Source organism: Mesoplodon bidens (assembly GCF_964165515.1).
Source record: "Mesoplodon bidens genome assembly, chromosome: 14".
Classification (NCBI taxonomy): domain Eukaryota; kingdom Metazoa; phylum Chordata; class Mammalia; order Artiodactyla; family Ziphiidae; genus Mesoplodon; species Mesoplodon bidens.
Window position 1 is genome coordinate 12,809,724 of NC_138170.1, and position 144,179 is coordinate 12,953,902.

The 144,179-nt window shown below is 41.6% G+C and overlaps 1 protein-coding gene and 1 pseudogene across 3 annotated transcripts; both read left to right on the plus strand.

Annotated features, from left to right (window-relative positions):
* Positions 1-3,407: 3,407 nt before the first annotated feature.
* ANAPC1 (anaphase promoting complex subunit 1) lies at positions 3,408-103,590 on the plus strand. Of its 2 annotated transcripts, XM_081254227.1 has the most exons (49): positions 3,408-3,658; positions 5,913-6,149; positions 7,149-7,310; positions 9,182-9,233; positions 9,814-9,914; positions 10,495-10,577; positions 11,677-11,750; positions 13,711-13,856; positions 14,084-14,304; positions 15,020-15,229; positions 17,637-17,732; positions 25,873-25,963; positions 26,066-26,131; positions 29,695-29,829; positions 31,170-31,310; positions 31,875-31,935; positions 33,880-34,067; positions 38,077-38,151; positions 40,168-40,436; positions 41,743-41,834; positions 42,644-42,792; positions 45,528-45,606; positions 46,005-46,041; positions 46,123-46,193; positions 48,331-48,509; positions 50,785-50,999; positions 52,416-52,534; positions 55,896-56,167; positions 58,292-58,526; positions 60,649-60,740; positions 62,382-62,516; positions 62,687-62,769; positions 63,651-63,729; positions 64,433-64,507; positions 71,067-71,143; positions 71,691-71,781; positions 71,877-71,930; positions 72,809-73,002; positions 77,053-77,139; positions 80,622-80,739; positions 81,702-81,779; positions 82,142-82,209; positions 83,220-83,358; positions 85,352-85,438; positions 86,669-86,764; positions 88,387-88,585; positions 94,010-94,144; positions 99,641-99,768; positions 100,312-103,590. In XM_081254227.1, exons 2-48 carry the CDS (start codon positions 5,937-5,939, stop codon positions 99,754-99,756), a joined length of 5,835 nt encoding a protein of 1,944 aa, XP_081110353.1. In that variant the 5' UTR covers positions 3,408-3,658; positions 5,913-5,936; the 3' UTR covers positions 99,757-99,768; positions 100,312-103,590. The 2 variants fall into 2 exon arrangements, with proteins under 2 accessions (XP_081110353.1, XP_081110352.1); XM_081254226.1 differs by lacking the exon at positions 100,312-103,590 and having other exon boundaries at positions 99,641-100,012.
* Positions 77,328-79,276, plus strand: LOC308628008 (proline-rich protein 14-like; annotated as a pseudogene). Its single transcript has 2 exons — positions 77,328-77,357; positions 77,922-79,276. The product of its transcript is annotated as a proline-rich protein 14-like (transcript).
* Positions 103,591-144,179: the final 40,589 nt, after the last annotated feature.

Sequence of the window (144,179 nt, forward strand, 5' to 3'; positions counted from 1 at the left end):
TTTCTCTACCAACTTCAACTACCCACCCTTACCTGGTAAAGTCTCACAATGGCTAAGAATACCTTTATCGGGACTTCCCTAGTGGTGCAGTGGTTAAGAATCCGCCTGCCAATGCAGGGGACACAGGTTCGAGCCCTGGTCCAGGAAGATCCCACATGCCGTGGAGCAACTAAGCCCGTGCACCACAACTACTGAGCCCGTGTGCCACAACTACTGAAGCCCACGTGCCTAGAGCCTGTGCTCTGCAACAAGAGAAGCCACTGCAATGAGAAGCCCATGAACCTCAACGAAGAGTAACCCCCACTCGCCGCAATTAGAGAAAGCCCGCGCGCAGCATCGAAGACCCATCGCAGACAAAAATAAATAAATAAATAAATTTATAAAATAATAAAAATAAAAAAGGATACCTTTATCATGGAGGGATTTTAGAAAGTATTTCCTTAGTTGTTGCTGGTTACATTACCATACAGGGAATGACTGCTTGGTGCCATTTATAGCTAATGCCCCCATTCAGTATCATATAACAACATACTCACTGTGCTATGAAAAAGTCCATTACAGTCACTAATTCAAGTCTTGCTGCCTACTAATTTAGCATCTATAGCCAAGAGATCCAGAGGCTTAAAGTAGTAAAATATTGCTGGGTAAAATCAGAATTGGGAAGCAAGAACTTAATACAAAAGGTACTAAGCAAATGAACCTCAGAGTTGCCTCTGTAAAACAGAGAGTTGAATCTAGTTGAGTTTCCACATGGCACCTACTCTCAATTTAATCTCTAATTACAGCTCTCTAAAATTGTTGTGTTTTTGTAGGGCAAAGTAGGTTACTGAGATTTGAAAAAGTAGCATTTACATTGTGGACTCAAAATATTGTAAACCATCTCTTTGAGAAGGGAAAATTTAAAACTGGGAAAGTAAATTCCCCTTTAAGATGGGACAAGCTTTGATTAAAAGAAAAAAACCTCTAACTTCCTAGATGTTTAGACTTCCTGTTTGTTCAATGCAGTGCTGTATATTGCCCCAATGTTGAAACTGTTTTTACAAATACCGGTGAGACATATTTGGGCCAGCCAGGCTAGCCAGACGTTTGAATAGAGAAGACATTGTGTTTTATATGCTGCGGGGTTCATTACCCAAGGTCCCAGAAGGTAAGGTTTTGCTCAAATGCATGCGAAACCTGCCTCTTATGACTGCAAATTAGGGTGACCAGTGGTCCCAGCTTGCTTGGGATGTCTGGTTTTAAAATGGAAAGTCCTGTGTTTCAGGGAACCCCAGTCCTGGGAAAACATCATAGGCAGAGGCCACGGAGAGGCATCTGGAGAGAATTTATTGGCAAACAAGGGAACATCCAGGAGGAAGAGCTGTGCAAACCCTTTCAGTAACTCTATTCACAGACTGGACAATAAGCAGCATAGGACACACTTTGTGGACTGTGTTCTCTAAAATATAGAGCTGGAGGCAAATTTGATGAGTGCTGATGCTTTAGCCCACGATAGAGAGAATGAAGGCAAGGGAAGGATGAGAAGCACTGCATTGGCCACTGCCAAAAACTCAGCTGACTGCGTGGCAGGCACGCCCACTCAGCCACAGAGGACGTCTGGCAGTCTGTGCAAAGCAACCATGCTGTAGAACAGTCCACCAGAGGGAAAAGAAAAGGGAATTTATGTCTCTGGCTCCTTCCTGCCTTGCTCCTCTTGAACAAAATTTGCCTTGATCTAAATTTTCTCCCTACACTTTTGGGCTTATATCAGCTTGCATACCCCATGGGGAGGCGTTCCCTCCAAGCCAGTGCCCCAGGGGTGTGACAATGGCCTGATGGCACAGCAAAGCCAGGGCAGAGGGCCTCATCCTCTGTGGCAAGTGGCTGGTAGTGGGGCTGACAGGGCTGGTGGAACCAGCCTATGGTGTCCCTTTCTCTAGGAGGGCCCATGTATGGTCAGGCCGTGGTGGTGGCCGAGGTGGGGCAAGAGGTGGAGGGTGGCACTCAGAGACGCTGAGAGGCAACTGGGATATGTCCTGATGTTGTTTCTCCCAGAAAGACCAGGTCAGGAAGAGGACTGGTAGGAAGAGGAGTTAGAGGGGGAGTGGCTGAGGGGGGGCGCCCTGTAGGAGGAAATAGGTAAAAGATAAAGGCAGAGCATTGTTAATCTGATTGTTAATTTGACCTCATGTGTACCCTCAGGGCAGGGATGTCTGGGGATATTTTGGTCTCAAAGCCTAAGATAGACTAAGTTCTATCTTGATCCTTTTGGGCTGCTATACCATAAACTTATGAACAACAAACATTTATTCTTTACAGTTCTAGAGGCTGGAAACTCCAAGATCATGGTGCTAGCAGATTCAGTGTTTGCTGAGGTTGTGCTTCCTGGTTCATTGACAGCCGTCTTTTTGCTGTGTCCTCATTTGGTGGAAGGGGCCAAGGAGCTCTGTGGGGTCTCTTTCATAAGGGCACTAATCCCTTTCATGAGGGCTCCACCCTCATGACCTAAGCACTTCCTAAGAGTCCCACCTCCTAGTATCATCACACAGGCCATTAGGTTTCAACATAGGAATTTGGGGAGGGCACACAAATATTCAGTCCTCAGCAGGCTCCCTCCTGTTGGAGTAAAGCCTTCTGAAAAGAGGCCATTTGAACTAAACCCTGAAGGTTGACATTTCAAATAAAGAGATGAGAATGAGCCAAGATACCAAGATACCATGAAGTGCAAGATGTGTTTGGAGACCCTAAGGAGATAAATTTGAGTGAAGACATAAAGTTTCAGGCAACTTTATATTTCTGGATAAGGAATTTGAACTTTATTTCTCAGGCAATAGGACGCCTATCAATCCTTTTAACATAGCGACACCACTCAATGGGAGATTAGAGCTCAACAGAGTTAGACAGTTTCCACAAGTGTGATATTGTACGGTTGAATCCACAGACAGGGAGGGAGGGGTAAAGCTGGGGTTCTTAACCTGGATCTATGAATTGCTAGGGGAAGTCTCTGTGAAGCTCAGATTATTACACGCAACGTTTTTATGAGGACCTCTATACCTTTCATCATTTTTCAAAAGGTCCGGACCCACAAAAGGTTAAAGTGCACTGGTAAAGAGAGAAAATCAGTAGAGTCCCCACCGTGCCCCAAGCCTGGAGGCATATACCTCCCATTTGGGGGTCAGGAGGCGAGAGCGAAGTTGGCCAGAAAACCTTCTAATTCATAGTTATGAGGCAGTTCAGGCTCGTACTGACATGACCTGGAGAAGATCTGGACGCCAGGAAGATCCTATCCCAGTACAGGCTGAAGGTACAAATAAATACCCAGCAAATTCTTCCCTGCACTTCCTTCGTTCAACTGCGGAGGCGCTAGGACCGCGGGAACGCCGCTCGCTCCCGGCGAAGCCCCGCCTCGGCGCGAAGCAGGACGGGAAAGTCAACATGGACGCGTCCATTTGAACCTCTCGCCTGAGTGGTTCTCCCGCATGCCTGCCTGTCATTAGCAGTCGTGTTCGCAGCTGCTGCCCAGTCTTCCTCCGGAATAGGGGAGGGAGAGGGAATGAGAAGCTGCAGCGGCCGAGGAGTCACCGTGACCGTCCCCGCCGCCACCCTCGGGCCCCCTCGGCCCTCGCGCCCCGGGGAGCAGCCGGGGCTCGCCGCGCCTGACGCGTCCCGAGTCACACAGGTATGGGCCCGGGCTCGCAGCGCCTGGTGGTTCATCGCCTGTCCGGTAGTCTTCTCACGCGCCCCGAGGCCTACCCGCGCGCGGTGACCCGGAGGGCTGGGAGCCCGGGGCGGGCCCTGAGCGGGCGCCAGAGCCAAGGGGACCCAAGCTTGTGGGCTGGGCTTTACGGGGTGCACCTTCCTGCTCCACTCTGCGCCGGCTTCCTTCCTGAGCTAAATGCGGTGTCCCGTGTGGGCCTCAGCTTCTAGATCAGCCCCTTGCCGCTCCGATACGATGTTCTGAGGCCCAGGCTCTTAGACTGTTTCACCTGACCCTAAAGAGGCCGGGGAAGCTCTGCCTTTTTGCGGAGTCGCAACTCAAGGTGTCTTCTGTGTGCATTTGGGTTTACTCTTGAGGCAACTGTATGGTTACCTCTGGCGGGGTAGTTTTTGTTCCTAGTAAGCAATGCTGATATCTTGTTTTATAGCATATCAATTTAATACAGTACTTTCATCTGTAGCTCTTTATGTTGTCCCCTAATAAGTAAAAACACATAAAAATTTGGGGTATTGCAAAAGTATTAAATGTGTCGCCTTAATTAGTACAAAAAGATGTTGTACTGTGAAAATAACTAAAATTAGTACTTTTGTAATTTTCTCTCAAAGTTTTTTTTTTTTTTTTTCCCCCGGTACGCGGGCCTCTCACTGTTGTGGCCTCTCCCGTTGCGGAGCACAGGCTCCGGACGCGCAGGCTCAGCGGCCATGGCTCACGGGGCCTAGCCGCTCCGCGGCACGTGGGATCTTCCCGGACCGGGGCACGAACCCGCGTCCCCTGCATCGGCAGGAGGACTCTCAACCACTGCGCCCCAGGGAAGCCCCTCTCAAAGTTTTAATAGGATAACATTTCAAAATTGCACAACTGAAGTCGGATGAACTCGCAAGTTTTTTAATGTTGGTTATCCTGTTGACTAGAATATAGGAAGACCAGCTGAATTTTATTTTTTTCTTGTAAGTTTTATAAGGTACTGTTTTAGTTATATTCCAAGTTCAGGTCTTCTCAATTCTGAATTTTAGCGGGAGGAGAATAAAAGTGTTTTGATTGTGGCATATGGTTATGTCAGGAATAGCATTTAATTCGTAGGAAAATAACTGACCCTAGAGGAGCTGCATAGGAACTACAGTGGCTTTGAGATATTGCAGAAAAAAAACCCTACTGATGCCAAAAAGACCTCAGATGAGAAATATAAGTCAAATTTAGTTAAACTTTTAATTGTGAGTGCCGTTTCAAACCCTTTAAAGTTGTCTATGGTGCTGTGGTCAAATGTTGCTTTTGATCTGTGTTTGAGGATCGTAGCTTAAATGTGATGCCACAAAATCCATTTTTAGTGTAGGTGTTTTCTTGGAGAGAGAACTGGCATCCACCTTATATACCACATTATACAGTGAATTTTACTAGCTGTCAACTACTGTATGTAGAAATGTTTTGGAAGTAAAGGGGCATGGTTCCACCCACAGCTCAGCCACGTCTTTATAGTGATAAGCTGTACTGTAATAGGTTGTGTTAATTAAGAGCTAGGACTCATAAATTTGCCGCAAGTGTGGCTATCCCATGGCCAGAGTTCTTCACGCCTTGGTTTCCTGTGTTTGGACCCCAAATTGGAATTGATTGTAGTCATATGTTTAGGTGGACTGGGGTGTCAAAACTACTGGTGACATTTGACAGTTTATTAGGTCTTTTTGTGGATGGGTCAGCTGAAATGAGTAGTTCAACTTGTGATAAATTAGAAGTAATATGTGGTTTTTTGTGGGTTTTTTTTTTTGTTTCATTCCAATATGCCAGTGGTCCTTGAGGTGTGCTTTTCAAATGAGTTTCCAACAGCTGAACAGAAATGACCTTAAATGTTGAGAAGTCGGGCAGTCATGGGACTATAAGGTACAACTTGTCTAAATACTTCATATGTGAAGTGTGGAAAAACTAGCATATAGTAGTAGGAAACATAGGATAGGTGTGGTGGGATGTAAGTGCTTGTCTCAACCCAGTGGTTTCCTTCAGTGGTAACCGTCTACTGATCAGTCTCCAACTAAAATGTGGCAATAACTGTAATCACCTGAGAGTCAGATCTGGAATGACCTTTGATGTTATAATTACTTGTACACCTACAGTGTAATAGGATTGACACTCATCTAAGGATTAATGACTCTTCTGTAAACTTTTATGATATTTTATTCTGGTTTTAACTCCAGAAGCTGACCAGAGTGTGTTTGAATTCATACAGAAATAATGTTGATATTTGGAACCCATGTCGAACTTCTATGAAGAAAGGGCAACAATGATTGCAGCCGGGGATTTGCAGGAATTTGTTCCATTTGGTCGAGACCACTGCAAGCACCACCCTAATGCTTTGAACCTTCAGCTTCGCCAGCTGCAGCCAGCGTCGGAGTTATGGTCTTCTGATGGTGCTGCTGGCTTGGTGGGATCCCTTCAGGAGGTTACGATCCACGAGAAACAGAAGGTTCCGTTAAGTTTCCCATTGTATTTTTGAAACATAGAATGTTGTGATCTACTTGTAATTTAAGGCTACCTGCAACTGAGAAATGAGTATAATGCTACTTCTAGGGTAGTGGTTAAGATTTGGTAATTTCAGTCAAGACTAAAATAATGACTTCATTGTATTATGCTGTCATAACCGTTAATTTAGACGTATAACTCATGGTTTTATAATAAGTACTATGATTATGGTCCATTCTAAACCTCTTTCTCTTCCCTCAGTATGTGGGGACCAGATTTCATGTTGTTTGATTATTAGATGGTAGAGTTAGAAATGGTCCCTGCTGCAAAAAGACTTACATGTTTCTTGAGGACAAAAAAAATGCCACATAAGTAGACAGAGTACTAGTTCTTAAATAGGAGAATGAGGTGTTAGCGTGTGTCAGAAAATCAGTCTTTCCCACCTTATTCCACTTTCATTCCATTTGGGATACCAAAATCTCAGGGAGAGGAAGTCTGTGTAGTTAGAAATCTGAACCTTTCTCTCTCCCATTTATTTTGATGAGTGGGACAAGGGAAGGAAGGTGAATGTATATTTAGTTGTGAAGCAGGGAAATCTACCCTGTGAATAAACTCCCCCAGTGATTCCCACGTGCACCTTCCTGCCCCCTCTCCATCACTTCCCCGTGCACCTAATATACCATTTTACTTTCCCTAGCATGTTGGTTTCATTTTTGGATCTATAGATGTGGTATAATTTTTGTTTGTTTATATTTTGGGCAAATAATAGAGTAGTATAATATAAAACATCCTGTAAGGTATATAATACACATATGCACACACCCCACTTTGTCAGTCAGTGGCACTAAGCTTCTAAGAATTGGGCTTAGATTGAGTCTTACTCCCCAGGCAAAGAGAGAGTAGGAGACTTGTCTCTGAATGATTATTTGATTTAATTAATAAATCCTGCTCCATACTTTGGAAAAGAGTGCTTGAACATGTCCTACATGTGTTAATTTTTAAGGAGAGCTGGCAGTTAAGGAAAGGCGTAAGTGAAATTGGAGAAGAAGTAGATTACGATGAGGAACTCTATGTGGCTGGAAATATGGTTATCTGGAGCAAAGGAAGTAAAAGCCAGGCATTGGCCGTTTATAAAGCGTTTACAGTTGACAGTCCTGTTCAACAGGTGAGTTGATTTGAATTTTAGCGTTTGATTGACTACTTAACACTTAAAAAACTTTTTGTCCTAAAATTTAACAGAAATAATAAAAACAGTGTAATGGTCCCAGCAGCTGGGTGTCCATTTAAAAACTTTCATTTGTTTTCTGTATCATCACTTTTTTTACACCATCCTTTGTCAATTTAATGATAGTCTTTAAACACTATTCTTGAGTAATTCAATTTGTTATTCTCAATAAAAATTTCTGAGACATTGAGGGTACAAAGAATACTGTAACACATGATGATTATAATTGATTGCAGAGTATTCAATAAATAAAAATCTGGTTCCTAGTGATAATCAGGAAGAGAAAGAAAAAAACTAACTTGTTGTCACTGCAGTTGGCTATTACACCTAACTCTATTATAAAAATCGGTAATTAAAAGGAAGGAATTAAGCATTTGCCCTGCCTTTCTAGGAAGACGTGCAGTTCATCTCAAGATAATGAAGGAACACCCTTATTTATGGACGAATGCCAGCTAATAAATATAGAAAGAAGGGTAGAGTTAAAAAATCACCACTTTGTAACCTCCAATGTAATAACGGATTCAGAAAAGGGTTGTTAATGGATATTAACACTCTTGGGTGAAAGGATATTACCATGGCACCAAGGTATTACCCTGTGAATTACTTGCTAAAATGGACTGGACATCAGGTGCTAGAAGAAAATTACATTATTTTTCCTCGGGTGGGATGATGGTTTTGTGGGTATATAGGAGTACATCTTTAGTTTTAGGAAATGCATGACGAAGTGATTGGGGTAAAGTGTCATGATGTGTGCAATTTTCAAATAGCCCCCGTCCCCTGCAATTCCACATGTACTCAAATGCCCTTAAACAGGTACGGCAAAATTCAGGTGAGACAGATGTTCACTGTACTGTTTCATCTTTTCTTACTGAAAGTTTTTAGAATATCAAGTTGGGGGAGAAATGAAAACATTTATGTTGGTTGCAGTAATTGTTAGGCTACTGACAGGAGGTTTTTAGAAGCTTTTTACTCATGTGAAGTTCCCCATTTGTAGACACTGAAATCGTACCTCGATACTGCTTTTTTTTTTTTTCATGAACTATTTCCCGATGAGTGTTGTACTCTTCTAACAATTTATTAGGAAGGGTCAACTGAATTATTCCCAAATTTGAGAACATGTGTGAAAGCATTTCCATCCAGGAGTGTCGAAGCCAGTGCTCTTTTTGCTGATAATTTCCCCCTCTTGTAACATTGTGAATGTATTTAATACCACTGAAAAATGGTTAAGATGGTAAATTTTATGTTATGTATATTTTACCACAATTAAAAAGACACATAAAAATGCCATTAAAAAATTTCAATAAGTGATTGTCAAGCATACCAGGTGAAGTTTAATGGCTTTTCCTAGTTTGTATATATATTTTTAAGATGGGCCCTTAAGAAAGGGAAATGTTTTTCTAAATATTCTTTCTGGCTAGTCAAAGAATGATAAGATTAGGTAAGTTTGGAGATTATAAAATAGCTTGGCAATTTTCAACTCTTCTGATTATCTTTAGCTTTGTATAGGATATAGGGTTTACGATAGGTTGAACCACTATTTGAATTCACTTTTGCTGCAACGCTTCTATCTAGTAGGTTTCTTGATTTTGTTTTCCCTTTTCTTTTTATTTGAAAGCATAGTTTATCTTTCCTTAAGATAGTTATCATTAATTAGTCTAATTTTATCTTATTTTTCTTTGTTCCCATGGTATATGTGTTGAGCTGATGAGGAGGGACCGTTATGTAGGTGACACTATTATTTAGATACCATTAGTTAATAGGTTATTATTTAGATGTAATTTTCTTAGGTAAGCATTTTGTTTTGATTTTAGGCATTGTGGTGTGACTTCATTATATCACAGGATAAGTCTGAAAAGGACTACAGTAAGTTTCTTTTTGAAATTTTATTTGATCTTATGATGATTCCAAATGTTTATCTCATTTTTTTCATTCAAAATAAGTAAGCCACTAATAATGGTGGATTCGCGCAAGCATTTTTATATTGTGCATTAAAGAATTTGTGCTGTTGGGAATTGCAATTTATTTATTTTAAAAACATTTATTTATTTATTTATGTATGTATGTATGTCTGCGTTGGGTCTCCATTGTTGCATGCGGGCTTTCTCTAGTTGCGGTGAGCAGGGGCTATTCTTCATTGCAGTGTGTAGGCTTCTCATTGCGGTGGCTTCTGTTGTTGCAGAGCACGGGCTCTAGACGCTTGGACCTCAGTAGTTGTGGCTCTCGGGCTCTAGAGCGTAGGCTCAGTAGTTGTGCTGCACAAGCTTAGTTGCTCCGCGGCATGTGAGATCTTCCCGGACCAGGGCTCGAACCCGTGTCCCCTGCATTTAGCAGGCGGATTCTTAACCACTGTGCCACCAGGGAAGTCCCGGGAATTGCAATTTATGATTTTTGGGATTTTTTTTTGAAAACAATGCATATATCTTGTTGTACTCTCTCTTTCCAGGTAGTGATGAAGTAGAAAAATGCATATGTATATTGCAAAGCTCATGTATTAACATGCACAGCATAGAAGGAAAGGATTACATAGCTTCTTTACCTTTTCAGGTAAACTTGAGTGTTTCAGTGTTTTTGTGTTTTATTGGAGAATATTCTTGAATTATTTGGTTTCAGAAGTATTGCTACTCTCATGTCTTATAATCAAAAATGTTATTTTTACTGAAATAAAATTGTAGTGGCTTACCATTTCCATCCTTTGTCTTAAAAATAAATTATTTAGTGAAGTGAATTATGAAGTCTTTTTTGAGAGGTTTTTTTTCAGTTTAAGTGACATAGAAGAAATCATTTTGGTTTTATTCAAGCACTTGAGCAATATTAGTCTTTCTCCTGTTTCTCATTATCTTTTTCATGCTCTAATGCTGTTGTTACACTTTAATCACATTGTCATTTTGGTACTGATATTAGCTTCTGGCAGGAATTTCAGGTCGAACTTCTCTTCCTTAGATTTGATTTTATCTTAGATTTACTTGTTAGAATCACTTAAAAAAATTATAGTTAATGATTGTTACTTTGCAAAACTCTTATTAAATTGGAAGAAAATCTAATGTTCTGTAATGTTTCGTAAAAACATGTTATAAAGAATAGTTTCTTTTACTTCTGTGTTTTTCCTCACCCTTTTACCCAATAGGTTGCAAATGTTTGGCCCACGAAGTATGGCTTGTTGTTCGAACGAAGCAGCTCTTCACATGAGGTTCCTCCAGGCCCACCCAGGTATGCAGGTCAGAATATGATTCCTTGGGCCTTTTTTGGTTGGTTCTAAGGTAAAATTGTTTCCCCAAAAGTTTGGGATGATGATAATTTCCATGCTGTCAGCACAGGTAGATGCCTTTTTCTCTCATTTCAGCGTTGTACCCTTACGAGTTCTACTTCTCACTTAGCTCTTAATTATATACAGCTTTTTTCCCCAAGTAGTAAAATTGAGCGAACACTTGGCTTAAAGATAACAAAACTCAATTCTTAACTCTGCCATTTTTTCCATCATGTTACTTTGGGCAAATCATTAGCTGTGGCTTTAGTTTCCTTATCTGTTACAGGAATAATACTGTCATTTATTTCTTAGGATTTATGCAGTGATTTAACAAGCTAATGTATATAATCTCTGACATAGGGCTTCTTATGTCTTAGGTGCGTAATAAATTATAGTGTGTTTACTTTGTCTCCCTAATCAGCTGTGAGCTCATTGAAGGTCAGGAACATACAGTACCTGTCACTGTGGTGCAAGTAGTAGACACTGAGTTTTAAGAAAATTGCTTATAGATTTTAATCTCTCTCTGTGTTTAGATAGAAGGTCTGTTTTTTCCTTTTTTCAGTCACTCCTTAAGGAAATGCAGCCATTTTATTTACTTGAAGTGTTTCTTCTTTTTTTTTTTAAATACTCTCTTTTGTCAATAGGTCTAGAAGACTAAATTTCTTTCCTAGCTGTTAGAGACACACTGCCACTAAGAGAGGTTTAAAAAATAAAAAGACTGCCTTATGCCCATCACTCTGTTTGTTCTGAAAGGTGTTGACTGCTGCTCACGGATACTCCCTGGGCTACAGAGTTCCGTGTGTGTGTGTGTGTGTGTGTGTGCGCGCGCGTGCGCGTGCGTGAGCAAATTTACCCTGCATAAGAAGAAAGATTTCTAGGAATAAAATAGAAGATACTGTGAAAAACAGTAGGTCAAAAGTTTTTAGAGGGTTGCTTTTTGAGATGGTAGGTTTCTAGTTGTTAGTGTAATCTGCAGAAGACATTTCTTTGCAAGGAAAGTACAAAATTTGTGCACAGATGGAGTCATCTTGTGTTGGTGATTGTTTATTTGTTCTTTACTAGAGAACCTCTACCCACCATGTTCAGCATGCTGCATCCACTAGATGAAATTACACCTCTTGTTTGTAAATCTGGAAGTAAGTGTATTTTTATAAATTCTTTTATGTATTCTCTCTTTTGAGTTTGGGGCTGGGGAGGAAATAAAGGAGCTTATGAAAATTAGATTTGTTTTATAAAAATAATTTAAGCATTTAAAAATAACTCTTATTATGAAAATAATTCATATTAATTAATTCATTGAATACCCTGGTATTAATTGTTTTAACAGCTTTTTTTTTTTTTTTTTTTTTTTTTTTTTTGCGATACGCGGGCCTCTCACTGTTGTGGCCTCTTCCGTTGCGGAGCACAGGCTCCGGACGCGCAGGCTCAGCGGCCATGGCTCACGAGCCCAGCCGCTCCGCGGCACGTGGGATCTTCCCGGACCGGGACACGAACCCGCATCCCCTGCATCGGCAGGCGGACTCTCAACTACTGCGCCACCAGGGAAGCCCAACAGCTATTCTTTTAGTAAAAATAGAGCCTATACCTCAACCAGAAATACTGATATATTTTCTAACTTACCTGTAGATGACTCTGGACTTTGTTCCTTAGTAATTAGTAAGTAAATGAACAATGCTTAGATAAACTAAAATCGTTTCCTTTTTTTAGAAAAAAGTAATGTAGGGCCTTAGACCTTTACTTTGGAAATTTTTAATATTTCATTTTCCCTGCTCATAATAACATGATTTGCTGGGACTCAGACTTTTAATAGTTCCTAGAGGTATTTCTAGATGCTTGTTTTAAAATTTTAAATGTGACCAAACATAGGCTATTATGAATAATGAGGACTTGAAGGCTAAAAAAAAAATATTTATATTCTTTGACCAGCTTTACTTTAAGGACTTTATCCCAAGTATATATTCTGAAATACCACTGAGGTTTTTATCTTCTGTATCAGGGCTTGGCACACTACAGCCTGGGGGCTAAATCCAGTTTATTTTTCTAAGGCTTAAGAGCCAAGAGTGGTTTTTACCTTTTTAAAAGGTTGTAGAAAACAAAAATATTATGCTAAGGAGTCAGTATGTCTGCAAAGCCTAAACTATTTACTCTTTGGCCTTTGACAGAAAAAGTTTATTGATAATTCTATATTATACTGTTAACAACTACAAACAACCTAAAAAAACATGTCAGAGTGTGTGATTGAATGGTATGCAGCCATTATTGATCATGTTTTTGAATAATATTTAATGACCTCAGGAATTGCTTATTCATAATGTTAAGTAAGGTACAAAACTAACTGCAATATCATCCTAATTTTGTAAGAACATAAAAAATATGTCTGTATAGGAAAAAAAAAAACTCAGAGGAGTGCTCCCAAATATATTAGTAGAGGTTATTTTGAGTGGAATTATGGATGATTTTTATTTCTTTCTTTATAAAGTACTCCTTTTATAAAATAATTCTTTTAAAATTTTTCAGTATTTTAACTGAGAGGGAAGCATTTCGGAGACCCTCAAATAAGGATATAGAAACCAGTTTATGGTGCTGTAGATGTAAAAGCTGGACTCACTAGGAAAAAACTTATTTTGCATGTGTACCCAGTAAAAGCAGAAACAGTAGTGTACTGTTCAACACTGTTTGAATAGTTATAGTAGAGAACAGATTTCTTGAAGAAGAAAAGAACCAGTAAGGAAGTCAAACTTGGTCGAATGGTTGAGTGCAATTTAAGAATAAGTCAGTTATTAAATGAGTCATGGACCTTTTACCTGTGGCTGATGAATTTAATGGTTTAGTCAGCACAAATCTTCAACATTTAGTTGCATGTGTGTGAAATCAAAACTCATAACGTTCTCATCTTTAATATATTTTAAAGGAATTGATGCCCAAAGTAAATTTATTAAAAATTGAGGGTTAATTACATAATATATTAATAGATTTTTGTGCCTTAATTGCCTTGATTTCTCTTTATCTTTAGGAATTGCAAGAAGTCACTTCATAAACAACAGTCTTGTAAAAGTCCATTGTTCTATACCTGGTCATTTCTATTCTGTCTTTAAGGTCTTTTTGGTTCATCACGGGTACAATATGTTGTAGATCATGCAATGAAAATTGTTTTTCTCAACACTGATCCCTCCGTTGTAATGACCTATGACACCGTTCAAGGTTTGCATTCTGTGTGGGCTCTCCGGAGAGTCAAAACAGAGGTAAGGGTAAAGGCAGATCACTTCTTAATAGAAAAGGATACTACCTCAGTTAATACTAAAAACTTTGCAGGTTTTTAGAAGAATCACTTGTGAAATAGGTTGAGTGCCTTAGGTAAAAAGATATATTATATCTTTAATGACTGGCAACTACCCTGCATTCTCACAAGGAAATTGCCCTTTTAATCTAATTATTTTCTGCCCCCTCCCCCTTTTCATTTTGACTTAAGGAAGAGAATGTTGTTTTAAAGTTCTCTGAACAGGGGGGCACCCCACAGAATGTGGCCACCAGCAGCTCGCTCACAGCACACCTCAGAAGCCTCTCCAGGGGAGACTCCCCCGTGGCTTCCCCCTTCCAGAACTACTCCTCCATCCACAGCCAGAGTCGCTCAACCTCCTCGCCCAGCCTACACTCCCGCTCACCTTCCATTTCCAACATGGCAGCTCTCAGGTGGGAATTAAGTGTGGAAGCATTTCCTTGCTTTAAACAAGACATCCCAAGAAAAAGATACCTTCTTTTAAAACTTTCTTTTGTGATTTGAAGGATTTAAAATTTCTGTTGACAGATCCTGAGTATCTTTTAGAGAAAACAGCATTATTCCAGTTGTGCTATTTTTCCTAAGACTTGCAGGCCTACTGTGTTGCTTTTTCACTGAGCCATATTTAGAAACTGCCAGTGCTTGTTGTAAGAGTGCCTCATTCTTGCCACTAAGCGGCAGCAGTTTGTGAATATTCATCACAGAAATGTTTCGGTGCTCCTTTCTTTTGTCTTAATTTGCATTAGCTTTTCTTTTGTTTTTGTTAATATCTGTCTGGTGCAATAGGGACATAGTTTTGTTGGTGTGTATATGTTTGAATGTATAGGAACATAGTTTCAACTTTTTTGAATAATATTGATATAAATAATTGATTTTCTGAGGCAGAAAATGAACTGATTTTCAGTTAAAAAAAAAAGAATTCTAACAGGAATTCTAAATCTTTAGAATATAATAAAGCATGTTGACAAACCGTTTAAGTAGCTACTCCTTTTTGAAAAAATTGTATTTCTGACTGGGTTTATGGTATGAATACTCTCCGTACATAGAATTTGGAAAGCTTTATTAGAAAGTGTGTTATATCAGCCTGCGTCGTTAATTGTGGTGCACTCTTTTCTCTTTATTTTCCAGTCGTGCTCATTCTCCAGCCTTAGGAGTGCACTCTTTTTCAGGGGTGCAAAGGTTCAACCTTTCAAGCCATAATCAATCTCCAAAGAGACACAGTATTTCTCATTCTCCAAATAGTAATTCTAATGGCTCCTTTCTTGCACCAGAAACAGAGCCAATTGTTCCTGAACTTTGTATGGACCATTTATGGACAGAAACGATTACTAATACAAGGTTTGGAGTTTATATTTTTATATTCAAAGAAAAATGATACCAAAAGTTTTAGAAAATACTTGGCATTTTGTGTAAAGCTTCCTTTGAGTATAAGCAGTTATTAATATTTCTAAAATACATAGAGATATGTATTAAAGGCTACCTCAGTTTCAGTAGAGGATGTTAGTGATATTAAGGTGATCATAAAAATATTCTTTTGTCATTTGCTATTTCTTGCGTAACTTAGTAATCTCTCAGATTTGAGGTGTTTGATGTTTTAGGGAGAGACAACTAACTTCTGTAGATTAGGAAACTTGGGAATTTATAACATTTTTCTTAAGTTTTGTCTTTATGTTAGTTGAGTATCAGCTGTTTTTCTGGGAAACACAACTCAGACCTCTGTTGCTTGTGACCTTCCTCCTTTTATGTTCTCTTTAATCATTCATTCAGTCAATGCCAGTGGCTATGGTTTATCAGCAAATAAGTTGCTGTCCCTGTCCTCAGAAAGAGACAGCTGGAGGATGGTGGCACTGCTCATCTGCTGGTAGGTCTTTGGAAAGATGACTAGGTACTTCCTGGGTGGGTAAGCGGGGCAGTACACAGTAGTTAGAGGGGATCAGAAGAAAAGTGCACAAGTGTGAATGTGTGGTTTGTTCAGGGAATTAAAAATACCCTCCATTTGTTTGTGCAGGAGGAGGGGAAAGGGCTGCGAAAGAGGAGGTGGAGAGAGATGGCCTTTTGGGCTGTTCTGTTTGATGAGAGCTGTAAGAAGGTGCTTTATATATGGGTCATAAACTCAGGGGTCAGAGCAGTCACCTATCAGTGGTGATTGAGGCAAGACAGGTGGATTGGAGTTTACGGAGTGTGTAGAGGTTGGGTTCCAGGAGGGCCTGTGGATGGGCTTGCAGTTGCAGGGCTTCTGGTAACCCTCGAATCAAAGATAGTCATCATGGGTGTGTGTGGTGTATAGGCCTTTTCTTTAGGAGAGGGTTTAACATTCATTCGAGTCTCAGAGTCTGTGACCTCCGAATAGTTAAAACCAGGCTGTGTAGAATCAGAAGAGGGCTAGTGACTAAAGTCTTGGAAACTTAAGATTTGGGAGGGGTGAAAAGAGCTAAAGCCGCTGCAGAGAGACAGAGCAGGAGAGGTCAGGTGGGGGAAGCAGCAGGACATGTCATGGAACACAGGAAAAGCGGCTTTTGAGAAGAAGGTGCCAATGTTGCCAGGTGCTGGTGAGCTCAGAGAGGCAGTACCTGGATGGCAAGGGCACTGGTGACCTGGGCCAGAGCACCGGGGGGTGGGGGTCTAGGGTGGAGTGGAATGGGGTGGAAAACGTAAATGGGGACCGAGGAGGTGAACATAGATATACAGACTGTCCAAGGAGTTTGCCTTTGAATGGGAATGAGGATACAAAACGAGCTGAGGGAATCTCAGGGTCAAGGGAGAGTTTTGTTTTTCCTGAACTATGTTAGAGAAAATTAGTCTTCATTTTTGCCCTTAAATACCTAAGTGTGTTTCTCTAAAAAGTAAGGACATTTTCTTACCTAACCATGCTACCATTTTTACACCCAGCCAAATTAACAGTAAGTCCTTTATATAATCTAATATTTAGTCCATCTTTGTATTTAGAGACTCATTTTAATATGAGAGAGTAGGCTATGAAAAGACTATATACCCAGAGCAGGGAAAGCACTGAAAATACAGCTGGCTCTACGACCTTAAGCTATCCACATCCAAGTAGAAAGACAAGCGCATGTTCTTAGGCTGGCCGGTCAGGGATAGGCAGTTGGAGGAAAGGAAAGATGTGAGTACAGTGTTGAAGTATGTTCTATTTTTATATATATAAAATAAAAATTCCTTATAAAATAAAAATTCCTTATATATAGAATAAAAATTCCCTGTATTTAAAAATCATTTGTCTTTAAATACCTTATTGCTAAGTTGGATATATTGCAGATCCTTAATGTACAGAGTTACAAAGAAATATTTGAGAATAGAGAATTTTTGAGTATGGGTTAAAAAAAAAGGGATGAAGTGGAGCCTAATCTGAGAGAGAGGATAGATTGGAGAGGTCATGTTATCAAACGCCTGACCCCTTAGACCCTGTAAGAGGTCTAAGATCTCTTCAAGTTTGCATTACTTTAGCAGTAGGCAGCTTGCATGATGTGGAATTAAAAAGTCTGTTGGTAATGATTACATTTATTGTAATTTTTCCCCAAAAAAGCTGTGTAGTGGACTCAGAGTCAAAGAGCTGAAAGGAATCTTAGAGATCATAAAGTTCAATTCTTAGAAGTGCTTTTGTGTCTTCAAGCTTATTGCTTGGCCCAAGTAGTATTTCCTGTAGAATATTTTCAAAGACTTTTAATAATTACTATGGTAGATTTTTAAGTGAGTGCCAACAGTTTCTTTCTTAATGTATCTGTTACAGGGAGAAAAATTCACAGGCCTCAAAAGTCTTTATTACATCTGACCTATGTGGGCAGAAGTTCTTGTGCTTTTTAGTAGAGTCCCAGCTCCAGTTACGGTAACTGCATTTATGTATCTCATTGATTTGGTATAAATAAACTTAGGACTATTTTTTCTTTTTCTCTCTCTCTCTCTTTTTTTTTTTTGGCTTAAGTAGCTTTATTGAAATAATTTACATACCATAAAATTAACATGTTTTAAGTGTATAGTTTAATGATTTTTAGTAAATTTACAGTTATGCAGCATCACCACAATCCAGTTTTAAAAATTTCTATCACTTTAAAAAGATCTCTTGTGCTTGACTTGCATTCAGTCTCTGTTCCCATTCCCAACCTCAGGCAACCAGTATATAGGCTTTCTGCCTCTGCAGATTTGCCTTTTCTGGATATTTTATGTAAATAGAATCATACAATATATAGTTTTTTTGTGTCCGCCTTCTTTCACTTAGCATGTTTCTTAGGGCCTACCATGTTGTAACATGTATAAATATTTTATTCCTCTTGCTGTGTAGTATAAATATACCACATTTTGTTTATCTAGTCATTAGTTGATGGGCATTTGGTTTGTTTCCACTTTTTTGACCATTGTGAATTATGGCATTATGAAAATTGGAGCCAAAGCCTTTGTGTGGACATACATGATTTCATGTAGATAGATAGGTAGATAACTAGGAGTGGATCAAATGATAAATTCATTGTAAACTTTTAAAGAAATTGCTAAATTTGTCTTCCAAATAAGCTGTACCATTTTACATTCCCACCAGTAATGTTTGAGTGTTCCAATTTCTTCATCCTTGACAAGATTTCTGATTTTAATTTTTGAATATTATTTTATTTATTTTTTTATACAGCAGGTTATTATTAGTCATCAATTTTTTACGCATTAGTGTATACATGTCAATCCCAATCACCCAGTTCATCACACGACCATCCCCACACCCCTGCGGCTTTCCCGCTTGGTGTCCATACATTTGTTCTCTACATCTGTGTCTCAAATTCTGCCCTGCAAACCGGTACATCTGTACCATTTTTCTAGGTTCCACATACATGCGTTAATATACAATATTTGTTTTTCTCTTTCTGACTTACTTCACTCTGTATGATAGTCTGTAGATCCATCCACGTCTCAACAAATGACCCAATTTCATTACTTTTTATGGCTGAGTAATAATTTCATTGTATATATGTACCACAACTTCTTTATTCATTTGTCTGTCCATGGGCATTTAGGTCACTTCCATGACCTGGCTATTGTAAATAGTGCTGCAATGAACACTGGGGGGCATGTGTCTTTTTGAATTATGGTTTTCTCTGGGTATATGCCCAGTAGTGGGATTGCTGGATCATATGGTAATTCTATTTTTAGTTTTTTAAGGAACCTCCATACTGTTCTCCATAGTGGCTGTATCAATTTACATTCCCACCAACAGTGCAAGAGGGTTCCCTTTCCTCCACACCCTCTCCAGCATTTGTTGTTTGTAGATTTTCTGATGATGCCCATTCTAACTGGTGTGAGGTGATACCTCATTGTAGTTTTGATTTGCATTTCTCTAATAATTAGTGATGTTGAGCAGCCTTTCATGTGCCTCTTGGCCATCTGTATGTCTTCTTTGGAGAAATGTCTATTTAGGTCTTCTGCCCATTTTTGGATTGGGTTGTTTGTTTCTTTAATATTGAGCTGCATGAGCTGTTTATATATTTTGAAGATTAATCCTTTGTCCGTTGATTTGTTTGCAAATATTTTCTCCCATTCTGGGGGTTGTCTTTTCATCTTGTTTATGGTTTTCTTTGCTGTGCAAAAGCTTTTAAGTTTCATTAGGTCCCATTTGTTTATTTTTGTTTTTATTTCCATTACTCTAGGAGGTGGATCAAAAAAGATCTTGCTGTGATTTATGTCAAAGAGTGTTCTTCCTGTGTTTTCCTCTAAGAGTTTTATAGTGTCCAGTCTTACATTTAGGTCTTGAATCCATTTTGAGTTTATTTTTGTGTATGGTGTTAGGGAGTGTTCTAATTTCATTCTTTTACATGTAGCTGTCCAGTTTTCCCAGCAACACTTATTGAAGAGACTGTCTTTTCTCCATTGTATATCCTTGCCTCCTTTGTCATAAATTAGTTGACCGTAGGTGTGTGGGTTTATCTGTGGGCTTTCTATCTTGTTCCATTGATCTATGTTTCTGTTTTTGTGCCAGTACCATATTGTCTTGATTACTGTAGCTTTGTAGTATAGTCTGAAGTTAGGGAGTCTGATTTCTCCCGCTCTGTTTTTTTTCCCTCAAGACTGCTTTAGCTATTCGGGGTCTTTTGTGTCTCCATACAAATTTTAAGATTTTTTTGTTCTAGTTCTGTAAAAAATGCCATTGGTAATTTGATAGGGATTGCATTAAACCTGTAGATTGCTTTGGGTAGTTTAGTCATTTTCACAATATTGATCCTTCCAATCCAAGAACATGGTATATCTCTCCATCTGTTGGTATCATCTTTAATTTCATCAGTGTCTTATAGTTTTCTGCATACAGGTCTTTGGTCTCCCTAGGTAGGTTTATTCCTAGGTATTTTATTGTTTTTGTTGCAGTGGTAATGGGAGTGTTTCCTTACTTTCTCTTTCAGATTTTTCATCATCAGTGTATAGGAATGCAAGAGATTTCTGTGCATTAATTTTGTATCCTGCTACTTTACCAAATTCATTGATTAACTCTAGTAGTTTTCTAGTAGCATCTTCAGGATTCTTTATGTACAGTATCATGTCATCTGCAAACAGTGTCAGTTTTACTTGTTCTTTTCCGATTTGGATTCCTTTTATTTCTTTTTCTTCTCTGATTGCTGTTGCTAAAGCTTCCAAAACTATGTTGAATAATAGTGGTGAGAGTGGGCAACATTGTCTTGTTCCTGATCTTAGAGGAAATGTTTTCAGCATTGAGAATGATGTTTGCTGTGGGTTTGTCATATATGGCCTTTATTATGTTGAGGTAGGTTCCCTCTATGCCCACTTTCTGGAGAGTTTTTATCATAAGTAGGTGTTGAATTTTGTCAGAAGCTTTTTCTGCATCTATTGAGATGATCATATGGTTTTTATTCTTCAGTTTGTTAATATGGTGTATCACATTGATTGATTTGCGTATATTGAAGAATCCTTGCATCCCTGGGATAAACCCCACTTGATCATGGTGTATGATCCTTTTAATGTGTTGTTGGATTCTGTTTGCTAGTATCTTGTTGAGGATTTTTGCCTCTATATTCATCAGTGATATTGGTCTGTAATTTTCTTTTTTTGTAGTATGTTTGTCTGGTTTTGGTATCAGTGTGATGGTGGCCTCATAGAATGAGTTTGGTAGTGTTCCTTCCTCTGCAATTTTTTGGAAGAGTTTGCGAAGGATCGTGTTAGCTCTTCTCTAAGTGTTTGATAGAATCACCTATGAAGCCATCTGGTCCTGGACTTTTGTTTGTTGGAAGATGTTTAATCACAGTTTCAATTTCATTACTTGTGATTGGTCTGTTCATATATTCTATTTCTTCCTGTTTCAGTCTTGGAAAATTATATCTTTCTAAGAATTTGTCCATTTCTTCCAGGTTGTCCATTTTATTGGCATAGAGTTGTTTGTAGTAGTCTCTTAGGATGCTTTGTATTTCTGCAGTGTCTGTTGTAACTTCTCCTTTTTCATTTCTAATTTTACTGATTTGAGTCTTCTCCCTTTTTTTCTTGATGAATCTGGCTAATGGTTTATCAATTATGTTTATCTTCTCCAAGAACCAGCTTTTAGTTTTATTGATGTTTGCTATTGTTTCCTTTGTTTCTATTTCATTTATTTCTGCTCTGATATTTATGATTTCTTTCCTTCTGCTAATTTTGGGTTTTGTTTGTTCTTCTTTCTCTAGTTCCTTTAGGCATAAGGTTAGATTGTTTATTTGAGATTTTTCTTGTTTCTTGAGGTTTGCATAGCTATAAACTTCCCTCTTAGAATTGCTTTTGCTGCATCCCATAGGTTTTGGATCATCCTGTTTTCATTGTCATTTGTCTCTAGTTATTTTTTGATTTCCTCTTCGATTTCTTCAGTGATCTCTTGGTTATTTAGTAATGTGTTATTTATCCTCCATGTGTTTTTGTTTTTTAAATTTTTTCCCTGTAATTCATTTCTAATCTCATAGCGTTGTGGTCAGAAAAGATGTTTGATATGATTTCAATTTTCTTAAATTTACTGAAGCTTGATTTGTGACCCAAGATGTGATGTATCCTGGAGAATGTTCCGTGCGCACTTGAGAAGAAAATGTAATCTGCTGTTTTTGGATGGAATGTCCTATAAATATCAGTTAAATCTATCTGGTCTGTTGTGTCATTTAAAGCTTCTGTTTCCTTACTTATTTTCATTTTGGTTGATTTGTCCATTGGTGTAAGTGAGGTGTTAAAGTCCCCCACTATTATTGTGTTACTGTCGATTTCCTCTTTTATAGCTGTTAGCAGATACCTTATGTATTGAGGTGCTCCTATGTTGGGTGCATATATATTTATAATTGTTATTATCTTCTTCTTGGATTGATCCCTTGATCATTATGTAGTGTCCTTCCTTGTCTCTTGTAACATTCTTTATTTTAAAGTCTGTTTTGGGGCTTCCCTGGTGGTGCAGTGGTTGAGAGTCCGCCTGCCAATGCAGGGGACACGGGTTCGTGCCCCGATCCGGGAAGATCCCACATGCCGTGGAGTGGCTGGGCCTGTGAGCCATGGCCACTGAGCCTGCGTGTCTGGAGCCTGTGCTCTGCAACGGGAGAGCCCACAACAGTGAGAGGCCCATGTACTGCCAAAAAAATAAAAAAATAAAGTCTGTTTTATGTGATATGAGTATTGCTACTCCAGCTTTCTTTTAATTTCCATTTGCATGGAATATCTTTTTCCATCCCCTCACTTTCAGTCTGTATGTGTCCCTAGGTCTGAAATGGGTCTCTTGTAGACAGCGTATATATGGATCTTGTTTTTGTATCCATTCAGCAAGCCTGTGTCTTTTGGCTGGAGCATTTAATCCATTCACGTTTAAGGTAATTATCGATATGTATGTTTCTATGACCATTTTCTTAATTGCTTTGGGTTTGTTTTTGTAGGTCCTTTTCTTCTCTTGTGTTTCCCCCTTAGAGAAGTTCCTTTAGCATTTGTTGTAGAGCTGGTTTGGTGGTGCTGAATTCTCTTAGCTTTTGCTTGTCGGTAAAGCTTTTGATTTCTCCATCAAATCTGAATGAGATCCTTGCTGGGTAGAGTAGTCTTGGTTGCAGGTTCTTCCCTTTCATCACTTTCACTGTATCATGCCACTTCCTTCTGGCTTGTATAGTTTCTGCTGAGAGATCAGCTGTTAACCTTATGGTAGTTCCCTTGTGCGTTATTTGTCGTTTTTCCCTTGCCACTTTCAATAATTTTTCTTTACCTTTTATTTTTGCCAATTTTTTTTTTTTTTTGCGGTACGCGGGCCTCTCACCGTTGTGGCCTCTCCCGTTGCGGAGCACAGGCTCCAGACGCGCAGGCTCGGCGGCCATGGCTCACGGGCCCAGCCACTCTGCGGCACGCGGGATCTTCCCGGATCGGGGCACGAACCCGTGTCCCCTGCATCGGCAGGCGGACTCTCAACCACTGCGCCACCAGGGAAGCCCTTTTTTTGCCAGTTTGATTACTGTGTGTGTTGGTGTGTTTCTCCTTGGGTTTATCCTGTATGGGACTCACTGCGCTTCCTGGACTTGGGTGGCTATTTCCTTCCCCATGTTAGGGAAGTTTTCGACTATAATCTCTTCAAATATTTTCTCTGGTCCTTTCTCTCTCTCTTCTCCTTCTCGGACCCCTATAATGCGAATGTTGTTGAGTTTAATGTTGTCCCAGAGGTCTCTTAGGTTGTCTTCATTTCTTTTCATTCTTTTTTCTTTAGTCTGTTCCACAGCAGTGAATTCCACCATTCCGTCTTCCAGGTCACTTATCCGTTCTTCTGCCTCAGTTATTCTGCTATTGATTCCTTCTAGTGTAGTTTTTTATTTCAGTTATTGTATTGTTCATCTCCGTTTGTTTGTTCTTTAATTCTTCCAGGTCTTTGTTAAACATTTCTTGCATCTTCTAGATCTTTGCCTCCATTCTGCTTCTGAGGTCCTGGATCATTTTCACTATCATCATTCTGAATTCTTTTTTTTTTGGAAGGTTGCCTATCTCCACTGCATTTAGTTGTTTTTCTGGGGTTTTATCTTGTTCCTTCATCCGGTACATAGTCCTCTGCCTTTTCATTTTGTCTGTCTTTCTGTGAATGTGGTTTTTGTTCCACAGCCTGCAGGATTGTAGTTCTTTTTGCTTCTGCTGTCTGCCCTCTGTGGATGAGGCTATCTAAGAGGCTTGTGTAAGTTTCCTGACTGGGAGCGACTGGTGGTGGGTAGAGCTGACTGTTGCTCTGGTGGGCAGAGCTCAGTAAAACTTTAATTCACTGGACTGCTGATGGGTGGGCCTGGGTTCTCTCCCTGTTGGTTGTTTGGCCTGAGGCAACCCAACACTGGAGCCTACCTGCGCTCTTTGGTGGGGCTAATGACAGACTCTGGGAGGGCTCACGCCAAGGAGTACTTCCCAGAACTTCTGCCGCCAGTGTCCTTGTCCCCACGGTGAGCTCCAGCCACCCACTGCATCTGCAGGAGACTCTCCAACGCTAGCAGGTAGGTCTGGTTCAGTCTCCCCTGGGGTCACTGCTCCTTCCCCTGGTTCCCGATGTGCACACTACTTTGTGTGTGCCCTCCAAGAGTGGAGCCTCTGTTTCTCTCAGTCCTGTCCAAGTCCTGAAATCAAATCCCACTAGGCTTCAAAGTTCGATTCTCTAGGAACTCCACCTCCCGTTGCCAGACCCCCAGGTTGGGAAGCCTGGCGTGGGGCTCAGAACCTTCACTCCAGTGCGTGAACTTCTGTGGTATAAGTGTTCTCCTGTTTGTGAGTCACCCACCCAGCAGTTACGGGATTTGATTTTACTGATTGCGCCCCTCCTACCCTCTCACTGTGGCTTCTCCTTTGTCTTTGGATGTGGGGTATCTTTTTGGTGAGTTCCAGTGTCTTCCTGTCGATGATTGTCCAGCAGGTATTTGTGATTCTGGTTTTCTCACAAGAGGGAGTGAGAGCACATCCTTCTACTCCACCATCTTGGTTCCTTCTGACAAGATTTGATATTGTCATTTTCTTTGATTATAGCCTTTCTGGTGGGTGTGAAGTGTTTTTTTAAATTTTTATTTATTTATTTATTTATTTATTTATTTGCTGCATTGGGTGTTCGTTGCTGCATGTGGGCTTTCTGTAGTTGTGGCGAGTGGCAGGGGCTGCTCTTCTTGCGGTGCACGGGCTTCTCATTGTGGTGGCTTCTCTTGTTGCAGGCCACAGGCTCTAGACACGTGGTTTTCAGTAGTTGTGGCACGCGGGCTGTAGAGTGCAGACTCAGCTGTTGTGGCGCACGGGCTTAGTTGCTTCGGGGCATGTGGGATCTTCCTGGACCAGGGATTGAACCTGTGTCCCCTGCATTGGCAGGTGGATTCTTAACCACTGTGCCACCAGGGAAGCTCCTGAAGTGCTTTTAATTTGCATTTCCCTAATGACTTATGATGTTGAGTATCTTCTCGTGCTTATTAGCCATTCATTTATCTTCTTAGGTAAAATGTGTATTTATATGTTTACCAATTTATTGACCTTTAATTTTGAAATTATTATAGATCACAGGATGTTGTAAAGTAGTAGAGGTCCTGTGTAGCCTGCACTTTTTCCCCCAGAGGTAACATCTTACATATCTATCTATAGTGCATTGTTAAAACAAGGAAATTGACATCAGTACAGTCAATGGGCCTCATTCAAACTTCTTCAGTTTTACGTGTACTCATTTGTGTGTGTATATGAGTCCATGAAATTTTATCACGTGTAGATTTGTGCAAACATCCCAGTCAAGATTCAGAACTTCTTTATCACCTCACAGATCTCCCTCATGCTAACCACTTTAGAGTCACATACACCACACCCATCTACCACAGTCCGCAATCCCTGGCAACCACTAATCTGTTCTCCATCTCTATAATTTTGTCATTTGAAAATGTTTTATAAATGGAATCATACAGTAAGTAACCTTTGAAATTGGCTTTTTACAGTTAGTATAATACCCTTGAGATCAGTACAGGTTGTTGCATATATCAATAGTGTATTTCTTTTTTAATTTGAATATTTAGATGTGTAAAGTTTCAAGAGAGTAATGATAAAACCCAGCTCATCTTTGGCTCCGTCACCAACATACAGGCAAAGGATGCAGCTCCAGTGGAGGTAAATGCAGGCACATTTCTTGAGAAGTTGAAAGTCGTTGTGCTTTATAATTTGCACAGATCAGAAAATAAAAGTTTTGCCTTTTTTTTTTTTTTTTTTTAGAAGATAGACACTATGCTGGTCCTGGAAGGCAGTGGAAACCTGGTGCTGTACACAGGAGTGGTTCGGGTAAGTAATAAATAGCATTTCATGCTTTTAGTAGGACTACTTCCTTAATTATTATTTTTTAATGTTACTTTAGTTTGATATTTAAAATTTGTTACCTCCTGTCTATAGAATTTGGCAGAAGATTCTTGTAAGAGTTGACAGTGAAGCCTTCAATTTAGGTTGGGCCTTATTTGAAGGTCTAAGATCACTGTCATTAGATGGATTGGCACTATGAAAACAGGGCAGTTGGGGAAACTTTAATGAATATAGATGATTTAAAAAAAAGAAGAAAGTCAATTGACGTTTTATAAAGAATATAGTTTTGAAATTGATGTATGGGTAGCTTTCTTAAGTCTCAAAGTTTTAGTAAAGTTTCATTGTATTAAATGTATATTATAGGGCTTCCCTGGTGGCGCAGTGGTTGAGAGTCCGCCTGCCGATGCAGGGGACAAAGGTTCGTGCCCCAGTCCAGGAAGATCCCACATGCCACGGAGCGGCTAGGCCCCTGAGCCGTGGCCACTGAGCCTGCGCGTCCAGAGCCTGTGCTCCGCAACGGGAGAGGCCACAACAGTGAGAGGCCCGCATTCCGCAAAAAAAAAAAAAAGATGTATATTATATATGTTGTCTGTGTCTTTTTAAACAGTTGTGAACTTTACATACAGAATAATGTAAATTTTACAAATTTAAATTATGAAATTTAAATACACACAGTTTGAAGGATAATGAAGCGAACATTCATATAAGCACTACCCAGGTTAAGAAATAGGATGTTGCCATATATTTACAGTCTCTTGGATTTTGTTTCCTCACTGTATCCTCATCCCCCAGAGATCCTTACTTGGAATAAATCAGTCCCTTGTTTTTATTACTAGCTTTTCCAGTTATGTATGTATCACTGACGAGTAAATTGTTTAGTTTTCCTTGTTTTTGGATTTTCATATAAAGGAAACATACCACATACTCTTCTCTGACTTATTTTGCTCAACATTATATTATTTTTAGATTTATTTGTGTTGACGTGTAGCTGTTGTTGACTCATGCACTGTTACCTAGTTTTCCATGGTATGATTATACCAGAACTTTACCAGCCCCTAGGGTTGTTTTGCTGTTTCCTCTAATAAAAATGCTTAAAAAGTTTTTAAAAAATATATATCTCCTAGCCTTTAGAATATATGCATATTCAACTTAGCCGCATGGTGCCGCATTGTTCTCCAAAGTGTAGGTTGCATCAAGGTTGCAAGGTTGTACTCCGTGCCTCCAACAGTGTATGAGAGCTCTCGAAGTCTCTTTACATTCTTGCTAACCCAAAGTACTGTTAGCTTTTTGTTTTTGTTTTTCCCAAATTGGTGCCTCATTACAGCCAGGTGATAGTGGAAGTCCAGGCTCCCACCTGGCCTTTGCTCACAGGGCCGAGGGCTGGGGTGCAGTATTTTCCTATCGTGTTTGTCTGGAGTAGGTTGGTGATTGTCTAAAAGTTTTCTAGCTATTCCTTTCCTGATGGGGTCTTTTTTCCTGTCTGCTCCCATAATGAGATTGTGGTCTGCCTCAACTTCCACGTTACCTAGAGGCCAGTTTGAGAACCGAATGGTGTTATAGATCAGTGTTTAGTTCTCAGATCTTTTACTGTGTCATTGTTGGTCAGTTTCACACGTGGGTCACTCATTGTTGGTCAGTTTCACAAAAACTTTATATATACTAGTTGTTCTGTCATTTTTGTTTTTTAATCCTAAAAGACACACCAGGATTTCATACACGTATTTAGAAAGTCCTTTTCTCTATTTCCTTCCTCTCCATTCCTCCCCTCACTCCCTAGTTGGGACAGCGAGGGGTTGCTGCTATGTTATTGCAGGGTGGGGATGGAATAGAGTACTCCACCCACAGTCTCTGGAAGAGGGACGGGAGAGGTAGGCTGCTTTTTATTACAGAGGGAGGATGAAAGCCAGGCCCTTCCCCCTTGACAGTTGCTGCACACGGTGGGGAGGTGGAGAGGGGCTGCCTCGTGGGAAGGAGAGCAGGGCTCTGTCCGCAGCATCTGCAGCTGCAGTGCCTGATGAGGGGAGGCGATGCCCCCTGGTTACTGCATGGCTGGGCTGTAAGATAGGCCTCGCCTCTGTGCTGGGGCAGGGCGCCACCTAGTCCTTGCAGGTGGGATGACAGGACCCTGCCCGGAGTCTTCAAACACAGCTCCTGATGGGGCGGGCACCGAGGGCTGTGGCTTTTTCTGTGTGTTTGCCTGAAGTGGGGCAAGCGGGGCAGGTGGGGCGAAAGTGTTTCTGCCCTGCTTAGTCTCTCTTCCTGACCAAGTTTTGGCCAAAAGAGCGAGGTTTTCATGGGCTCTCTTTTGGTGTGTGCCTGTGGGCATTTCTGGGTTGCAGGCCTCTCGAGAGCCCAAGGCCTGGTTATGTAGGGAGTTGGAGAAACAACAACAAAAGCTAGAGAATTCATAGTCTATTCCTGGTTCTCAGGGCCCTAGCCAGTCAGTCTTCTTTCCTCACCTTTAGAGTCTTCTGCTAGTTGCATCATACATTTCATGCAGATTTTGTTGTGGTGGTAATTAGTGGGAGGAATAGGAGGGAATGTGCTTACTGCATATTTTTATGAACTGGAGGGGGGTGGTCTCTGATGGCTTTTTAAAAACTTTATATATATACTAGTTCTCCTGTCATTTTTGTTTTTTAATCCTAAGGATTTTATTTGGGCAACTTCTGTAATTCTGTTAGCTTTCGGGTAGTATATTGACATAACTATGTATATTGTCAAAATTCCACTTTAGTTCTGAGTATCTCCTCTTAGTCTTATCAAGAGTTTTCAGCCTGTGTGGGTGTGAATTTCTGTTGTGTTTTTCCTGAGAACCCTGTGGGTAGCTAAAAGGAAGGAGTGGTTAGCATGGATTGCTGGCTCATTCTTTTAAGGTCAATGAAGAGTTTATGTAAATTTTTTTTGAGGAAGAAGTATTTGAAAGTTTATGACAGAAGACAGATTGTGAGCTAGAGAGCACAGTTTGAATTAGGTTGGATTCAATTTCTTGAGTATCGCTTCAGCCTAAATTTTTTGGCTCCCAAGAAGTAATTGGTGTCTTTCTCTCTAGTCTCTGAAAGCTTAGTGTCTCTGCTGCCTTTACCACCAATGAGGTAGAAAAATGCATAGTATACTTGAATTTTGTATAGTGTCTTGACTATATTAACATTCTCCCTGTTTTCTGCCCCCAGAGAAGTCCTTAGTTATGAAAAGAAGGAATCAGATTAAGAATTTATGCCAAGATATTCATAGTTGGTTGGTAGAATTTGATACATTATTAAAATTTTAATTCTCTGTTTTTTAGTCGTGTTTGGTGATCATAGACTTTGAAATATTTAAAGAAATATATGCTTACATGCCTTAACGTTTCATTTAAGAACATGATACAGTAGGAAATTCCCTGGTGGTCCAGTAGTTAGGACTCTGAACTTCCACTGCAGGGTTCAATCCCTGGTCGGGGAACTAAAATCCTATATAAACCATGTGGCGTGGCCAAAACAACAACAACAACAACAACAACAAAAACATTAAAGCTAATTTTTTCCACATTTTTTTATCACTTAAAGGTGGGAAAGGTTTTTATTCCTGGGCTGCCAGCTCCCTCCCTGACAATGTCGAACACGATGCCTCGGCCCAGCACCCCACTTGACGGCGTTAGTACTCCTAACCCTCTGAGTAAGCTGCTTGGATCCCTGGATGAGGTAAGACAGGGAGTGGGTGTTGTCAAAAATTAATAGTGTTTTAAAGAAGTTTGGTCAAATATTAGTTCTTCCCATGGTTAACTTTTTTCTGTTTTAACGATGACGGAATTGGAAGTTTGGCTAATGCTTGTAGAATGTGTCTATTTTCAAACACAAATGATTCAGTAAACATACATTGACTTCCCTTCTGATGTGTAAGGTACTTTTTGAAGGTGCTGCAGTGAGGAAAGTGATGCATTCTTTTTCAACTAGGGATCTTACAATTTACTTGGGTGGAACAGATGTACAGTCTGTTTTAAGAGATTATAATTTAAGATAGGTAGACTATTAAGACTTAAGAGGAACAGAAAGTACCATAGGAGATTCACTGATAGGAAGATACATTCTGATGGGATGATGTGGTGGAATCAGAGGCTCCTCTTCTAGAGACGTGTCTACCTTGGTTTGGACCTGGAGGGTAAGTCGGATGTCTGTAGATGGAAGGGAGCTTTGGGGTAAGCGGAATTGCATGGGTGTGGGCGTGGAGTCAGGACAGTGCGGAACATTTTAACACATAGTTGTATCTCCATCTCCCAGCATACAAGTGAAGACTCAAGAAGTCTGTGGAATGAATGAACGCTTATAAAAGTACACGTAGTCTCTTGGGTGAGGCAGGGCAGGGAGTGGGATAATAATAACCTGTTTTCTAGTGCTCTCTGTGTACTAGGCACTGTTCTGAGTGTTTTATATGTATTAACTCATTTAATCCCTTAAAACAGCTTTATGAGGAAAATATGAATCCTTGTTTTACAAAGGGGCACAGAGAGAGGTACAAGGAGGTTACTGGTCTGCCGACATACAGCTAATAAATGGTAGAGCTAGGATTTACACTGTCTTCCTAACAGGCTCTTGAAAAAGAAAGGATGAAAAGGTTTTTATTCCGAATGCAGTCTCCAGGGCATTATAGGTTTTTGAGCATGGAGTTAAGAATGTTAGGATTTGTGTTTTAAATAGGTTTATCTTGGGATTGCAGATAGACCACTTAGATCCCAAGTGCTGTAAGACTCTGGGGCCACCTCCTTCCGATTCCTTTCTTTCTCTCCTGATCTTGGTCCCTCAAGTCCAGGTAGTCTCCACAGCTTTGTAGTACTGTCCATCAGATGTGCTATTTTTATCGACTTTTTCTAGTTGCTTTGGTGAGGACCTTGGTCTGCTACCAGGTACTTAGACATGATTAGAGCAGAATGGTTTTAAATCATTATGTACAATTGCTAGACCATATGCAAAAAAGATATATAGTTTCTTTAACCTTAATTTCTCAAAACATGCTTCACACGTGTTGTATTTATGACTCTTTACAGGCTGTTCTCTTGTCCCCAGTTCCAGAACTAAGGGATTCTTCAAAGCTTCATGATTCTCTCTATAATGAGGATTATACTTTCCAACAGCTTGGAACTTACATTCATTCTATAAGAGACCCTGTCCATAACAGGGTAACGCTAGTAAGTATGCATATTTATTTTTAAAAGGTTAGGCAACTTTCCAAGAATTGTGACTGTTATTTAAAGTTTGTCAGAATGCAGAATTTTGTGAAAAATGGAAACGTTTCTTGTGATTTTTAAAATCTCTTGTAATGCATCATTTTTTTGCCCTATTTTACTTTAAAGTAGTTCTGCCCAACTTTTCTGAAGTTCATGTATTCTTAAAAAATTTATTGAAAACAAAGCTTGTTCAATCAGTTGAATTCTACGTGGGCATGGTTTTTGTCTGTTAAAAGTGAGCCTCTTATTTTTGGTGATGGTGACTCAAGTGTCTATATGAAAATTAGACACTTTGTTAAAGACAAGAATTTTTGTAAATGTTTTACAAATAAGTACATTTATTGTTTCTAAAACTTCGAAGTATTCAATTCTGTTTGAAAAATATTGCTTGTTTTTCATTTATTTTATTGCATTTTTGTTGGACAGACAGTCTTGTGAAGCATCAGCTATTTTTAAGACATTCAGAGACTTAGAATGCACAGATTCTATTTACTTGCTCTTATTTGTTTCCATTCTTTTCCCTAGGAACTGAGTAATGGCTCCATGGTTAGGATCACTATTCCTGAAATTGCCACTTCTGAGTTAGGTATGATTAAGAATCAAACCTCACTTTTGTGTGTTCTTAGTTTTATTTAAAAGATTTGGAGTAATTGCTGATTTACATGAATAATTGGGTTAAAAAATTTTGCTCTTTTTGAAGCTGTAAGATGGAGTTTTCTACTGTGCTGAGAAGCTTTAAAAAAGAGCTGGAGGGCACTTTGCTCTGTCTGCTCCACGTGTGCTCTAAGGCTGGGGGAACCCGGGAAGTGTGTGCTAGTTCTGCTTCTGTGAGATTTCTTATGAAAAAGAAGCCATGCAGTGAGATTACAGTGTATGGACACGCCTGTTGCAAGAAAATCTCAAAAACAAGGAAGCCCAAGCAACTAAAATAGTTTTTGGCATATTGATGGTTTTTAATCCAAAAATATATCTCTCAATTGTTAGATACATTGAAAATTAACATACTTGCCTTTAACTGAATAAAACAACATTATAGTAAAAATACACTCAGGAGTATTTTGATAAAATTGGAGTCTGCTTGAATTATTATTGAAATGCAATTTGGAAAGTACTAGGTGAAAAATATTTCTGAACATAGAATAGTAAAGAAAACTGTGGAGTTGAAAAGATTTGCCAACAAATGTAAATTAAGAAAAGAATGCTTGTATGATATAAGAAAATTCAGGACATCTATTAGTTTCAAAGCCTAACTGCCAGAGCAGAGCGTTGGCAGATTGTGTGAATTCTGGAATTTGCTAAGTGGGCTAGAATGACTTTTGCGTTTTAGGAAGTATCTTTCATTGGTGTAGTAAATGATATTCTGAGTTCATATGGAGATGGCTTGCTTTTCTGAAAGGTATTTAGCCAGTGATCTCAAGATGTATAAGCCTAACCAAAGTACATAAAAACAAATAACAGGTTAATTAAAAAAAAAATCTTATTCTCTCACGAGCAAATAGAAGTCACATAGTTCATGCACGTAAGTTTTTGTACTTATAAAGCTTTCCTCAGCCCCTCAGGCAGTATCTGGTTTACACTTATTTTGGATTCAGTCATGACAAACTTGATTATTAGGTTTTCTAACATTGGTTTCATTTGATTCCAACCTTTGCTGTATATGCACACACGTAGCAAATTGATGAGAAAAAGCATATGCTGCTGAGGATGGGCCTGGTGACAGTGCCAGTGGGAAGGGAAGAAAAGAATCCTCTAAAGAGATTATGGGAGGATACGAAAACATTGCAGTTTGGGGCCATTTCCTACTAAAAGCAGACCCAGGCCTCTTTATAGCAGTAGCCCTTGCCTCCCTGAGGGGGTCACTGTATGACAGTGTAGCACTGTCAGTGATAGTCATAGTGATGATATTGAGTCATTAGGAAAGTTATAGTTTACATGATATTGATTGATCAGAGAGCATGTAAAACATTTTAGAAACAATGCCGTCAGAAATAATGAAAAGTTGTAAAGCTTTGGTTAACCAGAATGTTCAATCATTCAGAACATATTTTAATGCTAGGTAAGCATTGCTATTTGAGGAGGTGTATATTGATCATTACATATTTACTGAAGTATTGAAGCAATATTTTATATGAATTTATTAATGTAGAAATTGTGTCTTTTTGTTAGAATGGCCTTTAATTTATTGTCCAAACTAGGACATTTTTGAGAGTGAAATGGGGAGCTATTAATAACTGTCAGCGCCATGGATGTCAATCACTTCTGTCTGAGGTAATCTCAGCTCTTTGGTTACTCTCTTTCTGATCCAAAATTAACGATCAGAAAGCTGCCCTGAGATCTCTCGCAAGCCCTGTTAAATTCAGTGTCAGTTGATTGGCTAGGTCAGATTTGCGTCCCATTGGCTCTTTAATGGCAGTTCTTTTTTCATAGTACTTGGCCTTTATATAGTACTAATTAAAAAATGTTCTTAGTAGAAGGGGAAAAGAAATGCATGCATAGGAAGCATACTAAAATTAATCTTTGCTTTTAACAGTACAAACTTGTTTGCAAGCAATTAAATTTATCCTGCCAAAAGAAGTAGCTGTTCAGATGCTTGTCAAGTGGTACAGTGTCCACAGTGCTCCAGGAGGACCCAGTTATCACTCAGAGTGGAACTTATTTGTGACTTGTCTCATGAACATGATGGGTTATAACACAGACCGCTTAGCATGGACAAGGAATGTAAGTACAGATAATTGTTTTTCCTCCTGAGATACTCTGTAGTTATCAATGTAATGTTCGCATAATTTTTTTTAACATCTTCATTGGAGTATAATTGCTTTACAATGGTGTGTTAGTTTCTCCTTTATAACAAAGTGAATCAGTTATACATATATCCCCATATCTCTTCCCTCTTGCGTCTCCCTCCCTCCTACCCTCCCTATCCCACCCCTCTGGGTGGTCACAAAGCACCAAGCTGATCTCCCTGTGCTATGCGGCTGCTTCCCACTAGCTATCTATTTTACATTTGGTAGTGTATATATGTCCATGCCACTCTCTCACTTTGTCCCAGCTTATACTTCCCCCTCCCCATATCCTCAAGTCCATATCCTCAAGTCCATTCTCTAGTAGGTCTGTGTCTTTATTCCCGTCTTGCCCCTAGGTTCTTCATGACCATCTTTTTTTTTTTAGATTCTGTATATATGTGTTACCATACGGTATTTGTTTTTCTCTTTCTGACTTACTTCACTCTGTATGACAGACTCTAGGTCCATCCACCTCACTACAAATAACTCAATTTCATTTCTTTTTATGGCTGAGTGATATTCCACTGTATATATGTGCCACATCTTCTTTATCCATTCATCTGTTGATGGACACTTAGGTTGTTTCCATGTCCTGGCTATTGTAAATAGAACATTGTGGTACATGACTTTTTTTTGTGTGTGTGGTACGTGGGCCTCTCACTGTTGTGGCCTCTCCCATTGCGGAGCACAGGCTCCGGACGCGCAGGCTCAGCAGCCATGGCTCATGGGCCTAGCCGCTCCGTGGCATGTGGGATCTTCCCGGACCGGGGCACGAACCCGTGTCCCCTGCATCGGCAGGCGGAGTCTCAACCACTGCGCCACCAGGGAAGCCCCCTATAGTTTTTATTTTTTGACTCGCATTTCATGGCTTACCTGTTTCATTCTCCTCTCCACCTAGCAACCAGAGTAATCCTGTCCAATAAAGTCAGATCAAGTCACTCCTCTGCTCAGAACCCTCCAGTGCCTTCCCATCCTACTCAGTAAAAGCCAAAGGCCTGCAAGACAGCACGTGACCCAGCTTCTCTCACGTCTGGTTTTACTGTTTACTCATCCCTGCCTTGCTCACACTGTCCCCACCACACTGGTTTCCATTGTTTCCCCTGAACACACCAAGCATATTCCTGCCTCAGGGTCTTTGCACTTGCTGTTACCCCTGGAGAAAATTACTTCCCTCAGACAAGACAAGCTGAGGCCTTTTCCAGATGTCACCTCAGTACAGCCTGCCCTGTCCATTCTGTGTAGAATTGTACCTACGCTCCATGCCCCCCTTATTATCCCCTTTACCTTTTTTTCTCTTAGCACTAATTATATATAATATGCTGTATATTTTATTTATTTTGTTTGTGTGTCTCTTCTCCTCCCACAGGAAGGTAAATTCTGTGTGGGCAGGGATTTTTGTTTGGTTTTGTTCACTACTCTGTCTCTAGGACCTACAATAGTGCCTGGCATAGATGGGTGCTTAGTGAACATTTGTTGAATGAATGCCCTTTTCCACCTGAATGAAGTATTATTTTCAACATTTTGTGTCTGTTGCATCATATGAAAGAATCGCCCTCTGCCATTTCCTTGGGAAAAATTTTCCTGGGAAAATAGGGACAATTTTCTTATTCCAAACAATTGCATGAATGCTACTTCATTCCAGATTTTTCCATTCTTTATTAAATATGAAAAAATTGTGCCTTATAGAAACTGAGGATTTCTACAATATGAATAAGTCCACGTCAGCTTCTTGTAGTTTTTGTATGTTACTGTCCTGTGGAACTTGTTGAGGAATACAGATCACTGTGCCCCATTCTCTAGCAGAGAGCCAGTGCCCCCTCGTGTTTCCATGCTGTGGTTAGGACTGAGCACCCACAGTTTTTTTCTTTCGTAAAGAAGAACATGATTCTTTGATTTACTTATTGCACGATAACCCTAAAGGAAGGAACGAGGAAGTCAGCTCTGACATTTATCTGTAGGACTGCGTAGTTAAACCCTGCTGTCTTCTGTCCTCACCGTCAGAGCTCAGGATGAAATGGTCCTCAGTGGCAAATGGTTTTTATTTTGCTTTGTCCAGATATATCTCTTTTTTGTTTTCATTTAAGTAATAAAGTGGAGGGTAGAGTACCGAATTTCTGCCAATGACTAGCTCTGTGATTTTGGCATTTCTTTGGGCCTTCCTTAATTTACGAATGAGTTAAATGAGAGGACTGGGCCAGATGTTGCTTTTTGGTTGTTACATTCTGTGAGTGGTTGCATCTAGGGTTAACTCTTCTGTCCTTTGGGATGCTCATATTTTCATTAGATAGATATTGAGTTCCTGATGTGGGCCAGGCATGAAGCCAGGCTTTTCAGATACGCATTAGGGAAGACAGATGTTTCCTCTCATGGAATTGACTGTCCTAGGGGAAGGCAGATAAATGAATATTTTATATCCAGGTTGTGATAGATCAAGGTCAGGGATCCACAGAATTATATAACAGGATTGGCTAACCTGTGACATATTAAAATAATGAAAATAAGACAGATCCATATATGTCACAAAGAGGTATCTGTATCAGACAATCGCCACTGTCCTTTCCCATAACTCCAGGTCTTAATGAATCTGATAACCATAGCTGGGACATTCTTTCTGACTGTGGGACTTAAGACTATGTGTGTATGTGCGCGCGTGCACACACGCATGGTATATTTGGTTGAAGTTTTAGGTAAGATAGCTATCATTTCATCTGTTGCTTTGATTTTGCTCTTGTTATTTTTGTTTTTTGATAATACTGTGTGTAAGTTGGGCTGTGTTTTATTTAAATGCTTCACAAGAAAACCTGTTCTCTTGATCAGTTTTTAAAATTACTTTATTCAGTTTAAAAAAGTACTTTGTGTGGTTTTATATTTAAACATTTAGTTTTAAAAATTATTGCTATCTATGTTTAGTTTTTATATAGAAATCAACTTTCAGATGAATGAGATTAATTGATAAATATGTAAGTTTTTATAGCATAGGAAAATAGCTATTGCTATTTATAAGGTTATGGTTGATTAGTTGGTAGTTCAGTGCCTGTGTAAAGTAGCAGGTGGCAAAGGTTATGCCAGAGGGAATTGAATAAGACTGAAGTTTTAGAAAATTGCTTTTATGTAACTCATTAGGATAGGCTAACTATTATAACAGAAAGCTCTCAAAAGATATAATGGCTCACACACAATAAAAATGTGTATCTTGTTCATATAACAGTATTTAGCAGGTAAACAGGCCTCATGGTTATTAGGGACCCAGGCTGATGGAGCATCTGTCTTCTTCAACGTGAGGCTTCAAAGATAGCCTTAGAGTTGACGCTAGATGCAAGGGAAAGAGCCTAGGGGAGCATGAATGGGAGGTTTTCATTAACTGGGCCTGGCAGTGGTGACATCTGCTTTCATTCATAATCACACTGTCAGAGGGCCACACCTAACTGTGAGGGGGCAGGGATACATAGCCTGGCTGTGGGTCCAGGAGAAAGAGGAGAACACAGATTTTGGAGAGTAGCTACCCATCTCTGCCATAGAATTGTTAGACTGTCACTGCAGACAGACTCTAAATAAATGTCTGCTAAGTTCTGACATTTGGCTAACACTGGGTTGATTCTTTGAGACTTGGCATATTTTGGGTATAGCTAATGGTCCTGTTCTTTCTACCAGTGGAGTGAAGATCTGTGTCATCAGAGAAGTAGGGGAGGAAAGGAAGCTACCATTGCAGTACCTGTGCACCCAGGCACTGGACTAGGTGCTTTACATAGATGATTTCATTTAGTCTTCACAATGATCCTAGAAGAAAGGTTTTCATACCATGTTTTTCCAGATGAGAAAATGAGTTTTGGTGACATTCCTCAGTTTCCATAATTGGTAGAACTGATTTCAGAATCATTTAAGTTGATCAGTTGTCAGTGATAAATTTACATGATTTTGTCTTCTCTTTTGGGGTTATCTTCCAGTTTGACTTCGAAGGATCACTTTCCCCAGTCATTGCACCCAAAAAAGCAAGACCTTCTGAGACGGGATCTGATGACGTAAGCATTGTTTTTTCTTGCTAATAAAAATGAATCTGTGAGTATTATACTGGTCCCCCACATTTGTAGTGTTCCTGTTGATTTGTGTGTATTTCTAACACCTTTTACTTATTTTAATACTGAATGACAGCTACTTTGAAGGACAGGACCTGTTACATTTTCTGTGGCTATTTATTCACTTTTGTCTTTGATGATCATCTAAAAATTACTAAACATACATAATGCTGTGTGATTTAAATTTGGGTTTATAGATGTTTTACTGCCAATTGATCACCTAAAGTGACAGCATTTGCCTTTTTAGGCAGTGTTTCTTTAATTTAGGTTTTCAAACGTATCAGATTCCATGGGTGTATTCTTGTTGTTTCAAAACATTCTTTTAAAATTGAGGTTTCATTTCCATAAATGAAATGCTCAGATCTTAAGGATGCTGTTTGATCAGTTTTGACAAATGCACACTCGTGTGACCCACACTCCTCTCAAGAACAAAACATTTCCATCATTCCATAAAGCTCTCTTGTGCCATTTTAAATCATTTTTTTCTTCTCAAGGCGTCCACTGATTTGAATTCTGTCATATGTTAGCGTTGCCAGCTCTAGAACTTGATACAAATGAAGGAATATAGTATGTAATCTTTGGCATAAGGTTTCTTTCATTCAGCGTAATGCTTTTGAGATTCATCCATGTTGTTGCAGATATCAGTAGTTTGTGCCTTTTTATTGGTGGGTAGTATGAATATACCACAGTTTGTTTATTTATTCTTCTGCTGTTGGATATCTAGCCCATTTCCGTTATTTGACTGTTATGTGTAAAGCTGCTGCCCACATTCAGCAATAAGTCTTTGTGGACATATATTTTCATTTCTCTTGGCTAAATACCTAGCAGTGAACTTGTTGGGTCATTGCTGGTTCTCAGACTGGTTATACCATGTTAACGCTGACGAGTAATATATGAGTTGGCCAATATTTGCTGTCGGTCTTTTTCCTTTTAACCATTTGGATATGTGGAAAGCAGTTTCTCTAAGAGGTTTTAATTTGCCTTTCCCTAATGGCTAATGATGTTAGGCACTGTTTCATATGCTTATTAGCTACTTATATATGTTTGTGTGAAGTTTGTGTTCAGGTGTTTTACCTGTTTTTAAATTGGATTTAAAAAAATATTAAGCTGTAGAAGTTCTTTATATATTTTAGATATGACATTCTTTGTCATATGTGTATTTTGGGAATATTTTCTCCCAGTATGTGGCTTAACAGTGTCTTTTGGTGAGCAGAATTTTTTATATTGGTTGTCTAACTTATAAATTTTTTACTTTTATGGTTGGTTCTATATCTGTTCCAAGAGTTTTTAAGTTAGAATAACACACTGTATTGAGCCTGACAAAAGCACCAATAAATTCCAAGTTGTGACAAAACCATAGACCACATTCTCTTGACACAATACAATAAATCACAAGTAGAAACTAAAACACACTTAATACTTGTAAAGTGTAGCACAGTTTGAATATAAAATTCAGTTGACTATTAGGCACATTACTAGCATCATCATCTTATAAACATTGAAAGATACATATACCAGCTAGATACAAGTAGACCTCTCCTCTTACTAAAACCCAAATCAATGTAGTGGCCCTTATACCTGCCTGTCTACACTTCCCACCTTTCCTTCTTTACTTTTGGCTCATAAGACATTGCCTAAGATAATCTGAAATTTTTCTCTCTCAATCTCTACCTAGGTAGTAGGATTTTTCTTCCAAAGTCTCTTCCCTAAGAGGGCGTGACTACATTTTTTCAAGTGGTTTTTAAAGGTGGCTTGTCTTAATATTTATTGCTGGCACCTGGAAACTGCTTAGCCATTTGAAGTGTTGGTTCTAATTTTTCAGCATTGTGATTTTTCATACTATTAACAACTTAATGTGAAAATGGAACTTGAATTGTTTTAAGTGAATTTGATTTTCTTTTTTAATGATGACATTACAGGAGGGATTATTTAAAAAGTTAATATCCTTTTTATTCTTCTCAGGACTGGGAATATTTACTAAATTCAGACTACCACCAGAATGTTGAGTCTCATCTTTTGAATAGATCTTTATGTTTGAGTCCTTTGGAAGTTTCACAGATGAAGGATGAGGATTTGTCACAGAATCTCAGTTTGGACTCTTCTACACTTCTTTTCACTCACATACCTGCAATTTTTTTTGTTCTTCACCTGGTCTATGAGGAGCTTAAGTTGAACACTCTAATGGGAGAAGGAATTCGTTCACTTGTTGAACTTCTCGTTCAGTTGGCAAGGTAAATGTTGTTTGTAGATTAGAAACTTCAAGAGGTCATTAGCTGACTTGATCTTAGACATGAATATCATATAGGAAGCTTGCAAATAAATTTCTGAAATCTACCGTTTCAACAGACCACAGCATTTTCTATAAACAACAGAATTGTTTGAAGGTATCCACTATGGAAGGGCCTGTGGGTCATGCTGGGGTTGCTGGTCTTTGTCCTAAGATGAATGGGAAGACACCGGAGTGTGTTACACGGTGAGGATGACCTGCTTAGCTTTCATTTTGACAGGATGACTGTGGTGAAAGGTCTGTAATGACACCTGCTGTTTTTGTAGTAATGCCTATGTTCAGATAGTGTTTACAGTGAACAAAATCATAATTTACATGTAGGAATTGTCAAAGTAGGTATTAGAATCCCTGTTTCAGCGATGAGGAAACTTGCCCAAGTTTGTTTCTAAGAACAGGTGTCGTTTGCTAGTCATGGGCTGTCTTTGCTGTGCCTTTGTTGTCTCAGTCTGTGGTCTTCCCTGTCTTTCAGGCTCTCTTAGTGGATCCATAATAAGATTGTTCTGATAATACTTTTAAAAGCCTTTCTAGCACCTTGTGTTTGGCACTGAACTGGGAAGGTCATACTTAGGTGTTATTTGAGCCTTTGTGACCCTTGGTGATAAAGAAAGTTAACTTTGAATCAAAATGCCAACCTCTGTGTTAAGGTTGTCGTATGTTTTCTAATTTCTGTTATCTTCCTTGAGATACTGAAATTCTTTTCTGAGGCATGGCAGTTTTAATTGATGGTCAGTTTCTCTTAATGACAAATCATTACTATGATCAAAATACTTTAGTAATGAAATGATTTTCAAACCCTAATCATGGCTCTCTGAAACAGGTAACATTTGTAAAATGTTTTACATTTTGTAAAGTATTTCTCGCATATTATCTTATTTAATCTTAAAAACTTGAGAGTGAGTTAACTGGTGTTGCTCCATTTTCTAGAAGAAAAAATACTGAGATTCATAGAGTTGCCTTGCTGACTATCACACAGCTAATAAATTAAAAGAGGAGAAAATGGACCACAGTGTTTTCACAGTAGTTTTATCCCCAAATTCATCTAGCAAAAGGAGTTTGGGTTCCATTTGTCATACTGGGCACTTTAAAGCCCAGAAATAGAATACAGAGGCTCTAGATCTGGTTGTCTTCTTCCTCATAAGTAAATTTTTTTAATTGAAAAGTTCAACTGATGAGTCCTTCTAACTCTTTGGGAGGAAAATGCTATAATACCTTCCTTGTTATTTCTTTTTTATATGTTCTTATTGTTTTAGGGACTTAAAATTGGAGGCTTATGTAGATCATTACTATAGAGATTACCCAGCACTTGTCAGAACTACTGGACAAGTGTGTACAATTGATCAAGGTAAGTGTGCTGTTAAAGGTTTTCTGAACAATGTAGTGACATTACCTTGTATTTTTCTTGGTGAATAGCGGAGGATATATTTCTTACCATTAGCCTCTAAATCAGGGGCAGTGTCTTTCCACCAGGCAGATTTTAGTTTGTCGTGTTCGACCTCTGACTTGTAGTAAGCCATAATCTCTTCAGTGTAGGGGGAAAATGTTACTCATCCCTAAGTTTCTGCCTTGCAAAAGCTTAGAGCTTCCAGTGCCAAGGGTGCTGTGCTGTCCTGTGCTGCCCAGGGAGTAGCCACCTGCCATGTGCTATTTAAGTTAATTATATTAAAAATTCAGTGCCTCAGTTGCACTTGCCACGTTTCAAGTGCTCAGTAGCCACATGGGGCTAGTGATTGCCATATTGGACAGTACAGATACAGAACATTTCCATAACCACTGTACTGTCTTAGACCCTGAGTTAAAGCGACTCAGGATTGGGGCCCAGTTGTTAAAACAGAGCACAATCCTGGGTGTATTGTCTGTTTTCTCATCTTTAGGGTTAGGGCAGAAATTTTTCGTTAGAGTCTTTATATGCCTTGAACACAAGAATTTTTCTAAATTTCCTTCCAGGATTGGATAAAATATTAGGCAGTTAAATTCCACATATTATAATATGGTCAGTTACTTACTGTGGCAGAAAACATGAAGCATTTTGGAGACTATGGAAAAATGTTATTCTGATCGTTTTCAAATGATAGGTATTGTTGATTATTTTTCCTTTAGAATAAAACAGTATTGTATTAATGTATCTTTATAAACATTTATCTAATTTTAAAGGACAAACAGGATTTATGCATCATCCATCATTTTTTACTTCTGAGCCACCAAGTATTTATCAGTGGGTGAGTTCTTGTCTGAAGGGTGAAGGAATGCCACCCTATCCTTACCTCCCCGTCATCTGTGAAAGAAGCAGACTTGTAGTCTTGGTATGTATTCAAAGTGTTGCCGAACCTGTTTTTTTCTTTTTCTCTTTCAGTATAATTTTAAAAATTATCATACAGTTAAATTAACTTTTTTTTTCATTTTGTGTATAGCTCTGAGGATTTCAACAAATGTAGAGTTCATGTAATCACCACCATAATTAGGATTCAAAACAGTTTCATCACCCCCCTCAGAAAATTCCCTCATGCTTTTGAGATTCATCCAAGTGTTGCTGTATCAGCAGTTCGTTGCACTTAACTGCTGAGTGCCAGCTATACATTGTATGGATATATCACATGGGTTTATCCGTTCATCCATTGAAGATATTTGGGTTGACTCCAGTTGTTAGAAATTATGAATAGAGTTGCTGTAAACATTCATGTCCAGGTTTTTTGTGTGAACAAAAGTTTTCATTTCTCTAGGGTAGATACCCAGAGGTGTGATTGATGGCCATATAGTAAGTATATATTTAAGATTAATATATGTGTATTTAAGAAACTGTAAACTGTTTTTCAGAGTATATGTACCATTTTACAGTTCCACCATCAACGTGTGAGAGTTCCAATTTCCCTGCATCCTGATCAGTGTTTGGTATTGTCATGATTTGTAATTTTTGTCATTCTGATAGATGTGTAGTGATATCTCATTGTGGTTTTAATTTGCATTTTCTTAATGGCTAGTGATATTTTGAGTATTCCTAGATATGAGGTTTTGTCAGACATATGGATTTCAAGTATTCTTTCCTGTAGTTTGTCATGTTCCATTGTTCTCTTAATGTTTCCTTTGTGAAGCAAAAATGTTTAATTTTGATGAAGCCAGTTTATCCAGTTTTTTTTCTTTTATGGATCGTGCTTTTGGTGTCATGTCTATAAATTCATTGTTTAGGTCACAAGGATTTTCTCCAGTTTTCTTCTAGAAGTTTTACGGTTTTATGTTTTACATTTAGATCTATGATCCATTTTGTTAATTTTTATAAGATGTGAGGTTTATGTTGAGATTTTTATTCCATTTGGATGGTCAATTCTTTTAACAGCATTTGTTGAGAACACTCTTCTTTCTCTTTTGCACTTTTGTTAAGAATCAGTTGACCACATTCTTGTGAGTTTGTTTCTAGACTTTTTATTCTGGTCCATTGATCTGTGTTGTGGTCCACACACTCTTGATTACTGTAGCTTTATAGTAAGTCTTAAAATTGGTTAGTATGACTTTTCCTTCCATTACTTTGCTTTTTCAAAATTGTTTTAGCTATTTAAATTCCTTTACCTTTTCATTTAAACTTTATAATCAACTTGTCCATAGCTACAAAAAATCCTACTTGAATTTTAAAAAGTAAAATAATTTTTATTTTTAAAAATTAATTCATTTTGTTAATACATAGTTAATCAAAGATCAGACCTTCAAATAGAACCAGAGGGTGTTGGCAAAGGTGAGTTCCTTCACACTCCTTTCTCTTGGTCCCCCTACTGGAGTGGCCTGCCTACAGGTCTTTTGTGGACCTTTCTGGAGATGGAGCCTTCCCAGACTTAGAGGAGAACCAGATCTTTTGTCTCCTCTCCCAGATGTCACTGGAGTATATGAATGTCCTTGCTCCTCACCCATCTTTTCCTTTACTCTGCATCCTGCTTTGCTTCATGTTGAGAAAGGCTTCAGAACCCCCTGTGGCTCTGAAATTGATACGCAGAATGGTCATTCTGCTTTTTTTAAAAAAAATGCTGATAAAATATACATAACATAATATTTATTATTTTAACTATTTTTAAGTGTACAATTCAGTGGCGTTAAATACATTCACAGTGTATTAAGAGCAGCTTAATCCCAGAACTTTTTCATTCCTTGCTGCTTGTGTGGAAACATTCAGGTGAAATCACCAGATGTATTGGTCCTGTCCAACTCTGCTGAAATGGGTTAGACTCAGTGTTATATCTACCCAAAAGGGAGCTAGAGAAATATGAATAAGCCAGAGTTGTTCAGCCTCCAGCTTAAATAATAGTAGTCAATTTGTAGATATTCATATTATATCTTTGTTAGATATGATGTCAGCTAGCTTTAGGAATATATGATTTGCAGTGCTTGTATTGGTTTAGAATGTAGGACTTGAAGATCCTCCAGCATTGTGCTGAAATTTTAATAAGATCATGCTGCTACTTTCTTTCAGAAAAAAGAAAACGCTGCAGGCGTAGATCTTAGTGGTAGTAGCAAGTATTCAAGCGAGAACTTTGAAGGCTGAAGCAGAGAAGGGTTAGGTCTAGAGGGGTAGAGAGTTAGGGTGTACCTCACCAAAAATGACCCAAATGTCCATCAGTTGATAAGTAGATAAACAAAGGTTGGTACATCTGTATAATGGAATACTCGTCAGCAGTAAAAAGAAACAAACTACTGATACGTGCAGTAACGTGGATGAATCTCAAAGGAGTGCTGAGTTAAAGAAGTAGGGCACAGAAGACTACATGTTCTATGACTCCATTTGCATGACGTTGTAGAGTAGGCAAAATTTAGGGGGAGAAAAAAAGATGAGTTGTTTCCACTGCTTGGTGTAGGGGAGGGAGTGGATTGACTCCAAGGGGCACCAGGGAACTTTTTGGTGTGATGCAGGCATTCTGTGTCGTGACTGTGGTAGTGGTTATATGATTGTATAACATTTGTCAAAACACAGAGCTGTACATTTAAAGTGGGTGACTTTTCCTACATGTAATTATGCCCCAGTAGTTTAAAAACTAATGTTAACTTTCTCCTTATGCAGAGTATTGCACTCTACATACTTGGTGATGAAAGTTCTGTTTCTGATGAATCCTCACAGTATTTATCCAGAATAAGTATAGGTAAGTCAGTCTAATGTTAAGCTTCTCCAAACAGATTTTTATAGATGTTGATATCAGAGTTGAAATTTAAAAAATTAAAAATTTTCTAAGTGTACTTTAGAGGCCACGTCTTGCCTCATTTTAGAGGTGACATAATTGCACCGTTTTAGTCTGGAGTCCACATCTGACTTTTAGAGACCAAGTTTGCTTAAAATCTAACAAATTTTACATTTTCAGTGTGCCTAAAAAGGGCTGTTTTAGCCCCAGGGAAATGATTATACTTTCCAGCCTGCCAGAGTACTGCTTATTATTTTTTAGCAGTTGTTTATTAAATGAATTTTTATTTACAAATGTTTTCTACATGTTGTGTGTTTTCTTTACCAGGATAACTATCAAAATAAAGTTTCATTTTGTTTTAGCCCCACAGAAGTCACAAGCAGAACAAGAGGAGAACAGGTGACTTTTATTCAGATTGTGCTTTTACACGATCTGTTTAATAACTTCATATTTAATAACTTCATGTTTGTTCTCTTATAGGTTTAGTTTCAGGCATTCTACATCAGTTTCTAGTCTAGCTGAGAGATTAGTCGTCTGGATGACTAATGTAGGTAAGGTGGTCTTTGTTACTTTTCATGTGTCTTTGAAATCCTTTCCCTGGACTCCTTCCTAAGTAGGCCCTGCGTCCTCAGAGCTCACTAGAGCTGGAAGGCGTGAGAAGGGAGGGCCTCTTGCTCTACAGAAGGATCCCACAGGATGGAGATGATGGCCCATCAAGCCACCCTTCCTTTCCCTGACAGTCTCACAGCTTCCCTATACTAATATCTGGGCTATCAGAAATGAGTATTTCTGGCAAAATCTAAAAGTAACGTGTAAATATTTCAGGGTATGCTTTTGAACGATACAGGCCAGGGATTTTATGCACCAAGAGGCAGATTCACCTGGGACAAGAGAAAGGAAGGAAAAGAGTTTATTCTCTCTTCCTAAGCCTGTGCCTTTAGGTTTTAAGCTGAGTAAAATACTAAAATTTCCTATAAAAATGAACTAAAAATTTTAAAAAATATTACTGATATGAAAATGTAAAAAAGGAGAATGTTATAGAGTAGTATGTTAGAAAGTAATGCTTTAATGAATATTACAGGATGTTTCTGAATTCTTATTTAGGGAATGTTCTAAATGACTTAGTTTCTCACTGTTCTTTTTTGTATGCTTCCTTTACAATTCCAGTAATTGTCATATAGTATTACAGATGAGATACTTATGCTGAAAAATATGAGTTCTATTCATTTGAATATTACATAGTATTTAATAAAAGCGTTATTCTCAAATAAGGTAACATTTTAACCTCAATAATTAATCAACTTTCTATATTAATAAATAATGTATAATATTATAAAATTTAGAAAATTGTTACAGAAGAAATTAATTAACCTGAGGATTTGAAGGTTTTTTTAATGAAATATGGTATACATATGAGTGTATAAAATGTATTTAGAGGATAATAATAAAATGAACATTGATGTCCTGGTGACCCACCATTAGAAATAAAACATTGCCAGTGTAGTAGAAAGCCCTGTGGATCTACTCCTGCATGGCATCCTTTTCTCATACACCCATCACTAGAGGTAAAGTACCCGTACCATACCCTACCTAAATTTTGTATTACCTTCTGCCATTTGTTTTTATCACTTCATATATTGCTTAGTGATGTATGTTTTTTAACTTTATGTAAATAGATATAAATATAAACATGTTTTTTTACTATCTTATTTTCTTCACTCAATATTATTATTTAAAGATGCATCCATGTTGACTCATGTAGCAGAAGATCATTCATTTTCACTGCTGTATGATCTACTGCTTGAATATATCACAACTTATTTATCCATTCTACTGATGATAGCAATTGGGCTCTTTCCTCCCTTCCCTTTTTTGCCATAATGAAACATTACTAATGAATATTTTAATGCTTATGTCCCGGTGCCACGTGCACAACGTTCTGTATGTCTGTTGGTGGACCGTAGGGGTGGACCTAACTCTGCATGCTGAATGTTTTCCAAAGTGGTTGGACCCGTATACACCACCACTGGCTGTGGAAGAGAATTACTGTTGCTCTGCATAGTTACCAACACTTGGTATCGATTGACTTTAATATGTGTCTGTCAAATGAGTGTGAACTTTTATTTTCTAGTGGTTTTAATTTACATTTCCCTGATCACTCATTGGATAGAGCATCTTTTTATATGTTTATTGACCATTTGTGTTTCCTCTTAGGGAAATGTCTTTTTGTCCTTTGTGTTTTTCCTATTGGATTGTTTGTCTTTTTCTTTTTCTTTTTTTTTTTGCGGTATGCGGGCCTCTCACTGTTGTGGCCTCTCCCATTGTGGAGCACAGGCTCTGGACACGCAGGCTCAGCGGCCAAGGCTCATGGGCCCAGCCGCTCTGTGGCATGTGGGATCTTCCCGGACCGGGGCATGAACCCGTGTCCCCTGCATTGGCAGGCGGACTCTCAACCACTGCGCCACCAGGGAAGCCCTGTTTGTCTTTCTCTTAAAGTTTTTAGGAATTTTTTGTTTAAAATAAAATTTTATACTCATCCCTGAGGTCAAGACACTGGTCTGGTAGAAGATGAATAAAATCAGTTTCTTGCTTAATTTGTTAGGATAGAGTTTACTAACTTCACTCAGAGAATAATTGGGACAGTGGTAAGTCTAAGTGAAAAATTTTCTCCCTTCCTTTCACCACAAGGTTTCGCTTTAAGAGACTTGGAAACTCTTCCCTTTGGAATTGCTCTTCCCATCAGAGATGCGATTTATCACTGTCGGGAGCAGCCTGCTTCAGACTGGCCAGAAGCTGTCTGCCTCTTGATTGGACGCCAGGATCTTTCTAAGCAGGCCTGTGAAGGAAACCTGCCCAAAGGGAAATCTGTGAGTATCAATATGGAAAGTCCATATTCAGATTTAGCCTCAATAAAATCAGAGTAGAAATGTTCTCCATTTTCCTTTAAGTCTTTTTGCAAGTGTATATATCAGATTATCTTTTATATTATATGCTAGATACGGTTTAAAATTGGACAAATCTTATTAATTGTAAATCGAACATGGGAACAGATTTTGTGAATGCTCTGTTTTGCCTGGACCTTTCTGTGCCTTGAGTCAGGACAAGTGCCGAGTCAGTAGAGCAGCTACCATGACTGATTGATTCCCTGCTTGTACCATGTTAGTAATTAGCTACTTTGTAATTATTATGTGGAAATAGGGAGAGCACATAATGTCCTGAATTTGAATAAATTATAACTGTTTTCTCCTTCATACTTTTTTGATGTGTTGCATTTCTTAAATTTAACCTTTTACATAGGTGTAAATATATCTTTAATCACATAAAACTGAAGCCCCAGGGAACAGGTTTTTTTGCAGGGGGGCACTAAAGTTGTTCAGAAGCTGTCTTAATGTTATCCCTCCTCAAACAGTGTCCTTCATCAATATTCAAATCTGTTTTTTTAAGAATGGGTTCTAAGACCCTACAAATAGCAAGTGAAATATATCGTTATCCTCCTTTCTTTTTAAAATCAGCCTCTTTTAAAACTTAAAAATGGAACTTTTAAAACTTCTTCTAGAACTCCAGTTAACTTTAAAAAAAATGGTAGCACCTGCATTTACTCTGAGGATCAAGGAGGATTCAGGGATGGTTATTCCACCCCTGGTGACTTTGGTACTTTATGTCTCTGAGAAAACAGTGCAGATTTGGCTCATCTTTTATTAACCTTTGAACCAACACATAATAATCAATACATTGTAACTGTTCATAATCCACATTAGATCTTAGGCTATTAATGCTTCTTCAGAGACTGTTGTCAAAATTTATTCCCAACATCAGAGTTGTATAATGGATCTGTGACAGAAGCAGTTTCCATGGGGGATCCCATCTCCAGCAGGGTTGTTCCAGCACATCTGTCTTTTAATCTGCACTGAAATAACAACTCTTAGTTGAATTAGCATTTGTCTTGTTTTAAACAGAAAACCAAATGTTTTTGCTAATAATATGGTTATCTTTACCTTGACCAAGGTATGTCTTTAGCATTTAGACCTCTTTTATTACTGTGAATGAGAACATCATTAGCACTAAAGCCAAATGGTATTGATAATTATTCATCTATATTTATAAGTCATTTTAAGTAATTCTGGCTAAATTAAATTTGTTCAGTTATTTGAGGTTACATTTTATAACTCGTCTCAAATTTATCAGCTATTTGGGTCTATATCTTATTGCTGACTCACTTATTAGAATGTAGCTTCTTTTAAAATTAGATGTTCCATAGGAATTATAATAAATTTTTATCAACTAAAGTCAGACTGATTATCTAGTCATATCTACCTTTATTCTTTTTTCAGGCTAATGTCGCTTCCACATTAAATGTTGCAAAACTTTAGCATTTCACCTAGGAGTTAATTTTTGGTGAAAGGAGTTAAAACTGAGAGAAAATGAGATTTCTGCTATTAACATCTGTCTTAAAGTCTGACTGAATTATGTGGACTGGGAAAGCTCCTAGTAAAGTACATGCTGAGCTTATGAGGACAGAATGATAAGCAAGGAATGAACTCTCCTCACGTGTTTTGCTTCATTTCATCCCTTTCCTTTTAAGAAATATAGTTGGAACATACTTAGGAAAAAAAAAGTGAAAACCAACCATGATTTATTCTGTTTAAAGTACAGAAGTGAGAAAGTGTTGTCTGCCCTCCTCCAGCCCTTGGTTTATATCCTTCCAGGTTGTTTTCTTCTGCTTCTATCAATTAAAGACAGTATTTAAATTGGTGTTGGTTCTTTAGTGCGTGGGGTTAATATTCCGTTTGCAGTAATTTGTGTCCTTTTTGGAATATTTAGGATATAGTTAGATTTTTACCATTTTTTTAGAATATATCTTTCAACGGAATCAGCCTCCCGACTATTGTCGTAAGTTGAAAGCCTTCCCCTTGGCTCGGTAAAGAATGTTTCCAAGTGGGCAATATAATTATACTTAAAAAAAAAAAAGATTTTTAGGTTAGAGTCCCAGTATGTATTGGGAACCCAAGCCAGCCCTGCTTTGGAATATATTTTTTCTCTGCACTGATGTAGACTTGGTACCTCATCCTGTGTATCTTCATATTCAATAAGTGTGTGTTGGCTGGTTTTTAAATTAGTATTACAACCTAGTCTGTTACTCAGGTGCTCTCATCAGATGTTCCTTCAGGAACAGAAACTGAGGAGGAAGATGATGGCATGAATGACATGAATCAGGAGGTGATGTCACTAATATGGAGTGAAGACTTAAGGGTGCAGGATGTGCGAAGGCTTCTTCAGAGTGCGCATCCTGTCCGCGTCAACGTGGTGCAGTACCCAGAACTCAGTGACCATGAGTTCATTGAGGAAAAAGAGAACAGGTAAAGGAAAACATCAACTGCTGTAATTTAGGTAAAAATTTAAATAAAAAATTAAGTACTGCCTCATTTTGTTCAACTGTAAGAATAAGCATGACTGTAGCATTCACACCTCACAGAGTTTCTCTGGGAATCAAGTGGGTCATTTCTACACGGTGCTTAGAGCACTGCCCAGTACATAGTAAAGCTCAATGCAGTCAGCGATTATTATCAGAGTTCATTGATTGTATGACGCTGATTTTTTTTTGTACCTTTTACTATTTCTGAAATCAGATTATGTCTTTCAATCTGTAGGTGTTTGTAGGTGTTATGGTTTAAATGGCAGTGTTTTTTCTTTTTTAGTACCTCATGAAATAGTGCTGCATCTTAAAATCAATGGCATCTTAAATGGAAGGGGGGGCTATACTGTTTTTGTTTTCACTATTATAATTTTGTAGATTATGTATAGTGTTTCTGCTAAACATGTTATGGAATGTAGTCTGCTGGCCTGATTCTAAATTTCCCTGATTTTAAATTAATGTGGGGCAGTGTTCCCAGAGAATCTTAGGACAGCAAAATTTTCCTCACCAATGAACTAGAAAGCAGCTATATATATTTACAGTTAGAGAGGGTGCTTGTGAATAACTTTGTCTGCAGAGAGAACTTCAGCCTCTAGTTAGCCTCAGAAGGAGGAGGGATATTTCTGTCTTCAGATATAACTTGTCTTAAGTGTTTCCTGGTTATGAATGCCCCTGCTTCCACAATTTCTGTTGGATGCCATTTATTTTAACATAGAAACAAATTCAAAAGTAGTGTATTAGTTTCAAAGTATAGCCTGTAGAAGCCATTTTAACCTTGAACATAGTTGACATATAGTGCTATTAGTCCTGTAAGTCCTCACCATCAAGTAAATGAAACTCCTTCTGTGTTTCCTGGAGACACCATGAAATCCACTGGCCTCCAAAACAGGGACTTCCTTTTTTACCTTGTGTGCACCCATGGAGGTGGCACTTGGGCTACATTCACAAAAAGGATGAGAGGAGGATCCCAGCTAAACTGATAACAGCACAGTGAGGAAACCCAACAAATGTGATACTTTCCTCTGAGAGGGTTAGCATCGTTTAGAGTAGAATTACAGGTTTTACTTTTTGAATACTTAGGGAGAGTTGGCTTGGTTTATAGAACAGCTGGTTTTAATTCAAAGCAAATATGAAACGGAAGAAAGAAATGTGTCTCCCCTTTAGAGTTTCTGATGGGAGTAAGAGTATTAGAATGAGAACAACCGTGTTTAGATGACTCACTCAGGACTTTGTATGGATTTACTTTGATGTGGCTTCATCTTACACAGCACTGCTGCTTTTGAAATACTTGCCTACAGATTACATTCCAGTTTTTTTTGTTTAAAATTTTTTCACATGTTGGTTTTAATTTTAATTATAGATTGCTCCAGTTGTGTCAGCGAACTATGGCTCTTCCAGTAGGACGGGGAATGTTTACCTTGTTTTCATACCATCCTGTTCCAACGGAGCCATTGCCTATTCCTAAGTTGAATTTGACAGGTATGTTAAATTCTGGGCTCAGTGAGAAAGGAAAATGGGTATATATTTAGTGGAGTTCTTTTGAGTCATTGTAGTTAAGACCAAAGAAATGCTCTATCCCCCGTGATTTTAAATATTGTTAATAGCTACTGTAGTGATTATTGTTAATAGCTACTGTAGTGTTTATCAAAGCTCAAATAGCAAATCAAATTAAACATTGAGGGAAGTAGAATATAGCCCATTACTAAATTTTGTTTTTAATGAGACCATTTCAAGATATAAAAAGGCACTTGGGGAAGTTTAGAAAGATACTATTGAATGGTGAGATTATTAAACTTTAAATAATCTTAAAGTCAATATGTAAAAATATTTAGTCTTAAAATGTCTTGTTATGTCTTAGTATGAATAGATGATGCTTGTACAAAAACAAGAAAATATACTAAGCAAAAAGACAAAATGGTCACTCATAGTAGTCCCAACTTGTTAGAGTTCACTAGTGTTAAATAACACTTTGGTTTGTTTATTTCCCAATTTTATTTCTCCATTTTATAATTTTATATTTGTTTATCAGAAAATTTAAACCTGTTTTAGAAATTGTTTTTAAAAATTTACTATATAGTGAGTGAGCATCCTTTTATATCTAGCATATATATGTGTACAATTATGTATATGTATTTTATACACATTTTTAATCAACAACTTCATTTTTATTTGCTCCAGAATATTTCGCTTAATGGAATATAGTTTATATAAACCACCTGGTATTTTTGGAAATTATTGTTTTTTGCCATTACAAACGTATTGTTGGGTTATATTTATCTTTTATCAGCAAGATTTTAAGACTGATGTAACATATTGTCAAATTTCCCTTCTGGTTGGTTACATGAAGTTTTACTTCTGCCAGATGTAAGTGTACTTATTTCCTAACGTTACTGATTATAATGGGTTTTATAGTGCACATCCACCTGATCTGGTTTGAATATATACTAAATGTGACAGTTGTATACAGTTGAAATTGTTATTGAAAATCCCTTAAAGTATATAGTATATGTGACCCGTACAAAACGTTATGTATGATACATACAGTAGTGTATAGGATGTAGTATATGCAAATACCATTCCACCATATTTTAAGTTACATAATTTAAAAACCCAGGGTCCCACTGAGATTTGTAAAGAGCTTGTGTTTTTAGCAGCATGCAGAAAATGAGATCGGCTAGTGAAGAACACATTCCCGTATCCTATATCACACCTTTTCTGGAGCCATAATCTCATTGACAGACACAGCAAACAGAGTTACCTTCAGTATTTTAATTGTTCTCTCTCTTAGAGATAAAACAGCTATGGCAGAATCAGAACAATTAGTGAATATTGATGGAGGGTACTGTGTATAGGTGCTCATTTTATTAGTCTTTTAACTGAGTGTTTTCATATAAAAGGTTTGGGTTAAAAAGAAAATCTCATGCAAAATTGACAAATGTTAAAATGTATTAAATCTGGGCGGTAATGCTTGGGTGGATGTTAAAAAGTAAATGCATGAATCATTGTCTCTTTTTTTCAGAATGCGTTTAAATTTGTATGATTTAAAATGTATTTATGACATTGATGCAAAGTTTTATTCTTTTAGTCATTCTGGTAGGACCCCCTCCCAGACCAGCCCCGCCCCCCACCAAAAGATGATCTTGTTTTAATAATAAATTCATTTAGGAAAAAAATGTTCACTTGAAATAGTTCCTTAACTGACACTGGTTTGGCCTGTTGTGCTTTTGTATGTAATTATTCTTATTGAAGAAAATTTGCTTTACCCATTGCCTTTTATTTTCTCTTGTGTATAAAAATTATGTCTTATACATATGTTGAATTGTTGTTTTAGAAATTTTACTTGCTTTTTCATTGTTAATCTCTCTGCCCTTTTTGAGAAAGTAAAAATAAAACTCATGAACTTGTCACCAGTGTGGTGCTATCACAGACCAGCATTTGAGTTAGCTCTTAGGTACAAAAAGCAAATGGTGAATACAAATATATTTTATTTTATGCTTGTGTCTGTGTAGGTGTGTGTATGTGTATATAGACTACAAAAAAGACACTGTGCATCTAATTAAAATTTACATAACTTTCAGAACTCCTTTAAAACCATATTTTCAAACCTCTAGCGAACTGTATAACTGTATGCAATGCAGTAAGTCCCCTACATATGAACGAGTTCAGTTCCGAGAGCACGTCCATCAGTCCAATTTGTTCGTAAGTCCAACAAAGTTAGCCTAGATACCCAACTAACACAGTTGGCTACACTGTACCAGCTACATCACTGCTGCTTTTACGCTTGCTTCTGGACATCTTGGGCTTGAAGATACTGTACTACTGTACTCTACACAGTACTGTACAGTAAAGTACACAAAAGCACAACCACTTGTAGAGGATGCACACATGTGACAACGTACACCAGACACGTGAACTAACTTATGGGATTGGACACGTGAACATTTGCATCTTTGAAAGTTAGCAATTTGAAAGTTCGTATGTAAGGGACTTACTGTATTTAGAATATTTATTTTAAATAGTCATCCATGACTTGAGCTAATACAGAATATTAAAAATATAGAGATAATTCAGTATTTGCGGGTACGCAGTGTAGTCAAAACACTCAAGAAAAGGCATTCAAAGAGAACATAGCGTCATGAACATTTGATTTATACTGTTCTTAAATAAGTTGACCACAGATTTAAACTTAGTGAATACTCTTTTATGGTTCACTGGGTAACTCAAGTGTATAAAATGTTTTTTATATAGGTATCTTTGAATGCAATTTGGCATTTTTACCAATAGCGTGTAGTTAGAGTTCTGTATCATATAGAGAGATGTATAGATAAGAGATAGAGCAAATTTATAAAGCTCCTTGTCTTTTTTAAAAATATAATTTTTCCGTAACATCCAGAGAAAAAGATGGGATGGCATATTTGAAATTAACACTGTTGTCAATCACACGTTGGAATTATTATTCATGTAGTTTGTGATGTTAATTTTCATTTTCTTTTTCGGTGAGCTCCCTGCTGTTTGAAAGACAGAGTTCAAAGCAGTGGGTATCCTAATCAGATCTGTACACAGTTAAATCAGTATCAGTTATCTTACTATAGTCCCATATATTTTAGCAGAAAGGACAGTGAATTATTTTATACAGTTAAGGTTTTTCCACCTTGCATCAAGTTTGACTCACATGTATAAAACTTTAAGTATGCGTAGTTACCTAACATCATTACAGGTATTATGGGGTTAAGGGTTTTGAATGTAGAAAAGTGATCTTTGTTCGCAAAGCATCTAAATGTAACAATTTTGGTTTCTGAAATTTTGTTCTCTCAATTTAAAATTTTGTTTGCCTGAATAGGGCGGGCACCCCCTCGGAACACAACAGTAGACCTGAACAGTGGCAACATCGATGTGCCTCCCAACATGACCAGCTGGGCCAGCTTCCATAATGGTGTGGCTGCCGGCCTGAAGATAGCCCCTGCCTCCCAGATCGACTCAGCCTGGATTGTCTACAATAAGCCCAAGCATGCCGAGTTAGCCAATGAGTATGCTGGCTTTCTCATGGCCCTGGGTCTGAATGGGCACCTTACCAAGCTGGCTACTCTCAATATCCATGACTACCTGACCAAGGTGAGAACTCGCGCTGCCAGCTCCTGGCCTTGTGCCTCCCCTGGGCTGTTACAGTAGCTCCTAGTTGTTCTGTTTGCTCTTCTTCAGTCTTGTACCTCTAAGTGCATTCTTCTCACAGCAGGCAGAGAAATCTTTCTAAAGTGTAAATCGGAATATATCACTTCCCTGGTCAAACTGTTCAGTGATCTTCCATTGCTCTTAATGTACATTCTAGGAGCCTGTGTGATCCTACTCACTTCCCCAGCCTTACTTTGTGCTTCTCTTTTCCTTGCTCCCTATGCTCCCTATGCTCCAGCCATAGAGACTGCTTGTATTAGCTCCTTGGCAGACCAAACTCTTTCTTTTGGCGTAAACTTTTCCACTTCTATGCCATAAAAGTTCACGCATATGAAGTACACAATTCAGTGGTTTTTATTATATTCACAGAGTTGTGCATCCGTTACCACTGTTAATTTTAGAACATCTTCATCACCCCATGAAGGAGCCCCCTACCTAGGAGCAGTCACTCGCCGTTCCCCTTTCCCTCCGGCCCCTGGCAAACTGCTAATCTACTTGCTGTCTCTATGGATTTGCCTACTATGGACATTTCATATAAATGGAACCAAACAATATATGGTCTTTGATGACTGGCTTCTTTTGCTTACTGTAATGTTTTCAAAGTTTGTCTATATTGTACCATGTATTAGCACTTCATTGCTTTTTATTGCTGAATAGATATTCATTGTATGGATATACTGTAGTTTATTTTTCCATTCATCAGTTGATGGATACTTGAGTTATTACTACTTTTTGACTATTATGAATGATGCTACTGTGAACATTTATATACACATTTTTGTGTGGATGAATGTTTTCATTTCTCTTGGGTATATTGCTAGGAGTGGAATTGCTGCATCATATGGTATCTCTTTGTTTTAAAGTTTGAAGAACTACCATATTGTTTTCCGGAGTGGCTGCACCATTTTGTAATCCCACCAGCAATACATAAGGGTTCCAATTTCTCTGCTCTCTTGCCAACGCTTGTTATTATCTGTCTTTTTAATCATAGTCATCCTAGTAGGTGTGAAGTAATATCTCTGTGGTTTTGATTTGCATTTATTTCCCTGATGGCTAATGATATTGAACATCTTTACATGTGCTTATTGGTCATTTGTATATCATCTTTGGAGAAATATCTATTCAAATCCTTTGCTTATTTTCTAATTGGCTGTCTTTGTTGTTGAGTTGTAAGAGTTCCTTATGTAATCTGAATACCAATCCATTAACAGATACATGATTTGCAAAATTTTTCTGCTGTCGTGTTGTCTTTTGACTTTCTGATGGTGTCTTGGAAGCACAAAAGTTTTAAATTTTGATGAAGTCCAATTCATCTACTTTTTTTTTGGTTACTGTGCATTTGATGTCGTATCTAAGAAGTTACTGCCTAGCACAAGATCACTTGGATTTATATCTATTACATAGATTTACACCTATGTTTTCTTCTAAGAGTTTTTTTTTTTTACTTTGAGTTACATCTTACTTGAAGTTAATTTTTATGTATGATGTCAGGAAGGGGTCCAATTTCATTCTTTTGCAAGTGGCTGTATAGTTATCACAGCATCGTTTTTTGAAAAAACTCTTCTTTTCCCATTGAATTGTCTTGGCACCCTTGTAGTCAATTGAATATCAGTGTGAGGATTTTTGTTTTTAATCATCTCAGCGTCATTTACATGTTTTCCCCTCACCTGTCATCATTCTCTCTCACTTTGTAAATTTGAGTGCCCTCCCTTCTTACCACTTTGCCTGGCTAATTTGTACTCATTCTATTGTAAATTTTACTTTTTAGAGATTCTTAATAATTCTCCAGTCCCTTCTAATCTAAAGTAGGCTCTGTTAAAATACTCTTTTATAATCTTTACACTTTTTCATTTGATGAGTTTTCAATAATACGTATTTTTTAGTTTAACACTTTCCCTTCCCCAAGGGCACTAGCTTCATCAGAACAAGGACCCTGTCTGTTTAGTTTGCTTGTGTATTTTTGGAGCTTCTCACTGTGCCTGTCACAGTACTGGCAGGCAGTATTTTATTTAAAACTACATATTTGTTTTGGTAGTGACTTAAGTCTCATTCTGTTTTCTGTCTTAGGGTCATGAGATGACAAGCATTGGACTGCTCCTTGGTGTTTCAGCTGCTAAACTAGGCACCATGGATATGTCGATTACACGGCTTCTTAGCATCCACATTCCTGCTCTCCTGCCCCCAACGTCCACAGAGCTTGATGTTCCTCACAACGTCCAAGTGGCTGCAGTGGTTGGCATCGGCCTTGTTTATCAAGGCACAGCTCATAGGCATACCGCAGAAGTCTTGTTGGCTGAAATAGGTATGGCATTAATAGTGCTGTGGTTTCGTAAGTGTATTTTTACCATTCCACAGGACCCAAAGTAAAAATGATAGTAAGATTATAAAAATTAAGGAAAAAATAGTAGCTTTTGTGAGCACAGAATGAGCTATACTAATAAAGAAAAAAACTACAAAGTAATGTTTTCCAAGGCTGATGTTACTATGCAGGTTATTGGTCTGCATACTTACTTGGCTAGCCCATTATTGAGCTCCAGTGGTCCCATTTCACGAGGTAGCCTGAGGTCTTAATCGCGTGCGAGCATGCTGCCTATCCTGCTCTGTCTTTGCCAGGCAATGTCTAGCAATGGTCTACACTTAAAATTCAGAGTTGATTGTTTTGATCCCTACAAGCACAATGTTTATTCTGTCGGACAACAACACTTCTAACAAAATGCAAGTGATTGATTCCGGCTTTCCTCTATACGCTGGTGGGTATGTTCATGATAAAAGGCATTTTTTATGTTTTCTCCGAAGTCTACATTTTTTGGAAACGTGTCTCACGTGTTATCATCTTTTTCTGAGAAATGGAAATGCTATTAGCATTATTGGTATGTTCAGTAATTTAGATACATACTTGCATGTCTTGTTGTGTCCTATTCAGGATCTTTCTACATATGTTTCAGGATAGCCACAAAATTGGCCCGGGCATCTCTGCTTCAGGCCGTAGGTCTATGGTCTGCTGCTCAGACTCTGCTCCAAATGCCTTATTCTGGGACCCAGCCTTCTTTTATGGTGATAACAGAAGGGCAAGAGGGAGAACCAAATAATGGAAGCGCATTTTAGGCCTTTGCTTACCTTGAGCCAGCCAGGATCCTAGTTCAAAGCCGGTCACACGTTCAGGTACAGAGGAAACTCTGTCAGGAGTGTGGATGTATTTATAACTGGCACCATAGGGCAGTGAAGAATTGGAGTCAACAATGTAGTCAACTACAGTGATGAAATATTCACAAAGCTAAAATTTTCCTGTCAGCAAAATATGTAATAGCGTAAGTGATTGGTCTGAGAAACACTTCTTCAGAAGATACTCAGGATTGGCTTTTAAAGCTTGTTCATCTGCAAGGTAATTAACATTCTTTGGCTGTATCATAATGATATCTAATGGTGCCAACATTATACATATCTCACAGCCATAGTACACCTCTTTCATATTGTATACAGAAGATTTCATCTGGATTCATATGCGTGTGCTCTTTTGTATAATTACAGTCAGAACGTACGTACTGTTTTTGTACTGCCCTTTTCATATATCATTGTCATAAATGGCTTTTAAAATTAATTTTATATTGTGGAATAGCTCACTGAGTTGGTTTTCTATAAATTACCTAATCATTGTCTTATTTTCAGGACTTTTAGGTGGTTTTTAACTCTTTGCTAATTAAGCAATAAACATTACACTGATTACTTGTGTATAATTTTTCTTTCTTTTTAAAAAAGTTTTTTTTCCTGGGGATGAAATTCCAGGAATGTGAACTTTTTTTTTGGTGGAAGGGGTCTTTATATATAATACATTTTGCTGCCCTAAAAGGGGTGGAGTTAGAATTAGGGGGTACTTTTTAAAGTATGAATTTTGCATCCAGTCAAACTTAGAGCATCGATACAGAGAAATTCTATCATAGTAAGGCTCAGTATTATATAGATTCAAAATAAGTGTCTGGATGCATAATATTTAACATTCTTAAAAACTTAAAGGAAGTGTCCTTCCTGTTCCTTATCAGTATTTGAACATGTTTTTACCACATCTGAATAGATTTGAAGCTAACAAAACAAGAACAAAAGGAAAGAAATTACAAATTGAAGCTTTTTTGAGCATCCATCCCCTTTAAAAAATTTTGGTAAATTTTTTTTTTATTATAAAACTCAAGGTTTGATAGTATTTTAAAGCGATTGCTTTCAGATTGGCAAATTAGAAGAACCATGTTTGGGGTTTATTTTGTGGTAAACTGATAGTTGTGGACACCATTTGTGATAACGTCAGATCTTTCTTAGTGGGGTTATATTGAATCCATAGTTCTTATGCAACTTACTAGAAAGTTAACTCTAAAACTTTTACGAGTTAGGATTTTAAGAGGCCAGTTTGAATTGTGTTACTTTCTGTTTTATAGGACGGCCCCCTGGTCCTGAAATGGAATACTGCACGGACAGAGAGTCCTACTCTTTGGCTGCTGGCTTGGCTCTGGGCATGGTTTGCTTGGGGGTAAGCAGAGTCTGTGCCTGCAGATGCTTCAGTTACAAATTCTGCTTGTTGAGACAAGTAGCCTTGACAGTTTACTCTGAATACCACTCTGCCTTACTGTGACTTAACTTGCTGTGATCCTCAGCTCTTTCTTCTTTCTGGATATTTTTCAAAGTGCCAGATTTGGGAATGGAGAGAAATTGTAGTGAAGAATGGGGCTTTAAGGTTTCTTCCCCCCTGGCTTAGGTATAAGTGTTCATGAATGAACTAAGTGAATGAAGTTTCTCGAAAAGCACTCAAGACATAAGATGAAGAAATGACAGTTCACTCAGTAAGAAAACAGAAAAAAGTGAAAATGGGTGTGTGATGGGGAGCCTTAAGAGTCTGTAGGACTAGAGATAAACCAGAATTCTCTTTTGGTGCCCTGGTGTTCACTAGGTATCCCAGAACGTTGCCACAATGGCAGCTGCTTTGTGACAGAATGCAGTATCATTCTGACTCCCCATCTTTAACCCCATCTAGTAGACGTAGTGTAGGGTTACCAGAGACATTAAATGACTATGTCAGCTGGAATGTGGGTCCTTTGAAGAACCACCAATACAGTATTATACTGAAACTGAATTATATGAAGAAAGTCGACTGTCATTTAGGCTTTTGACTCTTCACATTTGACACATGAACTAAAGAGGCAGATAAAACAATGGAAAAGCATCATACTGGGAACTGGGACGTGAATTCTGGTCCTGACCAGTGAGTCCTGACATCATTTAACTACAGTATTTTCTAGTAGTTAAGCAGCTCGATAGACTGTGGAACCAGACTGCCTTGTTTTATATCCACTGCTGCTCCTTACTAGCTATGTAACCTGGGGCGTAATCTCTTTGTGCCTCCCTTTCCTCACCTGTAAAATAGTAGCTATTTGATCGAATTGTCATATTAAATAAGTTAATCCATGTTAAACATACAGAATCATGCCTGGAGGAGCGTTAAGCGTTCAGTAAGTTATTATTATGGTTATTATTGCTGGAATAGTTCATAGGCACAATAACGAAAGGATTCAGGAGTTCATAGTTCAGGTTTCATTTACCTACTTAATATTTTCTTTAACTGTTAATGCAGTTAACTGTATTTTGAAGCCTTTATGTATTTTATGAGATGAAAGTATTAACTTGCCTGTGTATGTATTATAATTTTTAATGTGAATTATTATTATTATTTTTTTAATTAATTTATTTATTTGGGGCTGTGTTGGGTCTTCATTTCTGTGCGAGGGCTTTCTCTAGTTGTGGCAAGTCGGGGCCACTCTTCATCACAGTGCGCGGGCCTCTCACTATCGTGGCCTCTCTTGTTGCGGAGCACAGGCTCCAGACGCGCAGGCTCAGCAGTCGTGGCTAACGGGCTTAGCCGCTCCGTGGCATGTGGGATCTTCCCGGACCAGGGCTCGAACCCATGTCCCCTGCATTAGCAGGCAGACTCTCAACCACTGCGCCACCAGGGAAGCCCTAATGTGAATTATTAACAGACTGAGTTATGAGATTTTAATTGATAAAAAACCCAGAAGGCTGGCTTTGAAGTTAGTTTATTGTTTTCTTTGTTATGGGTATGTGTCATGGATCTTATTCTGTAAAATTTCCTTTCCCTTGTCTGTTACTTCGTTTACAGCATGGCAGTAATTTGATAGGTATGTCTGATCTCAATGTGCCCGAGCAGCTTTACCAGTACATGGTTGGAGGCCATAGGCGCTTTCAAGCAGGGATGCACAGGGAGAAACATAAATCTCCAAGTTATCAAATCAAAGTAAGTCCAAATCAAGCAACAGATCAAACTTCTGGAAGCTAAGAAGTTAATTTGAAAATAGTAGTTTCCATACCAACATGTGTAAATATGTTAATTTTAAGCATAGGTTAGTATTCAGAAGAATTTTGTAATAATTCAGAGCTCTTTTACACAAACTTTTCTTTTGATAGGAAGGAGATACCATAAATGTGGATGTAACTTGTCCAGGTGCCACTCTCGCTTTGGCCATGATCTACTTAAAAACCAATAACAGGTACCGCATCTCCTCACCCCATCCCTTGCAATGACCATGTGACTCCCTTTCTGACCTCAGCAGTAAAACTAAATTATCTTACTGTGTTTACCTCTCCTGTGCTAGATGAGCCTGATTTTAGTGCTCTCAGATACTACAAGTTATATAGAGTTTTATCTAGAAATAATACATTTGGTTATTTTAATGATATTTGCTAATACAGTTGCCAGTTTCTATTCACTTTTATTTTATAGTTGATGTCACTGACAATCAAACAATGTCTAAATTCCTTTTCATTAATTTTGCTTGTTATGAGGCCTGGGTAAATCAGAAATACTTAGCATTATTATATTCTTGGTTACCATTCATAAAAATGGTTTCTGCTTAGTTCGAGAGCTTTCCTAATAGCTATTCCTTCTGCCTCCCCAAGCCCCGTAATTAGTGCTGACACTTGAAAGTAGATGTTTGGTGTTTATTCTTTTACATTTTGTATAGAAGAGTAAGTTGGGTTTTAAGTCTTTTAATTTAGAAAACATTCTAAGATTAAAGAAATTTTTCAATGTTGTAAATTCCTTTTTTAGACAAAGTGAATGTTTGCAAAATTAACAAAGTTGTTAAAAACAGGTTTAATCATCTACTTTTTGGATGAAAGTATATGACATTGCTTTCTTGGCACTGGAGATGTTTCATTTAACAAAAGAAAGCTAAAAATATCTGCCCTTAGGAAACTTATAGTAAGAAATACATACATACTAAGTATTACGTTGGAGGATGTGAAGTACTATGGGAAAAAGTAGGACAGTGATTGGAGTGGAAAGAAAATTCTTGAAATCTGTCTTGTGGTCTTGATGATCTTATTCTCTTCTTGAGCAATAACGCTTACTGGTATCCACCACCAACAGATCCATTGCAGATTGGCTCCGAGCTCCCGACACGATGTATTTGCTGGACTTTGTGAAGCCAGAATTTCTCTTACTTAGGGTATGGTACTTGGCAATTTTTAATTTCTGTTAACATGAGGAGTCTATAAAATATCTCCACCGGGGAGCTTTACTGTTAATCCATCATGTGTATATATAATTGGTAGTGTTCTTTTGAAATTTCCCAAATATAACTGTAGGAATTGCCAGGAAAGACAGTCACCTTGATATATAATACTTGGAGTGACATTTTAACTTGTCACATTATTATTCAAAACTTCCTAATAAGTAACAAGACACTGGGGCTTCATTACTACTTTATTTTACGTTCTTTCATTATTATTAAGAATGAAATAATACTATTAAGGGTATAATTAGTTACAGTAACTGACATAAATTTGATTCACATTTTCCCTTTTCTACAATGTTTATGCTTTTAGCATATGAAAGGCTTTAAATTATGTAGACAGATCTAGGTATGATTCTTTTCTTTATGATTTTTCTTCTGTGGAGCAGGTTTTAAACACTTCTCTCCAACTCCTCCAAACTTCAGTGATGATCAAATCAATTTGAGATTTTTTTGAGATAAATGTAAATCTTCAGTTTATTTTAATGAGTGGCTTAGGTTGATACTATATACTTTGTTTTTCAAATTTTTCATCAGTTGGGAACTAATTCTCAAATTGTTCTATTAACAGTATTATCATTGTTACAAAATCTATGAACTTTGCTGTAATTAATTTTTCTGTATTGCATTTTTTAAGACACTTGCTCGATGCCTGATTTTGTGGGATGATATTTTACCAAATTCCAAGTGGGTTGATAGCAACGTTCCTCAAGTACGTATGTATAATAAATATTATTATATCTTTAATCACATAAAATTATGATTTCCTGTGGGATTTTCTAAAACCCTATAAAACACTTTTTCTTTTGAAGGCAATAGTGCTGGTTATGATTACTATATTTCTTGAAAACGTAGGAACTGTTATTTTAAGATTGTATGCTGAGCACAGACCACAGCCTTCCTTTTTCGGTTACAGAGCACTAGAAATGCTGATTTTTAAAAATTAAATGTATCAAAGAACTCTAAAAAAGTATTTTTGACATTTTTATCCTAAGTAAGGATACATTTATCCAAAATACTGTTATACTTTGTGACAATTTTTTATCTTGTATGTAAGAAGTTGTTTTAATTACTTTATGGCATATTTATGCAATAAGCCAAATAGTTAAAAATAAGCAGACTCTTTTGTAAAAACTCCAAATCAAATATTGTAAGTATTGTAACTAAATATTGCCCTTTAATTAACTGTCCATGTCCTCAGTACCTTTTTATTTAGAAAATAAATCTGTTTATCCTTTAGAATGCTAGAGTGCTCCCTCCAATGTTTTAATAAGAAAAGTTCAAAATAAAGGCTGAAAGAACTTTATACAAACACCCATACAACCAATTAGATTCTACAATTAATATTTTACTGTATAAACTTGTTTAATCACATATCTATCCATTTATCTCTTCCTCTATCCAACCCATTATTTTTTTGATGAATTTCAAAGTTAGTTACAGATAGTCATACACTTTTCCCTAAGTACTTCAGCATGTGTATTATTAACTAGAATTCAGTATTTACCTCTTTTCTTTTCCTTTTAAGGTAAAATTTGTATATGATGAACTGCACAAATTTTAATTATACTATTTGATACAATTCAACTAATGTATAAGTTCATGGAAACAAACCTTTATCAAAATGGCCACAAGTTCCCTTCCCACTCAGTCTGTGCACTCACTCCCCATCCCCAAGACAACCAATTTTCTGATTTTTTTCTCCAAAATATATTACTTTGCCCGATATAGAACTTTATATTAATGGAATCACAATGTATACCCTTTTGTTTAAGACTTCTTTCACTCAGCATGATTTTGAGACACCATTGAGTATATGAGTAGTTCAAACTTCTTATTGTTAAGTAGTATCCCATTGTATGAATAAACCACAGTTTTTTTTTTCATTCTCTTTTGTTGGATGCCTGGGCTCGTTCCAGGTTTTGGTACCGTAAATATTCTTATGCAAATATACATGTGGATTTATGTTTTAGTTTCTCTTGAGTAAATACTTAGGATTGGAATTACTGAGGCATAGAGTAGCTTTAGAGTATGTTTAGTTTTATAAGGACTGGTAAACGTTTTTCCAAAGACGTTGCACCATTTTACTCTTGGACCAACAGTGTATGAGAATGCTGGCTGTTGCATGTCCTGCAGCTGCGGCACATCTTGCAAGTATTTGGTGGTGTTAGTCTTTTTAATTTTAGCTCTGCTGGTCAATATGTAATGATAACTTATTGTAGTTTCAATTTGCATGTTGAGAACGTTTTCATTTGCTTATTGCTTCTTCATATATCTTTTTTTAATGAAATGTCTATTTATATCTTTTGCCCATTAAAAAAAATTTTGTATTGTTTATCTTTTTATTACTGAGATGCTAGAATTTTTTATATATTCTGGAAACCTATCCTTTGTCAGATAAATGTTTTGCAAATATCCCTCCTAATCTGACTTGCCCATTCATTTTTTTAGTACTATTTTTGATGAGTAGAAAATTTAAAAAATGTGATAATGTCTAATTTATCAACTTTCAATTTTATGGTTGTTTTTTGTGTCCTATGGAAAAAATATTTGCCTAGCCTGAAGATTTATTTTTTTCTAAAAGCCCTGATGTTTTAGCTTTTATGTATAATTACGTAATTCATCTCAAAGTAATTTCGTTTATGGTACGAGGATAAGGGTTAAGGTTTTCATTTTAAAAAATATAGATACTTAGTTGTGCCAACACTGTTTGTTAAAAACACCTTCTCTTTATTGTATTCCTGTGCCTCCTTTGTCAAAAATTAGATGACTGGTCTTTTTTTTTTTTTTTTAACATCTTTATTGGAGTATAACTGCTTTACAATGGTGTGTTAGTTTCTGCTTTATAACAAAGTGAATCAGTTATACATATACATATATCTCCATATCTCTTCCCTTTTGTGTCTCCCTCCTTCCCACCCTCCCTATCCCACCCCTCTAGGTGGTCACAAACCACCGAGCTGATCTCCCTGTGCTATGCGGCTGCTTCCCACTAGCTATCTGTTTTACGTTTGGTAGTGTATATATGAGATGACTGGTCTTTTATTCTTTTTCTGTCTTTTCTACAGATTGCAAGTTTCTATTGGTTTATCTTTCTGTTCATTCACTCTTCAGGCATTTTATTTTCCTATTAAGTACATGAAGTGAATTTTAAAATTACATTTACCGTACTTTTTAGTTGTTTTTCCTTTTTTTTAAAATAATTTCTACTTTTTTTGATGAGATTTTCTGTGTTTTCACTCATTATGGACATACTGTCCTTCTAGTTAGAAAAGCTGCTTTAAAATCCTTCTCCTCTAATGCCAACAGTGTGGTCATTTCAGGATTGTTTCCCATGGTCTTTTCTCCTGAGAATATGTTGCATTTCTTGTTCTTATGTTAAGTAATTTTGATTTGTATCTGGGACATTGTGCATGTTGTCTTTGAGTTTCTGTTGTATTCCTCTAAAGAGTGTTTATACATATGTACATACATACATATCTCTGTGTGTGTATTTGTGTACACACACACACACACACAAATACATTTTGTTTTAAAGCAGGCAGTTAATTTACTTGTAATCAGATGTCAAACCCTGTCTCTTGTCTGCCAGTTCTAATTTTAGTTCAGTTCTTTTATCCTCTGGAGGCTGAGTCTGCCCTGATCACACGTGGTTCATGGGTCAGGCAGACATTTAACTCCCAGCACATTTAGATGTCAGAGATATCAGTTCCTTTTGGAAAATAAATGTACACTGTAGGATGAAAACATACTTTTTCTTCATTCAGCATATGTTTGTTGAACCTTTGCAAATGCAGGACACCATATTAAATTGTATGCTGCATTTACGATGCATCTGACATGTAGACTGCCTTCGAGAAAACTTTATTTTACTAAATTTTATTTATAAAGTGAAGTTAAACATGTACACAAGTAAATGTATTCTCAAATGGAAGGTGAAAATTCATGTCAGTTCTTTCTTTAAACTTTTGTGGAAATGTAGTCTTTGCACTTTTTTTTTTTTTTTTTTTTTGAGGTACGCAGGCCTCTCACTGTTGTGGCCTCTCCCGTTGCGGAGCACAGGCTCCGGACGCACAGGCTCAGCGGCCATGGCTCATGGGCCCAGGCGCTCTGCGGCATGTGGGATCCTTCCGGACCGGGGCACGAACCCGTGTCCCCTGCATCGGCAGGCGGACTCTCAACCACTGCGCCACCAGGGAAGCCCTGGACTTTCTTTTTTTTTTTTTAATATTTATTTATTTATTTGGCTGTGCTGGGTCTTAGTTGTGGAACGTGGAATCTTCGTTGCAGCATATGGAATCTTTAGTTGTGGCATGTGGTCTCTTACTTGCGGCATGTGGGCACTTAGTTGCGGCATGTGGGCTCTTAGTTGCGACATGCGGGATCTAGTTTCCTGACCAGGGATTGAACCCGGGCCCCCTGCATTGGGAGCATGGAGTCTTAACCACTGGACCACCAGGGAAGTCTCTTGGACTTTTAATACAAAGTTATCTCTCTGATATTTATTTTACTTCAGACTTAATAATTTTAAATTTGGTTTTTATTACATCAGGGATACACAGTAGGACATATAATAAGTTCACAGTTCTTTTGGTTGATATTGCCTGTCACTCCACTTTCTCCTAGTTCTCACCCACTCATCTCATTGATTCTGTAGCAGGGTCCCTTGTAGGGAGCAACTTAGCATCGAAGGTGGGATTAAAAAGGTCACTTTGTAAACTGCTTATTTGTTTGAATTTAAGGCATGTGTCAAATACAATAACTAGCATCTTCATAGCACTTTTTCCTTCATAAAAAGCTTTCCTCTACAGCCTAATGTTTTTCTTTTTTGCGGTGTCATGCTATAAATTGTTCAAGTATTGCCCCCATTGTATGGGTGGGAACGATGTACTACTTTAGATGATCTATTTGTGTATCTATTAGACCGTGAACTTCTCAAGGCCAGCTACCGTGTCTTTTCCATCTTTCATTCCTAGCGACTCGTGCACAGTAGCTAGAGTTCAGTATATCACTGTTACACTGAAAGAGGACGGACTGGTCCAAAACCATCCAGCTAGTAAGAGGTGGGGCAAAACTGAAACTAGCTGTTAGGACTTCAGAGCTTGAGGTTTCTGTATAAGACTCTGTACAAGACAGGGCAGTTTGGTGGTCTTTTCTTGTTCATTTCCTGTGTGCCTCAACCTGCCTTTAAGTGATTACGTGTTTCCCTTTGATTATTCCTTATATTTCTTGCTAGTTTTTAAACTTTAGGAGACCATGGAAAAGGTTACAAGGACTGGGTTGAAGTGTGCTCCCCACCCCCACAGTTGTGTATTTATTGAAAACAGGATTATTTTATGACATAATTGGACTGCATACTTTCTTCTTTTATATATAAATTTATTTATTTATTAAAAAAATTTTTTTGGCTGCATTGGGTCTTCATTGCTGCGCATGGGCTTTCTCTAGTTGTGGCGAGTGGGGGGCTACTCTTTTTTTTTAATGTCTTTATTGGAGTAGAATTGCTTTACAATGGTGTGTTAGTTTCTGCTGTATAACAAAGTGAATTAGCTGTACATATACATACATCCCGATATCTCCTCCCTCTTGCATCTCCCTCCCACCCTCCCTATCCCCCCCTTCTCGTTGCAGTGCACAGGCTTCTCATTGCTGTGGCTTCTCTTGTGGTGGAGCACGGGTCTAGGCTCACAGGCTTCAGTAGTTGTGGCACGCAGGCTCAGTAGTTGTGGTGCACGAGCTTAGTTGCTCCGCGGCATGTGGGATCTTCCGGACCAGGGCTCGAACCTGTGTCCCCTGCATTGGCAGGCGGATTCTTAACCACTGTGCCACCAGGGAAGTCCCCCCACAGTTATTTATAACCCAAGTTTTTAGTGATGTTTTAAAGTGGTTATGATCAAGTGTGGTCTTGTGATAGCAATGGTACAGATCTATAATAATGATAATAATGGAGCTAACACTTGCAAAGCATATGTGCCAAGCATTAATTTTAAGAGCTTTGAGTCGGTTAAGTCCTCTAATTCTCAGAGACACCTAGAAGGTAGGAAGTTTATTTTTGCTCATTTTTACAGATGTGGTCCCAGGGCTGGTGTGTGGCCCTGCTGGGCTTAGAACCTAGGCCTTCAAGCTCCAGGCTACATGCTCTTTTGAAGACAAAAAGGAGCTTGTATATGTCTGCTGTCAAAATAGAAATATTCCATTCCTGTATGACATTGCTAGTTTATATGAATGTTATAATCAGGTTATCCATGAATATATTAATTACTCACTTTGGAGTTATATCAGTTTTTCAGAATGTCGCTCAATTTCTGAGTAAATACATCCAAAATTGAAAATAAAGACAAGAGGAAGGAAGAAAGATGGAAGTAGTTATCAGCCTATATTACACAACCAACATAGTTGCTTACCTCATTGAGATTATCAAAGAGAAAAGGTATTTCAAGATTTTTGATCGGTGGTATTCAGTATATAGGAAGATTGTGTCATAAGCGACTTCTGAATACTTACTGATTTATTATGGAAAGCATGCTGAAATATTACTCCCCTGAACAGTCTTCTAAGAAGAATTATAGGAATAAATCATCAGAGTTTTACATCTGTGTACCTGCATTCATAAGTTTAGAGAATATATAGCTTTATCTTTTTTATTTGTGTTTAAGTGAAGAGAATCAAATCAGTTCTTGGTTGTTAAAGTTAGATATTATCTATATTTAAAAAAAATAAATTCTTGTTCACACTTATACTAAAAGGAAAGGGATGTGTTTCTAAACGTTAGTTACAGATTAACCTATTGACAGTTTAGTTTAGCTTGTGTAATTAATCTGGTGACTAACCTCACCTTTGGTAGGTCGGTAGGCTTAATACTAGAAACATTCATGAGTAAGACGTATATGTCTCTGGTTATTAGAGTTTCACTGCAACTGCTTTTTCCCACTTTCCCTGCTGCTTCCCCTCACTCCTGCCCCAGCTCTGCTCTGTGGCCATCATCTTTGCATATCAGTTCACTTTCATGAAACATTATTACTGTTATTGATTCAGAATATACTTAAGTCCTCCAGTTTATATTCGTTCAGTCCTATTCAGTTATTTGGCCCATCTTAGATTTGAAATTGGATTGCATTCAATGTGATTAAAATATAGGCCTTTGAGTGAGATGGTTTGGTAAAGCTTATTTTATATAAATATGGCCATAAGCAATATGTTACTCTTCAAATTATTAAATACTTGTAACTTGAATGTTAACATCCAAGTATTCTTGCCTTCTGTCTTGACAGATTATAAGAGAAAACAGTATCTCTCTCAGTGAAATCGAATTGCCGTGTTCAGAGGATTTGAATTTGGAAACTTTGTCGTAAGTCCTAAAACATGTAATAGAAATCAGCTACTTTAGCATCTGTCAGATAAATGAATTGGAATATACTGTGTAGGAGTAACCCTGTTCTTAATCTGAGTAATGATTCTGAATCCCCCATGTTTCTAACCATTATTTACCAGATGTTCACAAGTTTGTTTTTCGTTTGGCTCTCTGAAGTATAGAGTTCTTACCCTCAAAAAGCGGTGTCTGAGTTTTAACTTGTACATATTCCTCTTTTATCCTTTCCATTAAAAAAAATTGGCAGTGATTGTTAAAAATTATCTTCTTTTGCTGCATATGAAACAGTGCAGGCAGGAGGCCGACTTTATCAGCAAGAGCCGCATGGTGCTTCCACTGAAGAAAACCGGATGGAAATCTGTCCAGTTGATTGAGTAGAGGCACAGTTGAGCATTCCCGGAAGAATATAAACTATTGATAATTTAGAGAAGAGGAATATTTATTATTTGTATCCCCAAATAATAGTAATAATGAATTTTAAAGCAAGACAAGGGCAGTATTTAAATTTCTTGTGATCTGTTTTCAGGCAGGCACATGTCTACATAATTGCAGGAGCTTGTTTGTCTCTGGGTTTTCGATTTGCTGGCTCAGAAAACTTATCAGCATTTAACTGTTTGGTAAGAAGTACCTTCATTTACTGTGTTCTGTTTTCTTTTTTACAGAGTCTTAGTATGCTTCTTTTAACCTTAAATTTTTTCTTTTGTTTTTCCAGCATAAATTTGCAAAAGATTTTATGACTTATTTGTCTGCACCTAATGCTTCTGTAGTAAGTCTTTTTATGATGATTTTCCTTGGGAATAAAATTAAACTTGAAGAAAATTCACTGATAACTTTGATTACGTATGTGTTGCCAAATATATGCACAGTTTTTGAATTTAGAATGGGAAATTTGAAGCTTTGGCTTATCTTTGTATTTTAGTTCTGGGATATTAGGTGAGAATGTGACTATGCTTGAAGATATCTAATTCTTGTGACAAGAAAATAAATAAGAAAAGCCATAACCTTCATGGATTGTCATACCTTGTGCCATGCTCAGTACTGAATCATGGTAACTGCTTTTTGAAAAAATTAGTACTTAGTAAAAATGCAGTTGCTTTTGAGGATTGCTGCTCTGATGATAGTAAGACTGCAAGATTTTATTTCCTGGTTAAAAAAACAACAGCACATTTAATCAACATTATTTATATTAGAAAATTGGAAACATCAAAAAATCTAAAAGTAGCCAAAAAATGGACTGTGGTGTATCTACACTGTTATATACAGGAGCTATCAAAATCATGTTCTGTAAGAACTTTTTATGAGTGAAGATTGCTCATAATAAAATAGATTAAAAAGCTTAAAAATACCGTGTATAGTAATATCTCAGTTTCATTAAAAGCAAAATAGATACAGGGAAAGATTTTGAGAAAAAGAAAGCCAAAATGTTTACAGCTGTTAGTATTCCAAGTGATTGTTACTTCCTTTTGATACTTTATTTTCTGAATTTTCAACATGGAACTTAAATTTCATAATCAGGGAAAATATTTGTTTTTTCAGATTTTTTAAAAATTGTGAACATTTGTAGTCTAATGCTGGCCACTTTAGTTTTGATAATAAAGAAAAGGTAGCACAGCGGTTATAGTCTGTCATCTTCTGCGTCTCCAGACAGGTCCTTACAACCTGGAGACTTGCCTGAGTGTGGTGCTGCTGTCCCTCGCCATGGTGATGGCTGGCTCAGGGAACCTGAAGGTTTTGCAGCTTTGTCGCTTCTTGCACATGAAAACAGGTGGTGAAATGAACTATGGTTTCCACTTAGCCCATCACATGGCCCTTGGACTTCTGTTTTTGGGAGGAGGAAGGTAAATGAATATATATATTTTTTCCTCAGTGAGAAGATCTCATGAGCAAGATCTCAAAGAGTGACTTATTTTGGTTTTGAAGATGCAAGAAAATTTTCAATTCTGACTAGCTATTAGCTTATCTAGGGCATTATTACACTTAAAAAGGGCTTTTTCATAGTTTAACCACCAATTTATGCCCCACTTAGTAGCGTGACCATCCTCTCTCTAGCACACTTGGCATCACTGCATTTCTCAGAAGAGTCTGTACTCAGTACTTCATTGCATCACCTCGTGTTCCCACTCATTAATGACTTTACTCTTCTACTAAATTGCTTTCTCATAATGGTCATGAACACTTTCAGTTACCAAATCCTATGAGATTGCCTTAGTTTTCAACTTTCTTGCTTTCTTTCCAGCATCTATCATTCCTGACCACCTCATCCCCTTATAAGACTTCCTTGGCTTTTTTTTTTTTCCCTTGGCTTTTAATGATCTGTTTTGAATAAAAATACATATCCAGAAAAGTGTGCAAATCATAGGAGAATGACTCAGTGAACTACCTACAGTATGAAAATCGTTTGATATTATGTAGATCAAGATGTAACCGAGACAACCCATCTCCAACCCTGCTCTGTCCCTCCCAATTCACTGTTACTTTACTTCTGCCCAAAGATAGCTGCTACGTAGCTTTCTAACACCTTTGACTGGTTTTGCCTGTTTTTGAAATTCAGACGAAATCATATACTATGTATCCTTTTGTACTTTATTTCTTTTGCTCAACATTATGTTTGAGATTCATCCATGTTGCGTGTAGCATTGGTTTATTCATGTTTCAGTGCTGTTGAATTCCACTGTATGGTTATACCACAGTTATTAATCTATTCTGTTAGTGACGGATATGTTTGTTTTCTAGTTTGGGACTGTTATGAATAATACTGTTATGAGTGTTCTTGTACATGTTTTTGATTTTGTTATGTATAGATCTATGAGTAGAACTGGGTCATAGGGTGTATATGTATGTTCTATTTCAGTAAATAATGCCATCAGCATGCCAGAGTGGTTTTACCATTTTATATACTCAGCAGCATCATATGAAGTTCCAGTTGCTCCCCATCCTGTCAACACTTGTTATTGTTAGCCTTCCTAATTTTAGCCGGCACATAGTAGTATCTCATTGCGGTTTTAATTTCCATTTTCCTGAATAATGGTATTTGGCACCTTTTTATATCTTTAATGGCCAACTGAAAAGTCTTCTCTTGTGATGTCCAAATCTCTTGCTACCCATTTTCATATTGGTTTATTCATTTAAAAAATTTTATTGGTGGTATAATATACATGACATAAAATTTCCCACCTTAACCATTTTTAAACGTACAATTCAGTAGTATTAGATATATTCACATTGTTGTGCAACCAATCTCCAAAACTTTTTCATTTTTCAAAACTGAAACTCTATACCCTTTAAACAGCTACACTTCATTTCCCCTTCCCCCACCCCCTGGCAACCACTGTTCTACTTTCTGTTTCTTTTTTAAAAAATTAATTAATTTATTTATTTTTGGCTGTGTTGGGTTTTTGTTGCTGCGCGCGGGCTTTCTCTAGTTGCGGCGAGCAGGAGCTACTCTTCCGTTGTGGTGCGTGGGCTTCTCGCTGAGGTGGCTTCTCTTGCTGCGGAGCACGGGCTCTAGGCATGCAGGCTTCAGTAGCTGCGGCATGTGGGCTCACTAGTTGTGGCTCATGGACTCCAGAGCGCAGGCTTAGTAGTTGTGGCACACGGGCTTAGTTGCTCTGCGGCATGTGGGATCTCCCCGGACCAGGGCTCGAACCCATGTCCCCTGCCTTGGCAGGCGGATTCTTAACCTCTGCGCCACCAGGGAAGTCCCTACTTTCTGTTTCTTTTAATATGACTATTCCATATTAGCTTATCATTATGATCCCAAGACCTTTGTCAGTTTTGTATGTTGTGGTTATCTTCTCCTACTCTGTGGCTTGCCTTTTAACTCTCTTAATGTTGTCTTTTGATGAACAGAATTATTGATATTTTTCTTTTATGGTTTGTACTTCTTTGTCCTTCTGATGAAATATATTCTTATCCACCAGAAATGAAGATATTTGCTTATTTATCTTGTAGAAGTTTTTTAGCTTTTCCATTCACATTTGGATTTAAAGTTGACCTGGAACTGATTTTTCTGTGTTGTTTTCCCCAGTTGACACAGGTATCAAAAAGTTTATCCTTTCTCCACTATTCTGTAGTACCACTTTTGTTATAAATTAAGTGTCCATATACATATGTTTATTTCTGGGCTGTTATGTTCAATTGTCTGTTTTTCTGTACTTGCACAGTACCACACTTGTCTTAAGTATTGTAGTTTTGTAATAAGTTTTGATATCCAGTTAGAGTAAATCCTCCAAACTGAGATTTCTTCTTCAAAAATGTATTTTTCTGTTCTTGGCTCTTTGCATTTTATATAAATAGTGCAATTTGTTTTTGACTTTTCCACACTAAATAACATGATAGAATAATGATCGGAGTTGCATTGAGTCTATCCATTGGTTTGGAGGAATTGAAATCTGTTATAACATTGAGTCTCTCAATCTGTGGGTATGGTGTATCCTTTCATTTATTTAGTATGTGACCTTGGACACCTGACATACTTCCTATAAGTCAGTAGGTTTATTTTACACTCTTAAGACTGAGTTAAGACGTTGGAACTCACCCTTTCAGAAGTACAGAAAGTAAAGATTATTAGAAAGATGTGCATTCATTTCCTTTTGACAGGTTTTGTAGAAGTTTCTTCTTTTAATTATTTAAAATTAAGAGTGGTTAAGGAAATATTATGAAAATTCTTATTTTATGATTTTTGAAAATTTCTCTCCTTTCAAAATAAGCCCCTCCATTTATTTTACCTTTATTCGATCTCACCTTTTGTCATCACACATTGCATGAGCCTATGTGTTCTTCTTTCATACGGAGTAGATTTTCTCCCATTCTGCTGCTGCTTTTCTAGTGACTTTTTAAATCTTTGAATGCTTATGTGTACTCTGTAGCAACATTTACATTTCTCATAGCGTAGTTACACCCTTATGCTTTACCTTATGGTAAAGCAGAAATGGCCTAGTCTATGCACATGTCAACATAGATATATTTCCATATTTAAATTTTGAAATCTCTTCTTCATTAAATATATGTGTGTATGATAAATGCTAAATTCTTACTTGATACCCTCATTATTAAAAAAGATAAGGAAAGAGATTTGGAGATGTGTGTATGTGTATATGTATAATAAAAGATATATGTATATAGAATAGGGGCAGCAGTGGTTTTATGTGATGTTCTGAACCATATTTATTTCAAAATATTTGTAAGAAAAGCTAAAACTTTAGACAAATCTGCCTGTTTGCCATGCTGAATTTGAGCAACAGTAAAATAATTGGACGAAAATTTCAAAAGATTTTACTTTACTAAGAGTATGTGGCCTTTGTAAAATAAGTTTATCATATCGATAAGGAAAAAAACTATTTGTTTTTCAAGGAATAGTTGTTTATCCATTCACTGTAAATTTTTAATGGTAGCTTTTGCCTGTTTTATTTAGTCTAGCGTTCTAAGGAAATGCTCACGCTTTACAGAAAGGAAAAAAATGTTTGAGATACCCAGTAAAGAAACCTTGTATGTTTAGAAGGTTCATATTTCTATAAATAGGTATATATAAAACTGGAGAAGGTAGCATACTTTACACTTGACTTTTTCAATATCTATAATCTCTAGAATTGCACTCATGGTCCTCACTACTGTTCTCTTTTAGGTTAAAACTTTGCTTACTAATTCAAGTTTTAAAATTTAATATTTGTGAAAAGTCACTCCTGCTTTAAATAGTAGATGATGTTGAAGTGGCTTAAGGACAGACTGTAAAGTCAAGTGTTCACAGCGTTGACGCATTTGTATTGATCAAGGGTTAGCTTTATCAGTGTGCCTTGCCACACTACCCGAATTTCCCGATTCTCGAGAATGCCGTGAAAGTTTGCACAGTATGATTAACAGCGTCTGTCCCTCCGGAATCTGTTTTGCAGGTACTCTTTGAGCACATCCAACTCTTCCATTGCCGCTCTCCTCTGTGCCCTTTACCCGCACTTCCCAGCTCACAGCACTGACAACCGGTGAGTCTAGTGATTTTCCTCACGTGATCTTAAGTTCTCTAAGGGGCTAAGTTGATTGTGTTTTGGCTCCATGGATTTGTTCCCAAATTAGCTTTATTCTGTTCTTCAACTTCGTTATCTCCCTGGGTAAGTCTTTTAAAAAGTTTTTCTCACAAAATATTAAGCCAGAAGAGAACTTTGGGCATCTGATGACTGATCAGTCTTCTCCCATTCTCCAGGCAATAGAACTGCTCTAAACCCAGAAGTAGGCCAGACAGGGTTACCTTTAGGGAAAAACTCATCATGCAAAAGAGAGCAGCTAAGAGAAGATGAATATGTTTTGGCAAAATTGTTTAGTTCCGAGAGAGGAATTTGTCGATTTAGCGGCAATGTCAATGTGAATTCTGTTTTTTCTCTCTTTTACATGAATGCTGAGAAGTTTTGTATAATTGACAAAGAAGGGACAGAAAAGCAAAGTGCAGCAAAGAATTAGACAATTTAGAAGTGGAAGTGAGCAGTAGAACCTCAAACATGTAGAAGCAGTCTGATAATACAAAAGCTCTGCATATGTTAAAGTTTTCGATATGTTTAAAAAAAAGGGGGGAATTCCTTGGCAGTCTAGTGGTTAGGACTTAGCGCTTTCACTGCTGGGGCTTGGGTTCAATCCCTGGTTGGGGAACTAAGATCCTGCAAGTTGCGCTGCAGGGCAAAGAAAAAAAAAAGAAAAGAAAAAAAAAATTCTTTCCATTATGGCCGAATAATATCCCATTATATGGATAGACCCCATTTTGTTTATCCGCCAGCCCCTGGCTCGAGCATTATGGGGAACCAGGAGCCCCAAACGGCCGAATGTGCAGCCCCTCAGGGCCTCTTTGCCCTTGGAAAAAGCCTCTCGGCACGTCCTGGCCATGGTCCTGGAAGATGTCGTGGCTGCCCACAGGGTCCCCCTTGTGCCCCAAGAGGAGATCTCCAGCCCACAGCACCGCAGCAAACGTCAGGATTCTGTCCGCAGCCAACCACCTGCCTCGCCACGCAGGCAGGCCACGTGGTCCCCACAGGCCGGGCCTTCCGACCCACTGCACTTATGCCGAGAGCCCTTGAGCCGTGTCCGTTGGCCCCTTTCCACCCTGCAGCGGTGATCAAGGGCAACACCTGGCCCAGAGGAGGGCCCTTCACAAAACGTGGACCAGGCCCCCCAGCCCACGCAGGTGGTGATGCTAGAGGACATTGCCAGCTCCAGACCCCCAGTGGAGGGCTCTGCCAGTGAGACTCCCAGCTTCATCGTCCCAGCAAGAAGAGCTGGGTTCACCAGCCAAAGCCTCTGCCCAGGGACCTGTAACCCCCATTCCAGCCATCTGCCCTGTCTGCAAACCCTCTGGAGAGCCCACCACCAGCCCCTGGGGCTTGGCCTTCCATTCCGTTCGCTCCAAGCAGGAGGGCTTTGCTGACATCTTCCTCATGCCCAGCAAAGCCCCTCGCCCTCATCACCCCCCATGAAGTTGGAGTTGAAGATTGTCATGTCAGAGACCGAGCAGTCTGGGGCCACTGAGGGCACTGCATCTATCGGTCCCTGGCCCCCTGTCTGCCAGTGGCGGGCTCAAGACCAGAATCCCCCAGCACCTCTCCCTAAGCCCTCTCTGGGCCGATGCCACTCCTGCCCTGGTCGGGACCCCCTGGCCCACCCCACCTAAGCTGGCCACGGCCTCGGCGGCGCACTGTGGGTGGCGGAAAGATGGCCTGAGCCCCACCACCCCCTTGGCCCTGACTCTGGAAAGTGGTCTTCCCTCTTGGAGGGGGTGGAGGTCTCCTCCCCTCATCACATCTTGCTCATCTACTGCATCCAGTTTTTCCTTCTTTGAACCTGCAGAACCCAAGTTGAGCTCAAGAGGAAGGAGCCAAGGGCCTCAGAAGACCAGGTGCTTTCAGACCCCAAGACCAAGACCATGGGAAAGGCTTGTAGAAAGAAACACCAACACTTCCGTTTCCCTATGAGTTTCAAGCCTAGCCAATCTCTGTGGAGGAAGGGAAGACAATAGCTCCTTATATCCCAGTGACATCCAGGGTGCTCCGTGAGCTCAACTGAAGGCACCCCCAGTGATCTGCCCAGAGATGGATCAAGAGGGGGAGCGCTCATTGCAGCAATAAGCCGTCATTTAAAACTACAGCGTAATGTAGAGACAATAATGACAGGTGACTGTTCTATAAAAGTAGCCTGATCTGAAGTCCATAATTTAGTTGTAGGTGGTGCATGAGAATATTGTTGTTAAATTAATAAAAATCGGACAGGTGGTCTATCATTTGTCACTTTAGGGAAGGGTTTTTTGAGTTGTTGAAGTCAGCTGTTGGTTAGGGTACAAGGGAGAGCTGCCCTCACATGTTGTTGGCAGAGTATCAGCTATTTTAAACAAAGCAATTTGGTGATAAGCACAAGAACCTTTATGTAACTTATATGTATCAGGTTTTTTTGGCCTTGATTGACTTTGTTTCTAGTAGATTTATAGGAGTGGGTAGCTTTGGGTGGGAAGAGGGAGGGTATTGATATAACTAAAAGAAGAGTAAATTTGAAGTCTTGTTTTATCCTTTTATGGGATCTTAAAATGTAATAGCTTTATATGTGTTTAAATTCTAAAATATAAATTTTAAAGTTAAAAAGAACTTTTTTTGAAAACTCAGAAAAGCACACACACAGCAAGAAAAATGTTACCCATTAATGTCACCCATTAATTTTTGGTGTACTGTGTTCTGGGTGTGTGTGTATGTATTTGTGTATAGGGATGTATATGTAGAAGAGCTTTGCTGTCTGAGGAAAACTGTCATCCTTTCTTTCTCCCTTTTCCCTACCAAACCTTAAGAAAAAAAAAGAAAGAAAGAAGTAGATCCCATAGAAGGTAAAAGGAGATGCCTGTGTTGAGCAGAAAAGGATTTGAAAACTAGCATTATAAGTGATCAATTTATTACTAAATATTTTCATGTTTAGATAATTTTTACTTCCCTATAAAACCTCTTAACTGTGAAGACTCAAAGGATTCTTGGGTCAAGGGCCACAAATGATTTTTAAAGAGAATTTCTCCATTACTTTTTTTTTAACATCTTTTCTCCATTACTTTTTTTTTTTTTTTTTTTTTTTTGCTGTATGCGGGCCTCTCACTGTTGCGGCCTCTCCTGTTGCGGAGCACAGGCTCTGAACACGCAGGCTCATGGCTCATGGCTCATGGGCCATGGCTCACGGGCCCAGCCGCTCCGCGGCATGTGGGATCCTCCTGGACCGGGGCACGAACCTGTGTCCCCTGCATCGGCAGGCAGACTCTCAACCACTGCGCCACCAGGGAAGCCCCTCCATTACTTTTTAATTGAACCTCATCATCTTCCTTTAGGATTGCTGTCCTGAGAAGGTATCACTTGGCTCTGACTTGGTTTAACTCGTAGACCACAGCAGATTGTACAGCTCATGTGCCGTCACCTGTTTTTTTTTTTTACCACCTTTCTGTGTTTTCTCTGAGCAGGTATCACCTCCAGGCTCTCCGGCACCTGTATGTGCTGGCTGCAGAACCAAGACTTCTCGTGCCCGTGGATGTGGACACAAACACGCCCTGCTATGCCCTCTTAGAAGTGACCTATAAGGTAACTCTCTCCCCCTGTTGTTGATTTGTAATTTTATTGCCACTCATCCATCTTTGCAAATCAAAATATTTTGAAAGCGTTGTCCTTTAAAAGATGACAATAGTGAGTTGAACTCTCGTAAAAATTGAAGCTTCCAAAGTTCTTGTACGTTCTGCCAGTCTGTTCAGGCTCATTTGTAGTCTATGGGTGTAATATTTTAGAGACCATCAGCTGCTCTTTTATCTTTAGAGCTTGTAGTTTGAAAATGTCCATGTTAACTCTACGCAGCTGATAGTGGTGTTCTAAAAAACGAATTCTATTAGAATGATTCTTAGATTTGTTAGCAGAGTGCTTTAAAGCCCAAGGTTTTGTATGTGATGAGGAATCTTTGATTTAGATGTACAGATAGATTACAAGTCATGTATCCTTCCTTCAGAAAATTGTTAGGTACCTTCCTTATATCAAAACTGTGCTAGGCTCTGGGGTACAAAGTTGAGATGACATAGTCATTTTCCTTAAGGAACTTCTGTCACTGGGGAGTCAGGCACAGATGCACTAAGAATAGCCTGTGATAATTGGAGGTTTGTGTGGGATGCAGGGGGAGCGGAGACGTGCTCCCATTCAGCATCTCTGGGGGTTGGAAGGCCGTCACAGTAGACACGGTGTCTGGGCTGAGATTTGCCAGCTAAGCCGGGCACGTTCCCAGCAGAGGAGACGACGTGCAGAAACCCAGAGGCCTCGCAAGTGCAGAGCTTCAGTGCTGCTGGCAGGTGAATTGCAGGGCTCGGAGGGCTGGAAGGTGGCGCTAGCTCTGCAGAGGATTGTAGACAGTAGCCCTTCCAGACTTGAGTATCAGAGAGGATTTTGTGCCCTTTGACAATCTGTCTACAAACTGCAGGGAAGGGGAAGTGTAGAGTGATGTTCTTTTTGTACTTTTCCCTGACTGTATAGTGAGCTGTGACTCTTCTTTTACATTTGTAAAGGGTACTCAGTGGTATGAACAAACCAAAGAAGAATTGATGGCTCCTACACTTCTTCCAGAACTCCACCTTTTAAAGCAGGTAAGTAGGATGTGAATAGGGAGATTTATCCAAGGGGTAAATTCAACCAGAACAGCATAGCATTTAAAGATAGCTAAATAAAAGCCTATGCTTTCTAAGTGTTTTATAAGAAATAGGAAAGCAGCGCAGGAGGAATAGTCCTGAGGAATAGAGAAGGTCTTTACTGGGGACTCTTTACTGATGGCCGAGATGGCCTGAGAACATGGTTCACTTACATGTTCGTCTGGAAATGGGGCTTGTTAACCTCTCAGTATCTCTTTCTAGCCCATTTTATTTTTATTTCCTCTGAGAAGCATGGGTTTCATTTTATCAAACTAGCACTTTCCCAGCATTGGATTGACTGTTCACATTTATCTTGGCAGATTAAAGTTAAAGGCCCACGATACTGGGAACTGCTCATAGATTTAAGCAAGGGAACCCAACACTTGAAGTAAGTATATAGAATTTCTCAGATGTGTCTGTGAAGGGAATAGAAATATATGGGAAGGTATAAATTATAGATTATTATGTAGAATGCTCCTTGTCACCGTTTAATGTCATCCAGGACAGTATGTAGTGTTGAATAAAGTGGTCTGTATCTTTGAAACAGTTTGTATTAGAAAGTAAAATTTTAAATTTAGAAGTCAAATCCTATTGATATTAATTCATTGAGAAACTTGAAGTGACTTAAATTGGGACAGTAATGGAATTGTCTTTTGGAGCAATAATGAAAGATTTAGTTTAAGAAAATGGGGCTGATTTATATATGTCTACAAAGGGAACTTTGTAACAGTTGGTGTTTGTCAGACCACATCTTCTGTTGTATCTCTTTACCATTCTCTTGTTATGTTGCTCTCATAAAATTGAGGTTATGGTAGATTGCTTTTGGGTAGAAATAGTCATATGCAAGTAATTACTTTGAAGAACAGAGAGTGTTAATAATTTTACACTTCAGTTAGTGTGTAAATTAAGTCTTTAAATTCCCAGAAAGTTTAACAAGCTTGTAACAACTTTTAAAGTACAGTCCTCATTTCTGTTTCTCCCACACTATATAGTAGCTGTTTTCTGTATTGTTCTGTCTTAGATTTGCAGCATCCTTTTCTTTTTGCTATAAACCAATCAATAGATATTTAAGGGAATATGAAGATGTGTTAGATAAAATACCTTCTTTGAAGTCCACACTTGAGCCGATAGTCAGAATGACTTCTTATTTACCAGGTCCCGTGAATCTAGATGGCAGAGAAAAGCAGAACCTGATTATGACTTTCTTGTAGGGACTGATTGAGTTTAGACACAGTAAATCATCATATATCTTAGTGGAAAGTGGTGAAGACTTCACCTCATGTGAAGTCTTGTTTAAGACTTCACTTATTTCCCAATACTATTATTGGGAAACACTACAGTCCCAGCCAAAAACTGCCAGTAATACCTCATATTAAATTCATTCTTGTTTTCTTTCAGGTCAATTCTTTCCAAGGACGGGGTTTTATATGTTAAGCTCAGAGCGGGTCAGCTCTCGTACAAGGAAGATCCAATGGGGTGGCAAAGTCTGTTGGCCCAGACTGTTGCTAACAGGAACTCTGAAGCTCGGGCTTTCAAGGTAGTAATTGGTAAAAACTGAAGGATATTCTCATCTCAAGAAAAAAAATATTTATAACTTTGTGTGGTGATGGATGTTACCTAGATTTATTGTGGTGATCATTTCTCAATATATACATATATTGAATCATTATGTTGTACACCTGAAACTAATAAACTGTTATATGTCAATTATATCTCAATTAAAAAAAAACCCCAAAATTGAATGATGAAAGGGAATAGGTTCAAATCCCACTAGTCCACCCAAAGTACTTCTATGATAACATTTATGGTACCGTTTAGGTAGATCTGCTCTCTCTCATCATTGCATATTATAAAGGATGAATGACCTTGGGCCTCTTGGCTGTTTTCTGTGACAACCATTATAAAATATGGGCCATCTGCCAGGACTCTAAGGATGATTTACATTTAGTGGCAGGGACAGTCAGAATATGTCTTAACACTAAAAAAAATTTAGCTTAATAGTTAATCCTCAAATCCATTAAGATTTACTTAAGACATGGCCCAAATAAAAGATTTTTGCAAGGTAGCACTTATTAGTTCTTATGACTGAGCCTTTATAATAGTTTCCAGGGAATAAATAGATATAGTTGACATCAGTGAATTTTGTTTGTCAGTATTCAATACGTTCTCTATGAAATACTTTTTTTTTTTTTTTTTTTTTTTTTTGCGGTACACGGGCCTCTCACTGCTGTGGCCTCTCCCATTGCGGAGCACAGGCTCCGGACGTGCAGGTTCAGCGGCCATGGCTCACGGGCCCAGCCGCTCCGCGGCATGTGGGATCCTCCCGGACTGGGGCACGAACCCGTGTCCCCTGCATCGGCAGGCGGACTCTCAACCACTGTGCCACCAGGGAAGCCCTGAAATACTTTTTTTTTTAAAGATTATTTTGGTGTGGACCATTTTTTTTTTTTAAAGTCTCTATTGAATTTGTTACAATATTGTTTCTGTTTTATGTTTTGGTTTCTTGGCCAGGAGGCGAGTGGGATCTTAGCTCCCTGACCAGGGGTTGAACCCACACCCCCTGCATTGGAAGGCGAAGTCTTAGCCACTGGACTGCCAGAGAAGTCCCTATGAAATACTTTTGAAGGATTTTGGGGCAAAGTTTAACTTGAATTAGCACTGTTGCTTTGATTTATAAACTGGGGCCCATCTCAAAGATCGTAATCCAATTTATAAAGAAAATAGATAAGTTTAGACTTGAGTTTGAGTGGGGCAAATTTATAAAAATTAAAAGACATCTCCATCTCCTGCCTGCTGGGAGTTCAGAAGTAAGCTGTAACTCTTGGTGGAAAGTGGTAATACCTTCATATTCTATTTTCAGTCTTGAAACTTGAGTGATACTCCTCCTCACCCTTCCTTCCAATTTTTTTATTGTGGTAAAGTACACATAACATAAAATATACTGGCTTAACCCTTTTAAGTGTATAGTTCATTGGTACTAAGTACATTCATAATGTTGTGCTGCCACTACCACCATCCATCTCCATGACTCTTTTCATCTTGCAAAACTGCAGCTCTGTCCCCGTGAACACTAACTCCCCATTCCCCCTCTGCCCAGCCCCTGGCAACCACCATTCTGCTTTCTCTCTCTATGACCTTGATGACTCTAATGACCTTATGACAGCATTTGTCTTTTTGTGAGTGGCTTATTAGAGTGATAATCTTTTTTCCTTACCTTTTCTGTAACAATTCTAGTTTCTAGTTTGCCTTTCAGTTCGTTAAGGAAGGAAGGGGAAAGCCTTTTATGGGTGAGTTGTGTAAGAAGCACCTGTTTTGATAAATCAGTAGCTCACGGTAGCTTGTGCAAAAAGTTTCTTAAAACTTCTCAGCAGAACAGGTTGACGAAGCTCTAGCAAGTTTTACCTTGGGTTTTGTGGGAACACTGTGTGAAAAATATAAGGTAGGTTATAGGTGCATGCATTACAGTTTGAGTAGTAATGAAAAAAATCTTTATTATCTCACTTATGCTTGTTTGTTTGTTTATTTTTTAGCCTGAAACGATTTCAGCATTCACTTCTGATCCAGCACTTCTGTCATTTGCTGAATATTTCTGCAAGCCAACTGTGAACATGGGTCAGGTATATATTATGTGGTTTGCTAGACTTTGTTGTTTCTATCTGTGGACCACCAAAAAAACCTAAAATATCCATATCTAGCTTTGATATTGATAACATGCCTCAGGCACATTGGATGATTTTTGTTTGGCAAGTATAGGTTTTTCATAGTCAAAAACTATTAAATTCAGTAACTTCCTACCTTGATAGAAGAAAACAACTTAAAATTCCTAAGACATTAGTTTTGATAGGTGATACTTTATGTCCATTCTTGTACTAATTCATGTTTTCAATGTTTACTACCCTTCTCTTGTTTTTACATAATTTTATTAATTTTGTTTTCTATTTTGTAACCCTTCTTTTTGTTGGTCATAAAACCGTTCTCTTAAGGATTCAAAGGATACTTGCTGGTAGATCTTTGATTTAATCTATCATTTCAGATGGCAAGGACTGGATGTAGGAATTAGATGATCCAGGATTGATGGCCTATTGCCTGCAAGTGTATATAGCCTTGGGAAAAAGTTTCAACCTCTTTGAGATGTAGTTTCCTTATTTCTAAAAGTGGGATTATAATAAAACCTACCTTACATTGTTGCTTTGAAAGTTAAGTGATATAACCTTCCTGCCACTTACTTACTGAATTTTCACTGTATATTGGACACTCTGCTCAGTACTCTTTGTAATTTTTTCCTTTAATTCTGACCCAGAGGGTAGGTACTTTATTGTTGTGGGTTTACAGATGGGGATACTGCCACTGAGAGATGTCACGTGCCCAAGATCACACAGCCAGTGAGGGCTGGGGCCTGCCCTCAAGACCACAGGTCTCTGGTGAAAGCCCATGCCTGCCCTTACTGGGCTTGCTGTGCAGGCTTCCCCTAACCTGTTCTGCTCAGTGTTTCTACTGCACCTTGGTGTGGTGGATCCTGGGTGCCCTTTCTGGATCCTCTTCTTGCCAGCCCAACCCAAGACATAGCTCTGTGATGTCCTGTCTGCTCGTTTTACCCAGCTTGGTTCACTCCTCTCATCCACAGCACTTATAGCCTTAACTGTCCCATGGGACTTAATTTTGGTTATATTTTATTGATGTTTAATATTGCATGCACTTTGATTTTATAAAGAACTAGCTGTTTTGCCCTTTTATATCATTCACTGCAGAACTTAAGAATGGGCCATAGTAATTGCTATACAGTTGTTTTTTGAATTGATTTTGGAATATACATTGATGTGCTACAAAAAGATTCTGACTTTCCACAGAAACAGGAAATTCTGGATCTCTTTTCTTCAGTACTATATGAATGTGTGACCCAGGAGACCCCGGAGATGTTACCTGCATACATAGCAATGGATCAGGTATGGTTCAAAAAACCTATTCCAATTCTGATGAGATTTATCCTGTACTTCACATAACATACGAACAGTGAGGTAAGATTCTCTCTATGTCCATCTCTTTAGTTTCTCCTTTGCTTTTAGAATTTTAAAAAAGGAATCCCTATCAAAGTTGAAAGCTCTGTATAGCTTAGAGTTCATGATGACAAGTGGGGTTACTCCAGGGGTTCGCCTCTTCTGGCCTCTTCCTCTGACGAGTAGAGGAAGAGCACTTTCCCTTCCTTTCTCCCCTAGCATTCTCATGTCTCTTGCCTTCCTCCTGATAAAGCCTCTTCGTGGAAAAGATGATGCAAGTGAGCAGTAAGTGAACAAACGGTGCCCTGACGATAGCAGTGGTGTGCAATCACACCTGCGTAAATTAAGCTCACAGAGGTTACAGCATCAGCATGTGGGATTTAGGGAGCTGGAGTTCATTTTTAAATTTCTTTCATGTTGTTGTTTTAAAAGAGCCTAAAAGGGGTAATGCAGAAGATAATGCTCAACAGCTTTCCTAAAGGATCGGACTAATTTATTCACTTTAGGTTATTAGTAATAAATATGGCGTTTTTTAATAGTGTCATATCTTTCAGACTCAAATTTGCAGTTAAACTAAGCCAGTAGTTTTCTAACTTGGCTAAAATTTATCTGGGAAATCTTAACAGTTCAGATCCTCAAGTCCCATTCCATAGCTATTGAATCAGAATTTCTGAGATGAAGTCCAGGATCTGTAGTTCTAAACAACCCTTCGAGTGACTGTGATATAATGAGTTCACAGATGAGAATTTGGGACTCAGTGTCTAACGCCAAAGGAAGTAATCTCTAATGGAAAAATAATCTCTACTGAAAAACTGAGTGGGAAAACACAGGAGATAATTCCCAAAAACCTGTGTTAAGTAACAATCTTAATTAAAAGGCCAGTTCCAGTGTAACCGAGTAGGCCTAGAATGCCATTATTGTCACGTATCCACCTTTTTGGTTGATAAGTATGAACATATGAGGTCCACACTGGTACTGCTTCTCACAGTGTCTCTCTATACAACAGCCAAGTAATGAGTTGTATGTTTTAGTTGCTGGCTGAGAGTGTGTTCTCTTTTTACGCTCTGAACCTTCACCCCTTGCAGTTGTGGGTGTGTATCTAGAGAAGAACATCCCTTCTGGTCGCAGCCGTGGTGACTTTGCAGATGGGTCCCAAGAACAGCATTATCATTAATACTTCTTTTTTGCCTTCTGACCCCTGGAATCCCTGGCCTGATCCTGGCCATGTCATTGTACCCAGCCTGGGTTTCCCAGAGGTGACTGGCTGTAGACCTATTGGTCTTCATTTTTCAGAGCCATTGAGCCAAGAATGAGCTCATTTGCCTTTGCTGTTTTTTCACCTGAAAGCTGTTCATGTTCATTTTGAGGAGAGTGGGCCATGTATGTAAACCCAGTAGGGGGCTCCTCTGTGGGGCAGATTGCAGCAAAACCCAGAATGGGTTCCCCTGTGCCCTTTATTGATCTTATGAGGCACATTTAAAACATACTCTAGTATACAACTCTGAGGAAACTGACAGTTAGCATCTTTACTCTTTCATTAAGTGGGTTGCTGTTCCTCTTTTCTCTGCAAGGCTGTAAGAAGACTGGGAAGAAGAGAAATGTCCGAGACATCTGAACTTTGGCAGATAAAGTTGATGTTAGAGTTTTTCAGCTCCAGAAGCCATCAGGAGCGGCTGCAGAACCACCCTAAGCGAGGGCTCTTTATGAACTCGGAATTCCTCCCTGTTGTCAAATGCACTATTGATAATACTCTGGACCAGTGGCTACAAGGTAATAACAGCATTGTGCCCTTTGTGTTTTTAAGCTACACTGGGACTCAGGTGTTTCTGTTTTGACCTTTTTTTTCATTGGAAAGCAAGGTAAGTCTGAGTACAGCCCCGAATGGCTATAGATGTAATGTTTCCAGTTAGGTGAATTACATTGATTATCTACTCTAACTTCTTTAACAAATATATTTAACTCTGCTTTATAAGCCACGGGGAGAATATATATATATATATATAGCATTTTAAATACCACTTGATACTTAGGAACTTGTTTTATTTTTTCTAACATCAGATCATGTTTCTTTCCAGTGCCTCTCTCTTCTGTTTCTTAGGGGTGTGGCCTGTCACCTACCTCAGGGCCCTTTTTTCTGCCTTTACCCTGTGTACACTGAAAACTTGATGTGGACTTAGAGTGAATGCTTCTTTTACCAGTTCTGTGAGTCAGTCAGTGAGGACATGGGGCATATGTAACTGGCTTTCTGTCAGCGGAAGCACTGCCTTATGATTGCAGGGAGATTGTGAAATTACTCCTGACAGTGTAGAAGTAATCATGGGAGGCAAGTGATGGGGCCTTTTGTTATATGGAAAGCTGTTTGATGTGTGATATATGCCTGAAATTGATTTTTAATAGTTAACCCCTTGATCTTTTAATTTTTTTCAGTTCTAATGCTTCCAGTATGTATCTGACAGCAACTTGCTTTGAGTAAATACTAACTCTAGTGATATCAGTAGGAACAGTTCCTAATTCTGTAAAGTTGTTAGTAACCCGTAGAACCCAGGAATTTGAATATAATTATGTTTAAAGCTATCTGCCTGTTCCACTACACCTGGCTGAGGCTCCGCTGCCTGACCTGCCCTGCCCCAGCCCCCGGGTGACTGATTCTCCCAGGTCCCAGCTGCTCTTGCTTTTTCTGTATTTTAGTTAAGACGAGATGGGAGTGAGGGGGAGGTGGAGGAAGGGGGAAGAATGTTAGTTTGATCCTGTCTTCACCTGGCTTTAGAGCTGGGGTGGGCTCTGCCCAGGCACTGGAGGTGCAGGGGAGGAGGAAGAGGGAGACCCACTAGAAGCGGGGAGCCTGCCAGGGCCCCTCCCCAGAGGAGGGAGGTGAGGGTAGAGGCGGGTGGGGCAGTGGTTTTTGGCAAACGTGAGGGGGACCCTTGCCTCCCTATTTCCCATCTGCACCCTTCTCTCCCCCCAGATGAATACGCTATTTGTTTCTTTAAAAAAAATTCTGAAAAAATTTAACTGTAAACCAGATTGTGAGTGATATATATGGAAAACAGCAATTTCAAACTCCCAGTGTTTATGTTTAACACCTGCACGTGCTCTGTTATTTCTTCTTGGGATTTGAAAGCTCGTGCAGTTTCACAATTTCTAAAAATATAATCATTTTGTTCTCATGTTTGGGAAAAAAATACATGTTATTTTATAGGTGTTGATGTTCTTTTTTACTTCAATTTAGTGTTTGATCACCCATAGCAGACCCTTGCTGTTGATAAGAAATAAGTCCTTAAACCTTTGCAGATTCTCTGATTTGCATGTTTCATATAGAAGCTTTGGCAGTGACTAGAGCGTTCTCTAAAACAGTGCCCGGAATTGCTTTCTCCTCACTGCTCTTCAGGGCATTTGGTGGGTTACAGCATTGTAAGTAACCTTCACCAGCTTTGACTTGCCACTCTGATTGCCAAAAATGTGTATCTATTTTTTTATTTAAAAAGAACTATCACTTTAAAAAAAATCTTGGGCTTCCCTGGTGGCTCAGTGGTTGAGAGTCCGCCTGCCGATGCAGGGGACATGGGTTCTTGCCCCGGTCTGGGAAGATCCCACATGCCGCGGAGCGCCTGGGCCCGTGAGCCATGGCCGCTGAGCCTGCGCGTCTGGAGCCTGTGCTCCGCGACGGGAGAGGCCACAACAGTGAGAGGCCCACGCACCGCAAAACAAAAAACAAAAACCAAGAAAAACTCTTAAGTATGTGGTCTCCCCTCACAGATAACTGTTAGCTTTGGAGTGGAGAACAATAAATTAAATGACGATGCAGAGGCCGTGTGGCAGCACTGGAAAATGTCATTCATATTTGTGTCTCAGTGAAATCACAGATGCATATATGGACTTTTAAGGTGGCTCACTAGTAACCCAAACTATAGCCATGAAGTCTGAAAATGGAGCAGATTGATCATATCGTGTACATGTTTTGTGATTTATCTCCTCAAATGGATTTTAATCGAGCAAAGAAAATGGGTTTAAAGTTGAAGAACTTAAAAAGTTTTATTTACTTTTATATTTTACTATGGAAAATTTAAAGCATAATGCAAGGTAAACATAATACTATAATAAATCCCATTACCCAGCTTCAACAGTATCAACATTCTGCCATTCTTATATCATCTCTACATTCACCCATTGACATGCTCAGTTATTTTCCAAATTGTGCCATTTTACATTCCTGCCAGCAGTGGGATGCAGTGCAGATTTTGGCATTGTTAGTCTCTAGTTTTAGACAGTCTACTGAATATGTAGTGGTGTCTCATTGTAGTTTTAATTTGCATTTCCGTGATGACTCATCATGTTAATTATTTTTGCATGTGTTCGTTATTCACATACCCTTTTCAAAATGTCTTTTCAAACTTTACCCATTTTTAATATTGGCTGTCGAGTATTGAGTTGTAGGAGTTTTTAACATATTCTGGCTGCAAGCTCTGTCCGATATGTTTTGTAGATATGTTCTCCTACTTTATGCCTGGTATGAGGTAGGAGTTTTCTTTTTTCTCACCTTTAAATATGGATATCTAGCTGTTCCAGGACCACTTGTGCAAAAGACTTTTCCTTCTCATTGAATTGCTCTGGAGCCTTTGTTGAAAATCAGTGGACTGTATAAGTGTGAGTCTGTTTCTGGGCTCAATTCTGTACGATTGATCTGTATGTCTGTCTTTATGCCAGTACTACACTTTCCTAACTACTGTAGGTTTAGAGTAAATTTTGAAATTTTGTAGTGTAAGTCTTCCTGCTAAAGTGGGAAATTTATAGTGCTAAATGGTTACAGTAGGAAAGTCTCAAATCACTAATCTAAGTTCTTCAAGAAATTAGAAAAAGAAAAGCAAAATAAACCTAAAGCAAGGATAGAAGAGCTGAAATCAATGAAATTGGAAGCAGAAAAAGTGTAGAGAAAATCGGTGAAACAGAAAGCCAGTAGGCAAGGGCTTCCCTGGTGGCGCAGTGGTTGAGAGTCCGCCTGCTGATGCAGGGGACGCAGGTTCGTGCCCCGGTCCGGGAAGATCCCACATGCTGCGGGGCGGCTGGGCCCGTGAGCCATGGCCGCTGAGGCTGCACGTCCGGAGCCTGGGCTCCGCAGTGGGAGAGGCCGCAGCGGTGGGAGGCCCGCGTATTGCAAAAAAAAAAAAAAAGCCAGTAGGCATGAGAAAGTCATTGACGAGGAACTGTGAGCGACCACGCTCTCTCCTTCCTCTCTTGAGAAGCTGCCACAGCAGGGTCTCTTCTTGCCTCCTTTATCACCCCTCCTGCTGCCACCCCCAGATGTTCCCACTCCCACCAGACTAACATCCTCATGTCAGGTTCAGTGGACCCCTGATAGTCTTCCTGTCGCTCCGTCTGGTTCTTATGGAAACAGACCTCCCTTGACCTTTGTGACGGCACACTTTCCCAATTCTTTTTTTTTAAAAAAAAAACCCTCCGACCATTCTTTCTTAGTTTCATCACTATTTCACTGTCATTCCTTTGTTACCTTTCTGGGAGTCACCCTTGCCCCTTCCTCTCCCTCCCTCTCCTCTCTTCTGTGGTAGCCAATCCATTACCACATCCTTTCAGTCCTAACTCTTAAATATCTCCTAACTCTGTCCACATTTTGCTGCTTCTATCCTAGAACAAACCATGATTATTTCTTGCCTGGACGGCTGTTGTAGCCTCCTGCAAGTCTTCCTGCTTTTCATTCTCATCTCCCTCTCACTGTCTCTAGTCAACTGACAATGGTCTTTCAAAGAGTAAACAGATCTAACACTTCTGTTTAAAACCTTGCAAAGGCTGCTGATTCAGTTGTGAAAAAGATCTGTAACATGTGGCCAGCAGGCCCCGCATGACCAGCAAGGCCTGTGTCTCCCTCTACAGCCTCTTTCTATACCACCTGCTCCTCACAAACTCCAGTCAGGCACCCTGGTCCCTTCCAGTTCCCCAAAAGCATGGAGTTCTTTCTCACCACGGGACTGTTAAATGTGCTGCTTCCCTTCCCGAGAACCTTTTTCCTTTCACTCTTTGCCTGCCCAGCTCATACTCATTCTTGCAGCCTCCATTTAAATGCCCCTTCCACACAGGCCTTCCAAGACCACACTGCCTCAGGCAGCTTTCCTGCCATCTTTATTTCTCTCTTTCTCTCTCTCAACCTTTTTCTCTGTATCAAAATGCCTTTGTCTGCAAGTAACAGAAGGCCTGACTCAGCCTGGCTCCCACAATAGGACACCTATAAACGTATATAATTGGAAGTCCACAGTTACGGCAGGCTGTCGCTCCAGTGACTCCAGCTCCATTTCTCTGAAGTTCCCTCAGTGACACTCTGTGCCATGGCTTTATCCTCAGAGTACTTCTTTCTGATGGCAATGAACTGACTGTAACAGTTCCTTGCCTCCAACTCAGAGGAGGAATAGAGTTGCTTCCAGGAGCTTTGCCATAAGAACGAGGGATTTGTTTCCCAGAGGCCTCTAGCAAACATGTTCTCAAGCATCTCCTTGTGTCTCTGGCTTGCACTGGAACTCATGCACATTCCTCAGTCAATCCCCAGGGCAGATTGTCTGTCTGAATGGCTTAGGTCTGCCTGTCCTTGAACCAGTCACTGTGTCAGGGAAGTGGGGTTGCCCTGATTGTCCCAGACCAGTGGTTCCCACAGTGTGGTCTCTGGAGCAGCAACAGTGGGATCACTTGGGAACCTGTTATCAATGCAGTTTTTCTGGCCCCATCCGAGAAATTGTGGGGACCCACCCATCTGTGTTTTAATCAGTCCTCTAGGTGGTTCTGGTGCCTGTTGAAGTTTGAACAGCTCTGGCCAAGGCAGACCAGGATCCAGTCCTGGAGCTGCAGTCAGTCCCCTCGGATGTGACACTGGAGGGAAGGGTGGTAGAAGGGTGGGTGGGGAGACGACCGTGGGGACCACTGCCCCTCACGGCACTCATCACAGCTTATGCTTAGCATCTGTTCGCATCGTGAGGCATGTAGTAGCTCCGTCCCCCGCAGCACTCTCAACTCGGCAGCGACGGGCACTCTGTCTGCTTTACCGCAGTAGCCTTAATGCCCAGCACAGGACCTGTGTGGTATACGGTGAGTGCTCAATGAGCCCTTGAGGAGAAACTAATAAAAAGAAGGCGTGCCTTGGACCTCTCAGTTCTGTAATCAATTGGTTCTGTTCCACGTGTGCTTCTCTCACAGCTGGGGGTGATGGGTGTGTGCACGCCTACCTCAACGGGCAGCCCTGCGAGGAGTCGCAGCTGAGCATGCTGGCCTCTTTCCTTGTCTACCACTCAGTGCCAGCCCCACGGCACCTGCCGTCCATAGGACTAGAAGGTAATTGCACATCTGCATCCTCTTGTCAGTACCTGTATTACCCGCTGATGGGTTTAGTTTCTTGTTAGGAGGTGTTTCTAAACTGAGTTATTTTCTCCAGTTGGGGTTTTGGCTTCATTCATGTTTGGCTGTTATGGTTGAGAATTTTTTCTGGAAGAAAAAACAAACCCCAAACTATCCGAATTTGGCACATGCATAAACCTTTATTCACGTTCAGAAGACGACGGATTCTTCACAGGGCCCCAGATACCAACCAGTATATACTAATAAACTAAATGTTCATATTCTTTTTCTCTGTTAATTGATTTTTATTAAAGTTATTTTTCTGTATTTTTTGGGGTTTCCAGTTTGGATTTTTTTAAAACACATAATATTAATTTCTAATATTATAAAGCTGCCTAATTTTGTATGTATTGACATTTGAATGTTTTCATAATAGAGAGTTTAAAATCTTAGCATCTAACTGTATTTTTCAGAATATGGAATCAGATACAAAATTTGTCCATTTGATCATTTAAACTTAAAATTTAATGATATTACTGATTTATAGCTGCTTTGAAAACCTCAGATAAAAATGCACTGTTTAGAGACTTCTGTTGCAGTTATGGCCACAGTGGAATTGCTTGCATTAGACTGACTCTCCTACAAAAGCAAATATAAAAGTGGACAAGCTACATAAAGTTTAAAGGAATTGGTGGCAACCATAGTGACCAGACTTGATTGAGAGACAAGAATTCCTGAGAGAAGGGACTCATTTGAGGAGCTCCATATTTACTCTGGCTTTCTCCCAGAGGCATGTGTCAATTCATGACACGAAGCAGAGTCCCAGCAAAAAGCAGCAGTGCTACTGGGCAGAGGAGCCAGAGGTTGGATTAATGATTGCCCAGGACTAGAACCTGAGGAGCAAAATCCCAGATAGGAGGGGACAAGAGGAATAATAACTCAAAAACCTGGACGCACTCTTCCCTTGAGGCATTTGCCAAATCTTAACCTGCATATGTGCAGGATAAAACTTCAAGAAATCTAGCAGAAACCAGGAGGCTAAAAACGTGGGCAACGATTCCAACAACAGCATAGTGCCAAGGAGACAAAGGGCGGTACTCAAGGCCTGCCAAGGCGGAGTGGCTCTAGTAAGCATCCCAGCCATTCACATGGAACAGTAGCAGGGCTAAGCCCTAGCAGGAAAGGTAAAACTGAAACACACCAGACCTAAAATTAGCCTAGAGCAGAATTGAGGATATCTGCTTGCATGCTACCTCCCTGATAGAAGAAAAATTAACCTGTATAGGAGGAAGAAAATATGTCTTAAACTTCTACAGTTTTTAATTCATAATATCAGTGTTGAATCAAAATTAAAAGACATAATAAGAATAAAAGGTAGAAGAAACAGACGTGTATGTGATCCTGATATTGGAGTTATCAGACTTCCATAACTCCAGTATCTGGAGTTACTGTGACTAATAACTGACTAATATTTCCAAGAAAATAGAGGAAAAGATACAGAATTTCACCAGAAATCTGGAATCAGTGAGAGTTAAATGGAAATTCTAAAACTGAAAAATATAACTAAACTTAAGAATTCAGTATATAGGGAATTCCCTGGCAGTTCTGTTCTTAGGATTCCATGCTTTCACTGCCCAGGGCCCAGGTTTGATCCCTGGTCGGGAAACTAAGATCCTGTAAGCTGTGTGGGTGCAGCAAAAAAAAAAAAAGAAAAAAGAATTCGGTGTGTAGATTAATTAACATATTAGACATGGCAGATCAATGAACTGGAAGACAAGTGTGTAGAAAATAAACAGATTGAAGCATAGAGAGAAAAATGAATGGAAAATTCAGAAAAGAGAGTAAGAGACATGTGGAACGTGGTGAAGAAGTTGAACATGCATGTAGTTGAGATCCCAGAATATGAGGGGAGAGAACATGAGATAGAAGCCGTATTTAAAGAGACAGAGGCTAAGAATTTTGAAAAATGGATGATGGACATCAACCTACAGTGACCCCTGAGCAAGATAAATACAAAGAAAACCACACCTAGTTGCATAAAAGTCAAGGTACTAAAAATAAGAAAAAATTTTAAAGCATAGACTTCCTTTTTCATCCAGGATGGAGTAACAGAGATCTGATTTACTATCCTGCCTGAAACAAGAAAACAAAACACACAAAATAAACAAGCTGAAAAAACAACAAAACTGGACACTGCGTATGAAACAGTGGCTTTTGAGACGTTTATCAGGCAGTGAAGAAGAGTGATCCCTGAGAGATGAGAAACAAATGAGATAAGCCCTGTAATTGGCCCAGCTAACAGCCTTGAGAGTTTCCAGACTGTGAAGGAGGGAGAGGGAACCCAGGAAGAGCCTGAAAGGCTCCTTCAGTTGAGGTGGTGGAGCTGAGAGTACAGGGAGCCAGAGGAGCTAGAGTTTACATGATAGAGTGCCAGAGAGGCGAGAGCTGCACACAGAGAATGCCAGATGTCTGCAGAGGGTACCCCTCAAATATCAGAAAGAGTCCTTACTAATCAGCACATGCACGTGAAGAAGTCTCCCAAGGCTGAGGGAAGAACTGTCCTAATGGATTAGAGAGAACCAGTTTGCACAGGTTCAGGAACAGTGTCTGTTCCTACAACTTCACAATTTAAGGGGCTGTACTCAGTGTGGTCTTGCCTCAATGATGGGGAATATTTAGCCCTAGACTAAACAGACTAAACAGAAATATTTAGCCCTAGTCTAAAATATTTTAGCCCACCTTAAAAATCTTAAAAGCATGACACAAAAGGATCGAACTGCTTTTCAAGTAATATGACTATATTCTGAAAGCTCAAGAATACAGAAATACAAAAATATCCAGCACCCACAGTAAAATTCATGATGTCTGGCATACAAAGAAACAGGAAAATACAGCCTATAATGAAGGAGGTGAGAAATCAATTACAGCTGACCTGGAATTGACATGGATGTTAGTTAGCAGACAAGGACATTAAGACAGTTATTATAACTCGATTCCATAGAACCTTATTCCATATTTCAGAACATTAAGAGAGATGGAAATATAAAGAGAATCTAACTGAACTTTTAGAGGTGAAAACTATAATTCTGAGTAAAACACACTGAATGGGATTAATAGCAGATTAGACATTGCAGAATAAAAAAAAATAGTGAGTTTGAAGACACAGCATTAGAAACTATCCAAAATGAAATGCAAAAAGAAAAAAAGAATTAAAAAACAAAAGGAACAGAGCATTAAAAATGGAGTAAAAGCTCTGGGACTTAAAGGACCCAATTTACATGAGATTGGGGTCCCTGAAGCAGAGAAAAATGTGGGAGAGGGACAGAAAAAAATACTTGAAGAAATAATGGCTGGAAATTTTTCAAGTTTAATGAAAACTGAGGTCCACAGATGCAAGAAGTTCCATGAATCCCAAGCCTGAGAAACATGAAGAAAGTTGCACCAAGGCACATAATAACCAAATTGCCCAAAACTAAAGATAAAAAGTCTTTAAAAGCAGCCGGAGGAAAGACACGTGTTACAGAGAACCAAAAATAGGAGTGAAAGCATATTTTTCATAGGAAACAATGCAAGTGATAAATAAGTGGAGTAACATCTATAAAGGACTCAAAGGAAAAACACTATCTAGTTAGAATTTTATACCCAGCAAAAATATCTTTCAAAAAAAAGACCATGAAATAAAGCCTTTTTCAGACACACAAAAGCTGAAACAGTTCATCAACAGCAGACCCACAGTACTGGAAACGTTACAGTAAGTCCTTGAGGCAGAAGGAAAATAATGTCAGATTTAAATATGGATCGACACAAAGGAATGAAGAGCATTGGAAATGGTAACTACATGGATATATACATAAGGTTTGTTTCTTTTAAAAATACTTTTTAAAGATAATTGACTTATAAAAATAATAACAATGTACTATGGGATTTGTAAAATCTGAAGAGCAAAATTTATGACAATAATAGCTCAGAGGCTGGGCAGGGAGAAATGGAATTACAGCCATAGGCTCTTATACTACCTGTGAAGAGGTGTAATCTTACTTGAAGGTAATCTGTGATGGAGATGATACTATAAATCATAAAGCAACCACTAAGATAAGAAAACAGAGTTAGAGCCAATAAGCAATAAAGGAGCTATAGTGGAATCATAAAAAGTACTCAGTCCAAGAGAGAGGAAAAGAGGAAAAGGGGGAACCAGAGAACAGACAGAGAAAATAGAAAACAGATAGCAAGATGATACATTTAAACTTAACCATAGCGATAGTCACATTAAGTCTAAATGGTCTGGGGACTTCCCTGGTGGTCCAGTGGTTAGGACTCTGTGCTTCCACTGCAGGGGGTGAGGGTTCAATCCTTGGTCAGGGAACTAAGATCCCTCATGCCGCGTGTTGTGGCCAGAAAAAAAAAAAGAAGTCTAAATGGTCTGTTAGAGTCCACGGTGTATCAGAACATTGGAGATGTTTTCCATAGCTCATATGTATTTGTTCTCTGTCTTTGAGTTTTAGCAAGGTCTTGGAAACACTGTGGATAACAATTAAATAGGAAATTTCTCTTAATTCCTGTTGAGGTTTGTTAAACACATTTAATTCACAGATTACTGGCAGAGTCGATAAAAGGAAATACTAAAGAGAAATAGTTGCTTTCTTCATATTTTGTGCAGCATTACAACTCTTTCTTGTGTTAGTTATGCTTTTATCAGAAAGCCACTCGATTCATATCATGAGGCTCTTCTCTGTCCATCTTCATGGGATCATATGACCCACCTGTACACTCTGCTGTCTGCATGTCTACTAGGATGCTTGTTGTGGCTTAGAGACTCATCGGGATCATGTATGTGTATATGTTGGGGCTGAGGAAAGGGAACTGTGGACAGTGGCATGTGGTGAGGATGGAGGCAAAGAGGAAGATGATGCTTAATAGAATTTGCAGGTAATACACTTGCTGCATCCCCTTAGAGCAGTGGTTCTTGCCCTTGCCTGCACATCAGAATCACCTGGGCAGCTTTCAAAGCTCCAGATGCCCCGGCTGTACTCCACATAAATTACATCAGACTCTCTTGGACCAAGGTTGGGAACCATTGCTTGTTAGAGGAAGAGGCGTTAGATTAACTTCTCTGTTACTCATTTTGAGCCTATGTCTTTTTTTTTTTTTTTAGGTAAATTATTAAGTGCATGGATTATGGTAATTGAGGATAGATGGGCACATGTACTAATTATATTTAAGTAATATATGTATTTAAACAGTATTAATAGTTTCACATATGGTTACAGGTCAGTTTCTGAAGTACAGAATGGATAAATTAAAATTTTATATCAAATCATACCCTATAGTGCATTAGGGAAATTCATAGTTTAAATATTATCTTTCAGTAATTGTTTTCAAATGGAAGAACGCCAGCTTGAAATGTGATTATGTGTCTGAAGCTTCCTTGAAAGAGGATGTGTTGCTGAATTTATTTAGATATGTGACCCCTTCCCTCCAATTCCATTTCTTTAGGGAACACAAGCTTCGCAGAACTCCTCTTCAAATTTAAACAGCTGAAGATGCCAGTGCGAGCTTTGCTGAGATTGGCTCCTTTGCTTCTTGGAAATCCACAGCCAATGCTTATGTGATCATGTCTGGTGGTAAGCCTACCCTGAAACGTGACTTCTGCACAAAAACGTGACCAAACAACAAAGCTAAAGAAACCTTTATAAGTTTTATAATATAACTGGGGGGGAAATGAGCTGCACAAACCTCAACGTATTTTAAAATCAAGGGTTTTAAATATCCCAGAGACTCTGTTGCTGTTGGCATTAACATTAGAAGAATATAAAAATGAGTGAAAATTTACTTTTGTAAATAAAATTTTTTGGTTTGTTTTCAAAACTCTTGATGATTAGTTTGGGGTTTCAGAGAGTGGAACAGTGGGGGCTGAGATGGATATTAGTTTTTGAAATCTTTCAAAAGGATTTCAGGTGATTCAGGTGAAATGGTGATTCAGGTGAAGTGACTTTATGCTCAGAAATGCAAAGTGTTTAAAGAAGCTCTGTCATAGTTTTACTTTCGGCAGCAATGAAGGGCTTTTAGCATTTCCTAAGGTGTCACCATAGTCTTGTCTAAAGTAAGTTCGTACATCCTGTGACAGTGCCAGGCATCCTCATAGTATGATTGATCATCTTAAACAGGAGGAGATTTATACCCTAATGAAGAATTGCCCAACATGAAGCCTGCTCTAAATAGAGAAAATAAGAAATGTCCACTACAGAGAGGTCTTCAGAAGTTATATTTTAAAATAAAAGTTCAGGGGCTTCCCTGGTGGCACAGTGGTTGAGAATCCGCCTGCCAATGCAGGGGACACGAGCCCTGGTCCAGGAAGATCCCACATGCCGCAGAGCGACTAAGCCCGTGCGCCACAACTACTGAGCCTGTGCTCTAGAGCCCGCGAACTACAACTACTGAGCCCGTGTGCCACAACTACTGAAGCCCATGCACCTAGAGCCCGTGCTCCACAACAAGAGAAGCCACGGCAATGAGAAGCCCGTGCGCTGCAACGAAGGGTAGCCCACGCCTGCCACAAATAGAGAAAAGCCCGCTCGCAGCATCAAAGGCCCAACACAGCCAAAAATAAAATAAATGAAATAAAATAAATAAATGTATTAAAAAGAAAAAAGTTCATTTCCACCCAGGATTTAGAGAACATACGTCTGTATCAAGTTTCTGGACCAGATGCTGAGGAAAGGGATTCGTATAAAGGTGTCTGCAGCTTCAGGTTTCCAGTCCAGGAAGAAGAAGGCTCCCTGCTGTCCAGATACTGATGTGCCCTCTGCCTCCTAAATGGCCGGTGGGACCGTAAACTGGTCAAAGCTGCAAGGTCCATCCAGTGATTTCATGTTTCCACACCCTGAATTGTGGGGTTTAGCTTTAAAAGTAAAAATCAAAGCAAATAGAAATGTTTCCATTGAGAGTTTGACAAAAACCCATGTGGTGTTTGCTCCTGCAGAGGGGGCTTGCATCCGGAAGGCATGCATCAGTGGTTCTCTTCAGACCTTCACTGTTCCACCTGTGTGCCCGCCCCGGGACTTGCCCCTGCATGTGAAGCATAGGCAAGGTGGCTGATAGGGAGGGTGAAATGTGCTTCCTTCACACTTAAAGAGTTTTTTCTTGTAATTAAAAATAAAAGAAAAAAATTAAAATGGTAGATTATGGAAATTCCATTTGAATCAGGGCATAGAGAACTCAGCATTGGGCAGCTGTTGCTGACTTCACCCTCAATTGTTTATAACTTCTAAGCTTTTCTCTGACTGAAGAATGACCTGAGTTATTTGCACACGTATGAACTCTGGTGTACGAAGGAGAATAGTCATTGGAATGTTGTCAATGAAAGCAAAAATCAGGCTTTATAAGGGAGAGAGCAGGATGGAAGATTGCAGATGGTCTGGAAACAGCATGGTCTTTATATCTGGGGCCTCCCGAGGAGCACAGATGATGTTCTGGACACTCTGCAAAGATGTTAGGACCATCGGAGAAGTCAGTGCCAGCTCTTTGTGGGCTCTCAAAAAATCTTGAGAATATGGCCCTCACCATCCAGAACGTTTTAGCCTCCTCACAGCCATGGCAGGGAAGAGCTGGAGAAACGCATCCAGCTCTGAGTGTTTGGGCCCAGAAGTGGACCATGTCACTTCTGGCTACAGCCTGTTAGCATGAAATAAATGGCTCCACCTTGTACGTGTTCTTTCACAAAGGGGAGAACTAGACACTGGTGAGTACTGGTAATGTCTGTCACAGTATGATTCCTCACTTGTCCATCCATCTTCTCTGCTTACACAGACAGAAATGCATGTCATTGCCTCCATAGATGGACATGATTAAAGAAACAGTACAGTCACACACACACTCAGGTTATTACTGTTTTCCCTGACGGATGCTGACATCTGTGCTCCTGGCTCGAGTGTCTTCCAAAGGAGTGAAGGCATGAACTTGTGGGAAGCTCTGAGGCATAGACGCCAGGCTTTAGCCGCAGGACACCATTGGTGTAAGCCTCACAGAACTGCTCCTTGGTGCTGCGTCATCTGACTTGAAAAAGGCCACTTTCTCACCCTTTTTCTAGAAACCAGCTGACTTCACAGCATACGGAGAGGGGCATGTCCCAGCTTAGGGCATCTCCTGACATCCTAGAGGAGGCAGGAAGGAGGGGGCTCGCACCTCTCAGCCTGGTGGTCAGTGTGCAAACACGCTTGGTGGGAGGTCGGCGAGCCTGCTGGGCTGCAGACAGGCCCGAGCGTGGGAGCCAGCATTGGACTGGAAGCCAGAGCCTGTGGGAGCCGAGGCAGGAATTGTCAGAGGCATGGGCTTGTGATGATTCCAAGGGAAGCACATGCCAAAGCCCAGTCTGAGCGACAGGAGTAGGCCAGGCCGGGAGAGGGTGTTGGGAACTGGGGGAAACTGAAGGCCGTGGACCAATGTGAGACCAAAGCAGGAAGACTTTGTCGCCTCCTTCATACAGGGTTGGGGGCCTCTCTTCTGGGTTCCCCATCCTCATACTGACCAGATTTGGGGGAAAATGCCTCACTGTATGAAGATCTCTCCAGTTAAGCAATGGGGGAAGGGACAGGATTTGGTCACCTCTGTGCCCCTGTGTCTGCAATTTTTAACCAGCAGTGGAAGGAGACGGAGGTGAGGTCGGAAATGCATCCCCTCCACGTGGAGGCCTCTGTCAGCACCTACTGCGCCCGGCAGATACCCACGCTGGTTCCAAAGCTTCCCAGGTGACTGTGTTTTCCTGCTTCCAAGGCCAGGTTCCCCCTACTCCCAAATACCTTGGTTGCTTCTCATTACGGTCACAAGCTTCCGAAATGTCTTTTTCGATAAAAGAGCCCCTAAAACCACATCCTTGATTTTTGCCTGTGGATCAGGAAGACTTGCCTGTTCTCCATCCTCTTGCTTTGCTCCATCTTATGTTCTTGAGTGAAAGTGAGGCTGGGATGGAAAGTGGGGGCTGCTCAGAGGGCAGGACTTTCAGGCCCCAGACGAGGGGAGCCCATCGATCAGGCAGCTGCACCAGAAGCTCCCTCGGGTGGCATCTGGTCCTGCCCCTCGTTCTACAGCTGAGACCCGGAGGCTCAGGGAGGGGTGGCTGGCCCAAGTCCGCACCGCTCCCCATCGCAGCCCAGACAAGCCTGGGCACCCAGACCACGCTGTTTCTACCCGAGAACCTGGTCCTTTACTGCCTGTCTTCCTGGTCCAGTAGACCCTCAGGAAGAGGCCGATTAAATGTAAGTTACAGGGACGTTGCCGATGAAATGTAAGTTACAAGGACGTTGCACCAGGCAGAGTTTATGAACACCTTTAAAAAGCAGACACACTGACTCTTCCTTTCTCTGTGCATCTTTGGAAAAACAAAGGCCTTTGTGTAATTTCTTGGAATTACATTAATTGAATTAGCCTGTGTGTTGCTTTCTTGGTCATTACAACATCTTAATTAAAAAGTTTCTCTTTTAGCTGAAAAGATTTCTTCCATGGTCTATTAAGACATGAAGTAGGAAATTTAGGAAAAGAAGTAATTTTATAGTAAGCTCAATAAAAGCAATGAAAATCTGTAAGTAAGCACATGCTCTTAATTTCCACTGCTTTTACTCCAGTACTAAGGTGTGAAGTGTCTCGCCTTGCCTGTGTAGTCAGTGGCGCCATCCTGAGTCTTATGGGCAGGTGCAGAGCCTTGGGACACTGTGGACCGTGTGCTTTCAGAACCCAGACATGCCAGATCCTGATCTGTGGAGTCACATTACTGGGGGACTCATCACAGGGAGAGTGGTTGGAAGCTAGTTGGTGCCCCTTGTTTTTCTTTCATTTGTGTTTCTTTGTGTGCATATCTCTCACTTATCAAGAATGTTTTAATTCTGCTTACTGTACCATTTCAGAGATTAAGAAGATATTTTGGGTAAACGTGTATAACTGTGGAGTGGAAGGAAGAATCCTTAGCAAATCCACTGTAATTAGCATCCCTGGCTGCAGTCTCCTGCCTGGTAAGATCTAGATGAGAGGCGCTCCAGCCCTCAGGCGATGAAGTCTCTGTAGGTCCCCAGAGGAGGGCGCAGGTGCTGTCTGGTCACCTCCCTCCACACCCCCTCTGTTGCACTGGTTCACCTGTAGGTCATCCCCTGTGCCCTGTGAGGGGCCTGGATGTCAACTCGGCGTCTTCACCACCTCCTCCTCTCTCCTTAGCCTCCACCTGTGTTTCCCGTATGGGACCAGGTAAGAGTGTGCCATTGGGAGGTGCCAGCGAGAGATGCCCAAGCAAGGCCGGGAGGTGGGAGAGGAGGCGAAGCCGTTATAGGCGGACACGAGGGCAGAGGGTGCACACCTGGCAGCAGGGCGTTAATACCAGCTCTGCCCGGGGGCCCCGCCCTGGAGTTTCTGGAGCTTTGTTGGGGCTTCTTCATCATCTGCTCCAAAGACCCCTCCATCTGCTTCCCTTTATCAACACCCTTTCTGCTTGGGTTCCGGAGCAGACCCTGTGATGCTGTGTGGGATGTAATGACCCAGATGTGAACACAACCCCTACCGAGTCCCCACCACTTGTTCTCCCCTGGGCTTTGCTTATGGAGTTTCCAGCCCCTTGGTTATCTCCCCTGAGCTCCCAGTGCTGTTCACTTGCCTTTTCCATTATCAGACACTCGGCTGTTCTCTGAAAGCCCCAAGTGTCTCTGCAGTCCTGTAATCCTTGCACCAGCTCCCCCGAATGGCACCAGCCTCAGTGCTGCAGCAGCAGTGACCCCCCCCCCCCCGAGTGGCCTTGGGTTTCCCCTAACATGCTGAGGGGACTCTCTGACTAAAGGAAGAATGGGCGACCTTTTAGCTGAGGAACTGCAAGGCATTGGGGTTGGCCCCATTTGTGTCAGGCTTCCTGGGACAGAGTCCCAGGTGTGTGGATGGAGGCATAGTGTGGCCCATTGCCCAGTCCTGTTGGTTCTGGGTTTGCCCCTCAGCGGCCACCCTGAGGAGAGAACCAACCCTTAGCCCAGCTGCTTCCACCTTGGCCTTCTGGGGCAGCACAGACTGGGTGTCACAGACTGAAAAGTACTGTGGTCGTTTGCTGCTGGCAGTTTCGAGGACTCGAAGCAAATGCTAAGCCTTCATGGGATAGAGAGCATTGAACAACTGTATTGCTTCCTGAAAGGAGTCGGCTTTTTAGAAGACTTGACTGTGAGGTTCCTGGGAACCTTACCAGAAATTTCTTGGCACAATTAGACATTTCCAGGGGCAAAAAGAGAGACAAAGAGCTAGATAGTTTCTGTCTGGCAATTGCAGTGATTACCTAGTAATACTGTATAGCAGCTGGCCAGTAATAAGATTTCCTACCTAAAGGGGCTATACGTGTAGAGAGCTGTAAACCTGAACATCACTGAGCAAATCAAGCTGCAGTGGACCAGCCCAGGCCCTGGGATGGCCTTTAATGCTGGACAGGTGCCCCCAGGGTCCCCCACCCCGACCCCAAATGACCTTCTTGGTCTCTCTGAAGGGTTCTGAGCCTTAATTTTCCTTCCCCTGGTGTAAAAATCACAATTCCTACTCTCAGTCGAGCATGTCTGTTGGTGTAGCCCTCGCACCTCTGATCATTTAAGGATAAGGTCTTACAAACCACACAGCTGGGTTTTGCTTTGTGATTCAATCTGAAGATATTTTTCTTTTAGTAGTGAGTTCAGATTTATTAATAATATGCTCTAAGGTGTGTCTAGTTTTTATATTTCTATATTTATACCGCACTTCTTATATTTACTGTGTATCTTTATTTGGTCTGTTTTCTCTGCTCTCAAAATTTGTTGTATTCATGACTTTGGCATTTAGGATGGCTCATGTTTTTGTGACTGCATTTCACACTAATACCTTCATAGGATTCCTTGAATCCCTCTTTTCCTTACCTCGGCTTCCACTGTCCTGTTTCCAGCTTTGATGGCACCCTGGCACCTCCCCACCTCTCCCCCAGGAAGCATTCATGAGCCCCTCCCCTGCTCTCTCCCTTCTCTGAGCCTGCAGGTTGGGTTATTTCTGGAATGTCAGAGTGAAGGATAGCATAGGACTCCCCGCCTCTGTTTCCACCTGTGTCAGCCTCAGACCGGCCCACTGATGCTCTCCATGCCTTCCCGCGCTCCTGCGGCTGACATTTCCCATCTCCTCCCTGGATAAGGCTGCTCTCCAGCAGGTGAGATGCTGATTGTCCTCCTCTCTCCTCATGTGTTTCCCTCCTTCCTGTCTCTGCCTCTTTCCCTCACTACCTTCTAGTCTAGGTTCTTTGGGCTCTTCTCAGGTCCCTCCTCCTCGGGGGTCCAGGCCTCTTCCTGACTTTCTGTCTCTTCTCCCTCTGCCCATCCTCAGTCTCTGTGGAGGCTCCAGCTCTGGTCTCTTGTCTCCCTTGGGTGCCCCCCTCCATGTTACTGCTAGACCCTTTCAGAGTACTCAGGGGTCAGGCCCTTTGTCAGCTGACACCCACTGGAAGGCTGGGGGGCCCTCGTGCCACTGGCTGGTTTCGACACCCAGGTTCAGGCTGCCACGGTCGGCGGGCCTGAGGAGAGCTGGAGGCCCAGTGCTGTCCCTCTACAGCTGCCTGGAGGCCCCGTGGTGGGGGAGGGAGAGGGGGGTGGGAGCTACAAGAAAAGAGGGAAAGTGAGATCAGAGTGGAAGGCAGGCCCCCCAGCGAGGAAGGAAGCTGTCAGCGCCACAGCACAAGGTGCGTGTAGGACAGAGGGTCTGGGAAAATCAGCTGTCACCCTCATTGCTCTTATGAGTGAAGATCCGAGAGGGGCCCCGGATGTTTGCCTTTCTTTTGTTTTTTTTCTTATTGTAGTAAAAACACTCTTTTCTTTCGAATTTTGAGACTCCTGATATATACAGTAGGAATATGTAGTCGTGGCATATTCTTGGTCCTCAACTAAAAACCTGAGGGATGAATGAAACTTCACACCAAATTCGGTTTATCTCAGAACACACTTGCCCTGCATTTCTCTCTCCTTTTCTTTCTCCTGGGGTCAGAATGGGCCCCTGCAATGAGGCAAAGGGTGGGGGGCTCAGCTCACAGGACTGTCCTAGTACAGCCGTCTGCCCAAGCAGGGGGTTCCTTATGCATTTCACAGAAGGTCTCCCTCCACTTCAAGTAAATCCACACATAAAAACGAAATTTAAGCCAAGGAAAACAAATGCTAAAGCATGTGATGCTAGTCAGGTGATTGGCCTGTGCATGTGTCGTTTGTCACGGGCTTCCTCACAGCTCTGCATGTGTACTTGTTTCCTTTATCTTCCAGCAAGCTTATTTGTTCAGACTAGAGAGCCCTAGGAGCTCCTTCCGTCCACGTGAGGCTAGACCCTGACACATACTACAAGGACCCAGCTCAGGGTAGCTTGCATCAAGTGGGAGCAAAGCACAGAAAACCTTTGATGACACGTTGGAGTTAATTGTTCTCTTTTCCCAAGAGCCACCATGGTAATGGATCCCTTTCCAGAAAGGATGACCTCAGTGTTTTTCATGTATTTATATTTAAAAATCAACTCAGATCAAAACCCTGCAGAGGTTTTCATTCATTACTTAGATCAGCAATTCCAAGAGTTTTCCTAAAAAAAAAAAAGGAAAAGAAAAAAAATTGATATGCTAATTGGGACCTTGTATAGCGTGGTAAATAATTCCATAATTGAATCCATTTGGAGAGTTTCTGTATAAACACAGTAATTACTTTCTGTACCATGGGAGTTCGCAGAGCCCTTACTAGGCTAACAGTGCATTAAGGGATGCAGTGGCACTTCCTCGTGACCACCAGCCCTGGAGGTGACTGCAGGGCACGGGGTGGGGTTGTCCCCACCAGGAGGCCCAGTACTCACTTGGAGCACCTGCAGCCGCTGCTCCATTTCTTGGGAACCTAGGGGGCGCCCGGGCGCACCCGACTCCAGACCCAGTGATGTGGGTTCTGGGCCTGAATCTGAAAGGGTAGCACAGCAGGGTGAGCGCCTGGAGGAGGGCCCCAGCCCCTCCACCTCTGGGGTGCGCTCCCCGGCCCTCATCCCCGACAGACCTCCTCACACAATTCCCGGGTGACCCAGGCTCGGTACTCCATGGCATGGAAGAATTCCACCTTCAGCTGGAGGAACTTCTTGTAGAGGTGTTGCCAGTGCTCTCTGTCCAGCAGGAACGGGAAGATGCTCTGCTTGGCCGTGGGGTTGTCCTCCTCCATGTCGGAGGCGATGTAGCTGCCATCAGAAAAGAGGGCTAGCTGGTCCCGGCCCCCACAAGGACTCAGGCGAGACAGTGGAGAGAGGCTGCTGAGGTCACCCTGGAGGAGCACCCGGGTCCACAGAGGGCAGGACCGTCCTCAGCACCAAGGCTGCTGGGCCCATGCTGTGCCCGGCCCAGGTCAAGGTTCTGGCTGTCGCCATTTCCCTGGGACTTTCTACCTCGGGTCCCTCAGTCTCTGGGCAGCAAATGGTGTTTCCTGGCTACGTTCATTATCCCAGGACCTTGCTCCTTGCCTTCCCCTGCTCTGACCATGTGACCCCTTGAGGGCCTTGAACCACCACTGGGTGCCCTCAGGCATTGCTCACAGGGCCAGGAAGAAGTGGATCCTGTTGTAGAGGTGACCAGGCAGCCCGACACGGCCGAAGTACTCCACCACCATGGAGAGCAGGTACTGCGGGAAGACACAGGGCGGGGGAGGGGCGGCCAGGGGTCGATGGCAGGACCAGTGGCCTGAGTGGGCCCTGCGCCCCGCCCCATCCACAGACCAGGTGGGAAAACCACCCAGGGTGGGCCTTGCTGAGGGTGTGATGGCCCTTTGACATGCGGAGATGAGCTGACGGGAGGCCAGGGAGGAGATGCCCAAGGGCCGGGGCACCCGTAGTGTGTCCTTTCTTCCTTTCTGGCCCCAAGGGCGGGTCTCTCCAGGGCCTCTGCTCAGGCAGACACCTTGTCCTCCGTCCCCACCCCCAGGGGGTGGGGACACTGCAGACCCCTTGGTCCCTCATAATTTTAGTGCTGTGAGTACCTTGTCAGACACTTGCAGGAAAATATCAGCTTTCAAGAAGCTCTGGATAACAGGGTCCTCTGTAAAGGAAGGGAGACGTGATGAGGGCCTCGGAGCAGCCCTTCTGGGAGCAGTGAGGCTGGGGCTGTGGGACATTTCACAGGGAGGAGGAGAACTGGAAACTTCTCCCAGTTCCTCTGTTTCAGGAAGTCGAGGCAGCTCTCTTCCCCCAGGAAGGCTCAGAGCCTTAACAGTGACAAAGCTGTTCCTTCCATTGACCCAGGGAGAGAGTCTCAACTGTGGGGCAGGGATCTTGCTATTGTTATTTCATCTTCAACACATGGCTGGGTATGTGTGTCTCATAAAGAGATATGACCTGGTTCTCAAAGTTTAACATAACGTTCCTCGAGCCAAAGGTTGGATGTGGCCTTTGGCCTCTGGGCACTACATCCCTGTCACTTCATCACACTGCGACTGTGCAATGCTTTCCTGCCCCACCTGATAACGGAGCATCCTATGTGGGCAGTGGAGAGTTCATACCCCCCTGGGTGGGGGTGGGGGGGCACTGGGCATTCTACCCTCCTTCTCCTGGACCCCCTTCACTTCCTGCTGATAATGACCTGGCCTCCCCTGGCCCCAGCAGGCTCATCTGGGATTAGAGTTGTCCCTGGAGGTGCCATTTTCCAGTGGTGGCCTGAGAATGCCAGGTCCTCCTTGTCTTTCACACCTTGCCCCGGACAATGACATTTACCGAGACGGGAAGATGGAGGGGTCATGGATCATTTCGCCCTCCCTGACCCTTGTCCAGGAGGCCTGGCTCCCGGAAGGGCATTGCTTTCTGTGATGATGAAAATATTCTGTAGCTTGCTGTCCAGTACAGTAGCCATTAGCCATGTGTGGCTACTGAGCTTATGAAATGTGCCTGGTGAGAACCAGGAACTGAATTTTATTTTAACTGAAGTTTATTTTAACTCACGTAGAATTAAATTTGAAGAACTGCATGTGGCTAGTGCGTGCTACACTGGACAGTGTCAGCTCCGTGACATCCCGCAACATGTCACACTCGGTCCTGCCTCTGGTCCTGACATCACCTTCTCTGCAGACCTTCCCTGAGTATCTGTCACAAAGCTCTCCTGCTCACAGCCCATCTCTCGGTGTCATTGCCTTTTCCTTGTCTGCATTTGTCACTGGCTGAGAGCAACTTATTTCTGTAATTTTTGGGGTCTCCTCCCACTTTGAGCATAAAGGCAGCGAGATCTAGTTTGTCCTTTCATCACTCATCTCTAAAATCCTAACTGGAGGCACTCAATGTGGGCAGGGGATTCCTCCCTTGATGTGTCCTAAAATGTCTTGATAATTGAACCCTCAACCGTGAGTCCTTCTTTCCCTTCTCCCTCCAAGAACTCATCTCAGATGAAAACCCATGAGCACCGCAGTAGAACTGTGGAAACAGAGCGATCTGCTTCTGTGCCACCTGGACACCTCACAGCTCTGAGCCCCAGGGGGAGATTTGGCCATGATCCCAGAGCCTGTGGGATCCTCGGTGTAGAAGGGACCTGACCCTCCACTAGCTCAGAGCACAGACCCAGAAGCCGGTAGAAGGCCTCTTGGTCTTCTGGACGATAACTGGATCTTCTCTTGCTGAACCTGAGTTTCGTTCCCTCAACATGAGTGACGGTCCACATGTTCCTCCTCTGACTGCGCTTCTTCCAGGACTTCAGCTTGGAGACGACTTCCGAGGAGGTGGGATTGGAGGCCAGGGGCCTGCTGTCCTGGGCGGCTGCGGGAACGAGACTCTGTGTGAGCACAGACCTGACCCACCTGGGAGGCCCCGAGTCTGCCCTTGCAGCTCACCCTGAAGATTGAACCCTGCCTCCTGAGGGCAAGACAACAAGTGGTTACTCAGCAGTACCTGATGTTCTCTTCAGGGCCAAGGGAGCTGAGGACACCACACCTCCCTTGACATCCATCAGTCTCTTCCTCTTCTGGCCTCTCATCCTCCTGGTTCTCTGCTCAGAGACAGCCTCTGGAGGGGCAGAACTGGAGGCCAGAGGGCTCCCATCCTGAGCAGCTGCAAGGAGAGAGGAAGGACCCTGTGTGATCAGGGGAGGGACCCACCTGGGAAACACTGTGCTCTTCCCTTCTCACTCACCTTGAGTATGTTGCTCGTGACATCTGAAGGGATAAGAATGACCATCACCCCCTTTGCACTCTGTCTATAAAGGAGGGTAGGAACTGCAGTAATATTTACCTTTCTTGGCCAGGGAAAAACTGCTCTCCTGTGCCTCCTTCCCTGGATCTTTCTGCCTGGGGAGCACCTCTGTGGAGACAAATGTGAAACTCTCTGGTCATCGATGTCTTTAATAACTACAAAGGTGAGCAAGATAGTGACCTCCTGTCTCACCCTGGACACCTTTCCCCTGCCCTGCAGACCCACACCCATGAAGAGTCCAGGGAAGAAGAAGTGATGCTGGAGCCATGATGATCTATCACCTTCATTCATTCAGCGAGCAGGGAGAAGTGTGAATGACCACACACACCTGGCTTCCCTGCCACGAGCAGCCTTTTCATCCGACTTTTTTGCCGGGTCCTGTGGACTTGCATCACTCTCCGAGGCATCCGATGTGGAGCTCAGAGGGATAGCCTGTCTTTTCTGGGTACCAAAAACTGGAAAGAAACCAACTTGATTCTGACCAGGCCACTTCCTTCCGCTTAACCGGCTTCTTGTGAGACCTAATAATAATTAAAATGGCAATAGCATTAGCTACCAGTAATTGCTTAGTAAACTTGAGATATTGATTAGTGCGTTGGGATGCCCTCATTCAGTCCTTACAAGGAGGTGTGAGGTAAGGTGTGTCACTTGCCTGTTTACAGACGAGGAAATGCTGACCTAATTTGTCTAGGATTTGTTCCTTGACCGTGGCTAGAGCTCTTTGGACTTGGGATTAGAACTCGCGTCTGAGCGGTGCTCGGGGGAAGAAGGCTGGTGGCAGCCCCAGTTGAGCCTCAGTCACATTTCCATGAGGGTTGAGCTGGGCCACCTTACACGCTTATGTCATCGGCTCTGCCTAAATATCCCCGTGAACCACTATAAAGTTACAGCAATCCAACCTGGCAAAAGTCTGACCAGAGTAGCCCAGGCCTGTCTGAAATGGCCCTGGAAGCTGATTGAGGCAGTTCCCCCTCCAGAAGGCCAGGGCCGCCTGCCGCCTCTGAGGGCAGTGCTCCTCCTGGGTGACAAACTGCCCACATGCTCCCGGGGCTCTCAAGGTCGAGTTCTCTGTAGAGTCGCTTTACTGTCTCTCCTCCTTCCCCCATATTCAGTTTGTTCTCCTTTTGCCCACATCCCCTCCTGTTCTCTGTTCTCCCCAAACTCGAGACCTCTTTGTATTCCTACTGCATCCCAGTCACTCCTCTGGAGGTTCACAGGTGATCCCTTCCACATCCCCTGCGACAGCTTGGAGGAACCTAGTTCAGGATCCAAGACTCACCTTAGTACAGAAAAGAGTGACGCCCACCCCAAGTAAGCACCCGGAGGCTCCCTCGAGATCTAGGCCCTCACCCTAGCCCAGAGTGCAGCCTCACACCAACGTGAGAAGAACCCTGACTGTTGACAAGTGTTGCCAAGCGATCCAGTGGGGCCCTTGCTCTGACTCACTGATGACATCACACCATTCCACCAGTAACTGCTCTTTGGTTTATAAAATGCTCTCAGGGAAAAGACGGTGGGCCTCAAGGAGGAAGGAGTTAGTGTCCCAGCCTGAACACTGGGATCACTTCCTCTTACCCCAGTATTACCTCGGAACCTCATCTTGTGTTTCATCTGACCAATTAATGATTCCAAATGAAAGTGATTCATCCACATATCAAAAAATTGAGAAAATACAAAATTAAAAGTTGATTAATATTCATAGTAAAGTTAGTTTATTTATTTGATATTTAATTAATTTATTTATTTATTAAACATCTTTATTGGAGTATAATTGCTTTACAATGGTGTGTTAGTTTCTGCTTTATAACAAAGTGAATCAGCTACACATATACATATATCCCCATATCTCCTCCCTCTTGCGTCTCCTTCCCAATGTAGTTTATTATTACTCCTTTCTGGTTTGTGTTTAACTATGATTATATTGAGATTTAAAAAATTAACTTTTTCATTTTGAGATAATTATAGATTCATAAATGCAGTTGTAAGTAATGACACATCCTATATACCTTTCCCCAAATTTCCTTCAGTGGTACAAAGTTGAATATCTATAGCACAGTATCACAATAGGAAATTGGCATTGGTACAAGCCATTGACCTTATTCAGATGTCCCCAGTTTTATATGCAATCACTTATGTGTGTATTTAGTTCTATGCAATTTTAACCCATGTGTACACTCATGTACACCACCACCAAGGTATAGAACAGTTCTGTTATAAGGATCCTTCATGCTACTTGTTTATAGTATCTCCATCCACAACCCCTGGCAACCACTATTCTCTTCTTCATCTATATAATTTTATTACTTCAAAAATACATAAATGGAAATAGATAGTGTAGAATCTTCTGCTCTGGCTTTTGTTTTTAATTTGCATAATTCCCTTGAGGACTGTTTAATTTGTTGCATAAATCAATAGTTTATTCCTTTTTATTGCTTAGTAGGAATCCGTGGTTCTATGGTCCAGAGCATATTTAGTTTTGTAAGAATCTGCCATACCCTTCTAGAGTGGCCCTATCATTTTACATCCCCACCAGGAATGTATCAGTGATCCACTTTCTCCACATCATTGTCAGCATTGGGGTTATCACTTTTTATTTTAACCATATCTCGTTGTGGTTTTAATTGGCACTTCCCTAATGATATTCCATAATGATATTGATTTCATGTGTTTATTGGCCATCTGTATATCCTCTTGTTCATGTTTTTTTCTAATTGAACTACTTCTTTACTGTTGAGTTTTGAGATCTTTTTATGTATATCCCAGATACAAGTCCTTTGTAAGATACGTGGTTTGCAAATATTTTCTCCCAGTCTACAGCTTATCTTTTTTTTTTTTTTAAATGTTGGGGGTAGGAGTTAATTAATTAATTAATTAATTTTTGCTGTGTTGGGTCTTCGTTTCTGTGCGAGGGCTTTCTCTAGTTGTGGCAAGCGGGGGCCACTCTTCATCGCGGTGCGCGGGCCTCTCACTATCGTGGACTCTCATGTTGCGGAGCACAGGCTCCAGACGCGCAGGCTCAGTAGTTGTGGCTCACGGGCCTAGTTGCTCCGCGGCATGTGGGATCCTCCCAGACCAGGGCTCGAACCCGTGTCCCCTGCATTAGCAGGCAGATTCTCAACCACTGCGCCACCAGGGAAGCCCCTATAGCTTATCTTTTATCATCCTCTTTTTTTAAAAGCATTTTTCCTTCTGGTTTTATTGAAATGTAATTGAGGTACAACACTGTATAAGTTTAAGGTGTACAGTATAACTACTTGACATATGTATATATTGCAAAATGGTCACCACAGTAAGTTTAGTTAACATTTATTACCTCATATAGTTACCAAAAATTTTTTTCCCCGTAGTAAGAACTTTTAGGATTTACTTTCTTAGCACCTCTCAAGTACACCATACGGCAGTCTTGATTATATAGTCACCATGCTGTACATCACATCCTCAGGACTTATTCTTTTAGAATTGGAAGTTTACACCTTTTGACCACCTGCAACCATTTCACCTGCCCCCCAGTCCCTGCCTCTGGTAACCATCCATCTGTTCTTTGTTTCTATCAGTTTTTAAAAATTTTTATTGAAATATAGTTGATTTACAATGTTGTGTTAACTTCTGTACAGCAAAGTGATTCAGTTATACATATATATATATATATACATACATATTCTTTTTCATAGTCTTTTCCATTATGGCATATCATAGGATATTGAATAGAGTTCCCTGTGCTCTACAATAGGACCTTGTTGTTTACCCATTCTATGTAGAATAGTTTGCATCTGCTAATCTCAACCTCCCAATCCATCCGTTCCCTACCCCCCTTCCCCCTTGGCAACCACAAGTCTGTTCTCTACGTCTCTGAGTCTGTTTCTGTTTTGTAGATAAGTTCATTTGTGTCATATTTTAGATTCCACATATAAGTGATATCATATGGTATTTGTCTCTTTCTGACATACTTTGCTTAGTATGATAATCTCTCGGTCCATCCATGTTGCTGCAAATGGCATTATTTCATTCTTTTTTGTGGCTGAGTAATATTCCGTTGTATATATGTACCACATGCATTCATCTGTTGATGGACATTTAGGTTGCTTCCATGTCTTGGCTATTGTGAATAGCGCTGCTATGAACATAGGGGTGCATGTATCTTTTTGAATTACAGTTTTATTCAGATATACGCCCAGGAGTGGGATAGTGGGATTGCTGGATCATATGGTAACTCTATTTTCAGTTTTTTGAGGAAACTGCATACTGTTTTCCATAGTGGCTGCATCAGTTTACGTTCCCACCATCAGTGTAGGAGGGTTCCCTTTTCTCCACATCCTCTCCAGCATTTGTTACTTGTAGACTTTTTTTTTAGGGGGGCGGGCGCTGTGCCGCATGGCACGTGGGATCTTAGATCAAACCTGTGCCTCCTACAGTGGAAGCACTGAGTCCTAACCACTGGACCACCAGGGAATTCCTATTTGTAGACCTTTTAATGATGGCCATTCTGACTGGTGTGAGGTGGTACCTCATTGTAGTTTTGATTTGCATTTCTCTAATAATTAGCAATGTTGAACACCTTTTCATGTGCCTATTGGCCATCTGTATATCTTCTTTGGAGAAAGTTCTATTTAGGTCTTCAGCCCATTTTTTGATTGGGTTGTTTTAAACTTCTTTATTCATGTATGTTACATAATATTCACTCATTTTAAACATACAATTCAATGAATTTTAGTGTATTTACACAGAGTTCAACAATCATCAGCACAATCTAATTTTGGAACATGTCCATCCCCCCAAAAGCTCCCTCCTGCTCATTTGCAGTCACTCCCCATTCTCACCTCCAGCTGTAGGCAACCACTATTGCGTGTCTGTCTTTTTTTTTTTTTTTTTTCTGGGGATTGGTAGAGAAATCAGTTTGAAAAAAATATTTCATTGCTAAAAGCCATTTGAAATTTACTCATTTTAAGCTCTTTATTGATAAATGAGTAAACAGTGGCCCTGAAAGCACTAGGTGTAGCCCAAGACCATACATAAGCACTACATGGCAGAGGCCAGATCCCTTGAAAAGCATTCTTCTCACTGGGAACCTGGGTGCCAAGCTTCGGGGTGGAGTGACCACAGGTTCTGCCATGTTTCCCTCTGATTGGTGCCCCATGAGATGTGCCCTGTGGGGTCCGGAGCTGAGGGAGACGGGGGCGGCATCTTCTCCCTCCGAGACACTATTCCTGACTCTGGTTGGATCTGTGGTCTCCACCCCTAATTTCAGACCATTGAGGGGTTATCCTTGAAGCCAGGGTTGCCCTTCAGCTTGGTGGCTAGATTCCTGCTTTCTCCATTCTTCAGATTTCACACCAGATAAGTTTTCTCCTAGTGAGATGTGACTCTTGGAGGGCATTTTTTTTTCTTTTTTTTTTTGCTGGGAGCGGGGAGTGTGGTGAAGGGAAAGGGAGCAGGAGCTTCTTTATGGAGTCTCTGTATTCTGGAAATTTTTATGTCCTAGAAATCTCCAGCATACATGGGGTTGGGGGAGGCAAGTTTGGCATTGTCACTAGCGTGGACTCCACCACAGATGTCTTCTGGGACCAGTCAGCAGCACCAAGGTGAAGCCAGCACAGAGCTGGAGGCCTAGAGGGTTCCAGAGGGCATCAGTCATGGGGAGTGGCTGTCACCCACCCCAGTTCCACATGTTGGCTTAGGCAGGGGATTCTTAACTCGCGGGAGTCTGGTTCTTATGATGTTTCAAAAGAAGCCAGAAATTAGATTTTTTTTTAATGTGAAATCTTCCAAATTTTAAACAATGGCAACAAATAAAAAAATTTTGAATGCCATGTGGAGGGCACACAAGGACGCATCAGCTTCTGAGCCTGGCCAGGAGCTCTGCTCTTCAGGATTTAGCTCTGAGAACCACTAGCAGGGGATTCCAGGGTGGGTGGGGGGGATGGGGGGCTTGACAGAGAGTATTCTCTCTCTTTTTTCGCTTCCTCAGGCCATGTCTGTGCAGGACTAAATCGGAGGGGTCACGCTTTTTGTTTATTATTTATTTATTTATTTATGGCTGCGCTGGGTCTTCGTTGCTGCGCGCAGGCTTTTCTCTAGTTGCGGCGAGCGGGGGCTACTCTTCGTTGCGGTGCGCGGACTTCTCATTGTGGTGGCTTCTCTTGTTGCGGAGCACGGGCTTTAGGCACGCAGGCTTCAGTAGTTGCGGCTCGCGGGCTCCAGAGCGCAGCACAGTAGTTGTGGCGCATGGGCTCAGTTGCTCCATAGCATGTGGGATCTTCCTGGACCAGGGCTCGAACCTGTGTCCCCTGCACTGGCAGGCGGACTCTTAACCACTGCACCACCAGGGAAGTCCCTATGCTTTTCCTTTAAAACAATCCCTCTCTCAACTTGCCTATGACTTGGGTGTTAAGTAGGGTGCTGGTGGCCGTGGAGCTTCCTGGGATCATTCTGGAGGCAAAGGGGAGGAGAGGTGTGTCCTCCCAGCCTCCCTTCCTGGTGGTGTCAGCTCTCCGAACTTGAAGGGGGAGGGGGAGGAGGCTATCTTGGTCTTTCACTTAAGTGTTCACCTCTGTTTCCACCCTTCCTGTGATGAGAAGCTCTGCAAAGCTCGTTTTTTTTCCCGTGTGGTGGTAATGGTGGTGATGCTTGTGGTACCAGCCTCTGTATTCCCGTCTTTATGAGACTGCTGGCAGCAAAGTGCAGCTGGGCTCTGTCTCTGGCTGCTGATGCTGGGAAGATGTCTGTGGGTTTCCTCCACTCCCTCTTCCTTGATAGGGTGTGAGCTGTGAACCCACCTGGCTTTCTCTGTGGGTGTTGGTGTTGGTGGTAGGATGTTGGCTATTCTTCCCACTGCGGGTTTGCCGCTGTGAGTCCAGGAGGGGGTCAGGAGGATGATTCTTGCATGGCCTTTTGAAGAACACAGTAGAGACTTTACAGTTTTTTCGTGGAATGGACGCCAACATTCACATTCGATAGAGGTCGCTGCTGTAGCTGCACGTTGAGAAGGCAACCAACTTTCCTGAGACACACTATCAGGGATTATGAGGGCATCCTCCCATGCTCTCGGCTGACCAGGTCATATTCGATTACTGAAATTAGAGGAGGCCTTTGTTAGGGTTACACTGTCAGCAACAGAGGAAAAACCATGAACTCACATAGGTACAGCAGAGGATGAATGGAAACATATCCCATGGGACTTGCTGTTTTCCCCAGTGTGGGTCTGGTGCTGCCCCCCCGCACTGAGAGGCAGGTGTCCTAGATTCAAGGCATTATGACTAATCTGAGTCACTCTGGACGAGTTAGGTATGCCTGTGATTCTGAGGGTACAGTAATATAATAACCATGAACATACCTTTGTGAACTACACAGCAATCAATGCATGTACATGTACCATTCTCCCAGTAGGGACTAATGACTTAATGACTTTGAATAAAGATGTAGAACAAGTATAGAAGCCGCAGTTTAGACTAGGAGGGTCATTTCTGTTCCTCGGCCTTAAAGCTGAGTAACCACAGCTCACTCTGGAATGCGCCCAGGGACCCAGTACAATACTGTAAATTCATCTCTTGCAGTGGGTGGATGGTATAAACCGGATGCTTTGACAAGATTTGGAGACTGTTTTAAATTGTGAATGGAGATATGTTGGATCCACTGGATGGTACTGAAGTCAAGGAGGAGAACTCCACAGATAATGATCCCAAACCCCACAGCCAGCAGTCTCCTGGCCATGCCGGGCACTCCCTGAGTACTGCCCTCAGATGACCAGAGCTTACGGAAGAGCTTGCAGCATTGACCTGGATTGTGAAAGGTTTGGGGGAACCTCTGTTTATTCTCAAGAATCTTTTTTTTTTTTTTTTTTTTTGCGGTACGCGGGCCTCTCACTGTTGTGGCCTCTTCCCATTGCAGAGCACAGGCTCCGGACGCGCAGGCTCAGCAGCCATGGCTGACGGGCCCAGCCGCTCCGTGGCATGTGGGATCCTCCCGGACCGGGGCACGAACCCGCGTCCCCTGCATCGGCAGGCGGACTCTTAGCCACTGCGCCACCAGGGAAGCCCTATTCTCAAGAATCTTGAATCACCCCTCCTTTCTCCCCTCCCCACTCTCTTGGTGCATCTGGGACCAACATCTGTTAATGTCTGATCCCCAGAGTGTGGGTGGGAGTCAAGTGGAGCAATCCTTTTTGGCCCGTGCATCTCTTGTCTCGCTTCTTCATGTAGCTGGGGTCTAGCTGGAGTTCTTGATGAGCCAAATCTGCTCTGAGCCTTTTTCTCAAAGAGCCCCTTTTGTACACTGGGTGCTCACCTTTTTTCCATTTCGGGGACAGGAGTAGCTTAGTTACTATCTTCTCAGCGGGGCAGCTAGGGGAAATACTCAGAGTTCCCAAGTAGAGTTGTCATGGATTTGGCTTTGAGAAAGAGCTTGGAATTGTTCTGTGTATTTGGGGAACATTTAGATAACATTTCCTATTACATCTTTTGAGAAATTTTCTTTGCTCTGAAGTTTACTTTATTTGATATGAATGTAGCCACTCTGTTTTCTTTTGACTGATGTTTACATAGCGTATCTTTTTCCATTCTTTTATGTCCAACCTACCTCTATTGTTATATTTGAAGTGAATTTCACGTAGACGGTGTATGGTTGGGTCAAGTTTTCCAGTGCACTCTGCCAATCTCTGCCTTTTAATAGGTTATTTATTTATTTATTTATTTGTTTATCTATCTATTTATCTATCTATTTATTTATTTATTTGCCACACTGTGTGGCATGCAGGATCTTAGTTCCCTGACCAGGGATCGAACCTGTGCCCCTTGCAGTGGAAGCACAGAACCTTAACCATTGGACCACCAGGGAAGTCCCTAGGAGGTGTATTTAGACTATTTACATTTAATGTCAGTATTTATATGTTAGGGCTAAGTCTGCCATTTTCTTTTTTGTTTCCTTTTAGTTCTCTCCTTTGTCTCTCTGTTTCCTTTTTCCTGCCTTCCTGTGAGCTGCTTGAATATATTTTATAATTTCATTTTGGCTTTATAGTGTTTTTGAGTGTATTTCTTTGTGTCAGTTATTTAGTGGTTGCTCATCTGAGAGTCCAGGATCTCTATGTGGCTTCCACTGGCACTGCGCGTGGTGGGGGCATGCCTCATTGTTGCCAGGCATGGATGACAATTCTGGGCTCTCACTCAGCCCTGACTGACACCATCCTGGCTGTGCAGGGAAGGGTAGAGCATCTTGTTACAACCAGAAGAGGGTGGAAGTTCAGGTTCTTCACTCAGCCTCCAGTAACAAGTGCGGGTCCCCTTTTTTTTCATGGTGTTTGTCTGGAGTATGGTGGTTATTGTCCAAAAGTTTTCTGTCTTGCTAGGTTGCTGTTTTCCTGATCCTTTGGCTAAAAAGAGCAGGCTTTTCTTGGGAGCTTTTTTGTTTTTGTTTTTTTTTTTTGCGGTACGCGGGCCTCTCACTTGTGGCCTCTCCCGTTGCGGAGCACAGGCTCCAGATGCGCAGGCTCAGCGGCCATGGCTCACAGGCCCAGCCGCTCCGCGGCACGTGGGATCTTCCTGGACCGGGGCACGAACCCGTGTCCCCTGCTTCGGCAGGCGGACTCTCAACCACTGTGCCACCAGGGAAGCCCTTGGGGGCTTTTTTGTCTGCACCCATTGAAGCCTCCAGTTTGCTGGCTTCTTCAGCCCAGTCTGAGATATAAGAAACCAAGAAGAAACCTGAATAACTTACTGCCGTGTTGTTCCTCAGGTCCTGGGGTCCTTATCCAATCTGCTTTTTTCTCTCCACCTTTGAGTCTTCTCATGTTTCATATATAATATCCAGGTGTTATCACTGTTCTTATCAGGAAGAATAGGGAAAAGTTCATCTTCTCCACCTTCTTTGTAACCAGAGGTCCAGGACAGTAACATTTTTGTTGCGGTTACATTTTGAGTTTCTAGCCTTTATTGTTATTATTAACAAACTCTGTTCAACACAGGAAGTGGTTTCCCTGAAAGCTGCATTCATAAATACAAATTATCAGCAAATTAGGAAGAAAAATGCAAACTGAGAGTGCTTCACATACACTTCTTTTCCTTTTCATTCGATCATTTTTATACCTAACCATTTTGAAAACGAAGAGGTGACATTAATCACATTCTTCTCTCAATCCATGAAATCAGAAGAGACTATAAGATGCCTTTAAAGAAAAGTGAAGCATAGGACACTTCTCAGTAATAAAAGAAAGTTATTCTGTAATAACTCAGAATTATGAGAGAAAAAAGTCAATCTCAAAGGTTATATATTGTATGATCCCATTTATATAGCATTAGTGAACTTATAGAGATGGAGAAAATAGTAGTAGTTGGCAGAGATTAGGGATGAGGGTAGGAAGTGAGAGTAGGAAGTGAGGGTAGGAAGTGAAGTGGCTATTAAAGAGATGAAGAATCCTTGTGATGGGACTGTTGTGTATGTTGACTCTGCTGGTGGTCACACAAGTCCACACGTGATAAAATTGCATAGTACCACACACACGCACAAGCAACTGAGTGAATGTAAAAGCAGTGAAGTATAAATAAGGTGGATGGATTGTATTAATGGCAATTTTGTGGTTGAGGCCAGATGCACCAGAGACCTCAGAACTCCTCTCCTGCTGGGGATATTGTGCTGTAGTTATGCAAGTTGGTACCATGGGAACCTGGGTAAAGGACACGTGGGCTCTCTGTATTATTTCTTACAACTCTATGTGAATCTACAATAGTTTCAAAATTTTAAAAGTTTGATAAAAAGAAAGCAAAGAATTGTGCTGTTTTGTACTTTCTTCTTCTGCAGACTTCCCTTCCCTTCCCTGATGGCGCAAGCAAAGAGGAGATGACCAGCCTAATTTGGTTTCTGCTTAATGGTCTCTTGCGTGCAGAGAGACCCACTTTTCTCACTAGTGTAAGGGCTGGCTGTGTTTTGCGATGAGCTGTTTGGGTTTTGATGGGGTGAGGTGGCGTCGGGACTGGGAGATTGGCTTCTGCAGGCACAGTTCTTCTTCCCTCTCTGTCCTCAACACCCTCCTGAATAGCTCGGATTATTTCCTCTGTGCAGCCCCGAGGCTACATCCCCTGAGACCGGCTCTGCACAAAGATGCTCAAGGCCACACACTCCCCAGAGACCTCAGTGCCGCCTCTCCTGCTGGTGGAGAGCAGAAGACATGTGAGTCTTCCATGGAGGCCGGCGTTGCAGGCAGATGTGGCCTCTAGGTCTCTCTTGTGATGCCAAGAGCGAGAGGAGTGCCCCTGAGCTAGAAAATGTTCGTGACTGTTAGGAAGAGATCCAAGATAGATCCCAGATTTGTGAGACACTATGCTGTTCCAAGCACTCTCCCATCTGACTTTAATAGAAAATGATTATATTTGTAGAAAATGAGAGGCAAAGAAATGAATGAGCTTATGGGAACTTTGCCATGAGATGCAAAATATCTGCATGGAAAGCAGAGTAGACATGATTGCTGGGGGACATGCACGGAATTTCTCAGTGTTCATTGAGTATCAAACTGAAATGTCAATAAGGGCCAGAAGAAAACTTAAATATATGAAGTAAGTGGATAAGTAATAAGAGGAGGTATGGGAAATTGCCAGCAAACTAGAGATCTTGGACTCAGTACAAATGTTTTCAAATTCAATTTTTGTATCTTGTAGTGGCCAGCAGCTGCTTGCAGACATGAGAGACAATTCCAGTGAGACTGGTGCCTGCGTACTTGACCGTCGCTGCTGTCTGGACACCTTCAGTGCTAGTTGTGATTGTCTTTTCTATACTATGAGTCCAGGAATTAAGCTTGGTTGTATAACGGAAACACAAATGTCAGTGGCTTAAGCAAGATAGGGTTGTCTGCTTCCGATTACAATGTAGAAAGATATAAACAGTTTCCTCCCATGTTGATAAAAGAATTAACTATATAGAATAAAAAGCATACGTTTCATGGGGTTTTCAAAGACTGGTAGATGTAAGGAAACTGCGATGGGCTGAATTGCAGAGGGACACACCCCCTACAGGTGAGTCGAGAGCCCTGGAGTTCTCTGGGGGCAGGTGAGCACAGCCTGAGAAGAAGCGTCCTGGGTGCGGGGAAGCTGTTAGGGTCTGAAAGAGTTCCACATGCAAACATCATCTCCCTGCCCAACAACTCTCTCCCTTCCCCTGGAATCTTGCTGGGGAAGTGGCACTGGAGAAGGGGCTGGTCAGCAGGGGGAATGCAGAGGGCATACACATTCCCGTGGTGCTTGGGTTGCGAGCCCTGCAGGAGGTGGACCTAAAGATGAGCCCAGACTCTCCCAAACAATGGCTTTCCCCACCATCCACAAGGAAAAGGCGAGTCCCTTAATGGCAGCCGTGCAGGAGGCTGAGGCTGGGCTACGAGAGTTTCTTACAGTAGGTGAAGAGCGGCAGGACAGAAATTCAAGGCAGAAATTGCCAGATTGCATAAAACAACAAGACCCAACCACACGCTTTTAACACACATGTTAAGTAAAAGGACGGAAAAGGAAAAACATGGCCACTCCCAGAGTCCGTGTGGGAGGGCACTCACACGGGGGTGTGGCTTATTGCCATTGAGGGTCGTGGTGCATGGTGGGGGCCACTTGGAGTTGGAGGTAGCATGGCAGGTCGGGGAGGAGAGAGGTGATTCTGGGCCTGGGGAGAACGTCTGTGGCCTGTTGATCCCTCTTCTGGGAACGGCTGCTTGTTCTTCCTCAAAGGAGGCTGAGAAATGCCCACAGCAGGCAGGCTGTCTGAGGACCCCCTAGACTACCAAGGCCGTTCTCCTCTTTCTGTGACCACCTAGGCCTGGCTGGACGGCCTCCCCAGCACAGGGGATGGGCATGGCCTTACTAAGGCCTCCTTTCCTTTTCCCCTCATAGGTCTGAGAGGGAAACAAAACTCAAGTGCTCCTTCGTTTTAGGTAGAAGGGCTTTGAGGGTCAGAGAATGCCTTAGGGAGAGAGTGTGGCTCTACATAGGGTCTGTTGTTCCAGGAGGTAATTATACCAACACTCTGGCACTGAATATGGGATCATGGTCAACACAGCCCAGTCCCTACCTTCCGGGGTTGTTGGGAGGCCTGGCTGATGCATGAAACCCCTTAGGCCTTAGCCAGGTATCAGGCGCTGACGGTGCCTAGTGGATGTGCTTACGTTGGCTTAGAGGGCCCCCTACTGGGAGAAGGCCTGAACAGCAACACAGAGCATCCGGGTTGCTGTGCAAAAATTCTCCAGGACAGTGTCTGCTTCAGAGGACATAGATGCTTAGGGGATTTGTACTTTAAAATTATTGTGAAAGTATCACCATATTAAATTGTTAATGTACAGGGATTGTATTTATTATCACTGCATGTAGTTCTTGAGGGGCTTCCATGATAACCTGGTAGTGTAAAGGGTTACATGAGTGTGAGGAATTTATATTGTTTTCATTAGAAATAATGTGCAGTATTTATAGGACAACTTATTAGAAAGCTCAAATGTATTTATGGATGTTGATTAACGTAGAGACCATTTCTCTTTCAGAGAAGTTAAGTAATTTTTATCCTGTTGATAGAGACTGGGTCCATGCTAATGTTCCCTCTTCAGTGAGCTTTTAGGTTAAATGATGTTATGGGCCAATCCTGGATTGCGCTGACTGGGTCATGCAGTCCAGCGTTCCTGTGTAGTGGCTGCAGAAGTTCAGGGGGCCTGTGAGTTACAGGCTCGGTGAGCAGGGCCAAAGGAAGGGCTACTGAAAGTCATGGCCATGGCTGGGAGTGCTGTCGTCCTAAAGGACATCACTCCCTGACGTACAAAGTTGTTTTCTCTCTGGCTACTGCTAAGCACTGATGGGACAGGAAGACTGAGGTTCTAGTTTATTTGGTCCTTTATTTATTGAAGTTAAGAAAGTACTTGTTTAAAGAGTTGATGTCAGTTTCCACTTTCTTATTTGTTTCTGTTCTGTTATTCATCACAATAATTTAGTCAAGTGCCTGGGTTTATATGCATGAAATAAGTTTAGTTCCTACATGCTGGGTTCTTATAAAAGAAGAAGGAGGGGCGGGGCGTGGGGCAGGCGGAGAAAAAGTAGGCGGGCGCACAGAAACCACCACACAAACAAATTACTGTTCTCAACATGGCGTTTAGTGTGAGTTCCCACCGTGAGTCCCTGGAGTGGGGAGTAAAAAGGTAGTAAGCACAGGACATGTTCTGATCAAATGAGGCGGGTGCAGACCTCTGGGGTTGACTACAAGGGCACTGAGATTCGGTGAGGGTGGGGCGAATGAAGGGAATGTGCAAGGTGAAGGTAGGGGAGACAGCCCAGAGCACAGTGGGTCTGCGAGGGCACCGGAGAGGGAGGACTGGGGCTGGGGGCAGGTTACGAGAGGCTCCGGGCAGTCAGAGGTGGTGAGGGCACAAGAGCCAGGCTACAGAAGGGGGGCGGGTGGAGAGCTTTCCTCATCCTCCCTGACCTGGCCATGGGGCTGATCAAATGTTTTCACACGTGGCTCTTGAGAAGACAGGAAAGTGGCCTCTTGGTGGGCCTGGAGGACGGGGTAGAAAGTGACAGCAAACCCCACCTGCCCTTCTCCTGTCTCCCTCCTTCTCCCTAAGGCTCCCTCCTCTAGGGCTGTCTCTGCCCCGGGGCAGGGTCTGTACAGCCTTGCCCAGGGTCCTTGTGGCTGCAGGTGGAGGCTGGTGACTGCAGTGGCCTGATCACTCGTCTTTCCGGAGGCCAGAAGACCCAGGGTCTCGTCGGATTTCAGGATATCAGCCCAACAGGATGATGGTGCCAGCACAGCCCTAACTCAGGACCTGGGCTCAGATCGCCCACCCTCCATCACTCCAGGAAGCCCACTGTGCCCTGGGCTCCTGCCCCTGGGTCACTCCCCCAGGTGGTCACCTAGGAGAGCATGGCTTGCCCCAAACTCTTTGTGAATGGGCTTCAGAGCACGAATATCCTCCATGGTGACAAAGTTTCATTATTTAAGGTTAGTTTTTATTTGGGAAATAGCCAAACTTTTGTTGGCATCAAGAGTGCCCCTATCATAAGCTAAGTGATGGAGTCGTTAGTTCATTCCTACTGCCCTGCCCGGAACTCAGAAGAATATGGTCCATCCATATTTATAGAAATGAACCGAGAAATGAGGCAGTGGCTACAGAGGTGAGGATGCTCATTTGCTTGTGGAACTTTCCAGTAGGATCTTCCAAACTGTTAAGAGAATACTCAGATATCTTTATGCTGGTGTGTTTGATTTGGAAAATAGACAATAAAAGAACCACTGAATTGTAGTTCCACTTCCAAGCAAGTAAGTACCCCCAAAACCCTTCATTTCCCTCTGTGTGACAGAAAGGTATTTAACCCAGTGGACGGACCTCTCTGTGTTTTGGTTTCCTCACCTCTAAAATAAGAACAGTGGAACCTGCCTCAAAAGGTTGCTATGAGGATCAAAAGAGATACATTTGTCCAAAGCTACCTGGGCAGTGCTCTAACACTGCAAATCACAGTGAAGTGCACGCCCCTCCTCTCCAAGTCTAAACATGCACGTGGTGAATAGGGCTGCCATGTAAGTTCCCCTTGTCCCGAAGTGCCCTTCTCCTGGCAGCAATGGGCTGCTTCCTTAGACAATAGCTCAGGTGACTGGAGCCCTTCACCAGGGAGTACAGGACTGGAGATCCGTTCCAGTGTGGGACCGTTGGTTGGTGGCATTTCCCAGTTACCCCCTGCCCTGCAGTGTGGGCGGGGCAGCGGTTCTGGCCTGCTCATTGGCAGGTGGCAAAGCCCTGTCCACCCCTGAGGCGATTGCTATGTAATTCCCATCAGTGGCCAGTAGGTGGCACAAGACACCCACCATGGCCACCGGCTTTGCCCCATTCAGCCTTTCTCAGAAGGGAAAAATCTATTTCTAATCCAGCCTGGGCTTTATGGCAATGCTTAATCACATGGAAGGGAACATGCAATAACTACTGGTATTTCTGTAAACACACATGCTTAGAGCAGCTGCCAGTTGAGGATGAGGACCGAGGGAGAACACTCAGTGAGAGGTCTCCTGAGGACAGTCTATAAAAGGAAAACCCTGTGGGTTTTTAATTTAAGAGCCTCCCAGCTAACCTTTGTGACTCACCGAAAGAAACCTTTTGAACCCGGATGGACAGTGATAATACATTTTCTGGATTGTAACCTGGTCCTCCTTCCCCCAGATGGCAGGTTTCAGAAGGGCTAGGCTGCAGGGCAGCACCTTCTGAACTGATGTTGGCTTATTTTCCTGTTCTTTGATCCTGGCAAGGTGCCTGCTTCTCGGGTTCATCCTTTCTCTGGAGGAAAGTTGATTTGAATCTCATTCTGCCATTAATAAAATTGGCACCAGATGGATGTGAAGCTGAGGAGGAGACACATCACAGCAAAACAAAGAGTGTAGTCTGGCCAACCATGGGGCAGTAAGGATTGGGTGCTTTTAATTTTAATATGTGTGGACACTTTAAAAAATCGTGGTGAAATACACAACATAAAATGTACCATCTTAAGCATTTTAAGTGTATAGTTCAGTGGTATTTAATACATTCATATTGTGTAATCATCACCACCATCCAGCTCCGTAGGTTTTCCTCTTATGAAATGGAAACTCTGTATCCATGAAACACTAGCTCCTCATTTTTCCCTCCCTGCAAACCCCGGCAACTACCATTTTCTACTTTCTGTCTATGAATTTGATTACTCTAAGTACCTCATATAAATGGAATCACACAGTATTTGTTCTTTTATGTCTGGCTTGTTTCACTCAGCATAATGTCCTCAAGGTTCATCTATGTTGTAGCAGGTGTCAGAATTTCCTTCCTTTATAAGAGTGAATGCTATTCCATTTTATATATAGACCACGTTTTGTTTCTCCCATCCTCTGTTGATGGATACTTGGATTGCTTCCACCTTTTGGCTATTGTGAATAATGCCGCTATGAACGGGGGTATACAAATATCTGTTTGAGACCTGCTTTCAATTCTCCTGGGTATATACTCAGAAGTGGAATGGCTGGATCATGTGGCTCTATTTTTATTAATTTTTTGAGGAACTGCTATATTGTTTTCCATAGTGGCTGCAACATTTTACATTCCCACCAACAGTGCACAAGAGTTCCAATTTCTCTACACCCTTGTCAACATGTATTATTTCTGTTTTTTGTTTTTCATTTTTTTTTAGAGTAGCCATCCTAATGGGTGTGAGGTGGTGTGTGGACACTAGAAGCTAAGTTTGTTTTTGTTTTTTCTAGGACTTTCTCTTGAGTGGGCTAGGCAACCTGATAGCTTCTTATGAAGGTGGTCTTGCGATAAAGAAGTTCTCTCTCCCTGTGCCGTCTCCTCAGAGCATCCAACCATGGAGCCCCTCGTGTACATCTACACCTCAGGGACCCACTCGAGAACAGCTTCATTTGGCCCAATTTTAGGTCACTGGACGCAGCTACAGGTCCTCTGAGAACAGGAGCAAGGCAGGCTGATTTGCTAACTGCACTGTGTCGCCCTCCTGCCCCCAACATGGGTGGCAGGTCCCGGGAGTCCCTTCCTCACAGAGCCTCTCCCTGGACTAGGACCAGGGAGGTTGGGAAGCTTGAAGTCCTCTGCCTGGCCACCATACTCTCAAGGCGTTTGCAATATCCAATAACATTGCCAGGGACATGGCGCACGCCCATTTATCCAAAGGGGAGCAGCAGTCGCCAGAAGTGTCTGCCCACAGCCCCCTTCAGTCACCCGCCAAACATTCTCTGGGGGTCAACTGCATATATTGTGGGTTGGCCTCTGATTTCTAGATTCATTCATTTCAAAAACTTTTCTTGCACATCCCCTAGGAGCTACATTGTGGCAGACACAAGTCAGTAAAAGGCGGTCTTCCCTCACAGAGCTGAGAATCACGGAGGGGGGAGACCTGCAGGGCGGGTGTAATAAGCTTTTCTGTGAAGGGTCAGGGTGCTTGGTGTGGTGGGCTGGCTGGGTGATGCCCTCGGGCAGGCCCGCACCTGAGTCCCACGTTGGCCACGTATTTGCTCTGTGAACTTGGCAAAAACAAGAGTGATGATAGCTACTTTGGAGCTGCTGCGAGGTTTGAATGAGCGAATGATGCATGTAGAAGCCTCTGGAACAGAAGCAGATGTGCTTGTCAGTGTTCTCACTCTTTCCTCTGGACGTCTGCTTAGCACAAGGTCGGGGAGAGAGGAGAAAGTCAGGGTGTGAGGGCGAGAGCGTGGCTTCTCCAGCTGCACCCAGCAGACAGCCCACAGTGACGGCTCCCTGGCAGACAGACAGACGTGCTCCCTGCAGTGGGGAGCGAGAGGCAGCCAGAGAGGAGCCCCAGCCCTGGGACTCTTTGCCATCCCCGCCCCCCCTCACCGGTCAGGGATAAGTCCCTGCACAGGAACTGCCCCTTTCTGATTAAACTGGGGTTTGGACTTCAGAAGGTCTCAGCGTTTCAAGAGAAGGCTGTTCCCAGATTTCTGCTGTGTTCCTGCAGCCAGCCAACAGCCAAGCTGCCCAGAGGCAGGTGCAACTCATTCAAGTGCAGGAGAATTCCAGTTTTATTATTTAAAAAAAAAAAAGTCACATCATTCATCAAGCATTGGAAACTTTAAGACGTTTGTTGGCTGATAATTAATGGGTTGTTTGTGGGTAATGGCTTGTTATTAAATGGAAGCTAATAACTTCTGGAAGGTTGTTCCAGTAATCATCTTGGTTAACAGTTTATAGTCTGAAATATCTACTAACGTTGCCAGGGACATGGCGTATGCACATTTATCCAAAGGGAGCCGGCGTCTCCCTTTCTCTGATTTCATCTCATTCTTTCTTTACGACACACCCGTGTCACAGCATGGTGCCCCATTTTACAGATGGGGAGATGGAGGCTGAGGCTAAAGGCACAGGAAGGCTGGGGGGCGGGGGGCTGGAGCAGACCTGGGGGGTCTCGAGGATGTGCTCATTTTGGTCACGGCTTCTCACAGCACACACATTCCCTAACCCTGGTCGGTTGGCCTCTGTCTTTGCCGGTAGTTCCGTTGATCTGAAATAAATAGATGGCCGGATATTTCTCTAGCAACGATGGGTTTATCAGGAATCACCAGAGAATTGCAATTTGGGGTCTGCAACAATGGTAAGCCACATGTTAAGTCTCCCGACAGCAGGAGAATGAGGATGCTTTTACAGAGGGGAAGAGGACGTTGGGAGGGTTATAGTAAACAAGGAGTCCATGGCTTTTCATTGGCTGAGTCCTCACCAGGAAAGAAGAGGCGTTTTTCTTCTTCCCGTTGGGCTGTGTGCTATGGTCGCACGGCGTGAGAGCTCCCCCTTCTGGTCTCCTGTCTCTACTTAATTCAGGTATCTCTTTATTCATTTTACAGTTCTGAGATACACTTGCTGGTGTTTGAGAAGCTCCCTTTCCAGGAGAGAAGCTCAGCTTTGGGGCAGGCAATTTCAAATACAACCTAGTTGTGTCTATGGGTGTAGAATGCAGGCAGAGAGCAGTGAATGCAGATCCTGCTCGGCCACTCATGAGCTAACGACCCTGCGCGTTTTCCCCTGTAGTTTATATCTTTTGTTAACTAACCAAAGACAGGATATGATTGGCCATTTCTTCTCCTGGAGGGGCTACAGAGCACAGAGAACCCTCCTTCCTCCCAAGGCTAAGGAGCATAGCCCTTGGGAGGAAGGACAGAGGGTACAGTAGGGGAAGCTCGTTTGACCGGGAGCCCTGGGAAATGCGAAGGTTGTAGATTCTTTGCTGAGTCGGGGCATTAGCTAGCCTCCTCTATTTTTGCAAACTGCCTGGAGTTTGGTTGCAAACGGCCCAGCACCTTCTTGTGGCTTGTGAAATCAGGGATGTGGGCAGAGTTCAGCAGAGACTGAGGGCCATGGCTGGGGGCGCCTCACAGCCCTTTCATGCCTGGCCGTTGCAACCTTTCATTTGGGGACTCTTGCGGTATTGTTGGTGTTATTTGGGGTTTTGGCTTCAAGAAAATCTGTGATGCCGTCGTTGTTATTATACAGAAATTGGTAGCAACGGTTGGCATGTAATGTGGTAGCGCTGGTCGTCCTGTGTTTACCCGACACCTTCCAGGACAGTGAGGTGGGGGAAGGGAGTGTGGTCAGTTTGCTGACCTGCAGACTCCCACCGTGGGCACTTCACATGCCTGCTCAAGAATCTTCCCAGGCTCAGGGCATGTGTCAATTTGAAAAAATAACATAGATGACCTTCATTGTTTGCCCCGAAAGAAGCAGCTTCATGGTTTGTTTTCTAGCGAGGAAGAAAGAGAGAAGTTTGGTTCTCTAGAATCTGACCAGGCTCTATGGGATGATGCATCTCAGTACTTACATCTGCTGTGTTCCTGTCCCTCTGACTTTCACAGACTCGTCTTATTCCTTTGAGCTACAAATGCTCGTGGCGCTTATGCCTCGGGATCCTTTGTGTTTTTTACGGCCAGTTTCTAAAGATCATGCCGGCCTTTCTTTAGTGGCCCAGGAACTCACAGGGTTAATCCTTGGGGCACCTGGATGACCTGCTCCATCTTCACCTGTGATCACCTGGGGTGCACCCCTCCTCTCTGGGGGCCCCTCTTCTGTGGGGGGATGGAATGCATCCCCTCTGGGGTGGAACGCCTTATGTCTGTCTGCTTTTCCTGGGACACATCAGTGGCCAGCCTGTGGATCCCAGTCTGGCTTTCTGAAGGTGTGCCCTGACATAGACCACCTTTTTCTAGCAAGGACGGGACACCAGGGATTCCCTCCCAGCTTCTCGTTCCATGTAACCACAGCTTTGTGCTGGAACAGAGGTGCAGACAGCAAGTTTGTTAAAGAAGGTCAGGGACAGAGTCTATAGACTGATATTTTGGAGAACGGAGGTGGGGGCCTTTAAAAAGTATTGAGTTGTAATTTGTGTAAAAGAAAATCAACCCATTTTAAGAGCACCCTTAATGAACGTTGGTAATTATACGTAGTTGTATAACTACCACCACAATCGAGATACAGAACCCTCCTTTGCCCCAAGAGGTCCCCTTTAACTTCTTTGGAGTCATCCCCACCTTGGCCCCGGCAACCAGTGCCCTGTTTTTTATCACTGTGGTTTTGCCTTTTCTAGAATTTCAGATAAATGGAATCGAACAGTGTGTAGTCTTTGCATCTGGCTTCTTTCACTCAGTGGAATCTATTTGAGGCTTGTCATCTCGGGTATCAGTGGTTGTTCCTCTTTTTGGCTGAGTGCCTTTGCATCGTATGGATGCACCACCATTTGACTTTACTCAATGGACATTCAGGTGTTTCTGGTTTTGGGTGATGAGGAATAAAGCTGTTGTGACCATTCATGTACAGGTCTTTGTGTGGACTTCTGTTTTCATTTATCTTCGGTCTACTGGGTCGTGGGGTAGATGTATATTCAACTTTGTAAGATACTGCCTAACTGTTTTTCAAGGTGACTGTAGCAATTTGTTTCCCAAATGGGTACTTTTAGTCTGGTCTTCCTGACATCCACGGGTCTCTATCTGTACAATGATTTTCGAGAAGTTTATTGGATCCCACATGTAATTAAGGTATGTGGCTTTTAGGCAAAAGATGATTACATATCTCTGGATGGGATGACCCCAGTGTTGAACTCTGAGCACTGTGCAAAGGTCTGTGTCGTCCTCCCGAGGAAACCAAACACATCCCGCCACAGTCCGTGTGAGAGTCAGGTCTTCTGAGTGTCCTTCCAGCCCTCAAGTGTCAGCTTTGCGTGTGTACCTCAAATGCGGGTTTCAAGTTCACCCTGTGTTGAGATCATGCCTGAGGGCGAAAGGGAAAAATATCTGTGGCTGTCAAATCGGGTGGGAAGTGATTAACCATGGAGATTCTGAGCCTCACGGAACTCTTTTGTTCCCTGACCTTTATCTCACCTGCGGCAGGGGCAGGCCGGGTCAAGTTTAAATCCAAGATGACAAGTGTCTGAGGCTAAGCAAGGTTTCTGCTGAGTGCTTGCTTGGGGTCAATGGCTCTGTGTCTCCCACCTGGTGAAAACTGACTCCCAGTGAAAAAAAAGAGCTCTGGGGCTGAACCACTTGGCTCGGCTTTGGGCTAGAACTCCCTACATGGTTTTCAGAGCTCTTTGGGTATGTTGAGGGCCTCCTGGTTTGTGCAGCACCTGAGTCACTGCTGTACGTTGGAAGCCCCTTGCTCACGGCGCCCCTGGATCTTCCAAAGTGCAAAATGGTTGCTTCTCTTGAAGTTTGGCCAGTTTTTCTTTTAAGACTTAAACAAAAATTTATGGGACTTCCCTGGCAGTACAGTGGTTAAGACTCTGCGCCTGCACTGCAGGGGATGCGGGTTCCATCCCTGGTCGGGGAACTAAGACCCCGCATGAGGCGCGGGGCGGCCAAACATAAATAAATAAACTTATTGGCTCAAGTAACTGAAAAGTCGAAGGGAGATTTGACCCAACCTGATCCAGGCGTTTGAGTGGATATTTCCTCCTCTTCTTTGCCAGCTCTGTGCTAGCTTTTTTTTTTTTTTTTTTGATCCTAGAAATGTTTTATTATTTTCATTATTGTAATAAAATATACATAAGTCAAATTTGCCATTTTAAGTGTACAGTTCAGTGACATTAAGTACACTCACATTGAAAGCATCACTTCCTTCTTCCCAAACTGAGATCCTACCCACTAAACAATAACTTGTGTATTTCGCGGCAGGCACGTACCATGTCCGTGGTCCCGTTGTGTCTCGAATCACGTGATTTGCGGCATTTAGACAGTGTCACTTATTCATCACTAGGTAAACTTTGGCCTCTGAAAAGAAGGCTTTTTCACATTGTCCTAAATTCTCAGGGTGCTTCCTCGCTTTTTCACCATTTTTGAGACTGTGGTAGCCGTAGAGCCCCTAGTTTATTTATGGCTCAGTAGTGGGAATCCAAGCATCTTCTGCAGACACACGTGGAGGTTAAGGCCCAGGGTCAAGTTTAGGTGGGGTTCACTCCATCTAAAGCCTTGTTTGGGGGCAGGGGGAGTATCTCTATTTTTCCATTGAGAACAGTGACCAGACACCAGGAAATGTCACGCCATGAACCTCTGGATTATAGCTCATTTTTGAAAAGGTATGTGGGTCCTGTCCCACTGTTGGAAGGTCCTGGTAGGCACACCCATCGGTCCCATGGCCGGTGGCAGGCCCTCACTGGCACACAGTCCTCCAGCCTCCAGGTGCCAAGTCTTTCCTGGGGTCAGCTTCTCTCGTCACCTCCGCTGGTCTCAAGGTCCCTGCCTGCTGTGGTGTGTGCTTTGATGTGCCCCTGTTTCCCTTAAAACCCGGCTTTCAGAATCTCTCTGAAAGAGAACAGCATACAATATTACCTAATTTGTCTTTAATCCAGTAGTCCTAGGATAATCCCGGAGAGGAAACTGGTCGCCTGTACACACCCAGGCTTCCTCTATAAAGACCATGTTGGGAAACGACAGTATTTTTCTCTTTTAAAATCAGTAGGTTTGGAGGGAGCTGGGAAACTGCGGGGTTTAGTTACAAAATGACTGTAATTGTGGGAGAAGTATTTTCTTTCCATTTTGAAACGCATTAAACAAGATATACAGTTTAGAAATAATTTACAGTTGGAGGAAGCCTCTTTCATCCGAGATGGGCGGTGGGGGGACACTTCTCCCGGTTGGAAGGGTGGTCGAGAGGGTGATGGAGGGGGCCCCAGGGGAACCTCATCTTGTTCTCGCCCAACTTCGACGCAGCCAGGCGAAGTGGAAAGTCATAGCGTGGGAAGAGAAAGCCCCAGTTTTTTTCTTTCCCGAGGAGCAGGAGGTTGCTGGGCTGAGCACAGGTTATCAGGTGGGCGCTACAGGGGGCCACCAAGGGGCATGGGTCACCGAGGGCGCCATGACGGGTGGTCCTTCCGTTTGCCCGCACGGCTCTCATTGGCATTATGAACGAATGTCTACTGAACGCCACGTGGCGCTGAGCACCAGGGAAGCAGGACACAGAGATGCAGGCCTCACCCTCGCTAGGAGAGAGGGAGAGCCCCTGTCACAGGATGATATACGACTGGTGCCTGGTCAGTGGTCAAGGTCACAGGTCTAGGCCTGGCCAGGGGAGGGGATATCATGGGGGGCTCCCTGGGGCAGGGGTTACAGCAGCTCTTATGGGGCGGACGGGGCTTGGACAGGTTTGGATGGTTTAGTAGGAATGAGTCAAGCAGAACAGAGGGGCTGCCTCTCCTAGAGAGGCAAACGGCGTGAACCAGGCACTGGTGTGGGTGGGGCGTGGTGTGTGTGTGTTTGGGGTGTGCGGGAGGGCTGGGACTGGCCCTGATGGAGGCTACCCGGGGGAGGAGGGACGTGGGCTTGCAGGGACTGGAGGATGACCAGACTCTGTGAGCCAAGCGTTTGGACAACGGGGTGTCTTGGATGGTTCTGGAAGGTGAATATTGAAGCCTTGTTTTAGACAAACTTGCTAGAGGCGCCCAGGCTGATTCGAAGGGCTTTCCCCACTTTCTCTGCTCCCCTCTAAGTGAGCAGCGGAGCCTGCCTTTAGATTCCTTCTCAATGCTGTCGGCTTCCATCTGTCCGCCAGCAAACATCTGTGTTCCGTCAACGATCTGAGTATCAGACACATACACAGTTGAGTCTTGAAGGACAAGGGGATTGGGGGTGCCTCATGTAACTTTACAGTCTGGCCCTCAGTCTCCTTGGATTCAGCCAGTTGTGTAGGACTGTAGCATGTATTTATTGAAAAAAATCTGTGTATGAGCGAACCCGTGCAGTTCAAATCCTTGTTGTTCAAGGGTCAACTGTACTACAACATGTGGTGTGTGTCTGTGTGCGCGTGCGCCTGCCTGCATGCAAGTACCTGAAATACCAGCTACATGCTCTCCGCTGTCCTGTGTAAGCCTCTAGTCCGGAGTCTCCCCTGAACTCAAGACACATATAGCCTGCTTCACATCTCCACCTGGACCTCTCAGTCATCGTGAACTTGACACACCCCTTAATGAGCTCCCTCTCTGCTCCCTCCCCAGCCTGTTCTTCCTCCAGCCCCCACTCCCAGCACTCCATTCTCCCAGCTACTCAGGGTGAAAACTCCGAGTCATCTCTGACACTTTTTTCTTTCACACCTGACACCTGATCCATCAGTGATCCTGTTGGCTCCCCCTGTGAAATATATCCGGAATCCATCCACTTCTCCCCACCTGGCACTCAAAGCCACCCTCACGCCCCATCTGGACCACTGCAAGTGATGGCCAGCTGGACTCCCTGCTTCTCCCCACTGCAGGCTGTCCTCAGCATCCTCTAAAAACAAGTCAGGTCATTTCACTCCTCTGCTCAATACCATCAAATGGTTGCCCTTTCCCCTCAGCATAATATTCCAGGTGCTTACAAAGCTCTCCATGGTCTGGTCTGTGGTATCTCTGTAGCTTCACCTGTGACCCAGATCACTCTGCTCACTTTCTCCTCCTTTACCAGACAGCTCGACATCCCTTAATCAGCGCGCACACACCCGCCCCAGGGCCTTTGCACCAGCTGTTTTCTCTACCTGGAACACTTGCCTTCTGATGTCTGCATGGCTGGCTCTTTCATCCCCTTCAGGTCTCTTACCACAGAGTGGGAGGAACTCTCTATAAGACAGTAGCTCTGTCTCCATCATTCTTCTTCTTTTTTTTTAATAACCGAGAAATAAGCTTCATATCATGGGGTCTTTATTAAAATACCAAAACACAGGAGAACTTTTAATGAAACATTTCTATTCCAGGGACTTGCCCAAGTATTTAAAATAAACTTCTAGTCCTCCTGAGTTTACAGAAGGGTTTCATCTGCTTTTGCAGTAATGAGGATAAGAAACCAGCTGTTATCTAAGAAGCTTTGTGAGCATTTGCCATAAAAGAACCCTCTGTCATTCTTCTATTCCTTAACTAACCCTGCCTGTTTCTGTTTTACTTATCACCACTTGACATTATTCTTGTGAATTGTTTGTCTCCCTGCCCTTAAGGAAATATGTGAGAGCAAAGAACTTTGTCTGTCTTATTTTCTGATTATCACCAGAACTTTGAACAGTTCTGGCATTTGGAAGCTGCTCAGTAAGTGTTTGCTGGATGAATTAATTTCTTAGAGGTATTGGGGGGTCTGGACTGGGAAGACATTGTGTACTATTGTGGTAATCTCCACATGGTATGGTAAAGGCATAGACTAGAGGGGGGTGCCTCAGGGGTGTAAAGGAAGGAATAAATGGAGAAAGGGTATTTATTTATTCATTTTTCTTTTCCATTATGGTTTATCACAGGATACTGAATATAGTTCCCTGTGCTCTACAGTCGGACCCTGTTGTTTATCCCTTCTGTATATAATAGTTTGCATCTGCTAACGCCAAACTCCCAATCCATCCCTCCCCGACCCACTTACCTCCTTGGCAAATGCAAGTCTGTTCTCTGTATCTGTGAGTCTGTTTCTGTTTTGTAGATAAGTTCATTTGTGTCCTAGTTTAGATTCCACATATAAGTGATATCATGTGGTATTTGTCTTTCTCTTTCTGACTTACTTCACTTAGTGTGATAATCTCTAGGTCCATCCATATTGCTGCAAATGGCATTATTTCATTCTTCTTTATGGCTTAGTAATATTCCATTGTATATATGTATATATACCACATCTTCTTCATCCATTCCTCTGTCAATGGACACTTAGGTTGCTTCCATGTCTTGGCTATTGTAAACAGTGCTGCTATGAACATTCGGGTGCATGTATCTTTTCGAATTACAGTTTTGTTTGGATATATGCCCAGGAGTAGGATTGAAGGGTCATATGGTAGCTCTATTTTTAGTTTTTTGAGGAAAAAAACTAAAACTTACAATAAAACAACGATGTTACAGTTTTATTGTACCATAGAATATGAACCAGTTTTGTATGTAATTTAGTGCAACGAACTGAATGAACTGAGTTTGTGTCCCCCGCGAATTCATGTTGAAATCCTCACCCCCAAGATGAGAGTATTAGGATGTGAGGCCTTTAGGGGGTGATTAGGTCATGAAGATGGAGATTTGTGCTCTTATAAAAGAGGCCCAGAGAGCTCCCTCACCCCGTCTGCCATGTGAGACAAAGTGAGAAGACAGCTTTCCATGAATCAGGATGGGGTCCTCACCAGACACTGAATCCTGGTGTCATCTGAATCGCTGGTGTCATCAGTTTGGACTTCCCAGCTTCCAGAACTGGAAGAAATAAATTTTTGTTGTTTATAACCTACTTAATCTATGGTATTTTGTTATAGCAGCTGAACAGACTAAGACACTTAACTTACCTCAGCATTTTCTTTCCAGCTGACTATGCATCTATGCTCTTCAAATGCTCTGAGAAGCAGCTTTCCCATCCTGTTGATTCCCTCATTAATGGGTTGAATAAATGTGCTTAGTATATATCTGAGGGTATGAGAGCCACGTTTCTAATATTTTGAAAATGATGCTTTGATAGAGGAGATAAAAAGTGCTAGTTATATAAACCCAAAGCTACAAAATGTCAATGTTGCACAATATGTATAAAAGACATAAACCACTTTCCCCCCCTATTTCTATGTTTGAGCATATATTTCTCATGGAGGACTGTTCAAAAGGTGGGGAGAGAACATTACGGTCAATTCAAGACCAGCCTTTTTCCTCTGCTCACTCACTTCCTGTTTTCTTTTAATAAATTGTCTTTAAAAACATAAAGAATGTACCCTCCTACACTGTTGGTGGGAATGTAAACTGGAGCAACCGCTCTGGAGAACAGTATGGAGGCTGCTTAAAAAACTAAAAATAGAACTACCATGTGATTCAGCACTCCCACTCCTGGGCGTATATCCAGACAAAACTCTAATTTGAAAAGATACATGGACCCCAATATTCATGGAAGCACTGCTTACAACAGCCAAGACATGGAAGCAACCTAAGCGTCCACTGACAGAGGAATGGATAAAGAAGACGTGGTACATATATACAATGGAATATTACTCAGCCATAAAAAAGAATGAAATAATGCCATTTGCAGCAACATGGATGGACCTAGAGATGGTCATACTAAGTGAGGTAAGTCAGAAAGAGAAAGACAAATATCATATGGTATCACTCATAGGTGGAATCTAATTTTTTAAAAATGATATACATGAACATATTTATAAAACAGAAACAGACTCACAAACATAGAAAACAAATGTATGGTTACCAAAGGCGAAAGGAGGGAGGAGGGATAAATTAGGACATTGGGACTGACCTATGCACACTATTATATATAAAATAGATAATCAACAAGGACATACTCTATAGCACAGGAAACTATATGCAATATCTTGTAATAACCTATAATGGAAAAAGATCTGAAAAAGAATATATATATAACTGAATCACTTTGCTGTACACCTGCAACTAACACAACATTGTAAATCAACTATATGTCAATAGAAAACCAAACAACAACAAAAAACATGAAGAACGTGACCCAGCTGTGAGTCCTGGCCGGGCCCTGCCAAGGCCGTAACTGAGATGGGGGTGCGCTCTGCCAGGACACCTCCTCCACCACCTTCTGGGGTCCCAAACCAGATCTTGCAGTTTGCTTGTGGGGCAGGGGCGCCGGGCTGGGAGTGAGGAGGTGTGAGTCCTTCCATCTTCCATCAGTTAGGAGATGGAAGGTCTTAGCAGAGCTGCCGTGTGCAGCCATGCAGAGGTCAAGGCTACCCAGTATTCTACACGTCCCTCTTCTCTGGGGTGGGTGCCCCCTGGAGGCGCCCCCATTCTGCTCCAGCTCTAGCTTTGTCTGCAGTTCACACCAAGGTTGCACATAACTTCTTCTTATCACTGTGGGCCTTCATTTCCCCCTAAGGGCCAAAAGGGAAAGCTTACCTCCTTTATCTACCTCCTGGAGATGTGGGGACAAACGAGAGAAAGAAAACTTACGTGGAAAAAACTGAAAAATGTTACCCAGAAGTTGGAAAGAAGGATAAAGGATGACTCCGTGTCCTTGCAACGTCCTACCAGGAAAACCTGCTCTGTAAGTATCATTACTCCAGAGGGGAGACATCCATGGGGGCTTCAGCTGTGGGATCCTCATCACCGAGACCATCCTTTTATCTTTAGGTGGGTGGCAGCAAGAGGATAGGGGCTATAGTGATCTAGAATGGGTCTCCTGGTGCATTTCCTCGGGCCCAAAGTTGAAACAGCGTTCCGTTTTACGAACCTCTGAAAGTGGTTCTTCGTTGTCTAAAACCATTTACGGAACATTAAAAAAAATCACCTGTAAGGAAAATAAAACTGAGGGGACCTGGCTATACTCTCGGTCCTTGAGCTTAAGTTTCTGAGGCTGTCCAGATGGCGGGGGCTCTGGTAGAAGTTGGTTCTCCCAGGGGAGTTCGTTTGAGGAATGGATCCACTTTCCTGGCGGGAAAGGGCTGCAGCCCAGAGCGGACAGGGCTGGACCGGGCGCGGGGCAGGGGCGGGGTTACTCCGTGAGTCCATGACAGACTCTGGCCTGAGAGCCAGCCGTCCGTCCTAAGGTTCAGGGGGGGCTTCCCTGGTGGCGCAGTGGTTGAGAGTCCGCCTGCCAATGCAGGGCACACGGGTTCGTGCCCCGGTTCGGGAAGATCCCACATGCCGCAGAGCGGCTGGGCCCGTGAGCCATAGCCGCTGAGCCTGTGTGTCCGAAGCCCGTGCTCTGCAACGGGAGAGAACACAGCAGTGAGAGGCCCGCGTACCGCAAAAAAAAAAAAAAAAAAGCTCTCTAAGGTTCAGGGGAATCATGGAACGTGCTGTTTTGTGCAGACACCTTCTCCTTCTCAGTGTTGCAAGTTTTAAAGGTATTTGTGTCCTGGGTCTCATTTAAAATGCTCCTTTTTACAAGGTGCTTTTGTTAGGAGCAAAATCCATGGATGGTGTGTTTCTAACCTGCTGTGTTGTCTACCTCATGGAAAAATGGGCTTGTTTTGCATTATTGACTCGCTTGGTGGAAAATATTACCTTGGTGGGGATGGAGATGGGGTTACCATTTAAAAAAATTTTTTTTTTTTTTTTGCTGTACGCGGGTCTCTCACTGTTGCGGCCTCTCCCGTTGTGGAGCACAGGCTCCGGACACGCAGGCTCAGCGGCCATGGCTCACGGGCCCAGCCGCTCCGCGGCATGTGGGATCTTCCCGGACCGGGGCACGAACCCGTGTCCCCTGCATCGGCAGGCGGACTCTCAACCACTGCGCCACCAGGGAAGCCCTAAAACATGTTTTTTTAATTAAAAAAAATTTTTTGGCCATGCCACACACCATGTAGGATCTTAGTTCCCCAACCAGGGAGCGAACCTGCACCCCCTGCCTTGGAAGGATGGAGTCTTAACCACTGGACCGCCAGGGAAGTTCCGGGGCTACCATTTTTGAAATAACTACTTAGGTTCACCTGTGCAGGTAGAATGCAGCATCTCCTATTAACTACAAATGGATTTTGAAAATTTACACAGAATGTGATAAATGCAATGGGAATGACTTCTCTCCCCTTCCCCATTTCTTCCTGGGACCTATATATGTATGTATCTACCCTCCCACACCCCAACACACACAAGAGGACATTTTTGAAATACGACACGATACTACAAAGAGGCTCTTTTAGCATAAAAGCACAGAGGAACCCTGCTCTGGTGAGTTTAATTTTGCAGTCTGATTGTCTTGTGGTTACTCTACCCTGAAGCTAGACCACAGTGAGCGCCTCCGTCTCCCCACCCGACCACACCAAAGGAGGGGAAGGGGCCTTGGGGAACAAAAGAAGAGCTCCCCCCCAGCGCCCACGAGAGGGTGACCACAGGAGCCTGGCTTGGGGTGGGCAATGACTGCTTCCAACGCCCCCATCCCTGGGGGTGCTGTAAGGGTTGGAACGTATGGCCTGATGTGAAGTAAAGGATGGTCCTGAGCATCCATCTGGACTCTGCGTGTGCTTGAATAGCTACCAGCAAAGTAAACCGTTGGAGATGGACTATTACCCCCTCCCGGCCAATTGGTGGCAGCGTGCTTGGTGACATGGCTGGCCAGTCAGACATATTTCCACCAAATAGCCCTGCACAGAGGGAATGTTGCTTTGACCTCGCTGTAGCACGCTTCTCTCCCTCCCTGCCCATCACCACCTATCCACCCCGCTAGTAATCTTCTAAGTTAAATTTTAAAAGTGAGTCCCCTGAGGCCGTGTTTTGGAAACTGTGGATTCAGTGAAAAAGGCAGCTCCCTGGGTTTTGATCGTCTTTCTCTCTTGTTTTTCAGAAGGAATGAAATAATTCATTATAGGCTGAGAACTGGCTGGTGATATAGGTTCTGTGGTGGGAGGGTCTGGCTTGGATGTCAGGCTGGCGTGGGCTGGGATGCTAGCTGTGCCTGGGGCCCTCAGTTGCTTCCTATGGTAGTTGGAAGCCATCCTTTTGTGTCTGCTCCCCAAGTAAAGCACCAAGCCCTGGGTCTGGCTCCTGGGGAGGGAGTTCTAGTCCCCGGAGGTCATGATTCCCATGTTGCTGGGCAACACGATACACTAGTCACGCTAAGACAGTACAGCAGGCCTCGGAGGAAGACCTGGGTGGAGCCTTGATGGAGAGAAGAATGTTCTCAACCTTGGCTCCCGCAGGGAGGAGCACAGAGCTCCCCAAGGCCTCAATCAGGAAGACCGTGGGGCGGGACACCCTGGGGCCCCGGGCTCTCTGGAAGCTCCGCCTCCTTGGTCCAAATTGGTTACCTACCCAGACTGAGCAGGGGCTCGTGGCGGCAGATGACTCAGGGGGAACAGCTTGGGGTAGGGGTGCACAACCACTGCCAGGAATAAAAGAGGGCATGGGAGGGAAACACAGGCCCTGATGCCTTGGAGTGGGTTTTGAAATTGGTGGGTGAATTACTTGTTTGTCTTCTGAGGTGTGTCAGCTGACTCAAGTGGTCTTACAAAGCCAGCCCTGCCTTTTTCACTTCAACGGGCTCTTGGATTTTGTGGATGACCAGATCACAGTCTTCTAGGAGAATACTTCTGAGGTGGACTCAGTAAAAGCCTCGAGTAGTGTTCGGGGCAGGTGAGATGCGAAGGGTGAGGACTTGCCCTCCGGAAGCGCTCTGACCGCAGAAGTGCGCCCTGACTGCCCATCCTGGTGTCTCCGTGGCATCTTTGAGGCCAAGACCCCTGGGGGAATGTTTGAGCTCTAACTGGAAGCATTTGCCTTTAACTCAGCCCTGAAGGGACTTAGAATATAATTTTTTTTCCCCAGAAATTTCAGATATTCTTGAAAACATGGCATCATGTACTATATATAATAGGTACATGCCTTGCCATATGAGCTATCTCAGAAAACACAAAACCAATCCTACACTAAAGACTTCCGTTGACTCTGACACGATGAAAGCACATCTTCTGAAAACCTCAAGCTTTCTCTATAGCCTTCCAGTCCTAATAACTGTAATTCCTTATTCTTGTCATCACTATTTTCTAATTTCCTTCTTCATCATGGGCTTTATCATCGGCAATTTTTCTTAATCAAGCTTCAAGTTTACAAAACTTTCCTTTACACTTTAGCGGAGCCATTTGGAAGACATTGTCCACAACACGAGGAAAAGAATCTAGATCAATACAAACTCAAAGAATGTTAGAGGAGTCTTACGATGCTTTTGATTTTCTTCCCCAATTTTTTCTGATGCTTTTTCATGATAAGCTTCCTTTGTTTTCATCAGTGCTTTGCCTTATTCTCACATACTTTGATATTTTTTTAAAAATCAAGCTACCAGATTGATAGGACTGTCCTGAATGCAGAGGTTCTCTTGAAGCAGTTTCATCACTTGCTATTGATAAACTTATCACAACCAAGTTCTTCTATCAGAGGACTGGTAACTTCAGATGCAGTCAGAGCTGTAGTAAATGTTAAAATATCAAAATCCATCCTCT

Bases quoted from the DNA above. Each gene is read 5' to 3' on its own strand.
- ANAPC1 (XM_081254227.1), top strand. From the start codon at position 5,937: ATGTCGAACTTCTATGAAGAAAGGGCAACAATGATTGCAGCCGGGGAT. The intron at 9,915-10,494 runs GTAAACTTGAGT...TTTACCCAATAG, and splicing joins TAGCTTCTTTACCTTTTCAG to GTTGCAAATGTTTGGCCCAC. The intron at 11,751-13,710 runs GTAAGTGTATTT...TCTGTCTTTAAG, and splicing joins TCTTGTTTGTAAATCTGGAA to GTCTTTTTGGTTCATCACGG.